The sequence below is a fragment of the Electrona antarctica genome, assembly GCF_951216825.1.
Source record: "Electrona antarctica genome assembly, chromosome: 1".
Taxonomy (NCBI): Eukaryota; Metazoa; Chordata; class Actinopteri; order Myctophiformes; family Myctophidae; genus Electrona; species Electrona antarctica.
Genome location: NC_136806.1, coordinates 20,701,850 through 20,846,028, shown reverse-complemented (window position 1 = coordinate 20,846,028; position 144,179 = coordinate 20,701,850). Strand labels below are relative to the sequence as shown.

Sequence of the window (144,179 nt, the reverse complement as noted above, 5' to 3'; positions counted from 1 at the left end):
CCAAATAGCTTTCCCCTTACCCAAACCGTTTGACCCACGACGGGCATTCACCACATATTTCCATGGAACATCTCAATTCTCAGCCGATTACTCACACACACACACACACACACACACACACACACACACACACACACACACACACACACACACACACGCACACGCACACGCACACACTGTTCATTCATGGTGGCACTAGCACCCTTAGCAACACTTGCCAAGGTCAGAACAAATGGCTGGATTGTGCCATATAATGATAAAAGCAGTCCTAGAGTCCTATTCCCTATTCTGTCACCCCCAATGTCAACGTGCCTTTCCAGAAGAAAATATGACCTCTCTCCACACTACAATCATGTACTTCATTCAGCTCGCTGGGATGCACTGAAATGCCAGCACTGCACAAGAACGATGGCGGCCACTTTAAGGTGTGAGTGAATCAACCAAGTCAAACCATCGACTTGTAAATTGAGTAGACACCATGCAGAGCTCAACTCACTCAGAATGCACAGGTTCAGCTCAGGAGCAAATGATGCAAGCCGGTGAAAGGATGAGGCCAATGGGAACACAATAGACTATCAAAGTCCTTATTCCCTGGATTTCCAAGGGAAAATGCACACCAATAACCCCTAAAACCTCCCCAAGAACCCCTCCAGACCCCACTTTGGAAACCACTTGCCTACAGTATGATACCTATAGAGCGTCGCAGTCGATCACGCCCCCTTTCATGATGACGCCAGGCCCAGGAAATAATTCCCAATGTATTTTTCCCATAGACATTTCAAAAAGTATTTATTTAAAGACCTTTTAAGCGTCGTACAAAGCCAACTCGAGTTGTGACAAATCATGACAACAAACACACTTTGGACCAAACAAATAATTACAAAGAAGAAAAACAAGAAAAAAAGTGTTGTAACCTGCTGTTTTCTTCTTCTTTCTAATTATTTGTTCGGCCCAAAAATGTTTGTTTGTTGTCATGATTTCTCACAACTCGAGTTGGCTTTGTACGAGGCTTAAAAGGTCTTTAAATCAAAAATGAACGGGGAATCATTTCCTGGGCCCTGGTAGGGGGCGGGACTGCGACGTTCTATACTGTAAAGTGTGTTTCAGTCTGTAAAATAATAATCCATTGAACCCTTGACTTAGTGACACAATAAGTCAATATATAGTATGTATGTATCAACAGACCAAATGTTATCATACATTGACCGGACTAGGAACTATTCAAATAATGTTGCTCTCAGTTGGACATGTTTGTTCAAACACAGGTTATGAAAAGGACAGTTATGGATGTAGGTGACCTCTTATGATTACATATTACAAGTATCCACATCCACAGGTACTAGTTAAGTCAATCAGAATTTTTCACAGCCCCCACACAAGCTTGCATTTTTCAGCAAGACTGAATTTTACATTTATACTGTGCCATTACTCACATTCACAGTAGGGAGCCTCCAAATATAACATTCTTCTCTTTTGGTCAATTAAAACTTAATAAAACTTTTATCAATGGTTTATTTTGCCCGAACTTTGGACAAAGGATGTACTTCCAGTTGCAATATTGCGTCTCTACGCTGTATAGTCTTCCACTGCCATCATTTTTAGGAAAGTATAGTGTAGAATGCTGTCTTCGGCCTTCAGCCAACAGTAGCTAAGAGTTTACAAGACTGCAGCTCCGAAGATTGAAAATAGATGAGGTAATAACCTCTCAGAAAGCCTATACTGGTCAGAAGGTTATTGGACTTTTCGCTCACTAATTGTTGTCATTGCACACAGTGCACTGTACTGTACATCGTCCTCTATCTCTCACTTTGGTCATAAATGTAGTCAATGCAGCTACATAAGACCATGACATGTCTCACCACATCCATTAAACCATGACCTGCCCTCTCCACATGAAGGCCAAACAGGAAGCATGATAAAATGACCTCCATTGATTCAATGATTCTGACTCTGTCCCCCTGTCCCTCCGTCCATTTCCTTTCACCACCACAACCACCATCGGTATCTCCAACATTGCCATCCATCCCTCAGAGGAAGCTGTTTGGGAACTCCCTTCTCCGCATCCGACCGCTGGACCATCGAGCCCCTTAATCTAATTGTAGACATGTAAAGATTCACATTAAGCGGTTCAATGAGGCTTGGCGTAACAATTCTCTTCACAAGCTTCCTGTATCATAACTTACAGGAAAAGCCCCGGCTCTCCCTCGCCTCCCTGCCTCTGATTAAAGCAATTTATCATAGCGGGCCATTATTAAAAGGCATCTTCTGACACGTTGTAGCGTGGACAAGCCCTTACGCATCGCTGAAGACCATACATTTTGAGACAGAAGCTCAGAAATCACATAAAGAGTGGGTGTACAGCCCTGGCAAGCGCTGCCTCTCAGGTGGCATTTGTACAATTTTGGCTGGGTGGCTGCACTCCAAAAGAAAGGCTGTCACTGCTTCAAGCAAGGCTTTCGTGAGAGAGATTTTCAGAAGTTTTTGTTTTGTTGTCTTTTTTGCATGTTCTTTTTATTTTATTTATAGGAGTGTGACATCCACCACTCCTCAATTCAATTTTATTTATCCACACGGGAGCGATTGATGTACAGTAGAGGCAGAGTGCATCTGACAACTAATAATCAAGCAACAGGCATACAGTTGGAGGCCATCGATATTGTCCTTTTCTTTTTGCTGAGGTTTGCGTGATCTGCGCAAAAGGACAGTTAACCCATTTTGGGCGGGAACCCCTTTTGGTGTTTTAAACATTATGTTATAATTTAGCTATTGAAAAATAGCAGATCTACAAGCTCATAGCGCGCCACCGAGTGGCGCGCTACGAGCTTGTAGGTCTGCTATTTTTGAAAAATCGTGAAAATATTTATTTCAGAAAACTGGAGGATTTAGAAGGATTTCTTTTAAATGTTGAGGTCAGGCCTAAATGGGTCAAATGATAAGGGACAATATCGGTGGCACCCAACTGTAACAATAACTGAAGAAAAGAACAGAAGGAGGGACAGTGATAACTCAAAATGACAACCCATAGTGATAGTTTGTATTGTAATGGGAACTGTTGACATAATTTCTCAAATCTAACTTTCGGGAGGGGAATCACAACCCATGCATTCGTTACGTATAGTTAGAGCCTTCAGCTTAATTACCCATAAATCCTCGGAGGCGCCCGTACCTCCTGTCCTGAAGACAAGGAGTGTCTGTAGACGTTGGCAGCAGAGACAGGGTCAGCCCTTGTTTTAATTAGCCATCTCCCAGTTGTCTGTCTACAGCTTGGAGGGGGGGGGGGGGGGGGGGTTATAGCCAGGTAAATAATGGCACAGCTAATGATCTGAAGGGAGGAGAAGGATGTCATGAGGAAGAAAAGTGGGTACTGGTCTGGATGAGTATGGTTGTTTTGGACTTTTCTTTCTTTCAATGAAGTACTGTGGAAATGCTTTGCATTTGAAGCCAATGCATAGCCTACTGCAATAAGAGAGGTGCACTCAGTTGTAGAAGTCCTTTTATTTTCTTACTCTGGATAAATTAGTACATTTTTTGTCATACGTCATCAGTTGGTGCTTTTTTATCACAGTTCTAGGTCTATGGGGTTAATAATAGGAAGATTCTGGATGATTCAAGGGGGGTGGATTTAGACATAAAAGACCATGTCCCCCAGATACTCGGTACTCTAGGCTATACAAACACAACTACTTCACAGGAACAATGTTGGAGTGAGTTTTGTGGGAAAATATATGTTTTGCATGCCTAGATTATCAACTGCAACGCAACTTTGACAAGTTTAGTCTGTAGCCTGGCTTGTGCTGGCAAATTGAATGGGACAGGACTGTTGTAATTGACTAGTGGATCGTGTACATCCCATAATTTAATAACAGTATAAGAATAATATTTTGGTTAATGCAGAATTCTCCTTTAATGGCCAGTTCAGCTCATGTACTGTATTTATCCACTGACCTGACAAAACAGCAATAGCAATGCCATGGAAATGATGAACCTGTGTATTAACTTATGAAAATGTATTGTAAGTGCACAATAATACCTTGTGTGATTAATGGAAATGGTAACCTACTGCAATACATCACTTTTTATTGAATAAAACATTTATATTAAGCAATGGTAGAATTAATACAATTCGACTCCCGAGCCCAACGGCCTTTGCCGCGTGTCTTCCCCCCCATCTCTCTCCCCATTTCCTGTCCGACTACTGTTCCCTATCAATAAAGGCATAAAAGAATGACCAGCAAGTCCATAACTGCGTGACCACCTCAACGTTTTTATATATCACATTATAGCATTTTTGAGTGGTGTAAACCACTCCTACAACTGGCTTTGTTAGTTTACGTGTCTGTCTGTCTGTCCGTACGTCTGTCTGTTCGTACCAAAAAATGAGCATGGTTGCTATGGTCACCCAGTTCACACGGGTGTGGTTTCATTACGTCAGACATTACGTCAGACCACAGTTGATCAGTCTATATAAGACCTTACACCACTCAGTTCACACGGGTGTGATTTTTTTAAATTAAGTGGCTGCACACTAGTACATGGCCCAGACGTCACCTGGACAACCTGTCAGTGAGCCCATGCTTCTTCATACTCAGATAGTTAATTTCACCCAGGAGAGCAAAATAAATTGATTTTAACTCTGTTAAATTAAGTCTACTGAGGGACTCGGGGGCACCAGTCTCACGGGTTCATTTTATCCCGATGTGCACACGATGAGGAGAGCTCCTGTGCCGATGGCAACTTTGTCAAGATTCGACAGAAAAGCTGAACTCTCTCGCACGCTGTCTCTCACTCATTAATTGCACACACTCATTCTGACTCTCTCTCTCTCTCTCTCTCTCTCTCTCTCTCTCTCACACACACACACACACACACACACACACACACACACACACGCACACACACACACACACACACACACACACACACACACACACACACACACACACACACACACACACACACACACACACACAAAACCAAAGTTACACTTGCCATACACACGCATATATATGTGCGCGCACACATAAAAAAACACATTTACGTGTCGCATGCACAGCAACACAGCAAACTGTAATAACAACGTGTGAGATGTCTCTGTGAGGGGTTTAAACTTTCCACCTTTAAAAATCAGCAGCAAACCCTTAGTGACGTCTGGATGTCAATCAAGTCCAACCTGGTGAAAGCTTGGGGCTCCCTGTGGAGACTCGATACTGGAGAGGGAGCCAAGGTCGAAATGAAATGATTGGGAAAGACAGCACAATCCCCGCATATGCAAGGCTAATGGGGCAATCAATGGCTAACAAGCTACCGCGGAGGCAAAAACAAGCACGTCTGATGGGAAAGGAAAGCACCATGGAGGTCAGAGCAGAGCTCTGCACTTGCAGAGCTGAGGGTACCAGGAATTGGTTAGCGACCCAGTGGGGATAGGAGATGGCCTATACATGCTGTCATCACTTAGTGGTCTGCTAAATTGTCTTTTTAAGAGGGAAACGGGAAGTGTCTGAGACTTAATGTTCTGGTGCTTCTTTTAATGTGTCAATTGGTTGTGCTGTGATTACCTAGTCACCTCTATCATCTCCCACGGAGGTCAATGGAGAGATGAGGACAGCAGAACCAAGATTGTCAAAGGGCATAGGGACTGTCCAGCAACTACAATATCACAGGTGGCTCCAATGGTCAACAGGTGCCTCTGGAAGACACCTAAACATCACCTGCACAACACTTACCATCACTGTAAGTCATTCTGGAAAGGATCGATGAATTCCTCAAATGTATAAGGCAAATTTATAAACAGAGAGAAGCCTCTGCATACATGTGACTGAAAAGCACAATTGTTGACTTTTCACTGCAATATACAGTAGTTTTATGCATTTTTAGCTTCTTTTTGTTACTGGGAAAATGTATTTTCGCGAAATAAATTACAATTGTTTAGTTCTTCTGCAGTAGGCCTAGTATTCTGTGTATCTACTACCGACAGCCGATTTGCTCAGACACATATGACGTACATTATCCATTCATTGTCGATTTAATGTTTGTTAAGAATCTACACTATAGCTGTTTATAGGAGGTCCGTCTGTCCGTCTGTCCGTCCGTCCGTCCGTCCGTCCGTCCGTCCGTCCATCCGTCCATCCGTCTGTCCGTCCACAGGGAGTAATTGCATGATGTATAGCAGGTATAATACAAAATGTCATTCAATGTGTAGGTGAATAATCAATCCCCAATAGTGAAATGGAATTGATACAGCTCTACATATGGCAAGTTAAATGTGTCCTCCTCTCCTCTGTCCTTTTTATGACATGTTCTCTGGTCTCGGCAAAACGCGCTCGTCTCCGAGATTATGGCAAAAGCTTAATATTTATGATTACTGAAAAAGGTCACAGAGACTGGCTAAGCTACAGATGACTTTAAAATGCCATTTTCTAGATCACTACCCTGTAACACCTAATGCTGCTGTGCTTTAAGTAAAACAAATATTAGCATTTTAATCACAGCTATGCCCTCACAGCCAATTTTCTTTTTAGAGAAACCATTGCCAAGAAGTAAATAAGTGTTGCTAGTGCTTATAGCAAACACACTTGCTCTATGTGGTATTGCCCAATACAGATATATAAAGCTAAAGCCCCTGCTATGCCACTATGCTATACTTTTGGTATACGTTATTTTGTTCTAAAGGACAGTTTTAGGCCTTGGGACATTGTCCGAAGCACTGCTGTTTATTCAGTTGTGCATTTATTTTTCTTTAAGAGAAAAGGTTTCTTACTTCCTAATCTCCCATGTACAGTACATCAATGTCTGCAGACGGCATGGCCTGGAGAGAGTTGCTGTGGTCTGAAACGTTCTTCATTCTATAGGTTAATAATTAATGACTGATTTCATGGGGAATTTAATGTAAGCTGCACATGCTACCCTTTTCAGCTTATTAACTAACTGAAAGCTGGGGCGACTGTGGCTCAAGAGGTAGAGCAGGTCGTCCAATGATCCATGGGTCGGCGGTTCGAATCCCGGCTCCTCCTGTCTACATGTCGAAGTGTCCTTGGGCAAGACACTGAACCCCAAATTGCTCCCGATGTGCTGGTTGGTACCTTGCATGGCTTCCGCTGCAATCGGTGTATGAATGTGTGTGTGAATGGGTGAATGTAATGCACAATCTACGTAAAGCGCCTTGGATAAAGGCGCTATATAAATGCACCATTTAAAGCGTAGGAATATGCCAGTCTTTTAAAGGTTTTTAACATGTTTTTGGTGTTTAATAAATAATAAATACCAAATAAATGGTGTTTTCAATATGTTGAGTCTACATCATGGTTCGTCACAATCACCCCAAGGTTTCAATTTGATCACCCAACTTGTCAATTACTTGGTCAAATGACACCACAGAGCGATAAGAATGTGCAGATTAACACTGTCCATCCAGGTAGCGTGTGTGACCACAATTTGCGACAGTCCACAGCAACAGTCAGCACCACCTTGGGGGAAAAGACAATAGATTTCATGGGGTGTAGTTCCTTTTTCACAGCACTGTAAATAACGCTTAGTTATTTTACTAATTGGCAACAAACATGGCAGCAGTTGTTGTCTTCTTGTAAGCAGCCTCGGTTTAGATTGGTCTCTCTTCCAGGCCAAAGTTCACCAACACTGTGTTTGCATGAAAATACATATATCTGCCTTCCATTTCCTATTGAGGCCTGCCACATCTGTTCAGACACCATGCCGGCGTTGCTAATTGCGCCTTGCGGTCTGGTCTCCATGGTGAGCGATTATGTCACACGCGGCAGCGGTGGTGTGAGTTTGGTGCCATCTCACCTAGCGCAGGCGCTCTAGCGGGAACGAGCTATTTATAAAGGCCCGACTCTACTGTACATCTGTTGTATGACAGCCAGAGGGAAGGAGCCTGAAGGAAGAGGGGGGGAAAGGGTCTCTGGGAAATGCAGAGACTATGGGGAAGTGGGGAGAGCAAGGGCGGGGGTGGTAGGGGGAGGGCATTCATTCGTTTCAGGCAGTGCCGACTCGGGGAGGGGGTCTTTGCCAGGGCCTACGCAAGCCTTCACAGCCCAGATGGTTCTGCCATGTTGATAGCTTTGGCATCCATTCCAACGGAGCCTCAGCCGTCAATCATTTCACCCAGTAGGACCTTAGGCAACACCCAAACTGTCATGACACAGTCTGATGCAGCTGTTGGGGAGCAGTGTCTGAGACTTTTAGAGTTTTGTAGTTTTTACAGTCCCACTGTGTGATTGATGGGAAGCTACACTACGCTGGTTTGTGTAGTGTCTACAAAAGAAGAAAAAAAAAAAGTTGTTTAATTGTTCGAGCAGATCTCCGTATGGTGAACATAGGCCAAAAGGAAAGTCTTGTTCTTTTTGAGTTTCTGTTCACTTAGAAGTTTTCCTTTTCTATTTTCAAGCAAACTGACAGCAGTCTGAGTGAAGCAGAGTGTGACAAGGGAAAAAAACAATCTTTGTCTATTTGCTTCTGAAAGCTGTCGGAACCATTAACCCCTAAGACCGACGATGTTTCACTGTGAACTGTGGTATTTCAGTAAATGCACGATATGCCTGAACTATAGCAACCACAACCAACCAGTTGTGTCCCGTGTCCAAAGGCCAACCAAGGTATACATTATTTAAAGAACTACCTAAATTATTTGCTCAGAGTCTGCCCGGAAAAACGTCTTAGTCAGTGCATTGGAGAGCTATGACCCACAATGCAGAAAGGTTGTGAGAAGAGTATGGAAACATATAAAAACTATGTTGTTTTAAACATTTCTGTATTCTTAAGACTGAAGAAGCGCTGTCTCAGGAACCTTAGGGTCTTGTATGAGGGTCAGGCGTGGATAGAAGCGGAGGTGACTTATCTGCTTGTATGCGAAGACTAACGTGGGCAAACAACCTTCTGGCTTTTGCGGAGTCTATTCTCCAATCTTTGATTGAAGAGGGGTGAGAAGGAGTTTGTGAAAATAGCACAGAATGTAGAGATACCATACTGTATGTAATCAAAGCACAGTTTGCGGTTCTCCGAACATATAGCACAGTGAACTTGTTTCTTTATTTTTATTTTAAAAGAATAATGAATATAACAGATGTACAAGCTCACAATGTGCTGCAATATGACACATTATGAGCTTGTAGATTGGCTAGTTTTTGTTCGTTTTTTTCTTTTAGAAATCAAACCCTGCATGTGTTAATATAGACTATAGCCTATCCCCCAGGGATCAATAAAGTAAGTGAAGTATAGTTCTCTGAACTGCCTGAACTCAGACTGAACATATATCTTAATCAACAGTGGTCCATGAAGCAGTGACTCTCTTCAGTCTCACACTTGAGGCTCATTCAAGGCAATATTAGTAATCTAGAATTCTAGATTATTTGTGTTGTGTCTTTAGCACTGTACAGCATAAACAACCCCATCCACTGTGTGTGAAAATGTAGCCGAGGATGTTCGGTTACGTTTGTTCTCTCTGAGTGAAGAGACTCCACACAACATATTTCATATGGGTGTTTGCAGTTTGCAACCCTGCTGTCACTTGCTCTTATTATCATGTCTTCCTCCTGTTGGGAGAGAAGTTCTTGTTCTCCCAGCAGGAGTCAACCTGACGGCTGACGTGACTTGTCAGAAGAGGTATCATCATGTACGTTTATGTCATTCACTTTATCACAGATATAAGTGATATTAATATCCTCATTTTGAACAACTGGTGGGAGATGATTATGAAGCTAAACTCTCTATCAAAAGGGCGCTGGTGCTGCTAGCCAAGCATGATTAGTTGATTGATAGGTGGCATTTAGCCGCGATGGAGCGCAATATACTGCCTTTTCTGCCTGCGGGCCTGGAGGGACACGGGGAGAGATCCCCAACCTTTCAATAATCGAAAGTCTCTCGCCCAGTGAAAGCTTGATCCTTTGTTCTAATTAACCTGTGAAATGAGTTCAGAGGGTCCCTTATACCCACAGCCAATCCTTTCCATCCACAGCGCTGGAATCCTAATAGGCTGTGAACGGCAGACCGTAGAGCAGAATGCCAAAAGGTGGAAGGTCTGCTGGAGGATTTTAAAGCAGCTTGGCGCACCCATTGCTGCGCTCTCTCTCTCCCCCTCTCTCTTGCTCTCTTTCCCTTCCTTCATTTTGTCTCTCCTCTCATTATGCGTCTACAGAGATAATATTAGCATTAGAAAAGGGGCTGTATTAGCTCTCTGCCACGCACAGTTTATTTAGTCACAAGAAAGAAGAACTGTTTCAAACCACAAGGAGTTAAGGAGATAATCCACCAACAGATTGTTGGTTGTTGTGACTGAAAGGTATTTTATACAGTGGATGTAGCCGGGTGTATGGTCATGTCCTGCCCTTGTCCATCACAAGAAATGTGAGGTCCTGATTCTAGTAGCCTATGTGTCAGCCTGGCCAGATCTCACAGCAGAGCTTTGTTCTCTGTTCAATTGTCCATGCAGAGGAGATAGTATGTGGCCTTTGCTCTGAGGTCTGACTGGCTAAATATGTCTCCTCCTTTGTCACTTAAAAAGTAATTATCTCCTTCAGGGACGAAGACAGGGACAGAGATCAAGTTTTTCCCTGTGTGTGTGTGTGTGTGTGTGTGTGTGTGTGTGTGTGTGTGTGTGTGTGTGTGTGTGTGTGTGTGTGTGTGTGTGTGTGTGTGTGTGTGTGTGTGTGTGTGTGTGTGTGTGTGTGTGTGTGTGTGTGTGTGTGTGTTTCTTTCCATTTATTTTTTGTATGTCAAATATTTGGGGGGCTGATAAGGTCAACAGATGATAAACTTGTCTAAAACATTCACCAACTGAGGTCACTCACACACACACACACACACACACACACACACACACACACACACACACACACACACACACACACACACACACACACACACTGACACACACACACACACACACACACATGCGTGTGTGTGTGTGTGTGCGTGTGTGCGCTCCATGTGCATTCCGTCGGACATCCGTGAAACGTCACACGTTTGGATCACGTAAACGAAAAAAAACCCACTGACGCTCGATTCCTAAGGCTTCTGGGAAACCGAGGCTCAATGCTTTGCCTACGGTGAGTGTCGGCCACTTCCTGCTTGATCTGTGCCTTGTTTATGTTTCGCATCGCCCCGGTGGTGGAATCCCCGATTCAAACACAAACGATGGGACTATTTCATGAAATGGAGTTTCAATTGCGACGCCGTGATTCTTCAAAGGTTAGTGTAAACACCGGCAGGGAACGGGAGTTAGGTATTGATTTATAACGCAGTAAATGTGTTAAGAAAAGATCCCCATGGAGAAATGCCATGCTAGAGTGTCAGAAAGCTGAACGCAGCTGGCTTAAAGGACTACTTCACCTGAAGAAATTACTTTTTTTCGATCGTTTTCCTATACCGGCGTTGTCATTCAGTCCCATTTTTGTATTTTTGTATTTTTTTTGTAAAACACTAGAATCTCTCGCATCTAACGCCACGTTGTTGTTGTTTCTCCATGAATATCGTGTACATTTTTAACAAAGGCAGACAGCGATGTGTCTTTGGCCACTAACCGTATTCTTCCGTGTTTTTCTCTGTGAATAAGAGAGAGAGAGAGATATTCCAAGTGCATCCGTGGTGTTGTTGTTTCACCGCAGTTGTGGGGAAAGCCCCGCGGTGGGCAGGGTGACGTTGTCATGTCCTTTGTCCGTGCTGGGTACCTTTCCCTTGTGCGATACAGAAAAGGGCTCTTTCACACTTTCACATTCAACACCAAGCGAGAGAAACGCAAACACTGGGTGTAGGAAAGCCGCGCTGTTATTGGCCAGTAGTCGCAGACCCCATAACGCTGGGTTGAAGACGCAGAGGTCAAGTCATGGTGACAAAGCACAGGTGTGAACGGCACGTCTGCATACTCTGCAATGTGTACAGTACGTCACTGTGTATGACTTGGCCACCTGAACTGGCGCACAAAGTTGTACGCTCCGGGCACAAATATGTGGAAGTGGAATTTTCTCAAATGTAATAATAGATTCCTTAAAGGTATATTCAGTGTATTCACTTAATTGTCTCCACCAGGCCGAAGGCATGGGGAGAGAGTATGTTTTGTGTGTGTGCGTGTGTGTGATTGTGTCCGTCCGTCCGTCCGTCCGTTTGTTACCAGCTAATCTCCGGCACCGTTAACCCGGTCGATGCAAAATTTTGCACAAACACTCCCTGGATGCCAACAATGACCCTCTGCCCCAAATTTTCCAGAACGGTCTGTTATAGCGCCACCAGGAAGCCAACTTTTGAAAAACACATTTTTGGATATTACTCCTCCATATTCTGTCCAAAAATCGTTACACACTATTTCTATAGTCATGTGTTCAAGCCGGATCTGATATTTCATATTCCATCCTAATTGGCTAACATTGGCTTTCAAATTTTGCGGGATTTTGAACAAAAAGCCTCAAATCATGAACGCAGCATGCAATTTACGTGAAATCTTTCACAGACTTTCCTACTAGGCTGAGGAATATATCCCACCATTTTCACATTGGCCTGTTATAGCGCCACCAACAGGTGAACACATTTTTGGAACAAAATGCCTCAAATCATCCAATTGCCATCCACGGTGTAAGAAGGAGGCCACAACCTGACCTGCCCTGGTGGAGACCTGTGCCCAGAGGGGCACCTTTTCTAGTTAAAATATCACTTCTTTTTTTGTTTTGTTGTGATAATCCTCCCTACTATAGAGTGTGCTGCTGACCATATAAGGAGTTCCTCCCCAGTACCCCTGGGGTCTAAAACCTTGTGGCCCAGCCTTCATCCAATCAGGATAGAGAGGGGCCTTCCGCCAATCATGATCGAGCGGGGGCGGACCTTGGTGTGCATGCTGTTGGCCTGTTGCGTGTCCCCCCAGCGATATTTGTTTTCATAGACGACCATTTCCAAACTCTGCTTGTGATTGGTTGTCAGTGGGGTAGGGAGCACTGTGCTGTATTCATTTGGACCGCACACAAGTGGTTTTGCCGATACTAGTACTAACCCTATCTCTATAACTCTAACCTAAACATAACCGCAAGCAGGGGAGCAACGCATCCCTCACCAACCTTAATCCAAAAACTATTAACGCACCCCTCACCAACCTTAATCCAAAAACTATTAACGCACCCCTCACCAACCTTAATCCAAAAACTATTAACGCACCCCTCACCAACCTTAATCCAAAAACTATTAACGCACCCCTCACCAACCTTAATCCAAAAACTATTAACGCACCCCTCACCAACCTTAATCCAAAAACTATTAACGCATCTCTCACCAACCTTAATCCAAAAACTATTAAAAAGTCTGCGGTTGTAAAAATAGTGGTGGCAGCGAGATGCGAACATGTGAAGCATGGATTGCAAGTCAGCATAGTAGCCAGAATGGGGTTTTGTGTTTGTATTGGAAGGTGAAGTTCCGCCCGCGTGGGTGGCGCTTTCCTTGGCTACTTCCTTGGTGAAGCCCCGCCCTATTAGTAGTAGCCGGCGGAGTAAAACGAGCGCACCCTTGGAAATGGTCGCCTATGAATACAATATTAGCGTCCCCCCACTGTAGAGCGTGCATGTGCATCTTGTTACCGGGGAAGACCAGGGGGTTTTCCAAATCACCCAAATCACTGAATGCTCCTTTAACGGTGAATGAGGAATCCAAAAATGGAGAAACAACTTGGAATGGAATTAATCCGAGACAGCAAAGCTATATAAAACAATCTGTTAAAAAATTCCAACCCAAAGGGGTGAAAAGGTAATATGATGCTGGGTGAGCAACTCCATACAAGTGAATGGGAGGGGATTTCCAGTGCCCTTTCTATTATTTTAACGCTAACTCTTTATACCTTTCACTAGTAGGCCTAGCCTATAGCCCTAGCATTGCTAACTCTTTACCTAGCCTATAGCCCTAGCATTGCATTGAACATTTCTTTGTACTAATTTCCCGGATCGCTACAGCAGCTTATCAATTTTTGACCCAGTGGTGGTGGTGCACGACCAAATGGTTGTCTTTTCATTATCCACCATAAGAACATGTTCTCTGTTGTTTATTTCAAGCAGTTATAATTAGTTGCATAGGAACAGACTGCACAGCTTTTGGCTGCCGGCCATTGCCTGCACAGCCTGAGGCACGCACATTCCCCTTAAAGTCACCCTGGCCAATCACCACAAGTGACCCAGCCAGACCTCTATTTTAATGGTCATCTTGTAATTAACAGAACCAGCATAAGCTGTTACAATAATAACTGTGTTTATTTGAATTATAAGAAATACACTGCATAATTATTTACTATTTATGGGATAATAAACATTTCAAATCAGGTCACACGTTTTAATAACTTTACTAAAAACTAACTTTAAAAAAAATTAACTTTTCCCCATACACATTTCAAAATGTTTTTTAGACCATACCCACTTCAAGTTGTGTATGCAAATACAGATCATATTCCTAAATGAACAGATACAAATAACTGCGCCTCTCCACATCCCTATCAGAGGCACTTCAATGTGATACTGGCTGACAACCGCTGACTAAAGACACCACAATGTGCCAAAAAGAAGGGAAAAAAGGATAACACAGTCTGTCAGTACATTAGCAATACTAATTTATTACCAAATATGTTGCTTCAATGTTTTTGTTCCAATGCAACATTCTGCTTGCAAGGCTGCTCTAGCATCAGGCCAAACCACGCATAGTACATCAGTTAACTGAAATGAATATTTAATTATTATATGGGGCAATTAGCTAAGTGTGTTATTATTATCTGACAGCATATTTGTCTAAATCTACGCAGACAAACTGTTGGCACTGCAGCAGTGCAGCCCCATAGCAAAAGAAACATTTCCAAACTTTTCCAAGTAAACGCCAAGATGATCAAGATGTCACAGTGTCAGATATGCTACACCTTACTGTAGCACCTACTCACAACCAGAGCTAGCTGTAGCCCTCGGCCTCAAATGATGCATTCCTCCCTGCACCCTTCTGCTAATCTAAAGGCCCTCTGCAAGTGAAAAGCAGTTGGAACGCTTTGTTGTAAAAGCTTTCTGCTGTGTTCAGCAGGAGGAAGATGAAGAGAAGGCATAGATGTCTCTGAAACGGTTTTCAGAGCCTGAGGCAAGAGTTTTTTCTCTCGTTTATTTTTTCTTTATTTTTCACCTCTCCTGCAAACTTTAGATCTTTACCAATCAGGATGGAATATGAAAACGTGGCCTGTTACAGCGCCACCATGAGGCTGAGTTGAAAGTTTCAAGTAGCATTAGTGTGTAAACAAAATAGGATTGAATATGAAAAATCCGAAAGAGCCGTTTCGTGAAATGACTAGATACTGTGTACGAATTTGTTTGGACTAAATCTGTAGTAGTAATATAAAAAAATATACTGAAAAACTGTCGGAAATGCATGCCCGACCCAGTTATTATGTCTGTCCCTTTTATGCCCATATATGGAGTTCTTTGTCAGGCATACCCAAATATGGAGTCTATGCAGATGTCAGAACACCATTGTGATGTGACGTCAGAACAGGCCAGCTCCATATATGGAGATCTAGCAGGGGCCCTGTCCAGAGCCTGGGCAGAGGCGTTTGTGCTGGTTCTGGACAACCGTGGGTGCGACCCACTCAAGGCCGGGCACTGCACTCCCCATGGGGGTGTGGAACGTGTGTGTCGAATTTGAAGTCGGAGGGGCGAAGGGTTCTCGAGTTACGTGGATTACAGATGTACGTGTGCAGATAACTTTAAAGGACGACTTCACCCATTTTCAACCCATATATCTTCATATAATTGGTCCTCACTAATGCTCCTGAAGTGTCCACAGCCCTCCTCTGAGTGGTACCATCAGCAGCATTATGAGGACCAATTATATGAAGATAGGTTGAAAAAGGATAGGAAGGAAGTTATAAGACCATGTCAACAGTACAGTATCAAAACTGGTATGCACACAAACCCCACCCACATGCAGAGTACATATGAAGTTTAAAACAATACATTTAAATTGCACACACCCATAGGCTTGATTCCTTGTTAACACATACGCTTGTATCAGTCCGTCAGTAGCATCACACATGGGGAGGCCAGTAGTGCTGGCATTTCTGAACTCAAGTGCTCTGCTATCAATCTAGCACCGTTTCCCGCCTTGTCCAATTGAATAGAAGTATGGATTTAACCTCCCTCCGTCTCTCTAACATTTACTCTTGCATACACATTACCTACGGCTATTATTATCATGGTGCGCCCACTCAGAGTGATTCAGAGTTTGATTCAATGACCAGAGGCTGTGAGTATTGAGTCGTATTACAGTAGGCCAGAGCTGGGTTGGATATAATCAATGCAAACTTAGTAAACACCAAAGGGAATTTTGGCTGGGGTTTGTTTTTCTTCCTTTCACAGGCATAGAAAGAAAGAAAGGGAATACAAATTTTAGAGCAGGTTTTCAAATGTCATACCACTAGCGCTTGTTTATGTCAGCAGGGTGCTGTTTTCAATGGAGAAAGCCGTATCTAATCAGAATGTGCCTCTGCATATACTAGCAGAGGAAGACAAAAAATACTACCGGTATATAACATACAAAACTCTGTGTATATATAATCTAAACCCGTACCTACCGTACAGGCCGACGAAGCAGCGGCTTCGAGAGCCATGGGGGGGGGGGCGCCAAAAAAAAAAAAAAACTCTGTCTGCCCAGTGTCCCCCCAGTGCCTCCCCAGTACCTCCCCAGTGTCTCCCCAGTGCCAGTGTCCCACCAGTGCCTCCACAGAGCCTCCCCAGTGTCCCCACAGTACAATTTACAATTTACAATTTAGGCATTTAGCAGACGCTCTTAATCCAGAGCGACTTACAATAGGCAAGAACAAAAAGCATGGGAATACATCACATATGTAACAAAATGCATTTATCGCGAAACATGCGTAAGCTAAGACCGTGACTAGAACATATCTATATAATGACACTATACATATAAACTATAACTAGAACATATCTATATAATGACACTATACATATAAACTACACATATGTGCTATACTATGCTGTACATATATACTATGAAGTGCTATGACTACATACAATGCACTTATTGTGCTGTCTACATGACATGCTATAAGTCTGTTTCAAATGCTATATAAGTCTAAGAAGTGCTGTCTAAGGGGGTAGGGTAAGTGCTATGGGCCATGATGGAGTCTGAAAAGGTGGGTTTTCAGACTACGGCGGAAGATCGGGAGTGATTCTGCAGTTCTGATTGCAACGGGAAGTGCATTCCACAGTTTTGGGGCCAGAAGGGAGAAGAGTTTGGGACGTGTGGAGCGTTGTCCCGGCGTTTTTAGTGAGGGTACTTCCAGCTTCCCTGCGTTGGCTGATCTGAGTGCGCGGGAGGGTTTGTAGGGTTCAATCATGCTGGCAAGATATGGGGGAGCCATACCTTTGGTTGCTTTAAATGCCAACATCAGAGTTTTGTATTCTGTGCGGGCAGCGACCGGGAGCCAGTGCAGGGAGCGGAGCAGGGGGGAGACATGTGAGAATTTTGGCTGGTTGAAGACCAAGCGAGCTGCGGCATTTTGGATCAGTTGGAGAGGCTTCAGTGCACATGCCGGTAGGCCAGTAAGGAGAGAGTTACAATAGTCAAGTTTTGACAGGACTGTTGTCTGGATTAGGAGCTGGGATGATTCCTGGGTGAGGAACGGTCTAATTCGTCGTATGTTATAGAGTGTGAACCTACAGGATCGAGTGACAGCTGTGATGTGAGTTTTGAACGAGAGCTGACTGTCCAGGACAACACCAAGGTTCCTGGCTGTTGGGACAGACGTTACCAGGGCGTTGTCTACGGAAATAGTTAGCTCCCGCATCGGGCAGGACTTAGCTGGGAAGAAGAGAAGCTCAGTCTTGTCTGGGTTCAGCTTGAGGTGGTTGGAGGACATCCACTGTGAGATGTCAGCCAGGCAAGCAGTGATGCGCTCTTCCACCTGGGTGGCAGAGGGGGGGAAGGATAGAAACAGTTGTGTGTCATCGGCATAACAGTGATAGGATATATTGTGGGCAGAGATGATAGTGCCAAGGGATTTAGTGTACAGTGAGAAAAGGAGGGGACCAAGTACAGATCCCTGTGGGACCCCAGTTTGGAGGGTTCGGGGGGATGATAACAGACCTTTCCAGGAGACCTGGTAGGTCCGGTCGGTGAGGTAAGAGGAGAACCACTTTAGTGCCGTCCCGCCGATGCCTAGATCCGCTAGGGTGTCTAGGAGCAGCTGGTGGTTCACTGTGTCAAATGCTGCTGATAGGTCTAGGAGAATCAGGACTGCAGAGTGGGAAGCAGCCTGGGCAGCATGTAGTGCTTCTGTGACTGCCAGCAGGGCAGTTTCTGTGGAGTGGGCTTTTTTGAATCCGGACTGGTTGGGATCTAGCAGGTTGTTATGTGAGAGATGGAGAGAGAGCTGGTTGGAGACAACACGTTCAATGCTTTTTGATAGAAATGAAAGGAGTGATACCGGTCTGTAGTTCTTGACATCTGAGGGGTCAAGGGTTGGTTTCTTGAGGAGTGGTGTTACTCTGGCTGACTTGAGGGCAGATGGGACGCAGCCTGAGGTTACTGAGGTGTTGATGATGGAGGTGATGAAGGGGAGCAGATCAGGTGCGATGGTCTGGAAGATTGGAGACGGGACAGGGTCGAGAGGACAGGTGGTAGGTCTAGTGGAAGTCACTAGTTGTAGGACCTCGTCTGGGGAAAGAGGAGAGAAGGAGGACATGCGTGGTGTGTTGGGGTTAGTGTTGGTTGAGTCAGATGCCACTTTATGGGGGAGGGGGGGGAAGGAGCTGCTGATATCGTCAACCTTCTTCTCGAAGTAGTTGACAAAAACATCAGCAGTGAGGGATGAAGGTTGGGTGGGGGGAGGGGGCTTAAGGAGGGAGGAGAAAGTGGAGAAGAGCTTCCTTGGGTTAGAAGTACAGGATTGGATTTTGGTGTGGTAGAAAGAGGTTTTAGCAGTGGTTAGTGAGAGGGAGAAGGCAGAGAGGAGTGAGTGAAAGTGGGATAGGTCATCAGGTAGCTTTGTCTTGCGCCATTTCCTTTCGGCTGCCCTTAGAGGTGTTCGTTCAGATCTGAGAGTTTCAGATAACCAGGGAGCCGGTGGACATGAGCGAGCTGGCCTGGATGAGAGCGGGCAGTGTTGGTCGAATGCAGATGAGATAGCGGAGAAGAAGGATGAGGTTGCAGAGTCAGGTGAGAGAGAGAGGAAGGACTCCAGGGAGGGTAGAGAGGAGAGAATAGAGGATGAGAGGGAGGAGGGGTTTAGGGATTTGAGATTGCGTCGGGTGGTGACGTTAGGAGGGTTAGTGGACCCCCAGTGCCTCCACAGTGTCCCCATTGTCCCCCCAGTGCCTCCACAGTGTCTCCTCAATTTTTGGGACAGAGTAAAAACAATAAAAAAAATAACCTTTGACTGCATTCCCCTACAAAAGGAAAAGAGAGAAAAGTTCATTTGTGTTCTGCAACATTATAAAATAAATAATGTTAATAATGCCTTTGTGAGAGCGGCGGGACAGCCCGTTAGAACAATGAGCGTCACTGCCCAAAAAAGTTTTTATTTATTTCATTTAGACAACTCACGAATAGATTTAACCAATATTTATTATAGAATGAGAAGTGTGCATATAATATTTTATCTTGGTGTTCGGCTCTGCTACATTTTTCTCCCTGCTCGGCACCAATCAAACACCATCATTAAACATTAAGAGCAGGGAGATAGATATACAATAAAACCCCCCATGGGGAACATAAATAACACTCCGATTGCCCGGGGTTATTTAATCCATTAAATCATAGCGCCCGGCGATTTATAGTGGCGGAGCACTTTTACCGACGGACCGGATGTTAATGTTATCCCGGATGTGGCTGTAGCAGCTAAATGTAGCCAAAACACTCTAGAGCCGATCGACAACAACGGGAGGTATGATTAAATCTACCGTGCCGGGACCGCGACGGGACCGCGGTGGGCCGTCTAAGACATGATCTTTTCTTAGAATTGGACGGGATGATTTAGAGTTAACGTTTTAAGATTTTCGGTCTTGTCGGCAAAACAAGGGGGGAACATTTTCGATGACGTTCCACTGTTACGCAACATCGGATGTTGCGCAACAGGTGCTCCCAGGCTGTGGAGCAATGCGATCGGCTTTGATATCAATAAGCTCCGTCTTTTTGATAAAACTTCGTCCTGGGCGCTGGGTGTTACTAATTGAAAGGACGGTAAACTTCGTCCTGGGCGATCAGGGTGATAACAGAGCCCACCGGTGGTGCTGGGGTGGTGGTTGGAGCAAACATCACATAACAGCAACCAGGAACCATAGCAGAAGGAAGGCAGGAAGAGCATGCAGTCTAGTGAGCTTAAGTAGCCCGCCCAATAGAGCGTCGCAGTCCCGCCCCCTACCATGGCCCAGGAAATGAAATCCAATGCATTATTCTCATAGACATTTCGTAAAGTATTTATTTAAAGACGGTTACGCCGCGGACAAAGCCAACTCGAGTCGTGACAACTCATGACAACACAAACAATATTTTGGACCAAACAAATAATTAGAAAGAAGAAAAACAACAAAAAAAGTGTTGTAACCTGCCGTTTTTTTCTTCTTTCTAATTATTTGTTTGGTCCAAAATATTGTTTGTGTTGTCATGAGTTGTCACGACTCGAGTTGGCTTTGTCCACGGCGTAACCGTCTTTAAATAAATACTTTACGAAATGTCTATGAGAATAATGCATTGGATTTCATTTCCTGGTCCCGGGTAGGAGGCGGGACTGCGACGCTCTATTGGTCAGCTGACTGCCACATCAGCGAATGACATGTGGGTCTTGCACACACTGAATACAACCACATAGTAATAGCAGCATATTAACCCCTTGAGTATATGAATGCGCCCTTGAGCACAGCATGAAACCCCTCGAGTATATCTGACTGAACTAACTCCGCAAGCTACGTATCATTTTTTACATTACTGTAAACAGGCCTGCTCAAACATGTTTAAACTGCTCAAAAGGGAGATCAGAGTCTAATGCTGATATAAGGGGGTGTGATGTAGTGCAAATTGTGTCGAGCGATTCATTTGGCACAAAAATTGTGCCAAATTTTCGATTTTTGTGTGTTAACAATCGTGAAAAACTGTAATATCAAACTGTGAGCAATATTATCCAGAGCCTTTGGCTCATGCCCTTTGCACACAACATGGGCCAACTCAAACTAATTTACTCCTGCAGAATGTACAAACACACGTTGCTCATTTCCCAGAGGTTTTATGCTCTGAGAACTGTTCAACTTCTTCACCATTAAATCACAACACCACAACATAGGCTCTATATCTTGGTCTAGTCCAAGTATCGACAGAAATGAAGGGCCAAGGAGGTCTTGGCTGAATTTAAGTATCTACAGTATGTGGTTGTCGACTGCTTAGGCAGCGCAAATAGGCCCATACAAAACGCAGGCTAATTAAAGCTAGAGAGTGCCTGAGCTATGATAAAATAAAATAAATTAAAGAATAGAAGAGTGTGTGTGAGAGAGAGAGAGAGAGAGAGAGAGAGAGAGAGAGAGAGGGGGGGGGGGGGGGGGGCATAGGTGAAAACAGAAAGAAGGTAGAGTGATGGAGGGAGGCAAAGGAGGTGTGGAGTGAAAGATAAGAAGGGGGACATACATGGTAGAAGGATGGTTAGAGCAATGGAACAATGGTACTTCCTGTTTGCATGAGGGAATCTGGCCATGGGACTTAAATGACAAAGTCCCCATTAAAAGCAAATGGACTTTACCCTGCCCCGGCTTCTCCTTGGGCCAGACAGCACTTATCGTTTCTCGGCCAGAGAACTAGCCTGCGCTGAAGAGCCCTCGATAACGCATACCCACACACACTACACTTGACTGCGTATGCACACAGCAAGCCAAACAGTACTCTTTAATTATTGACTTAGATTTATTACACGGCCATAATTAGAGTAGGAACACATTGATTTCCTCTGTGAGTTCACTGTCAGACAGAGTTCATGAGGAGACCACTGGTCCAAGCTCCATAGATAATATACACCACTATGCTTACAAATTATACTTTGTGCTTATAACTAAGCAACTGCACACAACAAGCTGTGGTATGTCTTGGGTGCATGGGTGTGTCACACACTTAGCTGTGATATAATGTATGCTGTGTAGATTATCACCTGGGCACGGCTACCAGGCGATTTGTTTATCACTGACCAATGTCCTTATTTATTCAAAAGACAACAAGAAAGTAGTACTTGATCAACAGTTAATTAATAGACGACGAACCGCCGGCTGGTGAATGAAATAGAAGTGCTTTTTCTATGCAACGGTAGAGTCTGTTCTCCTATACAGCAGGGAATTCTGGACCCTGAAGCCAACCCTGCAGGGGTGCTCCACCAGAATGTTGCGTGCAGAACTTAACATCAGCAAGAGTACACAATCTGTATGATGGAATGCGAAGGGTGAGGCAGAAAATAGCAGCCAGGAGAATGAGACTAGCAGGACACTGCCAAAGACACCAAGAGCTTCCAGCCAGCAAGTTGATGTTGTGGGAACCAACACACGGGCACCGGTCACGAGGACGTCCCACATTAACAAAGCACCAACGAGCTGGCCAAGATTTATGGAGAACATGGATGACTGGAAGCAACGATGGAGGGCTCGTCTGTGTGTGTGTGTGTGTGTGTGTGTGTGTGTGTGTGTGTGTGTGTGTGTGTGTGTGTGTGTGTGTGTGTGTGTGTGTGTGTGTGTGTGTGTGCGTGTGTGCGTGTGTGCGTGCGTGCGTGCGTGCGTGCGTGCGTGCGTGCGTGCGAGCGCGTAATTATTATTTTTCTGTCATGTTTTATAGATAAAGTGTGTCTGAGACTCTGAATCTTTGTCTATATGGACCCAAAGAAGAAGCTGTTACCACATGCAGCAGAACAGGGGATCCTAATAAACTAAGCTAAACTGCGACGAACACGATTCCCCTCCAGTGCTGTCGCTTGACTGTCGAGACGAATGCTGTGTGCTGTGCGGTCATCAGACTGATTCATGGCTGCGTTTGTTCTGTAGCGGAGCGGCTTTTTACATTGCCGTTATTAAAGAGGCCTCTAATACTGCCTGCAGGAGAGACAGACAGAGACACATCAAGGCTTCTGGTGTTACGTGTTGCTCCGTGACCCATGCAGCGCTCTCCCTCTCTTTTTCCTCTCACATGTCTCTCTCTCTCCCCCCACACACACACACAACCTCATCCATAATTCTCTCTCTCTGCTCCCTTGCTCTTTCTCCCTCTCTCGCTCCAAACAACTTTTTCATCCACACGGTACTTTCCCTCTCCCCTCCCTCACCGTCCTCCTTCCCCGCTGCATGCATCCGTCTTTCCATTAGCTAGAAGAAGACTCACCACATCACAGTACATCTACACCACCTGTCCAGTACATCTACACCACCTGTCCATCTGTCTCACCTGCACGCGTTCTCTCCCAGAAGAAGACGGCGTGTCTGACATAACCAAAGCGGTGTGAAGCATTGGAAGCAGAAATCAGGATGCATTTTCATTTTAATGGCAAAATGCTTGAAATGGAACGTCGCGGTGCAATAAGAACGTCAGATGATTTCCCTCAAATAAAACCTGTAAGACTGTAAGAATGCACGCATTCCGCCTGGGTGACAGACTGACGGCAGACTGCTGGGCGAGTGCTGGCACTTTGGGATGGGGAGTCAGATCAACATATGGGATGAATTCTGTGTACTGGCCATATATGGAGCGTGTCTTGAGTGTACAAGGTTTGATGAGGTCAGGATCAACATATGAAATGTCAGAACAGGTCAGCTCCATGTATGGAGATCTAAGGGTGTCAGCGGGGGCAGTGTCTTGAGTGTACAGGGTTTGATGAGGGCCCAGGTAGAGTCGGGCCTTAATTTTCGGGCCTACTAATAACTTTGGGGCAGGCCTGCCTATAGAGTTTGAATGGACAGGGTGGGGACGGATCAACATGTCAGAACAGGTCAGCTCCATATATGGAGATCTAAGGGTTTGAGGTTTGAGGTCAGATGTTGAGTTGATGGCCGGCTCCATATACTGTATGCAGATCTAGGTGATGATCCAGTCTTCTCCATGTATGGTTATCCAGGGTTTAATGAGGTCAGTGTCATGATCTTCATATATGGAGACGGCCATATATGGTGGTGTCACAAGGCGTGATCATATATGGAGGCGTGACATGAGACATGGCACGACTGACTGACGGGATATGCAGGTTTTCATAGTAAACTGCGACCTACAGTCGCAATAAAATGTTATTGTTATACATTATTTATTTATTTAGTTATGTTTATGTCCATCCATCATCCATCAGTCTGTCTGTCCGTCAGTCCATCCATCCGTCTGTCTGTCTGTCTGTCTGATGGACCACAGTGTTTGTCTAGCGGCTGGACACAAATGGAGTCTAGCTAAATGTGTAATGGATGATTTCTGGGAAGAGACAAAAGGCAAAGTCATAATGGTGATGAGGGCTGTTTTATAACTGGCCGGACTGTCAGTAATGGTGCCACATTCACCCACTCATTCTCTCTTGCGCGCGCGCACACACACACACACACACACACACACACACACACACACACACACACACACACACACACACACACACACACACACAGCGAGAGAGATATCACAGTCACATCCCTGCAACCGCTCCTCCAGCTGCCAGGAGATCTGTTGTTATCTGTTAAAGCCATGTGCCAGATCAGAGCAGACAAACCCTGGTTCAGTCAGATCAGTGAGACACACAAGTGCACACTCACCCACACACAGAGGAGATACTGTACATACATGCATATGCACGTGTACACTATACTACGGTATACATACACATTGTAAATGGTGCAATTTATATAGCGCCTTCATCCAAGGCGCTTTACATAGATTGTGCATTACATTCACCCATTCACACACACACACACACACACACACACACACACACACACACACACACACACACACACACACACACACACACACACACACACACACACACACATACCGATGGCAGCGGAAACCATGCAAGGCACCAACCAGCACATCAGGAGCAATTAGGGGTTCAGTGTCTTGCTCAAGGACACTTCGACACTAACTCTGGGGGAGCCCGGGTTCGAACTGGCAACCTTACGGTTACTGCTTCCAGCCACTCTACCCCTGCGCCACTGTCGCCCATACAGTACAGTATGTGCATGCTCTTGCATGTAAACAGACGAGCACACACACATTCACAATAGTACACTGCATGCTCTCTGGTTTCTTTTATATTCAATTTTCAATTCAATTCAATTCAAAGGAGCTTTATTGGCATGAGAAAACGTACGTTTACATTGCCAAAGCAGAAGTGGAACAAGACGGGTTAACGGTTAACACTTTGGGTAATACTATCTTGTGAAACTATAAAAAAGATTTTCTGTCAGAGATAGTTATATATCCATATAGGAGACGTTTATACTTTTGAAAGTTGACAGCAGTATTTCAATGTTCTTGCATTCACTTATGTAGTATAAAAATTAAAAACATTTGCGACAAGTAGCAGCAATTTATTCAAATGTAATTGAATTAAAGTTAGTTGCTCTGTTTATATAACAGATTTTCTATGTACCGAGGTCATTTATATCTCTACATGGCCTGGCATAAGTTTCGCCAATTCAGGCAACTTTCTGTCTCTGCTTCTCTCTCTCTCTCTCTCTCTCTCTCTCACTCTCTCTCTCTCTCTCTCTCTCAATTGAAGCAGTAGGAGTGGGGGTAGGCACTGCGATACCTTATTAGGTGTCTACATTCAATGCTGGGGCCCTGATGGGAAATCCATCTTCTAATAAAATGGAGAGATGGATTATTGCTTTTTCTGCAGCGCAGGCAGCGCGCCAGACTCACTGCCTAAAACCTGGTCAAACACCAGCCTCCCAACACAGACACGGGCAGACATGAACCTCGTCAGTGCCGAAATCCATCCTGCTGCCACGCAACCAGTGTTGTGGGAGTACATTTTCTTTCTTTTATTTTCTTTTTCAACCAAGATTTTTTCTTTTTTTTCCTTCTTGGGTTTTTTCTTGCCTGAGTATAGGGTCTATAAGGACATGCAGGGGGTGTTGTTTGTTTCCTTTGTTGAATATATGAGCAAAAGGCACATTTATATATCCCCTTTTGTCCAAAGTGCTTTACATTTTTACACACAACGGGATCAATCCGCTCATCGGGAGTAGTTCGAGTTAGGGGTTCAGTGTCTTGCTCAATGACACTTTGACACACAGACTGCACGAGCCGGCGATCGAACCAAGAACGTTCAGATTCCAAGACATAGCCTTTGAGACTGTGACTAAGAGCTACTGTATACAAACAAAGTTGAGTTGAGTATTTGTGTACAGCTCCAAATTTCTATGTGTGTCTCCTTTGGCCAGCTTGTGTGAAACTGCTGTGTAAGCTAGTTTTGTCGGACCATTTGTCTACTCTGCATGCATGTGCGTAAGCAAGCAGGCACACCTGTAAGCTATGCGCACACACATACAGTATACTGTAGAGTACAGTCTGTCTCTGTCCTGCACAAGGGTATATGCACACACACACACACACACACACACACACACACACACACACACACACACACACACACACACACACACACACACACACACACACACACACACACACACACACACACACACACACACACACACACCTGTATGTTCACACCTGCTGATGTGTTAGAAGGGCAACAGAGTCTATGCTGTCCTCTGGAGCCCAGCTGGGAGGTTTATTCCTGGAATGTCTCCACAGGCATCATGGACAAGGTGCCTACTGGGTACAGAGCCGCTGTTTCATTACTGTAAGTTACACTGTAACTGTGCAATATAATACCCACACAGTCAAAGATTTGTGTGTGTGTGTGTGTGTGTGTGTGTGTGTGTGTGTGTGTGTGTGTGTGTGTGTGTGTGTGTGTGTGTGTGTGTGTGTGTGTGTGTGTGTGTGTGTGTGTGTGTGTGTGTGTGTGTGTGTGTGTGTGTACGTGTGTGCGTGTGTGCGTGTGTGCGTGTGTGCGTGTGTGTGTGTGTGTGTGTGTGTGTGTGTGTGTGTGTGTGTGTGTGTGTGTACCAGTAAACATAGTGGACTGATGCCATATAACGTACTGTAGGCCTACTTATTTGACCAAGTGGGCCACGCTAGGTTGGAGAATACACCTTTCATGCGGAAGGTCATGGGTTCGGACTTCGGACCCTGCCTGGGGTCAACGTCAACAAGCTTAAGTGGTGACACCGTGTTCCTAACACCAAATCGAAGGGGTTCGGTCCGGATCTGAGTGAAGTCTATGCAGTCCAAAGTCGTGAAGTGCACTATATGCAGTCACTGTTTCCTAATCTCCTAACTTTATGGGAATTCAATTCCAACTACTTTTCCAACAGGATTTTCAGCAGCATGTCTGAAGTCAAATCCTTTAGAAATATGGTTTGAGGGTAAATGATTGCTGTATTTTGCTCACATCGTGGGCTGTGTGGCCTGCGTGCGTGTGTTTGGGACTGGGAGTCAGTCTGGGAACTGTGTGGTGCTATATGTGCTGCATGGTTAACTCGAGGACATTCAGTTTGTTTGCGGTGTTTGTTAACCTCAATCGCTCACTCGGTCCTGGCCAAAATACCCAGCCAGTTGCCTATCATCTACGGAGCTGCAGTGCACCATCTTAACAACTATGTGTGTGCGTTGAAAGTGAGAGAAAGGGATTGAAAGAAAGAAGGAAGAGAACATCCATGGGATAACACACACACACACACACACACACACACACACACACACACACACACACACACACACACACACACACACACACACACACACACACACTCCTAACCCTACAGTAGTTGTGGCAACGGAACAGACCTCAGAGAGAGCCAGGCACACTGAGGGAGAACCCTTCAGCCCACACCACTAATGAGAAACACTGACGGAGCACAGGAGAGGTGTTTGGAGGAGCAGATAGCAGGACAGAGGGTAGAGAGGCGGCGGTATGGGAGGTGGCGGAGGTGGGAGTTTGGGGAATAGCACTTTTCCAAACCAATTAATCATCTGTGAAAAAAGTAATGAATTGTTTTTTCCTCACTATCTCAACGCCCCCACCCCTCTCTCTCTCTCTCTCTCTCTCTCTCTCTCTCTCTCTCTCGCACTCTCCCCACACATACTTTCTTTCTGCATTAAGTTTTTTTTAAATACAGCAAGGAAATGGTACCTCGTCAGAGCTGTCACAGCTGTTTTGCCATCCATTAGGCTGTTGGTGGAGATACAATAGAGGTAACGATACTTCCTCAGTTCGCTTTACAGTTTTCACAGAGCAGATACAGAAACGTAAAGTCTGTGAGTGATGATGGTGTATATATAGTGTGTACTGGAGATTACCGGATGCAGTAGACGTGCTCTGGACCGGATCTCACTGAACAGCAAATAGAACGCAGGCTTTACTGCATAAAGCGTGGTGATGTGAGCCTCAGTGAGGTTAAGATTTGTGTGTGCCTTTCACATGTGCGTACGCAGACATTCAGTTTCACCATGTGAATCCTGCTCTGTAGTGTGCAAGCGATCTTCAGTACATTAAACATTCACGTCCCTGCTAAATAATGTGCATTGTGCATAGGTCCCACGTGAGGTAACTCAGCCTAAATATTTATGTGATCATGCACTACGTTAAACACACTGGCTTTTGTTTTAGTGCATAGATTCTGTCGCAACGTTGACTCGTGGGCGAAATATTGTCTCCTTAAGAAAACATCCAGGGAGCTTTCAAGAATTGGCTGGTACTGTAGATGTGCAGTGTCTGCATAAGCAACACAAAATTCATCACCTGCAACGCAACACATCTGTAATGTAATAATGCATTGTCGACATATTCTCCAATTGAAGCGCATAAATGTCCTTTGGAGAGCAATGTATTTGACATCTTAAGTGTGATTAAGCAAAGTATTACTGGAATAGACACAGAATTAAGGTGAAAAGCTGAGAAACTTGAACAGCCCAAGATTCAGTGCCCTTGGCTGGGATGGGAAGGACTCACACACAGCGCCACCAGACACATGCATATAGCCTACTCTAGGATCAATGACAGAGAATCTTAGGAGCTAATAAATGTTTCTTGTAAGAGTGAAATGCACAGCCAGCCAGTACGACCACACATTTTGGTTTATAGTCTTTTGAGAAGGCTATGAGCTAACGCTACAGATCTGGCCACTGAGGCACTGAAAATCCATTTGATGTTGTATGTTTGTTTGTTTCTTCTTCTTCTCACAGCTTTCTTTCTCTGTTGAATTGGATTTGGAGAAGAAAAAAACATGTGGATGGAGGAACATAAATAGCCGGTCCCTTTAAAGCTCACTAGAACTCAATAAACATACGGTATTAGATTCGCTGGCATTAACTCATTCTGTCCCAATCTTCTTGATCTCCATGATCTCGTCCTGCACCTGTTGTCTGTGCTCTTCCCTTTTCTGTATTAGTCTTAAAACATTTTGTAATTCTTACGTACATCTACAGTTTCACATTTCACAGACTATCCATATTGAGCAAACGGTAGAGCAAGCTTAAATTCTTACATTCTCAATATAATTGACTAATATCATGTGAAGAATATATGGATTAATGCGCCAATTCATGCACCAATGAATATGGTATTGTGAGAAAGATACCACTTACTGTACATTAGGATGCTCAATATTTAGTTTTTCTCCCTCATTTCTTCTCTCTTTAATCCCTTTCCCTCACAATCCCATCAGTCCTCAATCAATCCCCATTGTCAGGCTGTATCTTGCTTCCTCTTTTGCTGGATGCAGAAGCATTTATCATCCCAAGAGCAATTCAGTTTGCATGCAGCTCACAAGAGTGGACAAACAACTCACAATACTCAGTCACTACTTGATCCACTTTCATTGTTAAATGATCAGGGACATACATTATAATAATATTGTCAGAAACCGAAGCATCCAAGAAGGACATGTGTGTCAGCAGCCTATTAAGTCAGTTGACAGACATGCATGCATTCATGAAGACAGACAGATCGATAATATTGCTAATGTATACATGGACACATAGTGTATTTGGTCCAAACAACGCATTATTCATGCACATTGTTACAGAACATGCTAACAGTGGTCATTTCGGAAGTGCCTGAGCAAATCAATACATCCTTGCTGGATATAGCTGAAACAGAGGTAAGACAATGCTCACTGTTAAATGTCTCCTGTGCAATGTCAAAAGCAGCTGGATTACATTTGTCGAAAACATGCACAGCACAGCAAAATGGTAGGAATTCACAAAACGTTTCGAACGCGGTGGTAATATCCAGTTGCACACCCACTTTGCACAATCCATGTCTGAAGTATTTCAGTCTGTTACATCCAACCCTTAACCCCCACCCTCCCCATTGTGGCAGTAACCTATCTATATTTCTTAGTATATTCAATAAATATGTACAGTGTACATAATGGGTGAAATCAAAGTTTTCACCTGGATTCACCTGGTCAGTTGCATGACATGCATAGTAGGGCAGAACTCATATTTTGTGCATTCAGTTTCATCAGATAACAGACCATTATGAAAGGGGTTTGTGACTCAAGTTTGTTTGTGTGGTAATTATAGCTTTCATATCTTCATCTCTCTCATCACCTATTTGTCTATTTATCATTGTAGCCTAGTAGTAGTTCAACATTATTGCAGTTTCATCACATACAGAGCGTATCTCCCAGAGTACTCATATACTGGGCTCTGCTGCCCTCTACTGTTGCCTATGCTGTTTAGCACCATGAACCACTTTTACAGAGGCTTACTCTAATCATGACTGGTAGTGTTTACTATGGACATCACCACCATGTGACTTATATATCGTTGCTGTCAGGAATTTTTTTTGTTTGTTTTTGCATAAATCAGTGCTATTGGAACACCCTTTGTGTCTGTCTGTTGGTTAACAAAATATTGAACCAATACACCAATCGGACAAAACCTCTTAATTCCATTGGCCCTTCAAACTGCTAAAGCAAATAACTCCACCACAACACCAACTTTGATGAGGCAGTATTGCTTTGTTTTCAAAATATACTGTAAGGTTTTCTTAATTTCCTGAAAATTCTTTATTTCCTGAAAAATGAACATTTTGGAGTTTCTGAGTTTCTTCCTGACAGCAGAGATATGTACATTACATTTTCTTATATTATATTAAGTTGATGACAGGACAGAGTGACCACAAGTTTGCCACAAGTAAGTAACTGCTGACCAGAATTGCCTGTTGCATGCAGCCTTTTGAGCTGCCTCCCTCTAGTATTGTAAGTAAATTCTCCTGAGTAGAGCAACATCTAAAATGAACAACGTGTATGATAACAGTGCATTTTGCTCACTGCTTGTTTTGCTGCAGTCCAGCTGAGAAAGAGTGCATTGATTGTATCTGGTGCCTCGTCCATCTCTTTGTGTTTGTGTTAGGACTATTGTCTGTTTTAATAGAACGTCAAATCTGTGTTTGTGGACCTTTATTATTATTTCTTCTTTCAATTCTGTTCAGTTCTCTTTCTCAATGTTGTTGTTCCTTAAGGTAAAGACAATGTTTTCAGTGAAAACACATTATAAATCTCCATAATGTCTATAAAGACAAACACAAGTTGATAAGACCAGAGAGGGGAGGGGATCAATAGCTACAGTACGGACTACGGACCTAATTTTTAAAGAACAGTGCGTGTGTGTAGCCTACTGCACCCTGTAAACTAAAAACTAAAGTAAAAACACATCTATAATTGCATTCCAGGGGGGAAATATATTTTCTTACACACCAAGAAGAACAAAAAATCACTACTGAGAAAGAAATACAGCCTGAAATGTACAGTGCAGAGACTGTACGGAGAAGGCCGACACATACTCCTACCCCCTTAGATAGCACTTTTTAGACTTAGATAGCATTTGAAACAGACTTATAGCATGTCATGTAGACAGCACAATAATTGCATTGTATGTAGTCATAGCACATCATAGTACATATGTATAGCATAATTATGTATAGTTAATATGTATAGTGTCATTATATAGATATGTTCTAATTACGTTCTTAGCTTACGCATGTTTCTTGATAAATGCTTTTTATATATGTGATGTATTCCCATACTTTTGTTCTTGCCTAATGTAAGTCGCTCTGGATTAAGAGCGTCTGCTAAATGCCTAAATTGTAATTGTATTCCAATTCTTTCCTTTTTTTGCACAATATGCCCAGGGATGTGTTCTAAAGCAGTGGTTTTCAACCAGTGGTCCTTGTGTCCTTCCATGTGGTCTGAACTAAATGATGGAGAGTTGGTAACCAAATGGACCCTTGTATATCTTCTCAGTCTGTGTGAGAGGCTAAATCTCATCAAATGGTGCTCTGTACGTGGCTCAAATGCTGAATAAATAATGGACCTTGATATGAAAAAGGTTGAAAACCACTGATCTAAAGCCACTGATCTAAGCCACTGATTTGATGTAATGAGTGGGATCAGACTTATCAAACATCTGAACATGAATGTGAGAGGTGATTCCTGGGTAGACACTTTGCATAGGCAACATGGTTCCAATCCTCTCCCCTTTCTTCACCATTCCAAAGTAATTGTCTGGCTTAACATAGAACAGCTTGAAACACAAACCTGGGGAGGGGGAGACAGACACAAACAATTAGTTTGTGTTTCTTTATATTGAGGCAATGTTTGTGAACTCTGACATATACTTACTTACCCACACCCTTGACGCTGATGTTGACTCCATCGTTGATGGATGCTTTCTTGGGGTCATTGTATGGGAAAGACTTGCCGTTGAGCACGGCATCAAAGGGAGCGAACACAGTAGCACCATCCTCACACTCTACATCCACCCCCAGGTGTCGCCTGCCTCCATCCCTTATTTCACACAAAGTCAATGTTGTGACAGTTATTTGTCATTTCAGCTGCAAAAGCAATGCATCCATACTTGGTAGGCTGTTGTGTGTAACAAAGGAGTTTAGGTATGTACTAAGCCTACTAGTGTCTCTATCACACACATATAATACAATATGATCTAATATGGTACAACACATACACATTAATGCCACACCATATGACAACATGCCAATATACAGTACTGTACTTCCGTATTACCTTGGAGCTCCGTAGTGTCCCTGCCCCCAGCTGTCACTCCCTCTGATCTTGTTTAACGGGTTTCCACTACAGAGGGAACCAAACTTCATCATGTTGCTGTAGGGAGGAGGAGGAGGAGGAGGGGGAGAAAATAAATAGCAAAGATCCATCAGGGTGTGTAATTGTGTGTTTTTTATAGTTATAATCTAAACTGTGTCAACCTGTAGTAGTGGTAGAAAACTATGTACAGTATATATGCAACCAGACATGGGAGGGGGGTGCTTCTGGGAGGTCACAGATTTATGTAACTTCTTGTTTGCGGTGACACTGTATCTAGAATGTTATATTCTTCGCAATTTGTACGTTTTCACAATATAAAATAAAGTGTCCAACATCTACTGTTTGTCAACGTGTGGATACTTACAACAAAATAATATATTTCTACTCTTGAGCAAGGATACATTTAAAAAGCCTTTAATATCTTGGGGCTATTACATATTAAAACTATAAAATGACACTCAACGACGACCGGTTTTGACACACCACCGTGTCTTCTTCAGGGCATGGCTAGAGCAATTTTCATAAATTGGGATTTTGAATGAGAACAAGTTAAAAACACGTGTTAGATCAGACTTTTGTACTCCCTTACCCCTGTGCCCTGATTGCCCTGAGTGGACTCACCTGGGTGTGCCAGTGGAGACTTTTTCAGGCGGATGAGCTCCTGTTCAAATCTCTTCGGTGATGGATATTTAAGGCCCATTCAAATTGTCTGTAGGTTGGATCAAAACACAAGCGTCACTAGTTTCAATGTATTGTCTACTTGTAAATGTAAATGTAAATGAGCGTTTCATGCTTTATTTCCTTTGCTGGACAACAAAAGGCGTGGCTTCAGCCACGCCTTTTGCTATGTTCAGCGTTTACTTTTTCATTCCGGAGTGAGAAAAAAAAAGAAAAAAACGTTGAATGGAGCGAGTCAGTCTGGATTCCTGTCAAGTTCATTCCTTGCAGGTGTTGGCTACATAGCCTATTGTTACTGCATGTTCAGCAACAGCTAGAGTAAAGTGGTAATTATTTTGCAGGTGTCTTCTTTGCCCTGTTTCATACCAATAATTACCGGCTCACTATACGTTACTTTAAAAAGTATTATTTTGAAAAGAGCAGATCTACAAGCAGAAACAGGAGGCCTACCTGGTTGATCCTGGCAGTAGAATATGCTTGTCTCAAAGATTAAGCCATGCATGTCTAAGTACAAACGGCTTGTACAGTGAAACTGCGAACTGAAACTGTCATTATTACACAGCTATACTTGTATAATGTGCAAAACAGAAAATGTGGTCATTTGACAAGAAAGTGGGAAGTGAGTTTAATTGGGTTTCCTAACATGTAACAGTTTCATAACATGCTATCCCTCCCATGCAGGCAGCTCTGCTCAACTAGGAGTTGTTGCTTGTACAGCGACTATAAGAACACAGTTGGCAACTTGGCATCCCAACCACAAAGTGCAAATTGTTCAGGCACCACGGAGGAATGAAACCCCAGTCTCTGTGGTGACCAAATCATGTTCTGAATCCTCGCTTTCAGCATCAAATGTAATATTTAGTTCAGGTTGTTTATTTGTTACAGATCACCATTAAAGTCATGCTTCTTAAATCAGTCTTAAGCAGGTCTTGCGTCCAGAGCAGGTGTTTCTATTTTCAAACCACAGTGCTTAAAGGACAACTCCAGACTACATAACATATAGGCTCATTTTCCTCCTACTGGAGTCTATTTTGCAAAATTGCACCTGTTCCAGCTGTCCAGTTTGCCCAGCAGCCCTCATAGCATAATATAGAGCACCCAAGTTTGACGTCAATATCGGTAGAGGGCGCTAAGTAAAGAGGTTCATGTACTTTTTATTTGCATTATAATCCCTGTAGGCGTAGGGGGTTTTAGATCACCTCATACAATTTACAATTTAGGCATTTAGCAGATGTTCTTAATCCAGAGCAACTTTATACAAATACAATAAAACACCCAGCAAAGGGTTTTTTAAAGCTATTTAAAAGAAAGCAAAGTCTCTCTCCACACCATGAAACACTCATACTGTGTGTGTGTGTGTGTGTGTGTGTGTGTGTGTGTGTGTGTGTGTGTGTGTGTGTGTGTGTGTGTGTGTGTGTGTGTGTGTGTGTGTGTGTGTGTGTGTGTGCATGCGTGCATGCATGCGCGCATGTCCATTATCAGCGCTCAGTCCAGTTCATCTGCCTTTGTGTGTGTGTGTGTGTGTGTGTGTGTGTGCGTGCGTGCGCCGGGGGCATTGGCAAGCAAGTCCAGTTGAGGTGAATCAGGTATTGGGGGTTTGTGTTTGTTAAGGAGCCTAATGGCAGATGGGATGAAACTGGCACTGCCCTTTGCCTTCTTGAATCTCGATGCAGTGTATCTCCTACCCGAGGGCAGGACCTTGAAGCAGGTGCTGAGGTTATGAGTTGGGTCTCTCGCGATCTTTCCTGTTTCTTCACTGTCCTCTGGTCCTAGAGATGCTGAAGGGCAGAGCACTGCATCCCACAGAGTTTAGACCCCACGTGGGTTACCCTCCGCAGCTTAGCCTTGTTGGCAGGGCCGGTTGTAGCCTGGCCCACTAGGGTGGGCAGGACGAATATATGGGCCTAATGGGGGGGCATCCCTGCACGCGCCGCATAGCGTAATAACCCCCCGAAATGATCATATCAGATTATCTATCTATCTTCTCCTTCTTTAACCAACAGTAACCCAATTTCCATCAGCACCCTGTCAGTTAACAGCACTGATGTAAAATTTGTTGGTACTGATATTTTGTGGTATTTTTTTATATTGGCTAAAAATAAATATTCTCCATAACATTTGATTGATTTGATTGAGTCTGTCCAGTGCCTCAGTGAGGTGCATAACGTTCATGCTACCATGCAAGGCCAAAACAAACTTATCATGGAATACTGTAATCAAGTAATTGTTATTTTTTTATTGACTGTCTTACGTCAAACTGTAAATATCAGCAGTCAAAGGATTTTTATTGCAGATGATTTAAGTACAGTGTCCTTTGACCTTTTGATAATTATGCTTTTATATTGTTCATGCAGTATATATGAATCTGTCCGACAGCAACAGTTCCCTAAAAGATGATCGTCGTGCTAGTATATATTAATCTGTCCGACAGCAACACAGTTCCCTAAAAGATGATCGTCCGTGCCAGGGCCCCTCCTACGTCACACCAGGTCCACAACACAACACAACACATCTATAATTGCATTCCAGGGGGGAAATATATTTTCTTACACACCAAGAAGAACAAAAAATCACTACTGAGAAAGAAATACAGCCTGAAATGTACAGTGCAGAGACTGTACGCAGAAGGCCGACACATACTCCAATTCTTTCCTTTTTTTGCACAATATGCCCAGGGATGTGTTCTAAAGCAGTGGTTTTCAACCAGTGGTCCTTGTGTCCTTCCATGTGGTCTGAACTAAATGATGGAGAGTTGGTAACCAAATGGACCCTTGTATATCTTCTCAGTCTGTGTGAGAGGCTAAATCTCATCAAATGGTGGTCTGTACGTGGCTCAAATGCTGAATAAATAATGGACCTTGATATGAAAAAGGTTGAAAACCACTGATCTAAAGCGGTTAAAAGGCATTTTCATTCCAACTCGACTTTAACATTCAGACTTTCTCATTTGATGTAATGAGTGGGATCAGACTTATCAAACATCTGAACATGAATGTGAGAGGTGATTCCTGGGTAGACACTTTGCATAGGCAACATGGTTCCAATCCTCTCCCCTTTCTTCACCATTCCAAAGTAATTGTCTGGCTTAACATAGAACAGCTTGAAACACAAACCTGGGGAGGGGGGGACAGACACAAACAATTAGTTTGTGTTTCTTTATATTGAGGCAATGTTTGTGAACTCTGACATATACTTACTTACCCTCCACACCCTCAACGCTGATGTTGACTCCATCGTTGATGGATGCTTTCTTGGGGTCATTGTATGGGAAAGACTTGCCATTGAGCACGGCATCAAAGGGAGCGAACACAGTAGCACCATCCTCACACTCTACATCCACCCCCAGGTGTCTACGCGAGCCTCCATCCCTTATTTCACACAAAGTTAATGTTGTGACAGTTATTTGTCATATCAGCTGCAAAAGCAATGCATCCATACTTGGTAGGCTGTTGTGTGTAGCAAAGGAGTTTAGGTATGTACTAAGCCTACTAGTGACTCTCTCACACACATATAATACAATATGATCCAATATGGTACAACACATACACATTAATGCCACACCATATGCCAATATGCCAATATACAGTACTGTACTTCCGTATTACCTTGGAGCTCCGTAGTGTCCCTGCCCCCATCTGTCACTCCCTCTGATCTTGTTTAACGGGTTTCCACTACAGAGGGAACCAAACTTCATCATGTTGCTGTAGGGAGGAGGAGGAAGAGGAGGAGGAGGGGGAGAAAATAAATAGCAAAGATCCATCAGGGTGTGTAATTGTGTGTTTTTTATAGTTATAATCTAAACTGTGTCAACCTGTAGTAGTGGTAGAAAACTATGTACAGTATATATGCAACCAGACATGGGAGGGGGGTGCTTCTGGGAGGTCACAGATTTTGTTTGCGGTGACACTGTATCTAGAATGTTATATTCTTTGCAATTTGTACGTTTTCACAATATAAAATAAAGTGTCCAACATCTACTGTTTGTCAACGTGTGGATACAACAAAATAATATATTTCTACTAGTCAATAACAATTTTCATAATGAAGAGAGGTCCCATTGAGAGGCTTCAAGCACACTCTTGAGCAAGGATACATTTAAAAAGCCTTTAATATCTTGGGGCTATTACATAAAACTATAAAATGACACTCAACGACGACCGGTTTTGACACACCACCGTGTCTTCTTCAGGGCATGGCTAGAGCAATTTTCATAAATTGGGATTTTGAATGAGAACAAGTTAAAAACACGCGTTAGATCAGACTATTGTACTCCCTTACCCCTGTGCCCTGATTGCCCTGAGTGGACTCACCTGGGTGTGCCAGTGGAGACTGTCCAGGCGGATGAGCTCCTGTGACTATTTAAACCTGTTCAAATCTCTTCGGTGATGGATATTTAAGGCCCATTCAAATTCTCTGTAGGTTGGATCAAAACACAAGCGTCACTAGTTTCAATGTATCGTCTACTTGTAAATGTAAATGTAAATGAGCGTTTCATGCTTTATTTCCTTTGCTGGACAACAAAAGGCGTGGCTTCAGCCTGGAATCAGACAAAAGAAAAAGAAAAAAACGTTGAATGGAGCGAGTCAGTCTGGATTCCTGTCAAGTTCATTCCTTGCAGGTGTTGGCTACATAGCCTATGTTACTGCATGTTCAGCAACAGCTAGAGTAAAGTGGTAATTATTTTGCAGGTGTCTTCTTTGCCCTGTTTCATACCAATAATTACCGGCTCACTATACGTTACTTTAAAAAGTATTATAGAGCAGATCTACAAGCAGAAACAGGAGGCCTACCTGGTTGATCCTGGCAGTAGAATATGCTTGTCTCAAAGATTAAGCCATGCATGTCTAAGTACAAACGGCTTGTACAGTGAAACTGTGAACTGAAACTGTCATTATTACACAGCTATACTTGTATAATGTGCAAAACAGAAAATGTGGTCATTTGACAAGAAAGTGGGAAGTGAGTTTCATTGGGTTTCCTAACATGTAACAGTTTCATAACATGCTATCCCTCCCATGCAGGCAGCTCTGCTCAACTAGGAGTTGTTGCTTGTACAGCGACTATAAGAACACAGTTTGGCATCCCACTTTGTGGCATCCCAACCACAAAGTGCAAATTGTTCAGGCCCCATGGAGGAATGAAACCCCAGTCTCTGTGGTGACCAAATCATGTTCTGAATCCTCGCTTTCAGCCTCGAATGTAATATTTAGTTCAGGTTGTTTATTTGTTACAGATCACCATTAAAGTCATGCTCCTTAAATCAGTCTTAAGCTGGTCTTGCGTCCAGAGCAGGTGTTTCTATTTTCAAACCACAGTGCTTAAAGGACAACTCCAGACTACATAACATATAGGCTCATTTTCCTCCTACTGGAGTCTATTTTGCAAAATTGGACCTGTTCCAGCTGTCCAGTTTGCCCAGCAGCCCTCATAGCATAATATAGAGCACCCAAGTCTGACGTAAATATCGGTAGAGGGCGCTAAGTAAAGAGGTTCATGTACTTTTTATTTGCATTATAATCCCTGTAGGCGTAGGGGGTTTTAGATCGCCTCATACAATTTACAATTTAGGCAGATGCTCTTAATCCAGAGCAACTTTATACAAATACAATAAAACAGGGTTTTTTAAAGCTATTTAAAAGAAAGCAAAGTCTCTCTCCACACCATGAAACACTCATAATGTGTGTGTGTGTGTGTGCGTGTGTGTGTGTGTGTGTGTGTGTGTGTGTGTGTGTGTGTGTGTGTGTGTGTGTGTGTGTGTGTGTGTGTGTGTGTGTGTGTGTGTGTGTGTGTGTGTGTGTGTGTGTGTGTGTGCATGCGTGCGTGCATGCATGCGCGCATGTCCATTATCAGCGCTCAGTCCAGTTCATCTGCCTTTGTGTGTGTGTGTGTGTGTGTGTGTGTGTGTGTGTGTGTGTGTGTGTGTGTGTGTGTGTGTGTGTGTGTGTGTGTGTGTGTGTGTGTGTGTGTGCGCCGGGGGCATTGGCAAGCAAGTCCAGTTGAGGTGAATTGTGGGTTTGTGTTTGTTAAGGAGCCTAATGGCAGATGGGATGAAACTGGCACTGCCCTTTGCCTTCTTGAATCTCGATGCAGTGTATCTCCTAACCGAGGGCAGGACCTTGAAGCAGGTGCTGAGGTTATGAGTTGGGTCTCTCGCGATCATTCCTGCTTTCTTCACTGTCCTCTGGTCCTAGAGATGCTGAAGGGCAGAGCACTGCATCCCACAGAGTTTAGACCCCACGTGGGTTACCCTCCGCAGCTTAGCCTTGTTGGCAGGGCCGGTTGTAGCCTGGCCCACTAGGGTGGGCAGGACGAATATATGGGCCTAATGGGGGGGCATCCCTGCACGCGCCGCATAGCGTAATAACCCCCCGAAATGATCATATCAGATTATCTATCTGTCTTCTCCTTCTTTAACCAACAGTAACCCAATTTCCATCAGCACCCTGTCAGTTAACAGCACTGATGTAAAATTTGTTGGTACTGATATTTTGTGCTATTTTTTTATATTGGCTAAAAATAAATATTCCCCATAACATTTGATTGATTTGATTGAGTCTGTCCAGTGCCTCAGTGAGGTGCATAAAGTTCATGCTACCATGCAAGGCCAAAACAAACTTATTATGGAATACTGTAATCAAGTAATTGTTATTTTTTTATTGGCTGTCTTACGTCAAACTGTGAAAGTCAAAGGATTTTTATTGCAGATGATTTAAGTACAGTGTCCTTTGACCTTTTGATAATTATGCTTTTATATTGTTCATGCAGTATATATTAATCTGTCCGACAGCAACACAGTTCCCTAAAAGATGATCGTCCGAGCCAGTATATATTAATTTGTCCGACAGCAACAGTTCCCTAAAAGATGATCGTCGTGCTAGTATATATTAATCTGTCCGACAAGCAACACAGTTCCCTAAAAGATGATCGTCCGTGCCAGGGCCCCTCCTATGTCACACCAGGTCCACCCCTGCTCTCACCAGGCCCAGGACCTGTGCGTTGCACCAGACTCCCAGCACCAGGCACTTCATTCAGTAGTGGTGGATTATAATGGCCAAGGTTTGTTGGGCTTCCTCCTCACGGAGGACACAGGCTGGGGAGCTAACCCATATACTGCTCACCCGGTTGCCGTCTACAATCCGGCTGTCACCCGTCTCTCCGGTGGTCACCAGACTATACCCGGTTGTCACAGTCTATTCCTATGAGTCACTATAAATAGAATAACTATAACTAAAAAATACATCGCATGGATGCACCTGGGACGTATCCTCAGTGATGTATCCTGAGGTCAACAGGGTTTCGGGTCTACCAACATCATACCCCTCACTCAGGCGACCCAGCCGGGGTTGATCAAATCCTGACTTACGTCCCAGTAGCTACACTCGATCAGTCCATCAGGGAATGAGCAAGGCCACACAATCCATTGCTCTGCCTCTATATGGTGGGCAGGACGCACGTTTGGGTGGGCCCACCTTTGCCCCCCATTAGAACCGGCCCTGCTTGTTGGACTCTGAGAGCCCTCCATACCAAGCCAGGAAAGAAAAGGTAAGGATGCTCTCTATATGGCAGATGTAAAAGCTGCGGAGGATGGGGGGGCAACATCCATGTATCTCAACCTCCATAGGAGGTAGGTCCGCTGCTGGCACTTTGGGAAGATGGCCTGTGTGTTGTCTTTAAAGGTCAACCCACTGTCAATAGTGGTCCCGAGATATTTGTAGCTGCCAACCCGCTCCACCACCTCCCCACCGAGTCTCAGCTGCGGAATAGGGTCGAGGTCATCCTTCCTCCGAGGGTATTGTATTATCACAATACTGTTGTTTCTATGCTGCCCTAGGCCTAGATATTTTGTACTTAGCTATCTTAGCTGATAAAAAGGTAATTTTCATCTTTCTGAACAGGTTCCATATTTCTTTATGCTCGTTGTCCTTGGCCCTTAGTCCTTGAATACAATTCACTGTTTCATGTGAGTCAAGAGGATGTCCTTCAACCAAACATGAGAACTGATGTCTAATGTGGTGCTTATGAATTCCCACAACAATCAGCCATCTTCCTCTTTCAGTGACGCATGACACTTTAGCAACAATAATGGCAATGTTCCTCCACTTCGGAAACAAAAGCTGAACTATTCCTGTTTTTGTTTTGGTACAGCAGGTTATGCAGGTTATGCTGTGAAACAATTCAGATAATATGAGTGCTCATCGAGGTATGTACAGTAAGTTTCCACCAGGTGGTATTCCCTACCTCCAGGGCCGGATCTACCATATGGGCACCTTGGGCACGTGCCCTGGGGCCCTTGGGCACCAGGCCCTCAAAAAAAGTTGTTTTGCTCCACAGAAAATGTCCCCATGAAATAAATGGTGAGAAGGCAAGGTAAAGCAGCAACAATGCGCTAGATTGGCTGTTGTTCAAGGTGGGTGTGCCCACTGCCACTGGGCTGTGAGGTCAGGTGGAGAGGTGATTCTGGTGGAATTAAAGTCGTACGTCCGCCATCCAGCATTGCTTTGTTTTCATTCTGCATGCATAGCGTGTCATGTGGCTTGAAATACACTAAATGAGAAAAAGAGGTTGCGCATCAGCAATGGTTTTCAGTGGAGTGCCAAACCCAAATCCAGTATACATCAAAAAATAGGAATTTAAAGAATTCCAAAAAGGTAGCACATCCAAAAATGTAATAAATGGCGGACAAAGTACATTTCCATTTCTTTACTGGCACACACCAAATAGGAACGCTTACGCGTTTCGGCTATGCAGCCTTCATCAGAGCACTGAAATACACTGTCTGGCGGATTCTCTCACCCATTTGCTTACTATGTGGGTAAAATAAAAATAATGTATTTGTTACTGCCTGGCTGTCACTCTTCGGCGGGGTAGGCGGCCGGGAATAGACCAATATAACGGCATAAAACCACCATTTTATGGTGGTTTTATGTTGTATATTATGTAATCTGCCTTGTAAGGATCTGAAGTGTCAGGTTGGTATTCACTCGATCATTGTTTGCAAACCGTCATGTCGGTTTATTGTAATTGTTTATGTAAACTGTAAAAAGTGTCCTGTAAGTCCATGGGCTGGGCTTCTTCGGAAGCATGACACTTAAATAAAGAATCAATCAATCCCAAAATGCAGGGGGGCCCTTCGAGCTTCAGTGCCCAGGGGCAGGGACGTGCACACAGACATCGAAGGGGGATTCAGCCCCTGCCCTTTTACCCGTCTGTAAACTGCCCTTTCCAGATCACGAATGCAGCATTTACTATGGTGAAACAAATGCAAATGCCACTCCTTTCCATGCCATACTTTATACCGACAGGCAGCATTCAGGAGAATTGCTTTTTTCCCGAAGTCTCCTGAACTTGAACACAGTGTTTTGAAATCCATGTCGTACAACACATCTCCACTAGCTAAAGAGTGCTGGTTTGCGCCCCGAAAATAGCTGATCTACAAGCATGTGAGCTTGTAGATCTGCTATCTGCTCATTTTTTGTCCAAAAGTGCCCTCTTACGGGATTTCGGCCCCTGCCCCTCTAACACTCTCTGCACGTCCCTGCCCAGGGGCCCTCAGAGGTGTTAATCCAGCCCTGCCTACCTCCCTCCATCTTTCTGTTTGTCTGGGGTTATGTGATTATGATGTTTTGGGGTTGTGTGCATGTGTGGTATATAATAATATTATTGAAACAGAATGATGTAACGTATACTGAGTCTGAGTAGCAGTAGAGGCACAGAGGATCAGAGTTGTCCTTTCCATAGAATAATTTGAACACAAATCATCAAATTAGTCAATAATGCTCACCTGGCGTCAAGGAATGCTGTAGCAATAACACAGTGGTTCTCAGAGTGGGGTCCGGGGACACACAGGGGTCCTTGAGGGAGTTCCAGGGGGCCCCCAGCTAAATGATAGTTTGGAACCAAATGGACCCTTATGGTTCTGTAACTCTGAGAGTGTACAAAATTTGGGTCCATTTAGTTCCATTTGTACACTCTCAGAGTTAAATTAACATTGATTTTACTATATAAATTGGGGTCTCAGAGATAGAAATGCCATTAAATGGGCGTCCGTTGCATGCATGAATGCATGTCAAACTGGAGGTCCTTGAAATTAAACAGGTTGAGAATCACAGAGCCGTCAAAATCTTCTCTTATGGGGGTCCCTGAACATATCTCTTCAAATGGGAGACTGTGGTCTAATTAGTGTCAATTTGGGGGTCCTTGACATGAAAAAGTTTGGGAACCATTGGTCTAACATACCTCAGCGGTTTACTACAAGATAAGTCAGACACACACAGAACTCATAGTTCTTTGCTGAAAGAGAGACCGCAGACCATAATTTAAAGTTGGAACCAGTTGTCCTATAGCCACAAGCGTTAATCATCACATTGTCAGGTGGCACAGTAATTGGTCTATCAAGCAAGATTCAGTTCCTGGTCAAAACAATTTATTTAGCCAATGCAGACGTTACTTAAACCCGCATTCTGTCTCATGGACAACATAGGGAGCGATCTTGGCTGGTTCCCACAGTCAGTGACCATGACATTTTTGTTTTGTTTTGTTTTGTTTAGTTTTATCTTACACACATCAAAAGCTTGTGTAGCTATATCTGCACTGTGTACAGTACAGTACAGTACAGTACAGTACAGTACAGTACAGTACAGTACAGTACAGTACAGTACAGTACAGTACAGTACAGTACAGTACAGTATTAGTGCTAGCTGCACTGGACTCAGTAAAACTTAGCACTCTGCTGCTCTGTAATGGTCAAAGTTGATTATACGGACACTTTAACAAAATATATGTTTAGAAGACACTTTCCTGGGGTCTTTATGTGTGTAAAATGTGGTTTTAGATATTTTAGATTTTAGCAGTGTCCATGATGTCACTTCCTTCCTGGAATACAGATAACAAGTCCTGAATGAGTCTTGAAGTAAAAGTAAGTGAGCCCAGTGTCTGTGACATCATGGACACTGCTAAAATCTAAAATAAACCACATATTACGAGACCCCGGGCCTTTATAATTATTATCCTATGGGGGAAATTCAGTTTCAGCTTCACTGATGGCTATGATGGTGAGTCTTGCTCAGGGAGTGGGACACTTTGACATATAGACTGGGGTCAGCAAATAAACCAGAAACCCACTAAGCTACGGCCAATGGTGACCCATTATCACCTTGGTTGCAAATATTATTGATTGTTACCATAAATTCATTGCTCAATGTTTCAAAATGTATGGATTTAATATTCATATGTTTCTCATTAGCCAGGTAAATAGCTACCTACATATAACAACTTTTGTACAGTAATCATTTTGTGCATTTGATCATCTAATCACTGTCAGTTTTCAGGTTTCTTTATGTATTTATTTTATTTGTAACCATTTACTTTGGATTTCATTTTTAAACATGACAGAAGACATCTTACATTTTTTATTATTTTCTTTTACCACAGTTTGTGATTATTAGGACAGTTTGGAATGACAATCAAGAATGCCATATATAAAAATATGTTTCGTCAAATCGATACAGGCTCAAGTTAAGTATGATAAGTTTAACACTTTACTGAGATCAATGGTGAGTTTCTCATTAGAAGTAGTGGGTGGGATCAGATTTGTCACACATCTGAACATGGACGTGAGAAGTGATTCCAGGGTAGACGCTCTGCATAGGTAACATGGTTCCAATCCTCTGCCCTTTCCTCACAGTACCACTGGTTCTGTCTGGTCTCACATAGAACAGCTTGAAACACAGGCCTAGAGCACAGGACAAATAAATGAAAACAATTCATAAATAGTGGTGCCACAAATAATCGGGTGTTATATATAATTATTATATATAATGTAATTCCAAAGAAAATATGTTGTTCAGTATACCTGACTGCTTGCCATGTTGTGCAGTAATATAGAAAAGTGTGATGCATTGCAATGTATCATAGAATCGAATTTAATCGTTACTTGGTGAAATGTAATCGAAATTCATTGTGAGGGCATGCAGTGGCAATGCACACCTCTATTAATCAATTGTTCAGTAGGCCTACAATAAGTAACCAATTAGGAAGTTATTATTATTAATAATAATAATAATAATAATAATAATAATAATAAACTGTTACAATGTACCATCACAAGTCCAGTATGTCTTGCACCAGTATGTCCCTTGGCACTGTGATGTGCAAATTGTCATTGCACCATGTATAGGATGTGCCAAGCATTACTGTGAAACTCTGCAAGTTGTTGAAAGTTACTAAGCCAGATTCCAGTAAATTTAAGTTAAAATGATTGTGACTGGACTCAACTCTCTGCATGACTGCAGGAATGAGGAATCGGCTTGCACAGACAGACATCTGCGCCTGGTCAGCTAACCCGAGACAGATGTTACAGTTATCTGTTCAAGGATTATATTAGGCCTTGTGTGTAGAAACTGTGACTGAAAGATCAATGGACGATCAGTACTCAATGTCTTAGCGGCATAATAAATGCATTTGTAACAGACCAACCTGCTCCGCTGAGGTTGATTCCATTATTAATTGCTGCTTTCGCGGGGTCGGTGTAAACGATGACTTTGCCATTGAGGGTAACGTCAAAGGGAGCATAAACGGTCGCTCCATCAAGACACACAATGTCCAGGCCCTTGTGCGTTCGACTCCCTCTGAGCACGGAGAGACAAGTGGTTATTTACACTTCACTTTACAGTAGCCTTATCACTGTTTCCCAAACAGTGATCAGGCTGAATTGGTCACAGACCAATTTCACAACTCAAGTAAAAACCCTATTTTCTTTTCCTACATTTAAAAAATATATATTTCAAAATATAAATATATATATTTTTAATTATTATTAAAAACATGTAGAATAATTGTATGAATTCTAAAACAAACAAACAAACAAACAATCAAATCCAAGAAATTCCATGACAAAAAAAAAACCTTAAAAGTACTGCATGATATTCTCCCTTCCAAATAAAGTATGAATAATGCTTAAATAAAGGCACTGTAATGCGTTAACTCATTTGTGTGATGCCGCAAGATTCCAGAAAACCCTGAACCTGTCTTAGCAAATCCACAGTGTCTTTTACTGATAACAATAACATGCTCTGTTTATACTGCATGCTGGTGAACTCATGGTTGCCAAGCGTTGTGTACTCTTTGTTTATTAAGACAAAGTGAGGCATGCTTGAAAGTGTGGTTGCCTTACCGACGTGCCCCGTAGTGCCCCTGTCCCCACGAGTCTGACGTTCTCCTTGTATTGCTGGGGTTTCCACTGCACAGCGGGCCAAACCTCACGCTCTCACACACATGCGCCACAGCTAAATAAAACGCATGCATGCATACACACACACACGCACACACGCACGCATGGTCGCATGCACGCACGCACGCATGGTTGCATGCACGCACGCATGGTCGCATGCACGCATGGTCGCATGCACACACACACACACACACACACACACACACACACACACACACACACACACACACACACACACACACACACACACACACACACACACACACAGTGAGGGGATCAAAAACTCACATACTCTGTCACATTTACAAATGTATTATACCCATGATATTATATTACAATATTATGTATATATCACAGGGAAACTTTTTTACTCAGACTTTCAGACTGTCCTTGCTGATCATCTTGGACAAAGTTTATTATTAGGTTTTTGTTTGTTCACAATGTTTCTCTTTGTCAGATGCCAACAAGAGCTAAAAACACATTTTAAGCCATTTCTAGGGCTAACCCTGCATATTTGGTGTTGCTACTGCCAGCAAGCCAGGGGCTAAGCCCAGTACACTAATATAGTATACTAACCCACTTCAAAATAGGCCTACTGTGTGAACATTCCCTTTGCCATGGGTTAAAATTCTGTAGGCCTACTTACCCACAAGGACTGCAGCCAACAGCAGAATACATGTTTTCATGGTGTTCTGGATCACTTGCAGAAGGTGATGTATGTATCAAAGTTCTCCGTATGGCCTGTGTGTCTAATCACAATGCCTGCCACTTTATATAGGCTAATTTGTCAATGGCAACACCCATTTTATCCTTGCTCTTGCAACAGAGTAAAAACTAGTGTTGCAATCACTCTTACTGGAAATTCAAGAGTTCACTTTTTAATGCTGTATTTCCCCCTATTATGCTTTGTATAGCGAGGTTTGTGGAATTTCCCTTTATCATTGATCTATTGTGTTATTATTATTATTATTATTATTATTTTGCTCGGAATTGTTCCCTGAAACAACATTTTATATGCACATAGCATTGAGGCATGCTGCTGCACAATTGCAATTCTTACTTATTTCTCTATACTTCTCTTTTAATACTTCTCTTTTAAGATTCAAGAAATGGAAATACATTCTGCATAAGGTAGAATTTAACAATATTTCTCTAGAAAAAGAGGAGGACCTTTGTTTGCTCTGTAGGAAGTTGGAACATTAAAGATATGATGGGGCAAAAGAAAGAAGGCACTGGCAACTGGCAAGTCATATTGATTAAAAAATGACAAGACAAAGACAAACAGAAAGACAAATATGTTTCCATGCCCGGGGGCAGAGTCCAGCACCGGGACCTCGCCAGAGGGACACATTGAGCAATAAAGGAAATTCCTGCTTCTTTCATATTGTGCTGCTACAGTATTTAGAATTCCTTTTGGAGTATTTTTTATGGTTTCCAATATTATTAACCATATTTCAGAGATATTATTGTGACCTTTCTGAAGACGATTTCTTTCAGTAGTCAGTGTTTTTCAAATGATTGTACTGTGGGGGGAATGAATACATGATATCATAGAGTTATAAAGTTATACATTGTTTATAAAATATAAAATGTTTTATGTTGGCCCACACATTGAATGCATATACATGTCAGTGCTGAAAAACATGAATACAGAAACAATTCTCCATTCCAAGGCAAAGAAAATAGTTATATTGAGGAATTTGCTTGGTTTGTTTTCTGTTCCAAATTGACAAAGCTATTGTGGAAAAGAACAGCAATATATTACTCTTTTAGATCGAAAAATAATATATACAAAATGTATTAGACTTTTTTCAAATATAAATGCACAGCAAAAACATAGCATGACATTGCAAGTCCTAGCATAAAATAGACAAATCAAAGATTGTATAGTATTTCTACATTTCTCCTTCCCCTTGCCCCTCCTCTTCTTGCTCCTCCCCTTGACTCTCTTGCTCCTCCCCTTGACTCTCTTGCTCCTCCCCTTGACCCTCTTGCTCCTCCCCTGGCCGCTCTTGCTCTTCCTCCTCTTCCTCTTCCTCTTCCTCTTCCTCTTCCTCTTCCTCTTCTCTCTCCTGCAAGAAACAGAGGGTGAAACAGCTTGAGAATCAGTAATAAATAATCAACAGAGCCTGTCCATGGGGTATATTCTGCAGTAGATCGTTCCTGATCATGCTTGGTTTTGGAGTGCCAGATGGCCTGGGTTTGCCACATCAGCACAATCCATTCAATGTCAGGTTAGCTAGCCTGTCAATCATAAAAAACTTGACTTTCAAATAATTCCCTATGCTTGTCTAACCTACGTGTCATGTCAAACTCCAGCCATCTGCCTCACACACAGGCAAAAAACATTAAAACACATGACATTTCTAACATTAATATTTGACTTAAAAACCCTTGACAAATTGTTGTATGAACCACTTTTACCACACGTCTTAGTGTCCTGGGAGCAGGGCTCTGGGGCACTTTGAACACCGGCTGCTGTCTGTCATTGTCCCGTGTCTCTGAAGTGTCTCTACCGTGGCGCGAACAGAACCACACTGTAGCACTGACCACAGCCAGCAGGGTGAGCAGAGCTCCAGCTACCACAGTGTTGAAGGACAAGTCTGAATGAGATCAGTAGGGAGGTCATTTTATTGTGCTTACATTCAGGTACCCCGTTGCTGCATCAAGACCAAGCTGTCAGTGGTGGAAGATTGTACTCACATGTACTTAATTAAGTAAACACTCTGTTACATACAAAAGTCCAGTATTCAAAATGTACTTGAGTAAAAGTACAAAAGTATTCGCATTAAAATATACTTAAGTACTGAAAGTAAAAGTTCCCATTATGCAGAACATGCTATTTTCAAAGTTTTTTTTCCAAATGCAAAATGCTTGGAAAGCAGATTAACAAGCAGATCAACTAGCTCAACGTGTCCTGCTGTGACACGTTGTGAGCTTGTAGATCTGCTATTTTCAATCTGCAGTGGAAAGCCTGCATGGTGACACAAAGTTATTTTCAAATAGCTAAAGTTTAAATGGGGCTGAAGTGGTTGAATGTATGTATTAACTGGTAACTAAACGTTTTTAATACTTAATAAAAAAAAAATTGCTTCTGAGATGTAGTTGAGTAATAGTATAAACAATTGGAATTACTCCAGTAAGTAAAAGCACCTCAACACTTAGGTATGGTATAAGTAGGCCTAAATGTACTTAGTAACTTTCCCCACTGACAGCTGTCCAACTTTGCTTAGGCCTTAGCTGGGGGAATATATTTTTCTTACCATATCCCTGAGCCAATATCTGTGGATCCATTGCTCCATGAAAGATGACGAGATAGGAGATGCAGTGGTTGTAGTATCACCTGCAAAGTTTATATATGTTTAATTCAAAACGTCTGTCATTGTGTTACTCTGTTTGAGACTACCGGTATATAAAAATAAAATATAATATAAAAGAAAAAAAAAGATCCTGCACACCTTCCAAGAAGGATGATCTTGACGAAGGTCCATAGCCTACATTTTAATAAATGCAATGCAGAGGTGATCTAATGATATACTTTTTGGATGTAGCCTACTTACTTTGGATTCCCTGAACCACCGAAGACGGTATAAAGCAGTATGCTGTGTGCAAAGTTGCACATGAATAAATGTAAAATAAGTGACATTTCTACCTCAGCCTAGTGGGAATATGCATGCACAATTTCACCACAATCGGACACTGTGTTAATGTTTTGCAGCATTTTGTACAAAACGGGCCATTCCTGAAAAGTTTTTCAGGATGGAATATGAGAAAACAAACAGACCCGTCATGATCACATGACTATAGATTTGCGTGAGATTTGGATAAAATCTGAAGGAGTAATAAATCGGTCTCTTGGTTTTACACAGATTGGTGCAGTTATAGGTAAAAACACGAATGGGCCAGTTATAGCGCCACCATGAGGCTGACGTGAAAACTTTCAAGTGGCATTTCTTCCTCGGCCTAGTGGGAATGTGCATGCAAAAGCACTCTGCGTTCATGATTTCAGGCATTTTGTTCAAAACGAACCGATCCTGCAAACTTTGGAAGGCAATCTTAGCCAATGGGGATGGAATATGGGGAAGCGGACAGGTACATGTCGATCACATGACTATAGAGATATGTTTTGCAAAAATCGGTCTCATGTTGGCGCTATAACAGGCCATTGTGGAAAAATTGGGGCAGAGGTTCGTCGTTGGCATCCAGGGAATGTGTGTGCACAGTTTGGCATTGACCGGGCCAATGGTGCCGGAGATTAGTTGGTAACAGACGGATGGACAGACGGATGGACAGACGGATGGAATGCAAAACACAGCTATGTCATCAACATTTCGATATTTCAAAGTGACACTTGACAAGTTACTCTTACATCCTTGTTGACCTAAAATAACCCTGAAGCCAGGGCCCTGAAACCCTGACCATAAACCGCTTTTCTTTACTCTGTGTCTAGCTGTGTTAAGTGCTATGTATGTATGTAGTAACAAACAATGTCCACTAGATGGCAGACAACACCCAGTCAGCCTGTCACATACTGTACAATACATCATAAACTGCCCTTTAAAATATTAATGTTGTATTATGAATGGATTGAACATGGTAACAAATCTGTAATGTTGCTGGTAGTTAGTTTCCAGAAACACACTGGGATATATCACTGCTAAAGAAAAAAGAAAAGAAAGACATGATCACTGGCTTTAAAATGCATACGTGCGTGAGCGAGTGTGTTAATAGCACATTAAGCACCTTGTCACAGGTGCTTATGCTGTTGAGTGTACTGTATAAGCATGCTCTTTGGGGTATGTCAATAAGTGCATTCAGTTCACAATTCACAATTAGAATTATGCTGAAATCAAGCCACAGCCAAGTGTATAGGCCACAGTAGCTCTCACAGTAGAATGTGAATCATTGTTTGTTTCATGATGAATGCAAATTATGTTCAGGCGCCATAGGACAATCTAACCAGTCTGTTCTGAGCAGATATCATAGGAGTTGTTTTGTCGTTATTTCTTCATAACATGTAGCACAATACTTCATACAATCTAATGAGTCAACCTTTGGCAAAGCAAAATGTCACAAAACCAGTTGTATTACTCACATTATGACATTAAATAAATTGCACAATGTACTTGACATTGCTGAAGTTGTGTGATAGTGAAGCTGTAAATGAGACAGAGCCTACCTTAAGGAATCTACTATTTGTAAGTGAGCGCGGGAGCGTATATCCTATGTGTTCTTGTTGTGGCATACACAGGCGGACAGTAAGGGTTGTCATGGGTGTCACTCATTTCCCAACCCCATGGGACTGTGGTGTCATGATAGCTCTTATCAAAGTGCTACATTCGGTAGGTCTATAGAACAGCGACTTCCAACCTGTGGGCCGGGGACCACTGGTGGGCCAATATTGCAAGTGGGCCCCCAAATAAATGGCAAAACCATAGGGCAAAACTCTTAAGATTTTAATGATATTATAACATCAATACAAAAAATACAAATAAAAAGATGAATGTAAAATATATCTCATGTTTATGTTTGTTTATGTTTATTCACCTTTCAGCAGGATCACAGGTTTTAAAAGACAGAGGTGCCATTAAAAACACTGAATTATTTTGCCGATCACAGATATAAAACTTCAAATCTAAAATGCAATAGCCTATCTAAAAATCCAAATGGTGTAAAACTCAAATACAAAATCCACTATCATTTAATCTCATGGTATTTCTTCCTAAAAGATTGATTGATTGATTGATTGATTAATTGATTGATTGATCATTAATAAACTGTGGTCAGATGGGTGGGCAACAAACACTTTTATAAGTGGGCCCTGAATGTGATCCAGAAAGGTTTGGGAACCCCCCGCTCTAGAAAAGGCATTGGGTCTGCAGCTTGGAAGATGAAAGGAGGTAGTATGGACGTCCCTTAAATTTTTGATAAGATCCTGTTTTAGACTAAAAACACTCAAAGCTTTCTAAGAGTAATGGCTTGTGTTGGTTCAGGGAGTGGTCAGTGGTTGGCGGTATACCAGTACTGCCTTGTTTCCTGTCTGCTGTGTTCCTGTCTGCTGTGCCTGCGTGTGTGTGTGTGTGTGTGTGTGTGTGTGTGTGTGTGTGTGTGTGTGTGTGTGTGTGTGTGTGTGTGTGTGTGTGTGTGTGTGTGTGTGTGTGTGTGTGTGTGTGTGTGTGTGTGTGTGTGTGTGTGTGTGTGCGTGCGTGCGTGCGTGCGTGGGTGCGTGCGTGCGTGTTGGCTCTCTCTTTTGAGTAATCATCCTGTGGGATGAAAAACCAAGTGTGAGATGAAATGTTGAGGACATATTAATGAGCCTCTGCTTTCTTTGACTATTTTCACATCATGAAACTATATAGTCTACACAGTAAACTGAGTTACTGACCTTTTTGTTTTAATAGAAAAATGTACATTTGATCCTTTGTCTCGAAATTCGTACACATACAGTACTAGCATATAACATACATTGTATCTTGCAGACAAAGAATCCGCACAAAATCCTGTATCAAGATAAACGTTTGTTGTCTCAATGTTGAAAGCTAACTTCAATTAAGTTTACAGGTTTATTTTACTTTGTCTTTTTGTTTGTCATCCATCAAAAACCTTTGAGCCTGTGTGTTGGCCTCTGTTTCATAACCAAGTAGACATTACACTGAGGAGACTCAAACATGTCCAAGTGGATTATCACTGTATACCTAAAATAGGACATTTATGGTCAACCGGTTGCATATACAAATGCATAGGCTACAAATTACATAGCCTAAGTTGCCATAATATTTACTGTAACACTGAAATCTTCAATTAACATTACACAAAAACACACTACATCACTTGGAGTGAGTCCGAGTGACTATATGATGACGATGCTGTTTATGGAAACCTCCAAGAGCCTCGTAACAGATTGTTGCTGTGTGTCATTCAAATACTGGGACAAACAGTTTCAACAGAGGGACAGTAATAGTATACAGAACACACGGGTCTGGATGTGTGTGTACATAGAATGTAAACAAGGGGGCCTGGGCCGCGGCTGAGCCGTCCAGGCACCTGGGCCGTCCAGGCACCTGGGCCGGTGGTCCGTCCAGGCACCTGGGCCGGTGGTCCGGCCTGGCGGCATGTCGCGGGTTCAGGTCCCGAGCCCGTCTGCCTTCCCCCGTCTCTCTCCCTCTTTCCTGTCTAGTTACTGTACCCTATCAATAGAGGCAAAAACACACAAAAACAAATCTTTAAAAAAACTAAAAAAAAATTAAACAAGGGGACGAGTGTGGAGAGGTGCGTGGCTTGAAACAGTTTGGTCCTAACATAATTAATGTAAGCTGTCTTGCAAACGTATACAGTCTCACACATAACACAACCCAACCAGTCTAACATCAGACTAGCTTGAAACAAAGTCCACTCTGTCCACATTTGTCATCTTCCCTCTGTGGAGTTACAAGAGAATTAACTTTAACCTCCTAAAACCCTATACTTCAATGACCGGAGTCCCCCAGGGGTCTATAAGGCCCCATCCCTTTGCACCCTCTATCCCATTGCCGAAAATAGCCAATATACAAGCTCGCCACAACACAAAGGTAGATTGGCTGTTTTGGCAGAATGTTCACCCCAGAATCCTGGATACGGGTTTAAGTTGTTAAGCAGCATCGCTATCAAAAGTCCCTTGTCGGCTCATGGATTTGGACAGCAAGGTCATCTTTGATCTTGTCCCTGAAGAGGATGAATACATCTGGTTTCCTGATGACGATGACGATGACGGAGTCTTAGAGTCACCACTGAAACACAAGGCGTTCCTCACTTTTCCCCTGAAGTCGTCCGACACATAGTAGAAGATGAACGGATCGATGCAACTGTTGAACGTGCTAACCGCTAAGCTAACCATGTAGGGTAGGTAGATATCCTCTCCATCGCCTATCAGGGAGCTGTCATTGTCACTGTAGGTTAGGAGAAGAAGGATATTGCATGGCAGCAAGCACACAATGAACACCACCAAGACCAACACTGTCACTCTCACCGCATGGGTGTAACGCTCGCCTCCGGCCACCAGGGTGCGCAATACGGAACCGTAGCAGAATAGGATGACAAGGAAGGGTAGCAGGAAGCATACAGTGAAGATGGTCATGAAATAGGGCAGGAAGTAGTTCTCCTGCTCTTCCTCAGGAAGGGCGTCATGGCAGGTGGTTATTTGCAGCTCGTCCAACACGTACGATTGCTGAGACATCAGCAGCGGCAGCATGGCGGCTATCACCACTACCCACACCCCCACACTCATGTAGAGAGATATACGCTTGCTGCGTAGAGTCTTTGCACCAAATGGGTGCACTAGTGCTATGTAGCGGTCTAATGCCACCAGCATAAGGCACAGCACGCAGCCATACATGTTCCCATAGAACAGCGCCATTACGACGCGACAGAAAGGCTCGCCAAATTCCCAGTTGTTTCCCTTGAAGTGGTACACGATCCGAAAGGGGAGCACGAGCAGGAGCATGAGGTCGGTGGCCGTGAGGTTTATAAGCAACGTGGTGGACGGCAGTTTCTTTGTCCTGAACACCAGAATCCACAGAGCCAGCAGGTTGGCCGGCAGGCCGACGGTGAAGGCGATCAGGTAGAGGATGGGGATGTAGAGGTTGGTGGAGGGTGCCTGGATCTGTTTCAGCGACTTCTCTTTCAGGGTGGTGAAGTTGCACTTTGTTATATGCTTGAAAGCCCTTAGACCTGTTGAATGGATGAGATAGAATGAATGGTTTAGTTCAGCAATTAATTCTGGACTCCTAGAATTGATTATTTTCAACATCTCAATAGAGAGGCCAACCAAAAGCTAGGCTACTGGTGGCTGATACCGATATTGATATTAAGCAAGACATTCCAATATATATACTGTATATATAGTCTCGCGTTACCAGACTGTTGCCTCCGTGATTTCCAAACGCTTCATCATACAGTCTGGGCCAACGGAAAAAGTATCCGGATACAGCAGAAGTGGAGCCTCCTCGCCATTTCCGTTTCGTCTTTACAGTCGCGCATATTTATCCTAATATAAATAGAAAACATCTAAGGCTATAGCTTGTTGCTTAGCAGAAAAGGAAATAAAAAATATATATTTTCGTGAACGGAAATGGCAGCTTCCGTTACTCAGCTCATGGGGGCTATATAGCACACAGCCTTGAAGTGTTCCTGTTTATCAGAGGTAGTTCCACTGCACCTCTACTGTATGTGGTCGATCTATGAGGAACTCATAATAATCCTCTCTTTTATTCAGTGTGTCTGCATATCAAAGTATAGCTTACAGCTGAACTATTCTCACTAAAAAGCTGGTTGTCCAATAATGTTCAACTTTTATAACTTGTATTGTTTTATCTATATCTTGTTTTTTTGTTGTTGCCTCCTGCATCTCTTCCGCAAAAGGATCACAATGGAAACACGCCTTCTGACCTTCTGACCTTTTGTGCTTTTATCCTTTTGAATTAATTTTCAATAATGTATTCCAGCTGTCTAGAGCTGTCTCAAAATATATTCTCCTTAAAGGGGAATTGTGGCATAAATCTGGTTTAAAAACAACAATAAATCAATTGTTGCTCCCCGGAGAGACCTCAAAGGAGCCTTTACGATGACCGTTGCTCTCTCAAAAGGTCATCAGTCAACACTATGCTGTTGAATACACCACTTAAAAGCTCTTTACATCATTACTGTCCGAAGATCATGATACATTTATAACCCGAAGCATGTTTACTAGCAAGGGTTTTATTTTTGTGTGTGAAAAACGAATTATCAATATTATTTTATTTGTAAAGTTACAATGATGGCTAATATCGTCAGTGATTTGCCATAGTGAGTTATGCTTTGTTCATCATAGCAAGTGGCATCACTCAAATACTTGAATAGAACTATTGGAACCCATGCTTTATAACCATGTTATAACATGGCTCTCCTGAAGATCACCTTGCCCATCCATGTCTCAACCTTGTTGTGGGACTTAGCTTTAAGAATGGAAATAATGTGCTCAGTGCTATGTACAGTAGGTATTCATAAACAGCAATTGTGTGTACTACTAAATGTCTTATTATCTGACTTGATACTAGATTACTATTATTAGAACTAGAAAATGTGCTCTGAGCATATAATATATCTCTGCTGTCCGGAGGAAACCTCATAACTCCAAAATGTTAATTTTTCAGGAAATGAAAAATATACGTTTTTAAGGAAATTAATAAAACTTGCTTTTTAAACGATGCAATACTGCCTCATCAACGTTGTTGTTGTGACTTTAGATGTTGTCAACTACTTGCATGAGAAGGAGAGAGGTGGTGGAGTTTTTAGAAGACAGTTTGAGGGTCCAATGGAGTTAAGAGGTTTTCCAATGCGTTTTTTACTACTTTCCATTGGTTCAAGATTTTCGAAACAACACACAGACGTAAAGGGTGTTCAATAGCACTGATTTATGGAATAAAATCAAAAACCTCAAAAATTTAGTTATGAGGTTTCCTCCTGACAGCAGACCTCTGCCAAGGTGGCAGTGTGTCCACACTCCCGTTTTTGGCAATCAATGTGAAAAGGTAATCAGTGCAACTTTCGTGTTGTTCAAATCCATTTCTGCTAACATATTTTGCTAACAGACAGACCAACAGACAAAAACATTACGTCCTTGGTGGAGGTAATACGCTAAACAGGAAAAATGACATCAGAGCATAATTATGTCACCTGCATTTCCACAGTACTTTACTACTGGTCAGTGACTTGTGTGTGACACACACACACACACACACACACACACACACACACACACACACACACACACACACACACACACACACACACACACACACACACACACACACACACACACACTTTGGCCTACATCTGAACTCTGCCTCCAGCTCCCCAGTGGACAGTGATTAAGTGCTAACAACATAATTGGGAGAATAGTTTGGTTTGAACATAACACACCATTGCATGAAAATTGTGGGAAAATTCCTCTGAAAAGTATGGCATGACTGGTAGGGGGCCTGTCTCTATACTAGACTATATCTAGACTATCGTAAACAAAATCACAGCAATAAAATAATATATGCACTCTCCTTCTTTTGCTTTCTCCCCTTTCCCTCTTCTCTCTAGCTTTCTAATTTATTTCACCTCACGTCTGTCTTTCTTTCTTTCTTTCTTTCTTTCTTTCTTTCTTTCTTTCTTTCTTTCTTTTTTGATATGCTTCCTTACACATACTCAGAAAACATGTATACAGTACATAGCCTCCATCTAAAGTGAGGACAAGAAAGGAAGGGATTCAAACTCACGGATACCCATTCCTGAACACTCCTCGGTAGAGTTGGATGAACATCCAGTGAAGAGAACCGACAGGAAGGCGAGTAAGAACAGGGTCCAGACAGGCCCAGGCAGACGCATGGTGCTGCTGGAGAATCTCATTGTACAGTTCCCACACAAACTGCAAGAAAACTGCAGTTCACCTCAGATTACAGTTTACAGGCACAGGACGACTCCTCTCTCACTCCCTGTTCCCCTTTCCACCGATATGTTCTATAACCACTGTCAGCTGTGAGGGAGGAGTGAAAGTTGAATTCAGTCTGATGCCTTGGCTCAGACCCTGTCCACGTTCAGTTGACAATGCTTGTTCCTTCTCCCTCGTCTCCTCGATATGCTCAGCAAGTCGACTTCAACAGACTGATTCAGCTCAGTTGTTAAGTTGTTACTCCGCTAATGGAACCCAGCTGTGGGGCCCTATGACATGTGGTTGCGTATGTGTGATGTGTGCATGCGTGCGTGCGAGAGAGAGAGAGAGAGAGAGAGAGAGAGAGAGAGAGAGAGAGAGAGAGAGAGAGAGAGAGAGAGAGAGAGAGTTCACATTTCAGGCTTGCTTACTCATATGGAAACACAAGCATCCAGTGTGACTTATAACAGGAAATATGACTGTTTGACCTCTGGGGGCTACCGTGATGTTTACACGATTACACAGTGACCCCACATATACTCTCTAAGACAGATATCCACTCCGGATCTCCATAAGTGACCTCTGTCTTTGTTCTCTATCCAATCTACATCTCTGTCTCCATTCCTTCCTTCCTTCCTCTCCTCCTCCCTCTCTCCCTCTATTTCTCTTCTTCTCCCTCGCTCACCATCTTACATGCGCCTGTACCACGCAAGGCCAGATAAGCACATTTCCTGTATTCACAGTAGTTTCGTCTGTGCAAGACATCAGTTATGAAACAACTGTTTCTCATATTACTTTTTTGCGACACACACTGAGAATGCAATTATTCTCAGAGAGCTCAATGTCTACTCTCTGTAGATTTTAACTTGACACATGCCATATTCCCAGGCTTTTTATTGCATAAAAAACAATTCTTTATACTGAATAAGAGCTCATATAACTACTACTAATAATTATAATAATGAAATTGGATAACAGCATTATATTTAAAAGATTATGAGTACTTTACTTAAAGTTCACCCGCAAAATAATTTTGCAACCCACGATTTTGCAACCCATTTTTCCACCCAGTGTCAATTATCTCAATTGACACTGGGTGTCAACAGAGGAGTTTTCCCCGGCCGGACATAGCACGTGGAAGGAACATGTTATTCCAACCAGTTCCTTTCCCCTCCATCAGGCGCCCCGGCTGGACAGGGGGAGGTAGTTTTAGAGACCAGGATTACTGCATGTTTTTTGTGTCCCTAGGGGACTCTGCATAGAAAGGCCCTTTCGCCAACCCCATCTCGGGTATGGGCACTGATGACGTGGAGGAGAGAACACGCCCCCCAGCACCCACAGCATCCCCAGCGGGAATTGAACCCAGGACCTTCTAGCTGTGAGGCAACAGCACTACCAACTGTGCCACCGTGCCTAACTTTTTTTCTATCGCCCCATGGAGACTTGAATTCATGGATATTTGTTTTACTTTTTGTCGCATTCCTAAGTCAATAATTTGATGACCAGCATCTTCTAAATATATTTTATATATACAAATATTTTTAAAATAGCAGATCTACAAGCTCGGAATGCATGGTGATTGTGAGCTTGTAGATCGGCTATTTTAAAATGGCCAAATTGTGTATAGGGCTGAAGTTGTTAATGTGTGTTTTGTTTACTTTGTTCCACTACATCTCAGAGTCAAATATTGTATTTGTACGCCACTACATTTATTTGCAAACTTTAGTTACAAGTTACTTTGGAGATTTTGATTATTATAAAAAAACATGCATTAACCACTTCCTCAGTATAGTAGACTATTTGAAAATAGCGGATCTACAAGCTCACAATACGTTGTGATTTTTTACCATTGAGCTAATAGAGCCTGCCTGTTGAAACTTGACCTTCAGGGCCAAATTCGTGTCAGATCCTGTGTCAAGGTGAGACATGACCTTTGACACAATATAAATCTCAATGGAAGAGTAGGGAGTCAAGTATCGGTACGATAGGTATATCATTTCCTATTTATTGGTATGTAATTATGCATTTTTTAAGGTTTTTCAATTATTCAATGATTTGGCCTTCCAATGGGCCCTGGCCCACAGGTTGAGAATCACTGGTGATAAACCACAGGATGTTTTGACACTCATCTCTCTGCTGTGCTACATGTGAGTTTATCTTTTAAAGTAAAGTTTAGGTGAAACCACTAGTTTCCATGAAGTGAAGGAGCTATCTTCAGATCTTCACACCTTGAGAAGTGTTTTCTACCTTCACGGGTTGGCTTCACTTTGTAAGACTTTGTGGTTTCATGGTGCTGTAAAATGTGCACTGTGTGCAGGTTGCAGAGCCTCGCTACAAATGCAGATACGCAACGGAGCGGTAGGACAACATGACCCCCATCTGAAGTGTGAAATTAAATATTCCACACATTTATTTTACTGTTGTCTTCCAATGTATATATGGTTCAAACTTATTTTGATGCTACTCATGTATTAACTAATCTTGCTGGGGACCCCCTGGAACCCCCTCAAGGACCCCAGTATGAGAACCAGTATACAGTATAGTCCGGGAACCGAAGGGTGATTTTTGGCTGAACGTGGTTTCGTCAGATAAAGTTTTTTTGTCAACTGATTCTTGTAGCATGGGGTCACCTCTTAATAATTCAAGAGGGTGCCCAGTGATATCCCTTGGGCATTTTTTGTTATTAGCCCCTTAATGCCCGAAACACAAAATAATCCACCCAAAATAGAGTTTTATGGTATTTCATGGAAAATACTTGGTCTAAATGCATCAACTTTGATTTCTACAGTGTTTATGAATGTGGATATGCAATCCACATTGTATAAATGTGACCAGATTTGACTGAGAGACTGCCATCGCGCAAATTACAGCTTTTCACCAGAGGAGAAAAACCTTTTTTTTTTTTCAAAATGAGTTTATAGCACAGGCAGACTCTTCACATACTAGAGCATGTCTGAAATAAATGTCAGAGCTGAAATCGACATGTAAATATGAAATAAATGCTTAAACATGTAGCTAGGTGTAATGTTAGAGACCACAGAACCTTTCAAGCCTGTTTTCTCAACTCGCTGTTTTCTGCAAGACATTACTCTATAAGCCATATCTCCAAAACTGGTGGGTCAAACTGAACAACCAATATGTCTTTGTTTGTTGTAGAAAGACAAAGTCCAAGAAAAAAAAAACAGATTAGAAGCATGAGCACAGTGTTAGAAGATGAGTGAAAATCGATTCTTTAAATACTGTACATTGAAAAGAAGTGATTGTCCACATTGAAGACGTCACTTCGGGAGGAATGCTGCTGATGCAGATGTCACTGTCATTGATGGATCAGACCTTTGGACCATCCAGCTGATGTCAACCACATACCTGTGATGTCTACCTAATCTTCGAGATATAGGTCTACTGTGATTACAATATCAGGTCAGTCAGCAGAGATGCCAGGGAGACGGGGGTCAGCTAGAAATACCATGTCCTATCATGATATATCTCCTCCAATCACTGTAGCTACAAACAGGTCTGATTTCCACACTCATCTTGTGCTACTGTATAGGCATTCCAGCAAGTGCATTCTGGACCTTCAGGTCCTGTTCCGTTAAGGAAACTATGGAGGAAACTAGACTACTAGTCTGGGAGAAAAGAATGGGAAAGGTCATGCATGTACTTCAAACCAGCTGCACTACCACCAACAGATTAATTGAGAATGTATAGATCCCCCACTTTTAAACATCTTTGTGGCAAAATGTTGATGGGCATCTTACACCAGCATGAGACCGAGAGTAGTTCGGATGGAAAAAGACAGATCTATCAGGCCACTGAGCCCTAAAGACCTGCAGTAATAAGTGTAATGAAGTAATAAAAGTAATAAGTGTAATAAAGTAATAAGTGATCGAGTTAATTCATAGGAAAGGAGGTGTGGTGGACATGACCACTTCCAAATAAGCATTTATTTTGGAATGCAAATTTCTTGCTTTTGCATTAATTATTGTAGGCCTATTTTATGGGCGTTTGCTGTGTTAAGCATGACGGGGTTAATATCTAAAAATGCCCTATTCTGAAATCAAATATATTGTACATATCCACATTCATGCGGATAAACACTCTAGAAAGCTAATTTGATGCATTTAAACAATATATTTTATGGGATTTGGGGGTTTGAGGCATGAAGGGGTTAATATGCATTAATTACTTGCGCAAGCAGAGCGTGCAAGTAATGTTATCAGTCAGGTGCTACGATGCGTATGTCCCTTAGCAGTACATGATATGACATCTTATGCTGGCACGAAGCAGACCGTGCAGGTATGTTCTCCGTCATGCTACGAAGCGTATGTCCCATGACGTGATGAAGATATGTACCAATGTCCCTTAGCAGCATATGATATGACGTCATATGCTGGCACGGGACATACGGAAGCAGACCGTGCAGGTATGTTTTCCGTCATGCTACGAAGCGTATGTCCCATGACGTGATGAAGATATGTACCAATGCCAGGGTATAATTGGTTTACGATGGTGACGTAATGATATGTTTCAGTGTCGGGTGGATTAAAGGGACATACGCATCAGACCACCCGAGTAACCACATTATACCACTAATCAACTCAGAAATTACATATACATACATATAGACATATACATATATAGACATATGAGCATATGACGTGATGAATATATGTACCAATGCCAGGGTGTAATTCATGGTTATTGAAGGTGACGTAACGATGACATGTTACAGTGTCGGGTGGACTAAAGGTAATGCCCCTATGTATACATGTATGTAATCTGACACCACTGCCATAATAGGCACAAGTAATCATTACCATACTTCAAAATACTACTTTTCTTCCTCCAAAAGCAAGGTACGTAGCAAATAGCTAAACCTAATAATTCAATATTGCAAACGTTCTTTCACAGAGAGGCTGAGATTTGAACGTTTGTAGCGGTCTACAGTACTTGCACGCTCTGCTTGCGCACTAGTAGGCCAGGCCTACTTGTGTGCAACAAGCAAGTAGGCACTCGACAGAGTGCAGTTCTAGTTAATAATGCATTCATCATAAATCTACTACATTGTACCTATCCACATCCACAAACGCACGTAGAAAGCAAATTTGATGCATTTAGACCAAGTAATTCGCATGAAATACCATAAAACTTTATTTTCAGGGATTTGTTAGTATTTCAGGCATTAAGGGGTTAATAACTAAATTTGCCCAAGGGATATCACTGGGCACCCTTTTGAATTTGTGAGAGGTGACCCCAAGCTACAAGAATCAGTTGAGAAAGAAACTTTATCTGACGAAACCACGTTCAGCCCCACGGCTCCCGGACTAGTATGTAAAATGGTGTTATCCAAAGCACTTTAAATAGATTGTGCATTACATTCACCCGTTCACAGTCACACATTCATTCATACACCGATGGCAGAGGAAACAATTAATGCAAGGCACCAACCTGCACATCGGGAGCAATGGGGTTCAGAGTCTTGCTCAAGGACACTTGAGCTCGGTCGGGGATCGAACTATAGGAACCTCGCGATTCCCATCGTCCGTTCTACCGGCTACTCTACACCTGAGCCACTGCCGCCCCAATATAAGTGTACAATATAAGTTCCTATTTATTGGTTTGTACGTAATAATGCATTTTCAAGGTTTTTCAAAAGTAAATGGCATTTTTCCCCCCCATAACATTTTATGCAGTATCCTCACGGCCCTCCAATGGGCCCCGGCCCACAAGTTGAGAAACACTGGTTTTGAAAACGTTTTTAAAGGAATACCATAGTTAACCCCCCAAAATTGTAAACTTAATCAATTTCACACCCCATGAAACCTTGAAGTCTCCGCTGGTCATCAAATGATTGGCTCAGGAATGCAAAATGAATGAATTCAAGGCTTCATGGGGTATTATTAATGTATTAAAGTATTTATTTTGGGTGAACTGACTGAAAACGTAAAAAACACAGGATGTTTTGCCACTCATATACATTTATTTGATCAGCTGAAACCGTTTTCCGTGAAGTGAAGGAGTTATCTTCAGATCTTCACACCTTGAGATGTGTGATGTCTACTTCATGGGTTGGCTTATTTTTTAAGGCTTGGTGGTCCTGCAAAATATGCACTGTGTGCAGGTTGCAGAGCCTCGCTACAAATGCAGATATACGCAATATAGCTGTGGCTCTTTTTCATGTCACAAGAACCCCAATCTGAAGGATCCCCATATAAGATTGCTGATGTTAAAATGTTAAAATAATACAAATAAAAATCCAAATATTTCACTTTTTTTTCTCCTCTTGTAACTAAATAACTAACTGTAATTAACTAAAACACACAATGGTACTTGAAACTTGACTTTCAGGGCCAAATTCGTGTCAGATCCTGTGTCAAGGTGAGACCTGACACAATATAAATCTCAATGGAAGAGTAGGGAGTCAAGTATCGGTATTATAGGTACCAATATAAGGCAATATTTCATCATAAGTAGCATGTGACATGTCAAACTAGGGGGTTTTCATGATTCTGAATCCATTCCAAGCATTAGTTTTGCACAAAAAACTTTCCTTGGCCTAAAAACAGCGATAGCCGTCATCACAAATGTGATGAGGTCAACACATTTGGGATTTTAGTGGATATGGCCGAATTTAGGCCAAGGAGTGTTTTTCGTGCAAAACTAATGCTTGGAATGATTCAGAATCATGAAAACCCCCTAGTTTGACATGTCACATGCTACTTAAAGTATGATGAAATTGTGCCTTATATTGGTTGTCTATGGTGGGGTATACACAAATGGCCATAACCTTTTTTCGCAATATTTCCGGCAGAGCAGACCTCTCATTTTGTGGACCTTAATGACCAAATTAATAGAAAAAATACAAATAAAAAGTATGTCATGACATCACAGGTCCTCTCAAATTTTGGATGGCTGGCTCCCCGGCTAGTATACTGTATGTTCCCTATACTCCCTATGGAGACACAAAGGAGACCATAGGGAACCACTGCTGGTCATCATATTATTGGCTTAGGAATGAGACAAAAACAAAAAATCTCCATGAATTCAAGTCTCCATGGGGTGAGTAATCGATAGAAAAAAATATATTTTGAGGGTGAACTATCCCTTTAATGTAGATTAAACCAACAACAGATCAAATACTTTCATTATTCCCCAGGGTGGGATTCAGGGTGTTACAGAGGGGAGTATAAACATACGAGTATATAATATAAAATCACACCCGTGTGAACTGAGTGGTGCAAGGTCTTATATAGCCTGATCAGCTGTGGTCACTGACGTAATGTCTCATTCCGGCCAATCACAATGCACCATGCTCATTTTTTGTAAACTAACAATGATGAAATCACACCCGTGTGAACTGGATGACCATAGCATTTGGTACGGACAGACACGTAAACGGACAGACACGTAAACTAACAAAGCCAGTTGTAGGAGTGGTTTACGCCACTCAAAAAAGCCAGTTGTAGGAGTGGTTTACACCACTCAATAACAAAGCCAGTTGTAGGAGTGGTTTACACCACTCAAAAAATAAGTGGTGTAAGGTCTTATATAGACTGATCAGCTGTGGTCTGACGTAATGAAATCACACCCGGGTGAACTGGGTGACCGTAGCAACCATGCTCATTTTTGAGTGGTGTAACCACTCCTACAACTGGCTTTGTTAGTTTACGTGTCTGTCTGTCTGTCTGTGCTCAAAAAATGAGCACGGTTGCTATGGTCACCCATTTCACACGGGTGTGATTTCATTACGTCAGACCACAGCTGATCAGTCTATATAAGACCTTACACCACTCAGTTCACACGGGTGTGATTTTATTTTGGTACAGACAGACAGACAGACAGACAGACAGACAGACAGACACGTAAACTAACAAAGCCAGTCGTAGGAGTGGTTTACACCACTCAAAAAACAAGAATGACTCAGTCATAACTGCCTGGTGCAGAAAGCTGTCATTTATTAACATCTATACAGTATAATCAATAAATACAACTTTAGTACAATCAGTACTAAAGTTGTCCACTACAGATAGAAGGCCTTGCCTGTATAGCCTCACTGGGACCAGTTTCCCCGCCATCAAGTGACATCTACACAGAAGGGTGGAAAAGGAAAGCCTGTGGCATCATGAAGGATTCCTCTTAACCTTTTCTAGGACTGTTTGACCCATTGACTTCTACGGCTGAGGAGTATTAAAAGTTAAAACCAGATCTACCCGGTTCTTTTTTCCACAGGCTGTTGCATTCCTGAACCGTCCCACCTGACCGTTTTAGATTTATATACAGTAGCAGTAGCAATATAGTCTGCTGCTCTTACTATTTGTATGATCTGTTTTTTGCTTTCTTCTTCCTTTAAAAAAAAGCCTACTGTTTTATGTGTTGCACTATGGCCCCAGGCACCCTAGCTATTTGTTTTGTTTGTTCGCTTTTTGCATAACTTGTAAACATATACTTGCTGCTTGCTTTCACATATTGGTTCACATATGGTTTCACATATGGTTTCCTTAGCAGGAAACGTTAATGTGGGTGTCACGTCAACATTTTTGTAACTTCCGCAGGCACTCAAGTTTTGAATCATGTTATACAACATTTTTCAAATAGCATGTCCACAGTTTTTTTTTTTTTTTTTTTAAACAGAGAAATAAAATAAAATAAAATAAAATAAAATAAAATAAAATAAAATAAAATAAAATAAAATAAAATAAAATAAAATAAAATAAAATAAAATAAAATAAAATAAAATAAAATAAAATGAAATGAAATGAAATGAAATGAAATGAGTGTATGGGAGAGATAGATTATGTGTACAGAAATGTTAAAGTACAATACAATATAATACTCATAGGAAGACATAAGAGAGTATATGAGGTTGTGAGCAATAATTAAAATAAAAACAATAAAGAGACACATGAGTACGACAGAATTTCAGTCATTAAATCCTTGCCACTACAAAATCTGGTCACAAAGGTATTATATATTTCACCCAATTAGACCAAAACTTTATACATTTCTCCTTCTGCAGTCTGAGAGAGAAAGTGATCTGTTCCATATTATAAATATCATTTACTATATCTATCTATTCTTTTATGGTGGGGCCCGGGGCCTCCGGAAGCAAACAGTGTCGTGTAAATATACTTTTCTACACGCAGATATCAGAATACCGAATAGGTATTCATCAGATCTTCCCATCTGAAAATGTACATGTCCCAAAAATAATGTAGTAAACTCTAAGGGCAAATTTGCACCAAATATTGTATTTATTGATCTCTGAAATCCTGCAGAAGGTTCTAATCACTGGACACCCCCAGAAAATATGCCAATGGTTAGCCTCCCGAGACCCACACTGTCTCCAGCATGTTGCCTCCCCATTCGAGAAATGAGCCTTCTGTTTAATGAAGCAACAGACAAGACACTTCCACCCAAATTCCCTCCATACATGTGAATTAGTATACATTTCCATTGGAATTGACATATCTCAGACAGTCATCCTTTGGTATAATGATGTTATCTTCTGTTTCCCACTTTTCTTTAAGATATTTTGTATCATGTTGTTTTTTTTTCCATAAAGCTGTCATAAAGCTGCCATGAAATAACACCCTTAGCTAAATTGTTAAATAATCTCACTATTGGATCGCCAAAGTCTGTTTTGTTTTTAATATTATGTCTTAATAGTTACTTTTTAATAATGAATCAAATCATAAACATATCAGATCTTTTTTTGCGCCTTTATTTTATTTTTTTATAGAGGGAGGATAGCTTACAGTATAGGCTGACAGGAAATGGGGAGAGAGATGGGAGGGGGTGACACGCAGTGACGGCCGTTGGGATCAGAAGTCGAACCCACGGCACACTGCCAGACTGGATTACCAGCCAAGGTGCACAGACAGCTACACCAGATTGATTGATTGATTGATTGATTGATTGATTGATTGATTGATTGATTGATTTAATGAATACTGTGGGCAACATTTTGCAGTTGTAAGCAAGCAATGCTAAAAGGTACAAAATAGCATTGATGGCTTTTTTCCATTGTGGTCCTAAATGTAAATGTATTTTATTCTTAATCAAGACATACAAGGTATATAGGCTACTAGACATGCAATACAGTACTGTACAAGTTGAAAGATATTTTCCAGGTCCTATTGTGAATTGTGGACAGGTGCTCTTTTATGTTGGTTTTGAATGAAGTTAGGGAGTTTTAACCCATTTTGACCTGAGATCAGATTCTAAAAATGTCTTCTACATCCTGACAGTTTTCTGAAAAAGCTATGTTTCTATGTCAGTGGTTCTTCGATTTTTCAAAAATAGCAGACCTACAAGCTTGTAGCGTGCCACTCGGTGGCGCGCTATGAGCTTGTAGATCTGCTATTTTTCAACATCTAAAGCATAACATAATGCTAACACCAAAAGGGGTTCCCGCCCAAAATGGGTACTGGTGGTAGGGCGTTCAAAATTTTGGTGGCAGAATAGTAGAATTCATCCATGTTTGTGTCGAATGAGATCAGTGGAGCTCCCTCTGGTGTTGTGCCCGTGGGTGTCTCACTCAGTAGTGAAGTAGTTTGACAGATACAGTACATGAGCACTGATCCCCGGAGTATCTTGAAGTCAAGGCCCATTGCAAGTTTCTCCTCTACCTTGAACCATCCCTGCAGGCTAAAGTGAGCTAGCTAGTGTTAGGTGAGACCTGGGATTGAGGTCCATAGTAATACTAGTCTAATTGGTTTGTTTTGAGAGGTCTGTAGTTTTGAGATGTAGGCTATACCATGAGTTGCATTCTTAGTCAAAATGACACTGGATGAGCTTAGAGCTTAGATCGGCTATTTTCAAATAATTAATACAAAAATAAAAGTATGGACATTTAGATCTTAAGTGGTTCATGATCAATGAATGAACCAATAACAATCCTGCATAATGAGCTTTTTTTTTAATAGATTTATGCAGGACTTTTCCTTGTAACAAAGTAGCATATCTTTTACAATTAGGCAAATACTATGGAAATGTACATGATATCTACATTTTGTGTAGCTAAACTGACTGTGACATACCTTTACTTGTTTCAACCACTAGATGTCAGTCTTGGCAAATAAAAGTTCTGACTACAGTTGCTACCGAGCAGTATAGGTAGAATACTAAATCATTAGTGGGATGAAACTGTGAACAGATTATGATCGGTACACCATGTGCAAGGCGTTGTGTTTAAGGTATTAGAGGTATTTTTTTTATTATTGTTTTTTTAATCTCGACTATCTGAATGTGAAAGATGTCATGCTTACAAAATGTTGGAAAACTTGAGTCATGTTTTTTTTTAAGCTATATTGTCAAAGGTTCCGGAGCCACTGTAGGCTATATATTTGGGGTTTCAGGTGATTTATCCCAAGTTAATTCATTCCACACAATCAGTATTAGCTTTTATAATACTCAACCCACCCCACCCCCAGCATTATTTTATTTTTATGCCACTCCCAAGGCTCCATCTATAGGCCTATTTATCTGTAATAACTTACATTCAGAGACAAGGGAGGGCAATTGTAATTGTGTGGTGTTTTTGTATATAGGCTACTTAAAAGGCATGAATAAACTTGACTGGACTGAAAACCTGACAACCGTGACATTTTTCCTCTCTGTGAAGATCTGTTCCTTAAGCTTAAGGCACATTGGAAACTTTGCGATAAATGAGGTCACAGGCTGTAACTCACGGCTCATAGTTCTATATGAAATGCATGTGAGAGGCTTTATATAAACAAACATGGTCACCATCTTAAAGTGCTCATAAACCTGCTACAACACCAGTGTGTTCCCAGTATGTAGTAGGACAGGTTTACAAATTACTTGTCTTTTTTTTGTAGAATGGAGAGGCATGCAGAACCTAACAATTACGCTCTTCAAGTGTGGACATTTCTCTCAGTTTTGGTCCATTCTCTATTTAGGATTATAGGCTAAAAGTCATTTTTGATTAAGCAAAATATTACAAGCTGGTAGGTTATACTGCTGCATGGTGGATGGCTCATCAAGGCCCCCCAACCCCTCCCCCGGGCCCTCCATCTCCTCCTCCTTTCTCTTCTCCATCTCCCCGTCCTCTCCTTCTCCATCCTCTGTTCTCCTAGCCCTCCCCACCTGTGTGTGTTCATGTTCCAGTATCCAGTGTATGTTACTAATATTGTATGCATTCATGTCTTGCTCGGTTTCCATGCATGGCTGCAAACTGTTATTAGCTGAAATTGTTGTTAATAACAGATTAATAGTGTTGTTGTTTCTGTTATTATTGTTGTCCATTCCAACACAGTCAAGGCAGATGGCCACTAACCCTATAAAGACCTGATGAAGGCCGCCTGCGGTCGAAACGTTGTGTCTTAACTATGGTGTTTCAATAAAAGAACACCATTGGAGCAATCCTGTGTGCGGACTCTCTTCTTTTCATTGTACTTGCCTTGGTCCGGCACCAGCCAGGAACTGGATGTGCGCAAGCCACTTGCCTTTTACACTAACCCTATAAAGCCTGGTTCTGCTCTTGCTACTGTCACAAAATGCTTTCTCAGGGGGGAAACGTCCGGCTCTATGTAAACTGTCTTGAGACAACTTGTGATTTGGCACTGTAATAAAATGTACCGTAAATGTACCGACATTTTATATCCCTGTGCTGCAATTCCTGTTCCCATCATGTCATGACAACATTATTTATTAAATAACTAAGTCTATTTACCATGGCAACTAATGAGGGCCTAATGGTTTCTATTTTCGAATTCGCGTGTGCATATTTACAATCTGACCGTTATCCGACCGCATTCATTAATAATTAATGAATGCACACACACGTTGCGGATTTATAAATTGGAATAATTATTATTCCAATTTATAAATCCGCAACGTGTGTGGACCTTATGAATACTGGGCGAGCAGTCACGTCGGACTATTGCCATGTCGGACTATTGGGGTGTCAGACTATTAACCATAGGTTGTCGGACTATAGGCTGTTGGACTCTTAGTACATTGCATGTCGGACTATTGGCATGTCGGACTATTGGCATGTCGGACTATTGGCATGTCGGACTATTGGCATGCCGGACTATTGTTTGTAGGACTATTGGCTGTCGGACTCTTAGTACATTGGCATGTCGGACTAAACTCAGCTTCCCATCATGCACCTGTGCACAGTGTGAAGCTCAACAGCACCACTTTGTCACCTGTTGATACAGACAGACAGACAGACAGACAGACAGACAGACAGACAGACAGACAGACAGACAGACAGACAGACAGACAGACAGACAGACAGACAGACAGACAATCCGTTGCTCCGGAACTTCTCTGCCGGGACTGGGAGAACCAAATTCTTGCGCGTGGAAGGACTAGGCTCTGTGGGTTGGACTCCTGTCCGGGCCCCTCCTACGTCTCACCAGGTCCACTCTTGCTCTCACCAGGCCCAGGACCTGTGCGTTGCACCAGACTCCCAGCACCACCAGGCACTACAGTCAAGGACGGATTAACCCCCACAAGGGCCCCTGGGCCGGTAATATTTGCAGGGCCCCCATAGCGTGCGTGCACATTTAGCATTTTCGTGTTTTTATCCTATTTCTAACCTAAATTTAATAAAATCTACAGCCAATGAAGGGCCACAGGAGCCCTTTTCAGGACGTCAAACCTATTACCTCACAGTCCAATTTCCCCGAAGGTCCCCTGAGAGCCAAGGGCCCCTGGGCCACGGCCCCACTGGCCCAATGGCTCATTTGTCCCTGACTACAGTTATATATTAACACAGTCTTATGGGAAAACATATTAAAAACAAAAACAAATAGAAGAACCAAATTGACTCATTCTGTACATTAACACTTTTATGTTAAACATAAGAGTAAAATTATCCAGACCCAGCATGAAATATTTGTGTTAAAAATGTATGATCACGAGATGTATGGTAAAGAAGTTAAACAGTATAAGGGACATTGAAAATGTAGACTTTTCTTGAGATCTCACCTTCTTGTGCAAGTGATCATTTTAAAGGTGAAAAAGGTTTAGACAAGCTATGATACACAAATCTGCGAACGGCTATTTTAAATACATCAAAACAAGTTAACTTCAGTGACCATGATGTGACAGATAACATCATAAGATTTACCTCTATATCCTCATTAGGCAATTATGTAGAGAGGAGGTCTGTGTCATGGAAATGTAAAACATTCAGTATAGATCTCAGTATAGGTCTTTTGATTGATTACTACTACGGTAGGCTACAAATGAGTATATGCAGCGTCCTTCCAGGATCTTTAAGGTGCAATTGTGTTGCTAGGGAACAGCTTGGGAATAAAAAAGAAGAAGAAGAAAAAAGATTGCACTCCTCAGTTTGAATTATATTTCGCTCACCCCATGGTGTGGGTGAGCAATTAGAGCCAGGGACGGATTAACCCCCATGAGGGCCCCTGGGCCGGTAATTTTTGCAGGGCCCCCATAGGGCGACATTTTTGTGTTTTTCCGTGTTTTTATCATCTTTTTGACCTAAATTTAACAAAATCAATGGCCAATGAAGGGCCCCAGGAGCCCTTTTCAGTGAGTCAAACCCAGTACCGCGCGGGTCCAATTTCCCTGAAGGGCCCCTGAGAGCCAAGGGCCCCTGGGCCACAGACCCACTGGCCAATGGCTAATTTGTCCCTGATTAGAGCCCACTATTCAATGTGACGTTGGAATCTATTTGAAACCTGCCCTGCATGACCCCTTAGAAATACATCTTTCACACCGAAGTTCCAGACTAATATCTATGCAGTGATATTAGTCTGGCCATGCCAGGCTATGCTATTATTGGCCTCAAAATCTTGGAATGTCACTAATGTCAAGGCCAATAGGACATGCTGCAGTTCCAGTTCTAACACACAAATCCAATCTGTCTATCTCAGAGATAAAACATAGCATACAAAGGATCCAGCCCAAAGATGAGGTTTGTTCATGTGTCTACAATCTATGGAAAATGTGAAAATTATTATTATTATTATTATTATTTTATAAATTAGTGTACACAGTTTAAATAGCATCTGCATCACATGTAGATGGGGGTCATACTTCTTGTGTAGCCTATTTGAAGGCAACAGCAAGATGAAGGTGTGATACACTATAGATTCAACAATACAAATGAGCTTACGGATAAAGCAAACCTACAGTATATTTGTGCAGTGCTATAATGCCATTGCTTGAGGAAATTGGAGGAATATGGCTTTCTGACTCACAAATAATATGTTCTGCCAACTGCCATCATATAGGGACCATGCTGTGTGCCCCCCCCCCCCCCCCCCCCTCTCTCTCTCTCCTGTGTCCTGAAGTTACAGTATAGTCATCCCATAGCCTGGAGGGACGACCATAGTGTAAGTAAATGACTACTTGGTTGCCACCACATGGGATTGATTGATTGATTGATTGATTGATTGATTGATTGATTGATTGATTGATTGATTGATTGATTGAAGTACTTATTAACAGTTTGCAGAATTATAGCACATTTCAAGCACAACTCCATACAAAAACTGTTAACTGTGGGACGACACCATATAAGCATTACACTTGTTTACAATAGGGTCCACCATTTTCAATTCATCAGAACATTTAGAGATGTACTACACATCTATATACCGGTAGCCAAAAACAGGAAATCATCATAAGAGGAGGTAAAAAAGGGGGGGGGGGGGGGGGAACATATACAGTGAGGGGGAAAAGGGGTGGGTGGGGGGGATTCCGATTTTACGGGGGCCAGTTTCGAATTGCAGCCGTCCGTAGGTGCCCTTTGAAAGCTATGTTTTGAAGGAGTCAAGGAATTCGCATGTCTTAATGACTGTTGGTTGGGCGTTCCACATTTTTGTGGCATAGAAGCAAAATGAATTTAGTCCCTTGTTAGTGCAGAATCTGGGTTGCACATGGTTTGTTGAACTCCCTCTGGTGTTGTGGGTATTGACTTCGTTGACATTAAGGAAGTATTTATTAGACAGGGACATCATGGGTATCTTGGTGGTGTAGCGAATCTTGTGGACCAGACCCATTGCAAGATACTGTACTCTGTCGTCAACCCTAAACCATTCCAGCCTAAGTGGGCAGGGGTAAGGTGGGTTCGGGGAGTGAGGCCAAGTAGTAGCCTGCCTGACTGTTTTGGGAAGTCTGGAGCCTTGTTTTAAGGGCCTTTGAGGTGCTGTGGTACCAAGAGGTGCAAGCATAGTCGAAGAAACCTTGTACGAGGGCTCCTGTTGGGTCTTCAAGGTGTTTTTGTTGACCAGTGAGGAGATCCTGTATAGGAATCTATTCTTTGGTTGACTTTTTTGATTACGTTGGTGGCCATTTTATCCCTGGAAAGATTTGCCTCCAGGTAGGTAGGTAATTCACTAATTTCATCTTTTTGTGTGATAATATTGTCACCCACTCTAATATATAACCAATAAGCATCTGCCTTGCTGAGATTACCATTTGATTCAAATAGAATGGATTCAGTTTTTCCCAGGTGTAAAGATAGTTTGTTATCAGTGAGCCAGGTGCAGATTCTACCGAGTTCAGAGCTGAGGGCCTTTTCAACCTGCAGTTTGTTGTCCGAGACCAGCAGTGCTGAGTCATCTGTGAACAGGAACAATTTGCAGTCACAAGCTGATCATGTTGTTTACATATATTAGCAACAGTTCTAAAGGCCCTATAGTATGCTTCCTTGGATTGGAATTTGTACATCATTTTCAACTTTTCAACCTGTTCATTTTCCATCACTTTCGAGATGGAGCTAAGAATAGAAATAGGACAGTAGTTGTCGGGGTCTAATTTGCTCCCTTTCTTGTGCAGCGGGGTTACTTCGGCCAGTTTGAAATCTTGGGGGACCTGTCCCTGCTTGATGGAGAGGTTTATTATGTGGGTGATGATTGGAGCTATAGAGATGGCCCGTGGCCGAGTCTGAGAAATGTGGAGGGAATATTGTCACGGCCAGTGGCCTTGAAATGCTATTAGAGACCTTAGAAGAGGTTGGTTGGTTGCTTGCTTTTAGTATAACACCAACGTATATTAAACTCATGAGTGTTTTTTCACAATTACAATTTACACCTGAATCACTCACAGCCTTATAGATGCGTTACCGAACCTCACCAGTGGTTGCCTGACAACCAACCAGCCAATTACAGCGCGACAAACGGACCGTCCTCCGGGGCTATGGGACCATGGAATGGACCGTGGCTGCGCGCTTGCGCTGTACAATTCGGAAGGGAAAAGCGACGCGAGTGAGTCCAGAGCATAGAGTATGGTCCAGAGCAGAGCAGAGCTTGTTGTACAGCATTGAGCTGAAAGAAAGAAAGGCCACTAGAAATCAAAATAAATACGGACGGGACAAGTGATTTATATATCGATATAACAGGACCTACACCGAGGAGTCGACGAAATGATTAAGGTAGGCTCAGTGTTATGTGTTTAGACGAATACAATCAATGTCAAACGTGGAAGATATATACAGGTTGCTATGGATTCGGAATGATATTGGGTTGATAAAGCAACTCCTATTATGATGAGTCTGATGACAGACAGCTGTTCACTTGTGTTGTGGGAAAATAAACATGACTACATTTGACATTTGTTTCGCGTGAGAACATTATTGCCATTTTTGGCTTAGCTATATGCAGACAAACATAATGCAACTGTATAGTGTAGTGTGTTGTTGCAGCAAATTAATGCGCAAAAGCAGAAATCAAACCATAATAGGCTACAGCTTGAAATACTCGTTTACATTATAGCCTACAATTCTCTTCTCATGTTTTTAGTTTTGAGTATCAAATTATTATTATAATTAGGCTATGTTATTATTTATTATTAATACCGCGTAATAATAATAATATATATTTTATATGACAGCTTCTCAGATCTCTCCTTAATTATGTTATTATTATTATCATTTACTATCATACGGCCAGTTTTCTCATAACACGAATGTGCTCTTGTTGGTTCGAAGGCCGTCTAGGAGACACAACATGTTGGGGGAAATAAAGACAATGTGAAGAAGACGGCATGTTTTTTACGACGGGACGCAGCACGGAAGGCTTGCAATAAATCCCACCGTTAGAGGCCCTCTCTATGATTTTGGGGGGGAATCGCTGTGTGGACGGTGCCGTTTCTCTACTGACAGCTTGGATGTAAAGTGGGGGGAACGTGCATACAGACATTCCAAAGATGCCCAGGAGGTGGACCGCAGCATCAACATGCAGTGTTCTGTTGGTACTGGCCTTGCCCAGGTGTGTGCTCTCCATCCGTGCCGACAAGTCCATCAGCCGAGACGAGCATGTCAGCGCCACGGTGAATGCCACCGTGCTGGACTCTAAGGGCAACGCCATTCAAGTGATGACCTACGACGACGGCACCTATGGGCAGGATTCACCCAAAGCAGAAACCAGAGGGATCGTGGTCGCACCTGCGCCTTATCATGGAGGTAAGTCGAATGGTCGCCACGTGTAGTACTGTACTAGTGCCCACCTCTGCCCCCTCCACACCCCCCTGCATGTGTGGTTTGCTCTTTCAAATCTATCTGGATTTAATTTACAACATATCTTATTATATGTATATAATTATAAATGCCTCTGTCTGTACGTGTGTAATCCACGTAACTTCAAATTCGACACACGGGTTCCACACCCCCAGAACCACCACAAAAGCCTCTGCCCGGGCTCTGGACCTGATCACCACCATATCTCCATATATGAATCTGGCCTGTTCTGACATCACAACATGGGCACCGCTCTAGTAAAACATAATAACATAACCAGTAAGACGCCCTGAGGGCGAGAAGCTTTTAGGGCGAGGTTGTGTGCACAAATCCGCCCGGGTGACGGCAGACTGCTGGGCGAGTGCTGACGCTTTTGCATGGGGGGTAAGATGAGATCAACATATGGAATTCTGTACTGGCCATATATGGAGCGTGTCTTGAGTGTACAGGGTTTGATGAGGTCAGATCAACATATGGAATGTTCAGAACAGGTCAGCTCCATATGTGGAGATATAAGGGTGGCAGTGGGGGCAGTGTCGTGAGTGTACAGGGTTTGATGAGGGCCCAGGTAGGGCCGGCCGGGCCTTAGTGTTAGGGCCTGTTGAGAACTCTAGTTTTCGCCGGCTGCCGGGCGTGGCTGCACTAATAACAGGGTTTGAGGGTTTGAGGTCAGATGTAGAGTTGCTGGCCGGCTCCATATATGCAGATCTAGTTGATAGTCCAGTCTTCTCCATGTATGGCTATCCAAGGTTTGATGAGGTCAGTGTCGTGATCTTCATATATGGAGACGGCCGTATATGGAGCGTGTCATCATGAGATGTGACGGACTGACGATCATATATGGTATTGGTGGCGTGACGGACTGACAACCATATATGGAGGCGTGACGGACAGACGGACTGACAGGTTTTGCAGGTTTTCATAGTAATCTGTGACCTATGGTCGCAATAAAAATGAATGGCATCAGTTTGAGATGGTTTAAAACCGTCCTTGAATATCCGCTTGAGTGGCGTTGAGAAATTGCTTCGTAGGCATGCATACTAAAGTTGCCCGTACTTGACTGACAACAAACAATTAAATAGATAATTAGCCCCTCTTTCCCATAAATATATTTTTTTAAATATAGCCTACAATATTTTGTTCCCATAATAAGCTTTCAAAAGTGTGTGTGTGTGTGTGTGTGTGTGTGTGTGTGTGTGTGTGTGTGTGTGTGTGTGTGTGTGTGTGTGTGTGTGTGTGTGTGTGTGTGTGTGTGTGTGTGTGTGTGTGTGTGTGTGTGTGTGTGTGTGTGTGTGTGTGTGTGTGTGTGTGTGTGTGTGTGTGTGTGTGTGTGTGTGTGTGTGTGTGCACGCGTGCGTGTGTGTTCTGCAACTTAATATGTATCCAAGAATGTTCTTAAGCATTCCACACAGCTCCTCACTGTGACTGCCAGACTGCCAGTCTGTTATAACTAACTTACTCCAGCTAGTGACATCATTTTTAAGTGTCTAATGGTGCCATGTTTATTTCCAGTTATTCTATGCTGAATGAGACACCTATACAGTATGGTGCACAGAAATTTTATTCGGGCGACTGTGGCTCAAGAGGTAGAGCAGGTCGTCCAATGATCCATGGGTCGGCGGTTCGAATCCCGGCTCCTCCTGTCTACATGTCGAAGTGTCCTTGGGCAAGACACTGAACCTCAAATTGCTCCCGATGTGCTGGTTGGTACCTGCTGGCTTCCGCAGCAATCGGTGTATGAATGTGTGTGTGAATGGGTGAATGTAATGCACAATCTATGTAAAGCGCCTTGGGAAAGGCGCTATATAAATGCACCATTTACCATTTACCATTTATTCATAAATAGAGATCGAATGTTTTTATGTTTAACATGGGAGTCCTGGTTCCTCACGTGATCAATTAGACCATCCTGTCCTCAATACTGTGGAAAGCCCACTACATTTCACTAAGATTACAGAGATTACTGCATTTGTCAAAGCAGCTTTTGCTCATGCAATTTCGCTAAGACTTGTATTTCCTGTTTTTGTGTTGTGGTTGACGGAGCTGGCAAGTGAATTGTCGCTGTAGTGTAGATCCTCTGTTCTACATGCAGTAAATGGTGCATTTATATAGCGCTTTACATAGATTGTGCATTACATTCACCCATTCACACACACATTCATACACCGATTGCGGAGGAAGCCATGCAAGGTACCAACCAGCACATCGGGAGCAATTTGGGGTTGTCTTGCCCAAGGACACTTCGACATGTAGACAGGAGGAGCCGGGATTCGAACCGCCGACCCATGGATCATTGGACGACCTGCTCTACCTCTTGAGCCACAGTCGCCCCACAGTGAATGTAGACTAGAAGAACATTACTGTCTCTGTCTATTCCATGATCTGCACATTCAATTATGAAGTGTGACACCCAAGTAAATAGTCACAACTTTACTTACATGCATTTTCTCTTTGTGACATTTCTACTAATTGGACTTTAGGTATGGTTTGTTGGCTACCTTCACACATATACCCTCCCACTCCCTAAGCCCCTTGTCTCACACGCTTCCATAATCACCTCCAGTAAACCGACTGCATTAAGAGCAAGTCAAGTAAAATGTGTCTTGCAAATGCTTTCACAGTGTACAAAATGTTCTACAGTGAACAGAGAAACTAATACAGGGAAAGACAAACATCACATGATGTTTTAAGATATGGGGCACAGAGCATTTGTGTGTGTTTATTGTTTGGGTAATATGACATACATTAGCCCTCTCAGAATCAGATTCAGTAAACACCGGACAGAGGCGTGCCTTACCAGACGCCCTACCCCCGTCAGTGGGGGTAGGGGTCGTTTATGTAAGCATGCTACTGTAGGAACGCCATGACGGGAGAGAGGGGAGGGTTTCTTTGAACAAGAGTAGAGAAAAGAAACGCACTGAGAGAGGAATGGATGGGGTCCCCTGAGGGAAGGGGATTGGGATTGATTTGACATGCTCTGTGCTGTATGTCTGTCTGTAACCTCATTCTATACTGTGCGTTTTTCAAGATCAATATGTAGTACTCTCTATATGCTTGCATCATGCGGGGCCAAGCAGTTGGCATGCGTTAGGCTACAGTTTCTGTCTGAGCATAATTTCATGCTGCAGAGTTGTGAATAACGTCTTTCCGCCTCTGTCTTTTCATTTCTTTGTCATTGTCACAGGATCAAAATCACTCATGGGTTCTGTAAAGTAAGCCGTACAAAACATTAATTGACTTTCATACTTGTTCCGGTTGGATCTTATTTCTTTAGCTGGCACTTGAAGGGAAGAGAAGGGAAGGGGGAAAATTGAGTGAAAGAACAGGCTGACTAAACTGGTCAGTGTTTTGGGGAAAGAAAGGGTAATTACATTGTATAACTTACTCTTTTGTACTTGGATCATTCCAGGTGGGGACACTGGAATATTTGGTGCATCTCATTTATTTTGGGGGATGTTTTGGCTTTGGTTCTTGCTTTTGCTTCCATGTAATATTGATTATCAAGGAAACCACTGCACAGTTTCCTACATAGCAATAGTATGTTGAAACTAGCCTATATGAGTGCTGAAGGCATTTTAAGTCCCCGGTAGAATGTAGCACTAGTCTGGTCCTCAAGATCACAATTCAAATCACACACAGATCTAGCCTAAACCCTTTACATTTAAAATTGCTCTGATAGACATGGGGAGTTGCATTATGTCGATAATGTGTCAGATAGAAACTATATCATCGTCCTTGTATCAGGGAGTTGTGTTTGGTGACTTTTGTTACTGTAAATTGAAATGCTCCAATCTTTATCTGGCATCAGGAGACAGAGACAGACAGAAACTGAGAATGTGGAGAGAAAATGATAAATGTTTTCAACCTCGTCTCTCATACTGTAGTACGTTCATATTATATCTAAAGTCACAATCCATTGTCTAGACTCTAGAACTCTAGAATGATGGCCAATATGCCAAAAAAGCTGAATAATTTGGTTTTTCTGATGTTTTAATTTTTTCACTTTGCATTCCAATCTGTTCTCACAACTTTGTCAGAGATTTCAAAGGTATGAAGGACATGTATGAGTTGGGACATTTCGCTCTAAAGACAGATTCCACAATTTCCACTCCACTCTTGGTGTAGGGAACCTAATGCCTAAAGCTTGCTATAGCTTGCCTATAGTTTTTCAAAGGAATTTGGATGGTCTATGGCGCTAGTGTTTCTTAACGGGAGAATATTGGGGGTGCTAGAAGCACATTTTTCTTTTTATGGGGTGTTCATTTTTATTATGCCAGACTTGCCAGTTTAGCAGGAGTCATGATGGGTGCACATTTTAGTTAGTTCATCATTAGCCTTCCTTTCATTGTCTAAAATTACAAGTGAGGCACACAAGAATCCATGGCTGTCTACATGTACCGGTATGTCTATTGCGGTAATGATAGATTTGTAGCAGCACAGTAAAACATGTCTGGGACAGCTACTGAAGCCTCATTTATACGCAATACAAACATGTTGCGAATCACATTGTTGGCTTATATATCTGTTATTTTTCGCACGCGGCACTTTTGTACTACAAAGCATAAATCTGAGGTGTTTCTGAGAAGCATTGTCTTATAGTCGCAGGTTCTGCTGTTCCTTGAGCATTTGTGTACATAATTGGCAAATTTTAACCTTGAGGGTGATTTTATATCACAATTAATTAAAAAACAAAATGGTAATTGATACGTTACAGTTGAGCCATTAATAAGAATGCTTCTTCTGTGCATCTTCGTTCTTCTTGTATCTAAATTATTGCCTTTTAGTTGCTATTTGTGATTAATAACGAGATCCAATTGGAGTTTGAAGGTTCCATTTTCAACAGCTAAGCTGTTGTTTAACAGTAAGTATTAATACAATAGTATACCTGGCCTATCTTTAGGATATACAAGCATGGATTCACATAGTTAGTTAGTTTCAGTCTAGTCTTGTGTCACTCCCAGTACAGTTTGTTTTGAGTTGACTGCCACTGGCCTAATTTCCACGGTCTACTGATTGTGACTGCATTCTGCCTGAGGTGGATGTTTGACCAGTTTTGCGACCTCGTCATGGAGAGCTTGACAGCATAGCTAACCTTGCCAAGCAAAGCGGGAAATCAGCAGTGGCCTTAAATGCCTTCAACAAGAACAGCACCAGTAACGGGTTCAAGACACTGACCTAGAATGTGTACTTCCATTGCACAAGCGCTGTGCTGTACTGTTAGAGTTTAGCAGCTAGACTATAATGTATCATATACTGTGCTGTACCAAATTATGTTTACACTTTACAGACAGTAGGAACATGTTCAGCATACTCACAATGAGCTAAAATGTCACGCAGAAAAAACATGTGGTGCCAGTATGTCCATGCAGAAATTATGTTTAATGAGATACCCTGCAGGATTATTTGCATTGTATCAAAATTATAAGGCATGCATTATAGCTTTTGTAAGTGATAAATGATTGTAATGTCATATACTGTAGGAGGTTATGCCAGAAGAATGGGTTGAAGCATACGGGTTGAAGCATAACTATCTATGGTATATGTCACATAATTCATCTCTCAGAAAGTGGGTGGCCACATTCATATCTGCAAGGAACTGACCATGTTCATAATTTTCAAAGATTTTTCTCTTAAACCTCTTTACCTCATCAGGGGGTATAGCTTAGTCATTTTAGTGTAAATAATCAGTATAAAAAGCCCCATAGTTTAATGCGTAAATAAATATTGCATCAACCTCCCTAGCCTGTTGGAGCTTTCGTTGGAAAGCCAGACAATTACAGTCACTTTAAAGCACTTAGTTTAGTTACAGCATCGAGGGGACTGAAGCAGAGTACGTTTACCAGCTTGCTCTTTTGGCTGTAGCAGGTCACCCCTTTGTTCGTTGAAGGCAATGTCAGGTCAAGGTCAAAGAATTGACAGCACAGAGGCCCACTTATAGTGACACTAAGATGGATAGAAGATATTTCCGTGCAATAAGTTCTATCTGTGCAGTGTTTTGTTTCATTTTGAGCTTTTCGTCTGTCAGACCTTCATCAGTGCACATACTGATACATATACTAAAAGAAAACACAGTGGAGACAACAATAAAACGTCGTTAAAACCAATAGGACAAACAATACAGATAGAAAATGGTTAGATAATCTGAGTACTTTTTCAGGTCTGATACCCCAGTGGGACTGCTCACTGTGTTAGAGTCCATTCCAAGGACAATGCAGGCCTTCATCTTGGGTCTTGTCTTTTGCAGCAGCCGCAGCTAGCACACAATTTGAAAGGTTCAGCGATTAAAGATAAGCACTCGGACGGAGAGAACAAACTTGGCAATGTTTGCTAAATGCCATTCCCATCCCTCCCCCCCAAATGTTATCCTTGTTGCTGTATTTATTTCAGTAGCCTCCATGCCGATTCGATGTGCTGCTGTCATTCTACCAAGCATTGGCAGATCGGGGTGTTTCTGTCTTACCAGGGCTGCTGCCCCGCTGGGCTCTGTCTATTGTTCTCTACTATTATGATATTATATAAGCTTTATATACCTTGGTGTATAATGTCTTGTTACTGGATTATGTTTAGTTAATTATAGACCTTATAATGTCTGTAATTAACCCTTTATGTCCCAGATCTAAATATTGGTCTCTATGGGGCTAGATGGCTCTAAGCTGATTTTGAACATTGATCTTTTCCTCTTGACTTTTGTAATCGAACAGTGTATGCAAAGTCACAGACTACCTCTTTTGTTGTTGACAAAAGCAAGCCATTACATAACATCCCCTTAAAAAGAAAAACAAAAAAAGCTTGTGTGTGTGTGTGTTCACATGAGCAATTCCATTCTATGGGGACTGTTGCCAGCTGCCCGCACCCACGCTACATATTCAATTCTTCGACCCAAAGTCTGTTGAAACACAGTCACAAACCAGTTGATTTACCACATCCTGTTTTACATATTGTATTACTCCAGAGGGCATTGCGCTTCCTGTATCTTTGCTTGTGTCTGTCTGTCCAAGCGTAGGAACCAAGCTGCCTCTCAGGACTGTGGACATATGGTGATGAGATCAAACGGTCCATCACAGACCCGTAGCCTCCAGCTTGGTTTTTGGGTGAACAGTAAAGATGATGAGCAAGTCCCAAGGATGGATACATTTCCTCCTCCTGCTCCTCGGTCTATTTACCTTGACGTTGTGTATCTCTTCACTGGCAGGTGCCCAAAGCAGGAGCCAACATGAGCTACAGTACAGTAGTCTCCATCATCTTCATATACGTCTCCCAGGCACTAAGAAAAGTACAGCTTATGTCCTAGCATTGCTACCACGCTCTATTTACTCCTGTGAGCATAGCTTATTCGTATAGTCTGCTCACAGCAAAAACAGCCAAATATTTAATCCCTGGCAGCTTGCAGTTTGTAAGGTTAACACAAGTACAAAATCAACATTTGCTCGTGAAGTACTATGAATGGGAAAGGGCACATTTTTTAAACATACTGTTTAGTGTCTGACTTACCCTCAAATCTATATACACCGTGCATTGCCATGTTTCATTTCTGTCCTGCCAAACACAAGCCTGATGAGAGATCTGTGAAAGTGCTCGAGATAGGTCAACAAGCCAGTGTTGTAACCCTTAATTCTGGCCAACAGGAAGGAACTGATCATCAGAGACCTTATTTGGTCCTTGGCTGATTCTTGAGCTAGCCGATTTGTGGCGGATGACTGGGCCCACACATGGCGTTAAATGACCCTGGCTCTGTTGGGCCTGGTGGGGGATATTAGTCAATGAGCCTCCTCGCGAGCCATGGAGATTGAATGAAGGAGAGAAATAGCTCATAGAGGTGTGGTCACAAAGGATGCAACTACCCAAAGGACTCACAAAAGAAGTACGGTAATGACATCACTAAATACAAGAAGTGGAGTAAGCACTGGTGTTCTGTATGCAAAAGTGTGCATGTACTGTACACAGACTGAAGGTGTATGCTTGTGTAGTCTATGACATGCATGGGAGAGTGTACACTATAAGAACATCTGGAAGCTACAGTCATGCACGGACACAGTACCATCATTGGAGAATCTGTTCAGTGACAGACGTTTTAAGGACGTTCTGAATATTGACATTATGCCGACATTACAGTACTGTTTCTTTTACGATTCCTGGAATCTGTCTCAGTAACACTACACCTACTCTACCATAACGCTGGTTGGGGGGGGCGGGGGGGGCAAACTATATTATATATATCTTGTTTTATCTCTTAACTGTAAATGCACACTATTGATGCAGCCATGCAACGTAGCCATTCCTGAATTGCATCATACATCACTGTGGCACCGAGCAGTATTCCACCGGGACAGGTTAGGTCCTTTATTCCTGCCTGAATCTATAAAAGCTGAAAAAAAGCTGAAAATAATGGGTGGTCTGTCTCAACGAAGTTAGTACTGTATGTGCTGCAGACTGTTATTCCCATTGTTGTCTGCTCTTTTCTGCAAACGTTGAATGCTTCAGTGAATGTGAGAGAGTAGCAACTGAGCACAGATGGATGCAGGTGGGTGGAGGGGGTGGGGTTGGAGTGGAGAGGTACTGGGTAGGATTGGACCATGGTCCCTCTGTGACATTAACAAATAAATGGTCTGTTAAATGATGGCTGCACTGAGGCGGGAAAATATACGAGTCCCATTCCCAGCTATAACGCAATCTGTTTAGGATTTGGTAGCAGCAGATAGTTGCCATCTGTGCTGGGGATTTTTTAATGTGGTCCTCTATTGTCCTTTATCCTTGTTCTCTTGAAGTGTCAACAAAAGCTTTGAGTGGATTTTCTGAAGCGGATGTATGATTTCCAAATGTAATTTAGTAGACCAAAGTATGTCATGAATGTACTAATAAAAAACAGTGTGGCACAGGCTTCCTTCTAAACTTTCCCCAAAATAATGAAGAATATATCAAAGTCGAAAGCTCCTTGAGCGCAACAACATATGTATTAGTGCCATTAAAGTAGTGCACTGAGTTCAAATGGTTCAGACGGCAGACCCATGCTGTAGACTTACTGAGAGTCCAGTACAGTATATATATATCTACAGTAGCCTGGAAGCCAGACAAATCTGCCACAGGAAAAAAATAAATCCCTGGGGAGATTGGTCTGGCACTCCTCAGTTTGAATTTCATTTCGCTCCCCCCAGAGTTGTGAGTGACCAATCAGAGCCCACTATTCAAAGTGAGACTCTTTTCCTGTGACGTTGGAATCTATCTGTAACCGCCCCTTGGAAATACAGTATATCTTCCACACCAAAGTTCCAGACTAATATCTACTACTCAGTGATATTAGTTTGGCCATGCCAGGCTATGTCTACAGCTCACTATGTTACTGACTTCTTAAGCTTTTTCAACTCTGCACTGCTGCACTAATTACTGTACATATGTTGTAGTATAACAAACTTTGATACCGGTATGTCTTCATGAATGTAAGCATCACCATCACGTGTGTGGGCTGTTGCGGTTCTCTTGTCCGTGGGACAGAAAACAATGCTCTCTCTCATAACATTCTGTAATATCTGTATCTGTATGTAGTTCAAAACCAAAGCATGTCAGCTACAGTATGTACAGTACTGTAGCGATCACTAAGGCCTGATTTATTTTATACTTAGTTAACTTGCCAGTGCCACACCATCATAAATAGCAGATCTACAAGCTCACAAGCGTTGCGATGCCATAGAATGTCATTAACAACGTCCTCTCTCTCACACTGGAACGGCACTGCAGTTCACACGGCACAACTTGTTTACACATCTACATTTGAGCAAACTCCCCTTTGACTTTGTTCTTTAGGTGATTGCTGCAGTGATGTCGTCAGTATTCCTGTCTCACAATACTCTTACCTCATTGGCCCCATAGCCATATCCCTCCAGTCTTTACCTACAAGGTTATTATTATATTGGACACTGTTCTGGACACATGCACACACACTCTCTCTCTGTCTTCTGTCTCTGTTTGTCTGTCTGTCTGTCTCTCTTTCTCCTTACGCACGCACGCATGCACAGTACACTGAAACAAGGGCAATGCAGCCTCACACAGTCAATCGGGAGCCAGGTGCAGCTGAAGGATTCTGCTGTTTCATTGACCTTAGCGATGTTCAATATATTATTCTTTTTGATACCTGATCACTCGCTGAAGGGTGAAATCTCATACGGGGAAGATGTCTGCCAGAGGGCCTTTAAGACAGCTGATTTATTATTGAAGCCTCAGTAGTCTTGAGGTTTTAAAGTCCCCCAGGACGGGGACATACAGTAATGCTTTAATCCTTTGTGGCAGGTTAACTAATAGCCAAAGTGTTCTGTACACCTGTTTTTATACTGTAAAGATCTGAGGGTTAACCACTTAAACACTATGTGGCCTCCCAGAGAACTGTACTTGGCCCCGTCCTTTTTTCCCCTCTACACAAAATCTCTTCGCTGAAAATAGCAGATCTATACTGTGCTGTACAAGTTCACAACATTACACATTGCGACACATTGTGAGCTTGTTGTAGATATGCTATTTATGCCTTTGTTCCCCAAATGTTTGCCTGAGATTCCAAGAATGTGTTAATTTAACTTCCAGAGATTGCAAATGTAACCAAATTTACCTTTTACGGGTACTTGATTTAGTGACACTCTGAAATTACAAAAGGACAAAATAACACTGAGGATTATGCCAGTGAAACTAACCAGTGAGGCACAGGTGGTTGTACTGCTGTTTCAACACTAGCATAATTTGTTTTCCTGCCTGGTCAAAGTTTGAGAAGCCGAGGCTGCAGTGTGTGATAAGCAAATGAGGGTTTAACCAAAAACTATGTTGATGCTTGCGGGCACGTAAAAGATGGCATCAGATGTTAGCTTGATTGCAGGAAGGAGCCTCCTGTCATGTTCAGTCTTGTAGATGAACTGGAGCTATGTGCCGTGCCACGTGTTTGTTTCAACCTGCCTGTGATCTCAGATGGGTTTATAGGTTGTGAATAACCCATCCTAGTGTTCTTATAGTTAGAGCCCAACCAATGCCACATGTTTTGGTCTGATGGTGATCACAATGTTCTTTTGAACGATCTATTGTTAAAATAAAATACAAGACTTATATTTTAAGATTTCTAATGAGAACGTTTAACAAACAAATAACAATAATGGCAAAGAATTACATTTATTACACTTCAATATGAAAACTAAATGTAACTTAACTTTAATATAATAGAATTAAGATGCCAAACAAATGAAAAAAGTACAAATGAACTGATCTTCATTTTATTGAACCACTTAAGCCCCATTCAAAATGTGAACATCTTGGGAAACTATAAAAAAACAAATCACACATGTCTGAAGTGAGAGGTGCTCTTATCATCATACATCATCATCATACATCATCTTATTCTGGCCTATTACAACTAGCGTCCTCACTTTTGTCTTCAATGTTTGTGTTTACACACGTTTGTTTTCAATGTTTGTGTTTACACAAACACTGGAGGGGCTAGTAGCGCCCCTCAACAATGTTATTATAGGCCTATATATATATATATATATATATACAAAATAGGTACAACAAGTTGAAAGAGCTAAAACATTGGCTGCATAATCGCAGATACAGATGCCCTTTAAAAAGAAAGGCTAATAATGGCCCTTATCACCCATACTGTAATAAAACTAGTAATTAAACATTCTTGGAATCAATGTTTTTAATAAAGCCAAATAATAATCGTTAGGGTTAGTGTGATAACAGCATTGTGTGATAACAGCATTGTGTTCTTGTATGCTGCCTAACCACAGGACGTTTCAGCCAATCAGAAGCAGCTTCCTCTCTATAAGGTTGACTGTGTATGTGCACGACTGCGCGCCCGCACAGAGAAACACTCCGACACGTGCATTATAGTTCTAATGGCTTGTTTTTCGGGCTGGAGTGGGTGTGGGCAAGCGTGTGTTTTTGTGCTTGCTTGCCTGCGTGACTATTACAGAGATGTATTTGTGCTCTTCTGGGTCATATTGCAAGCTTTTGATTCAATTTGATCCAGTCCCCAATGGTTTTGATGTGTCTCTCTGTCTATCGCTTTCTCTGAGCATGCACTATAGACTGACTGCTGAAATGAACATAAAACAAGATGGAGAAAAACTATACGCCTGTGCGTGCGTGCGTGCGTGCGTGCGTGCGTGCGTGCGTGCGTGCGTGCGTGCGTGCGTGCGTGCGTGCGTGCGTGCGTGCGTGCGTGCGTGCGTGCGACCGTGCGTGCTGCCATTTCCAGTTCTCCCTTAGACTACATCCTCTGGCTGTCATTATCATCAAACAGACCAATGACCAGGCCCGGTTCTGCCTTTCAATTAATTTAATCACCAGTGAAACTGCTTAGCTCAGAGCAAAGTTCCTCATGCAAGGAGGGCTTTGACCTCAGATCTGCAGATTTGGGATGCTGTAAAGGCCTCTGTGATGGCGGCTAGGAATTGAAGGTTATATTATTATGTTTTTTATGTTTTTCTTTGCACATCTTGAACCCTAGCGTCCCTGTTCTGGGACGAACATTCAGCAAAAATAGAACACCTACAAGCTTATGCATGGAAACGTGACCTTGCAGAATGGCTATTTTCGCAGAAGATTTACATTTCCGCCTATAATGACCTGTCCAAAGTAGGGACGTCCGGTTTATGTGTTTTTAACGACTTGCTGATGTTCTGTTGACATCTTCCAGACGTCATTGTGTATTCTACATAATGATGTCATCACACAGGGACATGATAATGTCGTCATTATAACCACGTCCTATCCAGATGCCTGTAGTACATTCCCCTGAAAGTAGGGATGCACCAAAAGGGAAATTCTTGGAATAATATAGGAAACAGTTGGCCGAAAACCGAATACCGAATATCCTGATTTATGGCAAAAGAAATGGTTATGGCAAAACTTAACTTAAATAATAATCACTATTATGGGTCCATAAAACATTTATTCAGCTCTTTTGAATGCATTAATTGCATACACTATTCTGTGATATATTTTCTGCCTATTCGGGCCGAAACCGAATAGGCAGAAAATGCATTTTTAGCCATTTTCTGCCGAATATTTTCTGCGGCCGAATATTCGGTGCATCACTACCTGAAAGCTAGTTGTCTACACTGCTGTCTGCTGTAGTGTGTAGAGGATTTACAGAACCTGCCTGGACTGTGATTGTGCTAGTGATCAATTTGCCATAAATTATTAGGGAAATCAACAGTCATCGGCCCACTAGATAGTTGATACACTAATGACGTTACAAGTTGGATCCCACCACAATTGAATTCTTTCAATTACACCAGAGGCATTGGCATCACTTGCTTCACCAGGTCACTCTGCCAGCATCATTGGGACAGATGTTTGTATTTGGGGGCCAGGGGTCAGTGAGAGGTTTTATAAATAACCTTTCCGCTCGAGACCTAAAATATAAATGTGGTGTCTCCCGGGGTCCCAGACTTACAAAAATACATCATGAAAATAGCTGATCTACAACCTCAGTGCGTGTTCCGTGTTGTGATCTTTTTTTGTGTGTGTTTTTGCAAATATCTAATATTATTGCACCCCATAAAATCGGTCCACGACCCCAAAAATTGTGCAGTGTTTGGAACAAATGTTCTAAATTATATAAGCAGCACAGCCAGCTAGTAATAAACTACATAGATGTTCAGACCAGAAATGTAGCCTGCATTTTAATTGGGTGTGGGGTAGGCGTTAAGGGACCTGTGTGTGTGCGTGCGTGCGTGCGTGCGTGTGCGCGTGCGCGTGTCTAGAGAGTGTGTGTAGCATAGTTGCCTGGCACCTCTTGTATTTGTTGATTCTGATGGTTCTTTCTTTATTTCTTTCTACTATTTTTGAAAGGTTTTGAACATTTTAGAAAAAACATTGTGATTAAATCTGTGGATTTTATAAATATGTAACCAATGAAAAGCATTAAATGACCAGAGATTGTGGCTAAATGACAGCTACATTGTGTCCATAGATTGTGGCTAAATGACAGCTACATTGGATCCATTGGACATACAAGGTTTCTGCCCGACATATAGTCTTCGTGAACTTGTTTGTACTTATTACCTGGGGGTTGTACAGGAATGGGATCTTATTTTTGGGCAATAGTCGATCCTCAAGCTCTGCTTTCATGTCCTTAAACCTTCCACACCCCTCCACCAAGGTTTTGTTTATAGACTGCGATTATCTGCTGCAAGCTGTTACAAGATCTCACTCTCTCTTTCTCTCTCTCTGTCTGTTTATCTATCTTATCGGTCCATCTGTCTGTCTACACATAATAGGTGGTCTTGGCTTTTATTAGCCAGTGATGGAGGCATCTGACGGCGAGAAGCCTTCTTAGCCCTCGAGACACTCGGTTTGCAGTGTGGTTGATGCATAGTTTTGTTTATCTGCACACAATCATAAAACAGAAGTTTTAAAACAAATTGAGAAATAAAACTGAATGGAAATTACGCCCAGTGACTGGGCCACAGAAAAACAACAATCAGTAGGAGTCAGACAGTTGAAGAGGTGAAAGTATAGGACGGGGTGTAATAAAATGGGAAACTTGATCGCAGACATTTGTGCCTTGTGCAGTGCAATTCCTAGGACAATTAAACGTCGCATTATTACATTTATATAATGCTATATGATATATGATATGGGATCAAGTGGTGCAGAAGGGGCCAGCCGGGGTTAGTCTGTATTAGAGATAGAAGTGTTCCGAGTCCGGAACACCAAATGACTTGATCGGTGATCTGCAATTTACCATCTATATGAATAATATGGATTTGCATCTTTGTGACAGACATTCTCCCCTTCCTCTCCACACACACAGGAACAGTTTTGACGTGGGTTTTGACATATAATAATTTTGGAAATATTAAAAATTCCCCCCTACGCACAAGATCGGTATTGGCCGAGCGTGAGAAAAAACTATCGGTGATCGAGATCGGTCCCAAAAAACCTGATCGGAGCACCTATTTTCTGTATGTATATCCTCACAACAGTTGGCCATGCAGTCACAGTGAACTGCACATCTCAGCGGAGGCTCATTCACATTTCCTACAACAGTCACAGTCACATACCAGTCCCAGTGAACCACACAGCTCGGCTGACACGACTGTGTCAACCACAGCTCACATCACACTGCTATGCTTATGTTAGCACATTAGCACAACATTGGAGCTTCATTCACAAATTGCAGGCCTACTAGTAACATGCTATCCATAGCTATAGATTGTGCAGTGACTCTGTGTCTTGTTTTTTAATTATTTATGATTCTTGGCAGGGTGTAAACATGATTATCTGCTGAGCTTTTATCTCTGACCCTATAGTGTCTGTCATTTTCTGAATGATTTCCACTTTCTGCTAACACACCCTTTTATGCACAAATCATACACATACACACACACACACACACACACACACACACACACACACACACACACACACACACACACACACACACACACACACACACACACACACACACACACACACACACACACACACACTCATTCTACTGTATGTGCAGTTTATGCACAGTTGATGCAAGCTGAAACACCCAAGTAATTCTAAATAGAACCACAGAGTAGCATAGTGTAGAATTATGATGTGTTTACGGAAAGTATGAAGGATGCTGAAATAGACAGTAACCCAACCCATCCCGCCAACACCAAATCAATGGCTGTGACCTTGTCCTGTCTGCATCACTTCAGTCTCCATCTCTTTTTCTCTTCACTACCAAGCGTTCCCAGCATTCACTTGGGGTAAAGAAGCTTGTCCTGGCCGTTATCCGCAAGGCCCAATCACTTGTGATGTTTATTTCAGTGTTGCGTTGTCAGATTCTGAGGCTTATTTGAGGTGGTTTCGTTTTTTGGTTACATTTGTCTGGCCTGTTTGCTCAAGGATAACACAAAAGTAAAAAATGTGAAGTGACTGAGGGGCACTCTTATCATCATATATCATGCATCATCTCATTCCGGGCTTCCGGCCAATCACAATTTGCGTCCTCACCTTCGTCTTCAATATACAAACACTCAAAGCTGGGCATTCATTGTCAATGGAATTCAATGTTTGTGTTAACACAATATTTGTGTTTTCACAAACCTTCAATGCTGGACATAGGAGGGGCTAGCACCCCTCAAAGATAATGAGAGCAGAGCAATTATAGGTGTGAAATTAATGTTTAATCTGTTTTTAATTCTGTCTCAACTGTCTTAAATCAAAATAAACAAATGGAAAAAATAAATTCATACTGTAGTTCATAGTCATGAATTTGGTCAGCTCAACTGGGAAAAAACCCAACTGAAGTGGATTACAGAAGCAACATAAATAGCTGAGAAGAGAATACGTCATGGTGGAAAACGGTGTAACAAGATTTATTGCATAAAATGACGTTTAGGGGAAATGGAATTAGCCTACAAACGGTAGAGGGCCTGTTGATACCAGTGATAGCTAAGCAGAGAACACAAGGAGTTGTTGTGAGTAGTGCTTTTGAAATGATATGAAACCATACTGGACTACAGATGTACACAGAACTGAAGATGATGGAGAGCTCAAAACATGGGATTAATGTCAGGACTTGCTGTTATCAGCGTGTGCTGTGGTACAGTTACTGGACTTCTTCTTGCAATGTGGTGTAAAGGTTTTTTGTATCAATTGGTGCATCTAGTTATGCCTGATTTATAGTTTAGTTCCGCGCCCATGTCTAACACCAAAAATAGCCAATCTACAGTATAAACTCACAGTCACAAGTGACAACACGTCTCACCCAAAACGCCTTATGTGCTTGTAGATTAGTTATTTTTGGTGGATGATGCCCGTGTGGCGCACAACTACTGTAAGTATGAATCAAGAGTTAGTATTACTGTAGGTCAGTATCTGAACCAGTTACAGTTCTATTACAGGTCTATCTTAATACATGCATGCATGCATGCAGACAGACAGACAAGTTCCACACTGACTTCCACCACTGGGGTTTGGACTGTGGCCATTGTAAACACCAAGCAATAACAAACCACTCTACTTCCCCATGCCTTTGTGTCCATCTTCATTCTTTAGATGACTATCTGCAAACCTCACTGTGCAGTGACTGTGCACGTTCTCATTTGTTGTGGCAACAGTGGCATGGGCGCAGTTCAGACACACAGGTTAAACATTCCTGCCACATCGAACCTCCACATGCAGGGAGGTTTAGCTTGGAAATGGAGATTCTGCCTCAAAGGGTTGTTGCAAGGGTAAAGTTCCTGTCCACCACAGAGACTAGCTCTCCTAAATCCTCCGGGGTGTATCTGGCTTTGTCAGACTTCTGATTGGTCCCTGACCGACCACCAACCAATAGGCTCCTTCCGCATAGCAGTGGTTGTTTATGCTGGGTTTCCTCGACATGAGAAAAATAAAATATCCAGTTTTCTTTTTTTAGACGTGGTTTAAAATGGTTTTAAGTAGATGAGTGTAAGTATCTTTCTCAGGGACACTTAGACACATACAGTAGACTGTGCAAGCCAACGGAACTGATGACCTTCAAATTCCCAGACAGCCTCTACCTGTTTAGCTAACGCACCATGTCATCAAACTCCCAGACAGCCTCTACCTGCTTAGCTAACGCACCATGTCATCAAACTCCCAGACAGCCTCTACCTGCTTAGCTAACGCACCATGTCATCAAACTCCCAGACAGCCTCTACCTGCTTAGCTAACGCACCATGTCATCAAACTCCCAGACAGCCTCTACCTGCTTAGCTAACGCACCATGTCATCAAACTCCCAGACAGCCTCTACCTGCTTAGCTAACGCACCATCATGTCATCAAACTCCCAGACAGCCTCTACCTGTTTAGCTAACGCACCATGTCATCAAACTCCCAGACAGCCTCTACCTGCTTAGCTAACGCACCATGTCATCAAACTCCCAGACAGCCTCTACCTGCTTAGCTAACGCACCATCATGTCATCAAACTCCCAGACAGCCTCTACCTGTTTAGCTAACGCACCATGTCATCAAACTCCCAGACAGCCTCTACCTGCTTAGCTAACGCACCATCATGTCATCAAACTCCCAGACAGCCTCTACCTGCTTAGCTAACGCACCATCATGTCATCAAACTCCCAGACAGCCTCTCTACCTGCTTAGCTAACGCACCATCATGTCATCAAACTCCCAGACAGCCTCTCTACCTGCTTAGCTAACGCACCATCATGTCATCAAACTCCCAGACAGCCTCTCTACCTGCTTAGCTAACGCACCATCATGTCATCAAACTCCCAGACAGCCTCTCTACCTGCTTAGCTAACGCACCATCATGTCATCAAACTCCCACATTGCTGTAGGGACTGCACTGCACTGCACTGCTACATTGAATACTGGAAAGCTCGCCTCAAAACACACTCACCCCCGCCCCCCGGGCGTACAGACGGCGGAACTGCTCAGACTGGTATTCCTAAACGTAACCTAAGTAAACTATTCTTAAGTTAAAACCCATTTAGCCCTGAGGCCGATTCTAAAAAGAATTCTTCTAAATCCTAAAAGTTTTCTGAAAACCTCATGTTTCTATATCAGCCATCTGAAAATATGTTGTTCCAGGGACCCCCCCCAGAAGCAAAGATTTGAGTTAAAAATGTCCGCTCAGAAAGAATATATATTCAAAGAATGTATATTTAAGCGGGCTTTGCGACAGGATACATAATACAGTATAAAAGGCCCTGTGTGTGTGTGTGTGTGTAAACAAATCTGTTTTTCTCTCTTCTCCAGTGGTAGACCGACAGGGCTGTGACCCACACACTCGCTTTGTCGTGCCTCCGCGGACTGTCCACTGGGTGGCGCTGCTCCAGCGGGGAAACTGCACCTTTAAGGAGAAGATACTAAAGGCAGCGGCCTACAATGCCTCTGCTGTCCTCATCTACAACAACTCCACGGATGACACAGTCCGAATGGGCCACGACGGTTAGTGGGATGTGTGTGTATAGATGTTGTACTGTGAAGACAGTTTGTGTACTTCCTCTATGCTGCCTCTAGTGGCAGACAATTGCTTCTGCAAAAAAGTGTTTTTCATTTTAGAAAACAAGAAATGTATTGCATTGCATTTATCTTTTTGTGAATTTTCATGAATCCGATGTTGGTCTAGATTAGGAAAAAAAAGTAATAGAAAAACACTAAATGAGAGAAGTTTCATTCTTGAGATACATTGTTTTGAAATGAAAACCCCATTAGCTTGTGAACTTCTTGAAATGTTCAAGATTCCTTTTTTCTTGAGTTGTACAGAGTATATGGTAGCAATCACGTACTTTTGCAGCTTTGTAATGTGGCGGCTGGCTGCTTGTTAGCATCACACAACGCACACGCACACACACCACACACACACACACACACACACACACACACACACACACACACACACACACACACACACACACACACACACACACACACACACTTTAACTGTTTGACTTATAGTATTAATCGGTAAAACAAATGATTGTCTGTTATGATTATGAACTTCCCTAGTTTTGTGTAAGGGTCATGAAACGCTCTCATCATAAAAAAAAGACCACATCAGCTTTATGAAATGAATTGCAAAACACCAATAATTAGCTATGCTATGTGGTTACCAGATCGTAACTGACTAACCATGCATCCATTTACTGCATTGTGATGCAGTAAATGGAGGTATTTGTAGGAGATGCAGATGAAGACGGAAGCCAGTGTGTTGAGGAGAGCTGTGTGACTTTGTAGTGTAGAGTTATTCCTGTGTGAAGGACATTATTTTATGCATACCTGGACCTCGGCCACCAAACACCAGCACAGCAATACGGCAAAGGGTAGCCTGACATAACCCTGCAATACCAATGGGATATCACACACACACACACACACACACACACACACACACACACACACACACACACACACACACACACACACACACACACACACACACACACACACACACACACACACACACACACACACACAGGCATTTAATGGACACCATTGTCAGAGTTGTTTTAGTGTCATGATCAAGGACTCTTCAATCTAAACACACTCACACAATGTTATCATCTTGTCTGTTTTGTTGTTCTTAAGCAATAAGTTATTTAAGAACATTAAGAACTATTAACCTTTGTGTTTGTTCCGCCATTCATCAACGAACATCAAGTGCATGACTCACTTGCTGTGTACTACTGAATGATTGGCTGGAAGGGCCACCTGTTGCTGGCTGGCTAACGAGGACAAAACAATATCTGATGTGAAGAAAGCGACACCAGAAAGCTACAGTGTTAAACGAAAACTGTTTCTATGCATTATATTTATACCCGTGTACTTTTGAATATCTAGTCTAGAAGTCTGTGTACTTTTGGGATGAGAGAGAGAGAGATGTAGAGAGAGAGAAAAACACAAAGGATAGCGGATTTCAAATGAAAATCAACCGATAATCCACAGTAGGTGACTTATTAAAACGATTTTATGAACCTTCTGCATGTCCGACCTAATCCTAACCTCAGTCTTAAAGTAGCTATAAATAAGCAATAATATGTCAAAAATGTAATGAATCTTTTGGTATTCTGACAGCCAGCAATGAGTAAAACGCTCCCAAAAAATGTACTCTCTGTGACACATCGAGGGGCCACAATCTGCATTCAAAGATGTTCCTAGAAGCTTTGTCATTAGTCGAAAAAAACCCGACCCCTAGATATGTCACAGAGACTAAATATTTTTTGGGAGAGTTTCACCCATTGCTGGCTGAATAATATGAATAATATTATTTCTTATAGCAGCTTATAGCAGCTTTAACCGGCCACGTAAGTCCATTAACTAGGGTTGTCCCGATCCGATCACGTGATCGGAAATCGGGGCCAGTCACGTCATTTTCAAATTATCGGATCGGAACATCCATATTATGATATTAGACGTAAATGGTAAATGGTGCATTTATATAGCGCCTTTATCCAAGGCGCTTTACATAGATTGTGCATTACATTCACACACCGATGGCGGCGGAAACCATGCAAGGCACCAACCAGCACATCAGGAGCAATTAGGGGTTCAGTGTCTTGCTCAAGGACACTTCGACACTAACAATGGAGGAGCCCGGGTTTGAACTGGCAACCTTGCGGTTACCATCCGGCCACTCTACCCCTATGCCACCCCTATGCCACCGCCGCCCCACAAACTGGATGTTGTCTGTGATTTTGGATATTGTACTATTGCAATATGGCATGAGTGTTCTATAAAAATATAAATATCGGATCAGGAAAAATCGGTATCGGCAGATACTCAAAATCAAATGATCGGATCGGGAGCAAAAATACGGGATCGGGACATCCCTACCCCTAACCTCATATCAGTCTGAACCAGCCTTGTAAGTCCCCTAACCTCATATCAGTCTGAACCAGCCTTGTAAGTCCCCTAACCTCATATCAGTCTGAACCAGCCTTGTAAGTCCCCTAACCTCATACCAGTCTGAACCAGCCTTGTAAGTCCCCTAACCTCATATCAGTCTGAACCAGCCTTGTAAGTCCCCTAACCTCATACCAGTCTGAACCAGCCTTGTAAGTCCCCTAACCTCATATCAGTCTGAACCAGCCTTGTAAGTCCCCTAACCTCATATCAGTCTGAACCAGCCTTGTAAGTCCCCTAACCTCATATCAGTCTGAACCAGCCTTGTAAGTTCCCTAACCTCATATCAGTCTGAACCAGCCTTGTAAGTCCCCTAACCTCATATCAGTCTGAACCAGCCTTGTAAGTCCCCTAACCTCATATCAGTCTGAACCAGCCTTGTAAGTCCCCTAACCTCATATCAGTCTGAACCAGCCTTGTAACTTAAGTCCCCTAACCTCATATCAGTCTGAACCAGCCTTGTAAGACCCCTAACCTCATATCAGTCTGAACCAGCCTTGTAAGACCCCTAACCTCATATCAGTCTGAACCAGCCTTGTAAGTCCCCTAACCTCATACCAGTCTTAACCAGCCTTGTAAGTCCCCTAACCTCATATCAGTCTGAACCAGCCTTGTAAGTCCCCTAACCTCATACCAGTCTGAACCAGCCTTGTAAGACCCCTAACCTCATATCAGTCTGAACCAGCCTTGTAAGTCCCCTAACCTCATACCAGTCTGAACCAGCCTTGTAAGTCCCCTAACCTCATATCAGTCCGAACCAGCCTTGTAAGTCCCCTAACCTTATACCAGTCTTAACCAGCCTTGTAAGACCCCTAACCTCATATCAGTCTGAACCAGCCTTGTAAGTCCCCTAACCTCATATCAGTCTGAACCAGCCTTGTAAGACCCCTAACCTCATATCAGTCTGAACCAGCCTTGTAAGTCCCCTAACCTCATATCAGTCTGAACCAGCCTTGTAAGTCCCCTAACCTCATATCAGTCTGAACCAGCCTTGTAAGTCCCCTAACCTCATACCAGTCTTAATTGGCCACGTAAGTCCCCTAACCTCATACCAGTCTTAACCGGCCACGTAAGTCAGTTTCACTTCCGTGTTTCCTAATCGCAGCCAGTAGGCTCCCAGTATACATGCAGTAGACGGAGAAGATCGTTTTGATAAGTAACCTACAGGTGTTTATCGGTTGATAACATACAAAGCGGGTGAAAAGGACAGGGTGAAGCAGTAAGTGTTAATGAGATGCACAGAGAGGGGAGCTGGCTGCACAGCATTGTATTTGGCCAAGGCAGGAGTCAAGACACCCAGCCAATGAGAGCTCTGGAAAGGAGGAGGATGAACATGGAAGGTAGGAAGACGGGATGCAGGGGGGCGGACTGAGGAATTGTGAGTCATAACGTGTGGCAGTTGCTATCCGCGTGAGATCGATGAACTATTATAAATATAGAATATCCATGACTAATTAATAAGGTCATTTTCCTTCATGAGCAGAAGATGGTTCCCTGGAGCCCGGGCCATACAGTATTGATCTGCCTGAAAAGAAAATGTCATCCATTGCGAGACATATTCTGCAGTCTTTATCTTACGTTTGAGGCACAGAATAGCATGTATGCACGTGTGCATACGTGTCTGCATCATGCATCTACTGGCAGAAACGCAAGAATTTAACCGGGATGTAACGTGTGTGTGTGTGTGTGTGTGTGTGTGTGTGTGTGTGTGTGTGTGTGTGTGTGTGTGTGTGTGTGTGTGTGTGTGTGTGTGTGTGTGTGTGTGTGTGTGTGTGTGTGTGTGTGTGTGTGTGTGTGTGTGTGTGTGTGTGTGTGTGTTGGCATGTGGGAATATGTGTTTATTATTTTTTTATTTTTTACATTCCAGTTTTAAGACCGATGAGATGAAACACTTATCTACTTAAAAACTGTGCTGTCATCCATCAAAGCCAGCTTTCTTCAAGGACTTCTCCTCACCCCCCCCCCCCCCCCCCCCCCTACTGCCTTCTTTACAACAGGGTCATCTTACAAAGTCATTTAATCTACCATACTATATACTAGTATAAATCACTTCTAATTAAATGAAAACATCTGCCCACGCCATGGGATAATTTCACTTACCTCCAGTGCAGTCTTTTTTCTTTTTGTATGGGGCACGCCGCTATCCCCTCCAACGTCTGGCCCTCGGAAATTAGCCCATATGGCAGCCAACTAAGTCTATGGACTTTTGATGTTTGTTTAGAGTACTATACGTGACGTCATGTGGCAGCCTAGTCTATGGACTTTTAATGTTTGTTTAGAGTGAGATGTTTGTTTAAAGGAGTGAGGTGCCCCTCACTTCACACAAGTGTGATTTTTACTTTAAAGTTTAGACTTAAAAAATGCATTTCGTAAAGCTGTAATCCGTACGTTTTATGTCCTCTCCTGGCGGAGACTCGGAAGAGAGGTATTTGCAACACCCAGGTCTCCTGTGTGGGAGACCAAACATCTACCGACAAGAATAAATGCCCGCTTGGCCTGGGGAGATATTGTGCTTATGGGCTTCAGGCAGGGCTAATTGTCATTCGGTAGGTGTCCTACCGGCACCAGTGTTGCAATTTCCCAATGGAAGAGTAAGGAGGCCACCACCATGTGCTAGTTATATTGTATTATTTGGTACGAATACTACGAAGTACTTGATCATTTGTGCAAATCTTTGACATCAGTGCCCAACGGGCACCGCTGTGGAGGCTCCAACGAGCACTGCTCTAGTTGGAACTAGATAAAGTGCCCCTCGGGGCACAGGTCTCCACCAGGGCAGGTCAGGTTGTGGCCTCCTGGTGGCGCTATAATAGGCCAATGTGAAAAGGATGCCATTTCTTCTTACGCCTGGGATGGCAATTTGGATGATTTGAGGCATTTTGTTCCAAAGATGTGTTTTGCAAAAATCCACCTGTTGGTGGTGCTATAACAGGCCAATGTGAAAAGGGTGGGATATATTCCTCAGCCTAGTAGGAAAGTCCGTGAAAGATTTCACGTAAATTGCATGCTGCGTTCATGATTTGAGGCTTTTGGTTCAAAACGGACCAATCCTGCAAATTTTGAAAGCCAGTGTTAAGCCAATTAGGATGGAATATGAAATATCGGACAGATCCGGAGGAGTAATATCAAAAAAAATGTTTTTCAAAAGTCGGCCTCCTGATGGTGCTATAACAGGCCGTTCTGGAAAACTTGGGGCACAGGTTCATCGTTGGCATCCAGGGAGTGTTTGTGCAAAATGTTGCATCGACCGGGTTAATGGTGCCGGAGATTAGCTGGTAACAAACAGATGGACTGACGGACACAATCACACACACAAAACATACTCTCTCCCCATGCCTTCGGCCTGGTGGAGACAATAAAGTCAGTGAAATCATAGAGAGAAAGAAGGGTATATGGGTATACTGGGTCAGGGGATTCTACTAACATGAAGGTGTTCAAGGAATTGAACTATGTAAAAAGCTTTTGGATTTCAGCTTTATATCTTCATATCCATTGGATATAGTCTTACATCTGCTATGGGCATAACAAATATTCACCAAGCCACATCTGCTATGGGCATAAAAAATATTCACCAAGCCACAGAGTGTATTGTCGTACAGCGCATGCTTGATATCAGGGGTTGATCATCGTGCATCTGCTGCCAGTGCGTCAGCAATCCCTGCAGTCACGCGGCCTTCCATGCAGCGCTGCCCGTGTCTCCGTGCCATGTGGTGCCACACACAGGTGAAGGTCACCCCTCCGCCTAAACAGAAAGACAGATTTTAACAGAAAGGGAGCCAGACAGGTAAGTAAAGCCTGAGTTAAACGTACAGTAGTTGCACGCCAGTGTCACGCACCAGAAATAGCACATCTACAAGCTCTCAACGTGTCCTGCTGCGACCCGTTGTGAGCTTGTAGATCAGCTAGTGCCCGGCACAATGTGCAACCACGTATAACTCGGGCTTACAGGCAGCATCATTGACAGGGAGAAGGCAAACAATCTGACAGAGAGATATGCAGTCTGGTAGGAAGGTATGGAAGTATGAGTCCTGTTTATGACAACACCTCACCGTGTCTGATAGGACACATACATGGACATGGACACAAGACATGTTTATGTACTGTTATCTGTCACAGCCCTTCATGCAGATGTTTTAGTGAAATAAAACTCAAACGCAATTCAACAAAGAATCTCCAAGACCATTATTACTATATTATACTACACTACTACAATATGTTATATGCCATGGACTGGTACTGTACAGGTATGTGTCCTTGTTGGATATGAACAAAAGCCAGGCTATCAAAAGCTAACATGCATGTCTCCTCTCCTCTCTCTCTCTCTCTCTCTCTCTCACACACACACACACACACACACACACACACACACACACACACACACACACACACACACACACACACACACACACACACACACTCCCATATGTCTTCCATGCTCCATGGCAGAGTTAATAAGTCAGCCTGCGTCACACCTGCTTGCCTCCCTGAGCCAACGGTTCACGTGTGTCTCCTGTCTGTTGGCAGCGAGTGTCTGTCCCTGGCTCCCATAAAGCTAATGATTAATGCTAGTTGGCTGCAGCCTTGGCCTGTTGCTTTGACTGACTGATCTGACATTGATCTTGGGGCAATAGAGTGACTCATAAAAACAACTGCTTGTGTTTGTGTGTTTGTGTGTGTGACTGTGTGTGTGTGTGTGTGTGTGTGTGTGTGTGCGCGTGCATGTGCGCGCTTGTCTCTGTCTGTCGGCCTCGGTATGTATGCGTATGCGGGCGGCGGTGGCTCAGGGGTAGAGTGGCTGGATGGTAACCGCAAGGTTGCCAGTTCGAACCCGGGCTCGCCCAGAGCCAGTGTCGAAGTGTCCTTGAGCAAGAAACTGAACCCCTAATTGCTCCTGATGTGCTGGTTGGTGCCTTGCATGGTTTCCGCCGCCATCGGTGTGTGTGTGTGAATGGGTGAATCGATGCACAATCTATGTAAAGCGCCTTGGATAAAGGCGCTATATAAATGCACCATTTACCATTTATGCAGGTATACACAGTGTGTGTGTGTGTGTGTGTGTGTGTGTGTGTGTGTGTGTGTGTGTGAGACGTGTGTGTGTACAGTAGGTATTGCTGTGGGCATGTGTCACTGACAAATAGCAAAATATATACTTTTTCTGCTATAATGTCATGTAATAATCCCAGAATTTAACAAGAAAGGCATATGAAAGAGCACAGCTCTGTCATGATGTGTACAGCAGCTCATGCACACATTGTAGCTTTTCTTTAAGGATATGATCAAATGAAAGTAGTGGTTATTATTTTTTATATCTATAGATATTGGCATTGTAGAAGTCTCACTTTTTTCCTGATGTTTCTCAGTGGACTGATCTTGTACCTCACCTCCATTCCTGTAAGCGTAATAGTTGGCACTAAAAGGAGTGGTCTGATTGTCTTATTCATAACAGAGAGGAGAGTGTTTTGAGAGCTTACAAATCTGGTTCTGTTACTTAAGATTGCTGCATAAGTACAGCAAAGTTGGACCCCTTGTCGCCTTGCCGAAATGGATGTTCTCAGAGCACAAAATTGTTTTTTACTCAATGCAGCTCCTGCCATTTCTGGTGACAGACACATAGTGGACGAAGTGTGTACTATCTCTCTCCATGAATTAATTGCCATCTGGCTGTGTTTGCAGTCTCTCATAGAGGGATTATAGAGGTTTGTACCTTCTAAACTCATCTGACAACCTTCATTCAAAACCGTCCATGGTACTTAACTTTGCTGGCAGATTGCAGCAATGAAAAGCCATATAAATCACAAGCAGATTGAATGTCAACCACATGCCTCTGCTGTGATGTTCAGAAAATCTGGGAGGCTCAGAACTGCTGAAACAAACTTTCAGCAGGCAATCCTTTCTTTGTTTCCTTCTTATCTCGCCACAATGTATCCGCATGAAGTATACTGCAGCCTTTCAAGAACAGAATGGTCATGCATGCTGAACAATATGCAGGGGAAATGCATGAAGGGTGACATGACATCTACTGTATTCTGGCCTCAATTCTAAACATGTTGTGGCTTCCTTTCCGAAAGGGTTTGTGTACCTTGTGGCGCTATCAAAGGCCTTCAGATATATGTTGGCTTTGTTCACTCCTTTGGTCTACACTAGAAAACCACTGCTGTAAGTACAGAAAACCACTACTGTAAGTATATAATCCATTACTGTAAGTAAGTACTTACTACTGTACTGTAGTGTGTAAGTATTTGGCTGAGGCTGACGACTAGCTCTGCAGGCAGTGGGTAGTTGAGTCATGACTGAATGTTTGCGGCATTTTGTGAATGTTTGAGAGACATTTGTGTGGATATGACGAGGTTGTTAACTGCTATCATTTGAATTCTCAAGGAGTTGTCGTCCTCCCTCTGTTGTCGTCATCCACTCTCATTCACGTGGCCCCAGCTGGCAAATGCGCTGAGTCAGCCCTGCACTGAGGGCTGAAGGACTGAAGGGCAACTCATGTTGGGCTTCCCAAGGGATGCTGGGCAATAATCCCATCGCTTAATGTACACTCGACCAAGGTGATGCATTTTCAACAGAATAAGGGTAATGCATCATCTTCATCAAGCCTTACACAGCTTCTTCTGGATGCTAGGTCTGTTGCTTATTTGTTCTACATTGTAGCATGTCCTTCAATTAGCACTCCAATTCCTTGATCCTGTTGGGGTTTGACACATCTTTCTTGTACATACTCTGACAAGAGCATGTGCTAAATGGATACATTGGGAATGAAAAAATTAATTAAGTGAAATTTTGCAAGGTGTTTTTGTTGCTTTTCTTTACCTGTTTTTCTCCTAAATTTAGTTATGCCAATCATTTCCTCCCCACACACATTTCTGTGTCGTCACTGCTGTTGTATCCTACTGACTTGCCTGCCAGTGAGGAGCCCCCACTGGGAGGATGTAGAGCCTGTAGAGTCCTACTCCTTCCACCCAACACTCCTTTCTGACGGGTGCCCATAGGATTACGCGCATTGACATCAACCTCCCCGGCCGCCCGGCTTCCCTCCCCAGGAACACGGGCCAATTGAGTATAGACCCTCGACAAAGCCGGATGTACCACGGTGGAGTTGTGGAAGTCCCTTTATAATTTCTTAATAACTGTAGCCTTTATTAGAAGAAAGGTGTCATCTTATTGGCCTTGAGTGCTGTTATCGTTAATGTTTTAATGATGCAATATAACTTCAGACACACAGTGGTAGATTGGAGATTAATTAGTCAGTCTGACTGACTAATTAATCTCTAGTATCTGTGACGCAGGAGAATGAGCAAGATGGCTGCACCTTGGCAGAGAGAGGAGAAACACAGAAAGACAATGGCCCTCATTTATCAACCAAGCTTTTGACAGAAAAGAAACAGAAAAGTTGGCATATGGTCATTTCCACGCAGTGCTTGCCATTCACCTACGTATACGTTTTAAAGTTGTTGATGGCTAGAAGTGACCACATTCTTCTCTCTTGCTTTATTGCAATCTTTGGTTGGTTTGATTGGGATATCTTATATATCTCCACATCTGAGTCTGAGGCAATATCCTATTAAATAAATCAATAGTCCACACGTGTAGAACTCAAATCTCGACCATCATGAGCAATCTTAGTTCACCTGATGCTCCCTCTGGATCTTGTTCGAGGCTTTCTCCTTTGCCAGAAATCCTGGGAATGAGGTTTGCTGTGTAATTTGGGGAAGTTTATGAACACTGCATCATCAATCAAAAATGGGTTCATAAAACCCCATTTAAAAAATACTTTGGGCATGAAAGTAAAATTCAAACTTCAAACTGAGTATGTTCCACCAGTGTGGGCCAGGACTGCTATTGTTATATGAAGGCTCTTATCAAGTACAATTTGGTGTCTGTACAGTGCAGTACACAGCGTGGCAAACCTGAACTGTATTATTTGGCATGTTGTGCAGCTGCTTTGGGAGTGACTGAAACGAATGACACAAAGGATGGGCAAAGGACCATCCTTTGTGTCATTTGTGATCATTTTGTCAGCTCACCATCAGAACCATAGCAGGAACAAGTACTGTAGCCCAGAGTCTATTCTGTTGCTGACACAAAGGCTTACGCTACGCAGAGACAGAAAATATAGTACCTGGCTCGGTGGCTCCCTAGGTCAGGAATGCTGGCACTCTCGGGTGGATATGGTATTTAATTCGACATATACTAGATGTATGTAACAAATTGTGTACATTATAGATATCTACATTTTCATACTGTACATATAGAGGGAGAAAAGCAGCCCATGCTAAAGTGGTTTGAGGGTCAGTGATGTGTTACTGCAGTAATATGAGACACAGGAAGCAGAAACCAGCCAGTTGACCTTTCTCCCTGCCTCTCCCTCCTCCACCTCAAGTAAGGGCCTGCCCTACCACTATCACTACCCTGTGTGAAACGTTGCATGCACACTGAGTGTGCACACTGAGTGTCCAAGGAAGATCTGCCACCCCAAATATTTCAAATCAGCCTCATGGTGGCGTTATAACAGGTTGAAAGCGCAACACAGCCCTAGGTACGCAACCCGACCGGGACTTCATTAATCTGTTCACTCAAATCACATTAATACATGATGCCTGTACGTATTCATTGTACATGTATTGTGTTTATACCCACACAAAATGATTACAGTTATGGATCTAAAAATAGGAAGTATGTATTTTGCTGTAAGCTACCTGTATGTCTTGAGTCTTGACATTGGATTACATGATGCTTCTCCTTCCAAGGTTCTCTGGGTCACAGCAGCAGAGAAACTTGAATTATTGTACAGTGGCGTTGGTGCATTTCCTGTTGAGACAGGCAGCTTGGAGCATGCTGAATTGCTGATAGATGTCAGACATTCTCAGTATGGCTCCCCCATTAGAATATAGCCCCAGGTGGAGCACAGTGTTCATGTTGACTCTCCCCCATTAGAATATAGCCCCAGGTGGAGCACAGTGTTCATGTTGACTGAACTCCCCCATTAGAATATAGCCCCAGGTGGAGCACAGTGTTCATGTTGACTGAACAGAAACATTAGAATATAGCCCCAGGTGGAGCACAGTGTTATCCCCCATTAGAATATAGCCCCAGGTGGAGCACAGTGTTCATGTTGACTGAACAGCTCCCCCATTAGAATATAGCCCCAGGTGGAGCACAGTGTTCATGTTGACTGAACAGCTCCCCCATTAGAATATAGCCCCAGGTGGAGCACAGTGTTCATGTTGACTGAACATCCCCCATTAGAATATAGCCCCAGGTGGAGCACAGTGTTCATGTTGACTGAACATCCCCCATTAGAATATAGCCCCAGGTGGAGCACAGTGTTCATGTTGACTGAACATCCCCCATTAGAATATAGCCCCAGGTGGAGCACAGTGTTCATGTTGACTGAACATCCCCCATTAGAATATAGCCCCAGGTGGAGCACAGTGTTCATGTTGACTGAACAGAAACATTAGAATATAGCCCCAGGTGGAGCACAGTGTTCATGTTGACTGAACAGAAACATTATCTTGAGTTCAGAATTCATTATCACAAAATTAATAGAATCTTGTGTGTCAGTCAGTGTTGTCATTTGTTAACCAGAGACTAAAGATACCTACCATACCTTAAATTAGTATCGTTTTTATTTATTTTCCATAAAGGTGCAACTCCTTGCAACCAAACGGTGCCAGCCCGCCGCATTTGCAAACTACGCGACCGCCTAGGGCCCTGGCCCTGTCCTCAAACATCTTGAGTTTTGGCCATTATCGCCCGTTTGTCTTTAACTAGTCCTTACCCGTTCTAATATATGACCACCATATTAGGTACAGTGTGGTTAATGAGATGTAATAGATGACGTTATTGTTTGGGAGGGAATTGTTAATGGATGAGCTTGGGAAGGGCACAAAGTTAATATTATAAGTGGTCTGCGGAGCATTCCCTGGGGGGCGTCTGTGTATTCCTGGGACCATAAATATGTCTCTGTGTGGCTGAGACACGCACACACGGCACACGGCCCAGAGTTGGTTTTGACATGGTAGCAGCGCCCTGGATGGTGTGTGTACAGTACAGACAACACTGGCATGTGTTGGCGGGTATTTACGCAACCCTATAGGGATTTTGAATGACGCGTGCCGCGACCCGTCGTGAGACAGATAATCGAGGGAGGCAATGTTTTTTTTGTTTTTCATCACATGCGGTGCAGTAGGCTATTGTTACATTGTCCTTGGCTTTGACTACCATCTGTAACGCCCCACGCACGCCCCACCACAATGCCTGTGCTGTTTCACCTGCGTTTGGTTTGAAGTGATATCGAGTTACGTGCAAACACTGCAAAGTTGTCGCTATGATATCGGGGAGGAAGCGAGAGTGAATCCATTTGACTTCAGTGTGGCTAAAGCCAGGCTAGAGGCTTGGGGACTGAAGGTGCATGCGTTCAAAGAGGAAGATATATAATATGTTTCCAGTTGCTTCAGTCGCTTCACTATGGTGACTTGCATTGGAAATAAAACGTCTGGGTTTCCGAGGCTAGCATTGGTGTGACATGTCACAAACTGTTTTGTTGCAAGGAGTTGCGACTAGTTGCATTGGTGTGGTTTGGGCCTTAGATAGACAGAAGACAGCTTTTTCTGTCAATGGCCCAAGTTTGTGGAATGAACTTCCAAACTTCACCGTGATTGCTCCTGCTTCAATTGATTTATTTTATTGACTGGTTGTTCTGCATTAAAGTTCCTTTGTAATTTATCCTGATTTATAATGTTGTGTTTGATGTATTGTTTTTGACTGTATTTGTGTATTGTAACCTCGGTTACATTGAAAATGAGGGCTTGCCCTCAACTGTATTTCCGAGTATAAATAAAGGTGATGATGATAGATAGATACAGTAGATGGCCCATGATCTAATTTAGAAGAGGAATGTGTACAGTACTCAGGCCACTGGTCCCTGACACCTTTGCGGAAGTGAAATTGTTTGATGGGTTTATATACTGTAGTCATTCATAATGTGCTACAGAGAATTATCACTCTGCTCCAATTCAACCCTTTAATATTTAGCGGCCATAGCTGAGTGGGCAGAGAGCACGTCTAGTAATCTGAAGGTCACCGGTTCGCCTCCCAGCTCACCCATGTCTATGTGTCCAAGTGTCCCTGAGCCATCATAACCATCTGGGAAGCCCTAAACTGGGTAAAACCACATTTTGAATTTCCTCTGCAGGATTTACAAAGGACTCCCCTTAAGTTCAAATAAATGCCACGTCACAAATGCCATTCATTTTCCTCCAGCTGAGAAATAATTTCAGAAGACTCATAGATATCATGGAAATTGTACTCCACTACATCTCAGCAGCAAATATCTCTCTCCTTCCAGGTACTGGCAACACCGTGGCTGTGATGATAACGGAAACGTACGGGAAGGAGATCCTGGCCCACCTGGACCACAACCTCACAGTGCTGGTCAACGTGGTGGTGGGTCAACGAGGGCCCACCAAGAACAACAACCGAGGCTCGCTGGTCTTCGTGTCCATCTCCTTCATCGTCCTGATGATCATCTCGTCAGCCTGGCTCATCTTCTACTTCATCCAGAAGATCCGCTACACCAGTGCACGTGACCGCAGCCAGGTACCAATGCAAACACATAGAACCAGGGAAAATATTGTTAACTCATTAACAGTTTGGGTGGCGGGGAATTGTTCAGAATAAAGGCGCTAAAGCAGAGTGCCAAACAGATGAGGGAGATTGTACTCTGAAAACCCCCGCCTTTCATTTCCCCCCAAAACCGGGAGGTGAAATCTTCCTTTACTACATCGCCGTCGTAAAACTGATCTTTCTTTAGAAGCGTTAATATTCTAAGCGAGATGCATGATGAAGTCAGACATTAGGACAAGAAAATCGCCGTTATGATCAATTTTCACAGAAGCAGTGTAGATTCAGAGTAAATAAGGACGGGCTGAGCAAGGCGTTGCCTAGCAACGGCCGCTGTCACAAAATAGATTTTAGCGATCCTGTTTTATATCGATAAAAAAGACCTTAAGACGTGTCCACACGTTCCCAGGCACCAGGCGGTTTTATTTGATAGGACGTGTGTGGACGTCCTAATGTCCTAGTGACAAACTATAAGCTTGTAGATGAGCTAACTTAAATATTTTGCCTCTGGAGGTTCCTGGAACAACATGATTTGAGATGGGGGTCGGTGGCCAAATACATAATTGTGGGGGTCCTTGACATGAAATTTGAACACCACTGATATAGCAACATAAGGCTTTCTTTCAGTTAGGATTTAGAAGACATTTGTAGAATTTGCCTCAGGTTCTAATGGGTTAACCCATTTTGGCCTGACGTCGAAAAAACAAACAAACATGCGCTCTGAAAGAATATATATTCAAAGATTTGTGCCGCATTTTTACGATTTTTCAAAAATAGCTTTTTCAATAGCTAAAGTATAACATAATGCTTAGTTAAAACACCAAAAGGGGTTCCCGCCCAGAATGGGTTAATGTAGCAGGTACTGTAACACCAGGGTGTTTGGTTTTGGTTTTATCTAGTACTAGGAACGATGTAAATTGACGCCCGGGTCATCTGCAACACACGGCAAGTACCAAGTAGATTGGTTGGACGGTGCCAGAGTTATGCCTGGAACAAACAGACACAGGTTTCATGAATTTATAGATAGACAATGCCACCATGCTAACCTAGCCATATGCATGTAAACATAGTATGAAGTGAATAGAGGCATTAACGAGACAAAAACTATGGAATAATATGCCCGATATAATATTTTATAGCATTGTTCCATATTGTTTACAGCTGGCGTTCTTATGTCTGCGAGACGTGGGCATGCTTCATATCCATGTAAGACAATATAGGTGGTCTTCCATGTTCACCAGTCTCTGCTAAGCTGCTTTCCAAACAGATCTACTATGCAGGCAATGGTTCAATTAGTCGCTTTTTTTCCATGATGACTCATGACGGTGCCCAAAAATGCCTTATTTAGCTTCAAAACACAGACAATGGAAGTCAATGATATTATAATAATGTGTTTGTATACAGCCAATGGATACCACACTAGCTAAGGCAACCAGACAGGTTAATATAACCAACTAACAATCTATCACAATCTCATAACAGGTTACACAGCGAGCCTATACTAAAGTACACAAGCGCCTCAACAGCATGTGGAATTGCTGCACACACAGTATATGGGTTGCAAGAACTTGCAGCATCAATAACCTACTGTCCTTGACTTGTGGTCAAGGATTGGCAGATTTAATTCAGTGGGATTTGTGCTGAATGCTGATGTAATGGTACAAGTGGTGGGACTCGTGTATTGATTCATTATGCCTGTCTGACTTTAGAAGGTGTCCTTACACTCCTTACAAGGTGGTACCTTACAATTCCTCTGAATGCAGTTACAATATAATGTCCTGCACAGAGTTGCAATGACTCATACAAGGTGCTCAAGTCATAGAGGTTAGGTCGCATCTTGCGCTGCGTTCACACTGGCAGATGCAAAAGATTCAAAGAGCTACACAGTGTATTTGTAGCTGAAGTTGAAACTAGCTCAACTTTTTTGTAGCTTTGTTGCTTTTGCAGCAAACGGCCGATGTATCTTTGTATGTTCATGTCGCTGGCGTCCATTGAAAATTAATGGTAGACTGTATCTTTGTATCTGCCCGTGTGAACCACCTGACACATACGTGTTATTTTAAGAATAGCTCAAAGCTACACTACCAGCAGCGAAGTGAAATATTAGTTAGTGAATGTCATGTAAGTACAGTACAGGAAATGACATGTCATAAATCACACAAAGTCGCTGCGTGTACATTCAAGGTCCAGTTATCAGTCTGGTTTGTCAGATAATGGCACCTGCAAAAACAACAGCAACTAACAATAATGATTTCCTGAAACAACTAATGCCTCAGTGCTATGCAGCAACTGCATCAGCATGTACGTAGATTTGACTGAAACGTGCAGAACGTGGCTTATTATTAATATAATTAATTTGACTAATCACCTGCAGAGTCAACAAACACCACGGCAAGTGGTGAAGTAAATAGAGTGCAAAGAAAAGCTAGGAGTGTAGGAGTGTAGATCCGCGCCAGGTCGGATTGCCCACCCAGGCCTGTTTCAGTCGTGGGGTGCAGTCGTCAGGACACAAGGACGCGCAGTACTCGCACAGGACGCATACAGTGTGCACGTGCCGGTAGTTTACGTAGACAAGACAAGAACCGAAGGTTTCTTTGTACCAAGTGAAATTTCTGTGTTTCTCTTGCTTATTCAGACCTTGGTGGTTTGCTCTTCACACTCACCTACCGTCTCTGTCCGCACCTATCTCTCTCTCTCCTTTATCTCTCACTTTCTCTCATTGTCTCTTTCTCTCCCATCTCTCTCCCTGCTTTAGCGCCGGCTTGGTGATGCAGCTAAGAAAGCCATCGGAAAGTTAACAACGAGGACAGTGAAGAAAGGGGATAAGGTAAAGAGGAAAAAAGGATACATAACTCTTTATTTTACCTTTCTAACGATGTCAATCACACTCATTGACATTCAGGCCTTTATCATGTAGACATAATTATTCGGAAAGTGTTTTTTTGTTGTGTGTTTATTTCTTTAATATAAAAAACGTAGCCATCGTTCTACTTTGGCCTTCATGATCACCAATAGTACATTTAAGGTCAAACTCAGGAGAAATTAGATGACGTACTGATATTCTGTTTGATGCAGGAAGTATACTTTCTGTCTGTTGCCTTTGGATTTTCAGTCGCAAAAAACAAAACAACAGGCCCTATTTTCGTTCGTGCCTTACCCCTTATCCCCAAACATTTTAAAATTGTTCAACTAGCCGATCTACATCGACACATTGTAACTTAAGCTTGTATTTCGTCTATTTTAACTATTCAAAAATAGTAAAAAAGGCAAAGACGTTTAGGCATAAGGGGTAAGGCACGGCTGACAATAGGGCCCAACTTCTCTTTTAGAGAAGTTGTAAACATGATAAAACTTTAGTCAACCTTTGCACATACAATGTAAACAAGGACATCTAACACAATACCACTTTAACAGTATTATCGGATTATGCCATATTTACTTCAAAGTCTAAATATTAGCTTGTCTTGCTCTCTACCACCAAAGGCTGCCAGGTGCTGCACCCAACGTACGTTTAAGCTACGTGAGAAATCTCTATCCCCCTCCGTTTTGTCCACTCCCCGCGCATCTTACGATTCTGTATGTGCCTTAACAGTGTACCTGAAAGCGACTCCCTGTAATTTACTGTCCCTATACTGTACCTCGACTGAACTTGGCAAACGAGCCTTCATGTGCACTGACCCTGCAACTTGGAATCACTTGCAGACTGATCTGAAGCTTAAGGACTTGATCAAGCTTATTATAGGTCTTTTGAAAGTTTACTGTCTGACTCTATTCTGATGGCACACTCTACTAGCCTGGCTAATAAGCCAGACCGAATCAGCCGTTGGCAAAAAAAAATTGCCTGCCGGCGGATTACGGTCTGGAGAGGCTCAATTGTATGCCCATTTCCTACACCAGAGAACTGGTGTGGCCAATCGGGACACGGTATGCAATATGGGCGGGCTTTGGTACAGTGACGTTCAATGCTTGAGACCTTTGACTGACAGTAGCTCTGACCAATTGCGTCAAAGAGAACATGTTTGAACCCGCCCCCCGGGAAACAAGATCCATACACAGCATCTCCAGACTCAAATACCACACGACAGTGTGATTTGAGTCTGGCTTATTAGCCAGGCTAACACTCTACCAGACAGTGCGCCTGCTTTCCTACCTAAATGTTGAGACAGTTTTTTTTTAATCAATTCCTAGTGTGCTGTTATTTCTCTTGCCTTATGACTCTTTTTGCAATTCTTGACTTATTGAATATGTGTTTATGTTTTATGTATGTGTACGTTGCTGAAAATAGCTGATCTACAAGCTCACAACACGTCGCGCTGCAATGCGTTGTGAGCTTGTAGATCGGCTATTGTGTAAAATCAGGGAATACGACATCGAGGCCCGCCAAAATTATTATAGATTTAGTCGACTAAAATCTTATATTTAGTCGACTATAACCAGACTAACTCAAAACACAAAAACATTTCAAAATGAAATAAAATGTGTTCATGTAATTTCGCTGTCAAAATCAACACTGCCCCCCCCCCCCCCCCCCCCCCCAGCAGCGTGTGACCATGACGGAAATGACATGTGGAAGATGTCATTTTTTTCATTTCGTAGTTATTATTTATGGTTGTCACCTTCGGGCCACAGCGGACTTAGGCCTCCAGATGAGGCCATCAATGTGATAGACGAGAGAGCTCGGCTCGCAAAGTATTTCCACAGATGGCATCCTAAACGCTGTCATTTACTGTACCAGAGGATTGATTGGAGGGCTCGAGAGGTCACAGGAGATGACCCCATGCATGTCTAAAGGGAACTGTTTGTAATGACACGAATGGCCATATTGATCAAAGCACACGGTGGACGTAGAATTATTTGGATATACCACGGGGAATCGGGGGTATGTGTCATTTACAGCAGTGGTCCGGAGACCCTGAGGCGGTTACATGCAGTTAAATGATGGAGAACCAAATGGACCCTATCTTTAACTCTTGAGAGCCCGTAAGGGTCATTACGGTTGACCCTTTTTTACGATTAGGGTCATTTTACGCTCTCAATAGTTAAACATCTGCATTACTTAATTCTAGTAAGTCTAAACAAGTCTAAACAATTGGAGAATGTAGAACATTTGCCTGTTGTCTCTCCTAATGGTACCAACATCAACACAGCATGGAATTGTGGACAAAATATTATCCACCAACAACAAAATATTCCTTAGTTTTGGGTCTGAGGCTAAATCTCATCAAATGGTGGTCCGTGGCTCAAATACAGAATAAATAGTGGACCTTGATATGGAAAGGGTTGAAAACCACTGATTTACAGTAATAGCCCAGAGGCTGCGCGCCGAGAACAGATCAATTGTGGACAACATCCAGCAGGGATCATTTATTATTATCTATTAATACCTGCTGGGGAAATTATTCCATATACTCAGTAGGGGGTCTGTATAATAAGACTACAGCTATAGCTACCACCAGTGGTGGAAAAAGTACTCAAATGTTTTACTAATGTAAAAATATCAATAATACAATGTAGAACTACTCCACTACAAGTCAAAGTCTGGGATTCAAAAAGTATTGGCATCAAAGTGTACTTAAAGTGCCAAAAGTAATAGTGCTCATTGTGCGGAATGTCTCATTTCAAGTAGGTTATAAAAATTAAAAATCTTTTGAAAATAGCAATGTGTCGCATTGCGACACATTGTGAGCTTTCAAATGGCCATAATGTGTATACTGTAGGGCTGAAGTGGTTAGTGTATGTTTTGTCATAATAATGAAAATCTACAAAGTAACTAAAGTTTTTAAATAAATGTGGTGGAGGTAAAAGTACAACATTTGCCTCTGAGATGTAATAGACGGGCACGGTGGCACAGTCGGTAGTGCTGTCGCCTCACAGCTAGAAGGTCCCTGGGTTCGACTCCCGCTGGGGACGCTGTTGGTGCTGGGGGCGTGCTCTCTCCTCCGCGTCATCTGCCCATACCCGAGGCGGGGTTTGGCGAGTTTGTGTGGAGCTTGCATGTTCTCCCCGTGTCCCCTAGGGTAGGTACCCTCACAAAAAACATGCAGTAATCCTGGTCTCTAAACTACCTCCCCCTGGCCAGCCGGGGCGCCCGATGGAGGGGAAAGGAACTGGTCGGAATAACGTGTTCCTTCCACACGCTACGTCCGGCCGGGGAAACTCCCCCCTGTCAGGTGAAAAGAAGCAGCTTGGACTCCTCATGCATAGAAGGAAGCATGAGGTCAGTCCACTGCGCCCCCAGGTTGGCAGAGGAAGTGTAGCGCCTAGGATTACATTAGATAATTGACACTGGGTAAAAAAAATGGGTTGCAAATTATTACCATTATTTACATTTTAAATTAGATGTAATAGAGTAGAAGTAAAGAGAAAGAAGAACTGTAAATTGGAAATACTCAAGTAAAGTACAATTACCTCAAAATTGTACTTAAGTACAGTACTTGGTTACTTTTACACCACTGCCAGTGAGTATTAGTGTATTAGTTTATTTGTTGTCCGAGTGCAGACAGAAAAGGAGGGGTTGTGTGCTCTGATCACCAGTCCATCCCTCATAGGCAGAGCCTGGTCAAGGTCACAGCATCTCCGGCCATGAATAAAACATGTGCCTCGGAGAGAGCGCCACAGAAATTGAAACCTTCCATCTAGAGGAGGTCTGCTGGGAGTGATTGACCACACAGAGCTGAAGGTGCGGTTTGAGAGAGAGAGAGAGAGAGAGAGAGAGAGAGAGAGAGAGAGAGACGAGAGAGAGAGAGAGAGAGAGAGAGAGAGAGAGAGAGAGAGAGAGAGAGAGAGAGAGAGAGAGAGAGAGAGAGAGAGAGAGAGAGAGAGAGAGAGAGAGAGAGAGAGGAGAGAGAGAGAGAGAGAGGAGAGAGAGAGAGAGAGAGGAGGAGAGAGAGAGAGAGAGAGAGAGAGAGAGAGAGAGAGACCGTCCGTGAGGAGATCAGAGGAGCGATCATGTCGTATGATTTCAGTTTCTACATGTGTCAATCATCGTAGTACATTGTATTGGCATATGAATAGATGGATGGAACTGTTTTTATTGATACTGTAGGGGAAGTTCTGCCGTAGGCATGAAAGGCAGGACAGATAGAGTAGAGATACTAGTAGTAGACAATAGTCAATAAAAAAAACCCAATGTAATTACATTAAAAAGGAAAGAAAATCTGATTAAAAAATACCAAATAGAAGTCTGGCTTGGCCATCTGCACTTGGACTGACCAGGATTAGCATACAGAAACCTATGAACTATTAATAGATGTGAACATGACTCGAGTATCGATGTATAATCTATCACCAAGAATATGGGCATAATGTATGTGTAATATGACACAAGGCTGATATATTGTCACCCCGAGTGGGACTATGAATACATACTGTACAGTTTATGTGAATATAATAAGGAATACTATATACTGTGCATGGTAAAATATCTACAGCAATTAGCCTTAGAAGCCCTATAATTGTGATGCCAGTGCATAGTCCTTGATGTAATTGATTGATTGACTGATTGAATATTTTATTTGCAGAATTGTTAACGGTATACTGTAGGTTGTACGGTCCAAAAAACACAACACAAACAGCCCAGGGAGGCTTGTTTCCATTGTGGTCTATAAATTACTCGTGGCTGAAGGCGTTGGAAAATAATTGCAATGCAATAAAGTTCCCAAATGATCGAGACTAATAATTATGACCGTATCTTGCAATATGTTATTATCAATTTATCCGTAACTCCATGGATGAGAACCTGAGCCATGTGAGAAAATCTAACATTGTTCAAAGACACTGTCACAAATTGATGTACCGAGAACAACCCTGGCTTAGTGTGCAGGAAAGTGACATGGATAGTTAATTGTATTATATATCAGATGCTATCCAGATACGGTATGAAAATCCATGGCCAATATGCTTCACCAGTACCCTTTCTTTGTTTCAGCAACCTTTTCAGTTAGAAATGTAGGTCTATATGTACTGTGCCTTCAACTGATTATTAACCCATTGATACCTGAGGCTGAATCTGGGAACGCCTTCTAGGGCCTGACCTAAGGTTTCTGAAAACCTTCAAATTTTGATTCATTATTTTTTTAAATAGTTATGTTTTTTCAAAAATAGCAGACCTACAAGTTCATAGCGCGCCACTCGGTGGCGCGCTATGAGCTTGTAGATCTGCTATTTTTCAATAGCTAAATTATAACAATAGCTGATGAGACACAGAGAGAGCGCCGGCATCAAGGGTAGAACAACGTATAGGTTGCACCAGGCATCAATGGGTTAAGCAGTCTGAAAGCTGTTCTGTCTGTGTTGCCTGCATCAGCTCTTATTTTCATGTCTCTTGTTGAACTTGCAGTGACCGTCACTTGTTGAATATCATTGTGTTATTCAATATTACACAATGCTGTGTCATTGTGTACTTCACTCATACATGGCTATTTGGACACACAAGCCGTATGTTACTATGTTGTAACGTAACGTTCTGCAGAATCAAAATGGCTGACTTATTGATTGAACACTCGCTGCCAACTGCCAAGGTCACCTATATCTACCCAGCATCTAGGACATTAGCCTTTTACTGTCAACATCTTCTTGATCAACATGGTCGATGTTCAGCTCCTAAATTAATGTTCACCTATCAGATGCTACTAAGGTACATATATACACCAGTCAAATGAGTGACCATAGTTGGTCAAACCAGTAGCCAAAATACGTAACATTTTGTAATGTAATATAATATTACATTACAATACATAATACATACTAGGTCTGGGGGATCGGGCCATAGGTGGGTCCAGAGGGTCTTGACCTGTATAACATGGCTGGATGTTTTCAAATCTCCTTTAACACCTAGCATGGCTCTTCAGGTTCTCTCCTCAGCTCCCTGCTCAGTCTGTAGAGGGCAGGGTTAACGCTGTCCTTGTTCAGATGTGCGCTACACACATTCGCTTTTATTTCATTCCCTGGATAGTCACTCTAGACTCATTCTGCTTGCTGTAATCCCCGTCCTCACTCTGTATCGTAGGGAACAGCATTCATATTTAATAAGGCAGCCATTTGCAGTAACCCAGCGGGGACAGGAAACTGAGTCAAAGCCACCCCCACTGTCCAGCCCAACCCAAGGCGCTGATCTCACTCAGGGTCTTAAAGGGAGTCATCCAGGGTGTAATATGTCACTTTGTGTAATGAATGGGGAGGGGGGGGGGGGGGCAGTGGAAGTGCGGTGGAGATTGGTTGTGTGTCCTGCAGCAGGGGGTGGTCCTGAGGTATTGATTGTGCCCCCCGCCATGGGGAGCCAGCTAATTCTGTCCCCTGGCGGGGGATGGGAGTGCAGCGGGTGCTGGTATGTCCTTGCCTCTGAGGTAGCTTCTCCTCTGTCAGGAGAGACGGATAGCCAGCATCCATAAATAACTCAACATTGATTCACTGCATCCTTCTCTCCCTTCACCCCGCTTTCCCTCTTTCTTTCTTTCTTTCTTTCTTTCTTTCTTGCTTTCTTGCTTTCTTGCTTTCTTTCTGTCCAAAATTACTCGCTCACTCCCTGTTGCTTTATCTTTGATGCTCTGTTCCTCTGTCCCTTAATCTCCCTCATGCACTCCCTATTCGCCTCTTTCTTATGGTATTTTCTTTATCTCCATCACTCACACTACTCCCTCACTGTAGTCCTGCTTCCTCGCATCTCTCCATCCGGCCACCTACAGTGCCCTCAGCCACATCTTAGTCATTCTCTCTTTCTGTGTCTCCCTTGCCAACTATTATCACTTACCGTTACTCTCATCTCCCTGACTTTCTCTCTCTGTCTCTCCACCACTCTCCCTTCTTTTATCTCTGTCACTGTTGTCCTCTCTCTTCTTGTCCTCTGCCTTACCTCCATCAATCCCTCCCTCCCAGCGCCCCCCGCGGCGTGCTTGTCTTGTTGCTGACATGATTTACAGCCTAGTCTTGGCCGCACGCCACCTCCCGCTGTGACGCATGCCACAGTGAAGGCTGGTGACGCCAAGAAGTTCCCACTCGGCACCGAACACAACAGCATCTAAAATATCTTGAGCCAAAGGCACTTCATTCTGTAATGTAATCGATGCACAGGTCATAGAAAGGAAGGGAAATATCGAGGAAGGGACGGAGACAGGTTATAGAGTACTGGAGTCCTGACGTCAAAGCCACACCCCATGTGTCATGGAGAGAAATGTACCCATTCAGAAATCCCATTGACTTTTCTTTACAGCGTGGCTCCTCAGAGGCGAGTGTTTCTGTCTGTCTGTCTATGTCTGGAGCTAATCGTGCTAACAGCTGCACTGATCAGCTCCAAATGTCTTATGTACACTGCCGGTATAGGCCACAGCAGTTTATCCACTCATTATGTTTTATTCTTTTGAGTGAGCACTAGTCTATGGACTTTTAATGTTTGTTTAGAGCACTTTTAACAAACATAGAGTTTGATTGATTGATTGAAAAATGTATTAACAGTTTGCTGAGGGGCAGCCCAAAATCCCCCACTGAGCAATAGTCAGCTATTAGACGTCTGTTTAAAACCGGGCTATCACTGGTCTGAAAGTGAACGTTTTTTAGCAGTACATTGATTAGCTGTTTTTTAAACATCTATATAGAGATTATAGACTGTCTATATTTTCACCATTTTTTTTAACGTATAGACTGTCTATATATAGCTGTTGAAACAATGTATAAACTGCATCATTGTATAGCATATGTTGCCTCCCAGTTATACCTATATACAGTAATTTCAAGACAAAGTAAAATTGTTGATCCTTAAGGCCGCCTCTGCATGTAGATGTTTCATTGAAGTGAAAAAGCGAAAGGGTTGTTCTTTCAACTGACAGGCTTTGTGGCTTGTCAGTTTGCGGTAACTGCTTGTTATATTTGATGAGATGTGAAGGAGACACAGGATGTCTCAGAAAGCTATTTCTCATCTCCATCTGTTCTCTAAACAAACCACAAGCTTAGACAAGGCCCTTTACAGATGTATTACAGGTATTTGGATGATCACCTTGTTTTTCACCAAAAAAAAACAAAACAATAAAAGCATAATGACATAACAATAAAAAATACATTAATTTAAAACAATGCTATAAAAGATGTAAATATTAGAAACAATTAGCCTTCAATCACCCATTCATCCTGACACTGTGATGTGGCAACTTATGGTCTCTTCCTTGTGTGTGTGTGTGTGTGTGTGTGTGTGTGTGTGTGCGTGTGCGTGTGCGTGTGCGTGTGTGTGTACGTGTGTGCGTGCGCGTGTGCGTGCGTGTTAGGAGACCGACCCTGACTTCAACCACTGTGCGGTCTGTATTGAGGGCTACCAGCTTAATGATGTGGTCCGCATCCTGCCCTGCAAGTAAGGCTATGTATTTATTCCACATTCAAACTCACTTTGGTCATTTATGAATTGATGTTGGGAGGGTCAAAATTATATTTTAGGATATTCAAGATACTGTAGATCTTACAACATTAAAACTGGGAAAGCATATGTGTCATTATTGATTAGCATTAGCTAGTCAAAGATGGCAGATGTACAAGCTTGTACATGAACAGGAAACAAGTGTGTTTCTTATTGGTGTGAGGATTTAGTTTTTTCCCTCATGCTGTATATTTCAGGTTAGACTTTTGGAAGGATAATCAACATACAGTTGACGTAAGGTGATGCGCGCATACTTGTGGGTGATTTTGTCGCACAGTACATTTCAGATGAGTTACACATTGAATAACCCAGAAAGAGCCTGTTTCACGAATAATATATTATTAGCCTGAATTAATCATTCATTGCATCCCTAAAATATTTGAGCAAGTTGTAATAATTTAAGCTACTCTGCCTGTCTTTTTAGAAATGCATCTTGTTGAATCCCTTTAGTCATGAGACAAATGGTGCCCATTTCCAAAAGCACAATATTTCATTTTTATTTTTCACTCACATACTAGTAACCTCCCCATCCACCTAGGATCAACACATACCACTCTCGTTACGACCTTCTCTCCCTCCCACATCCCTGCCCTCTGTCCTCCCCTCCCTTTGCTCCCTCCTCCCCTAGCTTCTATCCATCCCCCGTCCTTCCCTCTCCTTCTCTGTCATGAATGGCCTCTCTCTACTGTTCTGATGTGTCCTCCCTCCCTACTTGACGTGTTCTGTCTGAAGACATGTCCACACTCATCTGTCACCTCCGTGCACCCGCCCTGTTCTCCTCCTGCACGTGAGCCAGCATGCAGGAGATCAGGTTGTCTCCACTCCTGCTGCTCTTCATTGTGGTGTCACTGAGTCACAGTGGAAAAACACTTGATATGCAACCATTCTAATAATAAACGTGAATTTGGCCGTATAATTGCAGATACATTGACAGAAAGTCTGTCCCCGGTGTAGGATTCCTGCAATCTTGTAACGTCCATTCCCTAGTATTGTCTGACTCTGCACTGTTAATGGCTGAGACGGATTCTAAATCACCATCCATGCATCCCATAATGCATTTCTTCCTCAACTAATGGTCTCTATAGTGAAAATAGCTCTGTCCACAGATTATTTGCCAGCCTATTAAACTAGACCTACCCCCCACCCCAACCTGGAAATGGTGACATGATTTGCTACCAGAACATTTTCGTGTTTTTCTGTGTTTTTATCATCTTTTTAACCTAAATTTAACAAAATCAACAGCCAATGAAGGGCCCCAGGAGCCCTTTTCAGGGCGTCAAACCTAGTACCTTACGGTCTAATTTCCCCGAAGGGCCCCTGAGAGCCAAGGGCCCCTGGGCCACGGCCCCACTGGCCCAATGGCTAATTTGTCCCTGACCAGAACAATGTCCTTGAGTTAAAATGTCACTGATGCGCCACAGATTATAACTGTATTTCAATGGGGGGGTTTTTACCAGTTTTTACCTATTATACAAACGTCAGTGAAGCAGGATGAGCAGTTAACACAAAGTTAGATAATTAGCATGAATACAGGTAAAAGATAAAAAACATACATCTCTTGGGCTGCAGAAGGATGTGAAAAAAGGTTGTCTGTGATGGGAGAGTAGAGGTATACAGTATAAGTAACCAAACAAGTATGGCCTATCGGCTGTTTTCATGTAAATCCACATGAAAGCTAGCCTATTACATCCACTTTAGTTATGGAGGGGAGACTTAAGGCCTATTCATACTTCAGTATAAGGTGACCACCACTGTGTTTGGGAAAACTACAACATGACATCACGCCACTGTGATAAACTACTCACCCGAACAGATCTCTCTGTTTTTACTAACCACCGTTTCGGTAGTCACCTAATCACCTACAACTGGAGTATGAATATGCCTTTAGCCTACTGCAGTGGTTCTCAACCTGTGGCGGTTGACGGTGACGTGACAATTTAAGGACTTTTAAGACCTTTTTAATACCTCAAAAAGGTAATGTAGAATTGTATTTGACTAAAGGTAAAAGTGAAAGTCCCCACATTATTTTCTCCCACGTACTGTTTATTGCAATCAACATTCATCAGTATAAGAACTATTAAAAATTGTCGCCAAAACATACAAGACAATTCTAGGACGTAGCATATACGATTTTCTTTCTAATTAGTACAATAAAATATTCAATCGAAAACATAATTTAAATATAGAAAGTTCAATTTTTCTGATTACTTTTTACTGAAGTTTATAAGACATCCCTATCAGACAAGCTGATATGGCCTTTTCCTCATAGAGTTCAGTTGTCAAATGGCTGAGATTATGAAGGAGTATTTATATCTGTTGATTTTGGCTAATGGTTATAAAGGCATCAGATGCCTGATGCTTCTTTCTTTCTAATCTTCTTCTAATTCTTCTAATTTTTTTTAACGACTGATTGTTATTATAGCTCAAACAGGCTTTTCTGTTGAGTACTGTACTACTACAGACCTTGAGCACCTTTATTATTGCATTTTTTTTGTTTCAACTTGAGAGAAGGCATAAGGGGAGTAGAGTAGACTAGGATTAAAGAAGAGTTTAAACTTTCAGAAAGATTTGACATGATTATCTACTGACCTTGTCCACTTAGCTAGGGTAGCGGTCTGGACACCAAGGCTGCTGATGCAGCCTCACAACGTGTTGCGGGTTCAAATCCGATCCTGACGACCTTTGTTGCATGTCACCCCCCATTTCCTGTCAGTCTACTGTCCTATCAATGAAGGCATAAAAGCCAAAAAATAAATAAAAGCTTATGGAGGCTTTATTATATTCACTTTCCAACGCTCTGTGTCTGACTGGCTGTCGAAAAACCTTTTTATATTGAGTTTTATGCTTTGAAAAATTACAATACCTGTAGCAGTCAGTACTTACGGAGAGAAATGGAAAGAGGGGTATACTGTATCATAACGAGCCCCCAAGCAGACATCCCCTCTCCCTCAACACAGAGTGGTTCTGGAGACCCAGACATACGAGGGCCAGTTCCTCTCACAGGAGGAGGGCATGACCTCGCAAAGTAACAGGCTCATTTTAGATACATAGCTGCCACTGACCTTCAGGCGCAACCAGAACTTTATGTTACACACGCCTGCACACACACACAGACACAATTTAACTTCTCTGCCCTTGTCCGACAGAGCAGAGCATCTGTCGCGTCCTGAGTCTCTATAGCCTTGCGTTTAAAAAAAGGAGGGCTAAGGCCAGCCTACTGCTGAGGTCATCACATCAGTCATCCCCAAGGTGTTCTGCCCACCTGTTGGATAGAGGTTAACTACATCTGCACGAAACATGCTACAGTATGTCAAACATAGGAATAATCTAAAGCAGCAATTTGCTATCATTATAGCACTTTTAAAAGATACAACTTGCTTTTCGGGAGAGTAAAGTTGTCATAAATAATCATTAATCAAATGGCGTAAAAAAAACAACAAAAACAGTTGCGTTACAGAAATATATTACTAACGTGTTAGTCCCAACACCGAACAAGACACAGTCTATGGTGGGCTGCTGTGAGGTGTTCTGTATGCATGTAGCGCTGTAGCAGTATGAGCATTGATTGATTGATTGAATACTTAACAGTTTGCAAAAAAGCACAGGAAAGTACAGTTCAATTACATTACAATGTCTGCTAAGAGGATTTAAAACCCAAGAAAGCCTATGGCTTGTTTCCATTAGGGTCCTTACCATCCTTCATATTCAATTCATATAGGAAATTGGCATAGCAGTGTGAGCTGAGCTGTGTTTTTCGTCTACTTTTGGGGACAGAGATACAGGAATTGTATCGGACAGACAGAGATACAGACAAACCCTGTTCTAGACGGCTGCGTGACTTCTTCTGCGCCATGCTATAAAAAAAACCTAAGAATAAGATCACTCTCTGCAGATTCAGTCTATGCAGGTTGTCTCTGTGCCTACAGTAAATATCTAAGACAAACCCTTGACATTGAGATCCACTTCCAAAAATTCGGTGGCCTTCTTGGCCAGAAGATTTCTTTTTAATTTGTCTGAGTCTTTATTTGGCCCCAGGCCTATCGCAGCTTAGTCCGGACCAGCACAATGCAGTTCAATCCAGTTCGGCACAGATCAGATATTAGAGAAATCTGAACATGTGCCAGAACTGTGTGGTACTGGGCCTTGGCACATTGCCAATGATTATTTCTCATTCACTCTTGTCTCTTCACACAACCAATCTAACCCTTGACGGAATTAAGCTCTCCCTGAAGCTCTGGGTACAGGACGTCAAGGTCATACAATAGCATATCCTGTTTAGCACACAGAGCATGATATCTGTGTGTTCCTGTTCTTTGCTCGTTTAACAGACTGTAACTGATCTGTAGCTGCTGTCTGGTGCCCGCTGTTAAAATACAGTCACCCCACTGCTGACATTGTTAATGGGATGATTTACTGGATCAAATCCATTTTAGTTTTCTCTTGGAAAAGTGGTGCCCTTTCCGATTTTGATGAAAGAATTGAGTGAACGTACCTGTTGTATATGGACGGATCGAGTGGTTATAGGTTATGACTAATGAGTTATGAAAAAACAGAAAATAGATTTCAAATGTGAGTTTTACATACTATACCGATAATGACTTGCCGAGAGCTAATAATGAATGTCTCCCTCTGAAATATCCTAAATTCCTAAACCGGTCTGTCTGTTAACACACAGGCTCCCAAGTGTTTAACCATGATTCTCCCAATGTCCCTACCCCCTATTTCTATTTCTGCTTATCCTGCTCTCCCAGACATTGTATTGTAAACAGGCTTATTATTAATTCATATAGCCGTTATTTCAAAACACGCCTTGAAAGCAATAAACGCTCAGGGCCCAGGTCTGAATAGCACTTTATCGTCAGTGAGCCTTACTGCCCAGGAAATACCACGTTATCCAGCCACTTAACAATATTGCCAGCTAAATATGCATGTCATACTTTGCTGCAGTTGCACTTAAGGACATTTATTTCGTGCAATATAGCGAGCACATTTTTCATGGATGCTCAGGCTCATTTGTCTGTGCTCCGAAGATATCTTGATGATCCTATACTGCATGGTGTTCTCATCTTATTTCAGTACATTTATAAAATGAAGACATTTTATGTACAGAAAAATACTGTCTGCTACTTAAAAAACTGTTATAAAATATAATGTGCTCACAAAAGTACTCACAAAAATCCAATGTAAGCACAAACGATTACAAGCGTACATTGTGCTTGCATCGTACACTTACCTGTGTTGAGTGTATTATGCTTTAGAGATATTTTATTAAGTACTAATGGGTTATTATTGTGTCACTCACTTACCAGGGAAGCTATTATGTTCAGCTATTAGGTAATGATGTATGAAGTACTGTGTATGGACCAGGCCCCTCCATGGAGCCCACCCTGTCTATCTCTTCTATTCTTTCTTCCTATTCCCCTCTACCCCCCCCCCCCCCCCCCCTCTCCCCCGACACGGTCGAGGCAGATGGCTGCCCACCCTAGAGTCGGGTTCTGCCTGACGTTTCTTCCTAAAGGGGAGTTTTTCGTTACCATTGTCACAATATTGCTTGCTCTGGGTGGATCTTTGTTGGTTGTAATTAAAGTGTCTTGAGACAACTTGTTGTGATTTGACACTTTAATAAAATTGAATTGAATTGAATTGAATTGTGTATACAGTATACTTCAGTATACAACAGTATACAACATTTCATATCCCATTCAGACTTGTCCATTGGGATCAGTGTATTGGTGTCTTTTTATACCATACATCTACCTTTATAAGAGACCGCATTAGACAAAGTAATCCAGTCATCACAAGCCATAAAGTCATAGGTCCTCATTCACAACGGCGTTTACGCTCATACCGTTACGTAACGTGAGCGGAGCGTGAGCGGACAGGCATTTACGTGGATTCCCACATTACGTGGGAATTCATGAACTTGAACGTGAACTTGACGGTGACGTCGGATGGTCGGAATCTCCGCTAAAAGCTGCGCCAGCTCAGAGGGTCGTGTACTGCTTGCGTAGATTTATTCAGAAGGCTTTAGTCTTCATTCTGAATCAATTAAAAGTCCCCAAATCTCAGATAAAATATGTAGGCATGTGTCCAAAACATTAGTCAGCACATAAAAAAATGATAGCTTATATAAAAGCCAAGTATCACTTGGATGCCTAAATGCATGCATTCTAGAGGCAGGTTAGCCTAGAGTCCCATACAGAAACTGCCCCTGCAAACCCGACACCTTTTTATTTATTTATTAGGATATTTCTAGCATGCGCGATTGCGCTGCACTTGACAGCTTTCTACTCGCAGTGCAACGCGTTGTGAGCTTGTAGATCGGCTCTCGCGGACTCGCGCTGCATGTTAAAAAACAAACTCACAATTATAATAAGAACATACACTTATCTGCATTCTGCACTGTACGAATTCATTGGAAAATGAATATAACGGTGCGGTGAGCCCGGCCCGGACAGAACAGATTATTTATATGGTTCACAGACATGCAAGTCCACATTATTGCATCAGCGCGTGCAATTCGGCCAGTCATAGTTTTAAGCCAGTGCACCTTAATTAATTATAATATGGGGAACGTATAGCTAGGCTGTAGGCTACTACATTGATGAGATCAATCAAGTTTGGTGCCAAATGTCCCGCGAAATTCGCGAATCATTTTAATATGACGACATCATCATAAACTAGAAAAAGTGCCCTTCCGGGCACAGGTCTCCACCAGGAGGATAGGAGTGTGTGTGATGTTTGGCAAGGATGTTTAGGAGGATGTTTTTTTTTTTTTTTGTATGATTTGAGGCATTTTGTTCCAAAAATGTGTTTTGCAAAAATCAACCTGTTGGTGGCGCTATAACAGGCCAATGTGAAAAGGGTGGGATATATTCCTCAGCCTAGTAAGAAAAAGTGTGAAAGATTTCACGTAAATTGCATGCTGCGTTCATGATTTGAGGCTATTGTTCAAAACGGGGCAATCTTGCAAACTGTGAAAGCCAATTATAGCCAATTAGGATGGAATATGAAATATCGGACAGATCCAACTTGAGCACATGACCATAGAGATACTGTGTAACGATTTGTGAGATTTTTGGACAATCTTTGGACAGAGTAATATCAAAAAATGTGTTTTACAAAAGTCGGCCTCCTGGTGGCGCTATAAAAGGCAGATGCGGAAAATGCAGGTCAAAGGTTTGTCCTTGGCCTCTAGGGAGTGTGCATGCAACGTTTCACGCAGATCGGTGCAGTTGTAGGTCAAAAATGTGAAAAGCTGCCTCATGGTGGCGCTATAACTGGCCGTTCTGGAAAATGTGGGGCAGAGGTTCATCGTTGGCATCCAGGGAGTGTGTGTGCAAAGTTTGGCATCGGCCGGGTTAACGGTGCCGGAGATTAGCTGTACACAGACGGACGGAAGGACACACACACGGACGGACGGACACACACACGGACGGAGTGCAAAACATACTCTCTCCCCATGCCTTCGGCCTGGTGGAGACAATTAACCTGCACTTAGATCTGACAAAGAGGAGGCTACCCGCCAATATGGTTGAAATTTTAAATAGCTATAGGCCTACAACAAATCCATTCAACAAATCCATTCTCCACATGGCATTCAGACAGATGACAGTGAGATGATATTAATCTATTCCCCGCATGAATCAATGCAGCTCTGATAAAAATATCGGATATATGTTTTACCTCTGCAAAGGTGTGAGTGAGCAATTGTTCAATAGAAAAGAAAAGGCTTTATAATATAATTGCCAAGTATACGCTAGCTTGCTGCCTTGGTCCCGAACTTAAATAAATAAATGACCAAGCTGCATTTTATACATATACATATACATTGCTGCAGCGGTGCGGAGCAGCGTTCACCGTTTTGTAAGCTTGGGAAAATGATTTATATAGTTTAATGGTAGGCTATAGACAATATAAAGAATCACGCACACATGTAATGGTATATGGATGTAAAAAAAGAGACTGCAGGTGGTGGTCGTCGCTCCGGCGCTTGACATGGTCAGATCATTTTCTTTTAATGTCCTAATATAGCCTAATTTCTTTCCAGCAATCATTTTTATTTTAATTTGTGAAGCCACTATACTGGAAAATATCATTATTTTGTTGCATTCCGTCAGGAGGACCTCTATTTCGTTTGAGCTGTAAGGCCTATAGTTCTTTTTTGTTTTTTTTACTGCTGTCTGCAGTGCTGAGTCATGCTTGACGCCTTTTATGGTGTGAAATGGGGCGTGGATCAATGCAAATGAAGTTATCCGCTGATTTTCCGATAATTTGGCACCCGCTCGCATTCACCTGCGTACCTCACAACATACACCTGCGTACCTGTGGTACACACCGCTCTTTGAATTGCACGGCAAAACAACGTTGCGTGATCGGACGGAATTTCCCGCATCTGTTTACGCTTCCGTTACGCTTCCGTTACACTCTTGCGTAGTTCTCCTTTGTGAATGAGGACCATACTGTGTAACTTTAAACAATTAAACAAAATGCATTGTTGATATAATCTTTCACTTCTATATTTTTCTATACATTTTGACAAATTCTCTAAACACTATTGTTATTTGCGAGTGTTGGACTTATGCCAAATTTATGTAGCAACTGGAAATATACCGGACATGTATTTAGTTATGTAATTCAACGTTAATATAATTCAGTTTCTGACAACTTCTTGTTGCATTCAAAAATGTCCTTGATCGGTTTTCTCTGTCGCTACAGCAGAATTGCAGTTTTTATTAAAATGTATTTTACATGTCTGGGGCATTTCTTTTTACATTTCCAGAGCCCTCAATGATTTAACTTCTATCATATCTCACCTTCACATTCACAAAGAAGGCCTTGTGCTGTGTACCGGCCCACGTTGGCCACCTTGCCAAGGGCGTTACAGCATCGTACAGAGTCATCGTTGTGTGCAGTTTCAGGATTTAAAGGGGGCAAGGAGGAGCTGAGCTCCCTTTGATGTCTGTTGGAGAACGCTAACATTGAATACTTTATGGACTTTAACCATGGGATTTGTTTCTCTGTATATTTGTTTATTTCTCTCTCTCTCTCCTTCCACAGACATGTCTTCCATAAGATGTGTGTGGACCCCTGGCTGAATGAGCACTGCACTTGTCCCATGTGTAAACTCAACATCCTCAAAGCACTGGGCATCATGGTGAGTCACTCCTCTTCACTGATACAGACAGTACAGTAACATTGTGCCTTGCTGTAATTATGCCACACACACACACACACACACACACACACACACACACACACACACACACACACACACACACACACACACACACACACACACACACAAGCTAGATTTTGCAGCGGAGATACAAAACAAACAACATAACACTGAGCTGGTACCTAAACTTTAACTAGGTCACTCTGAACAATGTACACAGACTTCCTGTACAAGACCAAAGCATAATTTACCATGTGTTTGCATGGCTCTATGTTTTTCTCTTTCTGACATACATCTTGTTTTTCTGTCTGAATGATTGCATAACTATTTCAGCCTGTGTGTTGTTGTGTCAGCCATTATATGGCAGAACCTGCCACCTGCTGGCCATGTGGCCCAGCATTACAATTCATATCGAAGTCATTTTGCTGACACTTCCATCCAGAGTGACTCGCCATGGGGGAGCAGGTCTGGATCCAATGTCTTGGTCAAGGACACTTGGATGTGTGTGTGTGTGTGTGTGTGTGTGTGTGTGTGTGTGTGTGTGTGTGTGTGTGTGTGTGTGTGTGTGTGTGTGTGTGTGTGTGTGTGTGTGTGTGTGTGTGTGTGTGTGTGTGTGTGTGTGTGTGTGTGTGTGTGTGTGTGTGTGTGTGTGTGTGTGTTGCAGCAGCGAATAAAACAGAGTCGTTAGCTGTTATTGGACTGTCCACTACTATACACACACATCCACAAAAAGCAGACAGTTACTAGTTACTTGGCCAGTGCTAAATTAGAATTCCTCACGGGGTGGTTTGTCTGTTCTGTGCAGCCCAACCTGCCGTGTGTGGACAATGGGGCGTTCGACATCGACAGGATAGGACGTAGTCAGACGACCAGCAGCCAGAGGACAGCCCTGGTGGACCTGTCCAGCGAAGCTTCCATCAGCCTAGAGCCTCTGCGAAACTCTGGGGCCCCCCAAATCCCTTCTGATGGAGAGATGACCCCTCGCACTGGGGAAATCAACATAGCTGTCACCAGTAAGCCCTGATACTCTTATCATTGCTTTTTTATGTGGTTTGCCTTGTGTGTTTGATTTGTTGTTTGTTTGTCCTTTCTTTCTTTGGTGATTATTTAACGAATCATTTGGATCTGTTGGTTTGTCCCTGCATTCTTAAGGTGTCTGATAACAAGCCAGCAGGAATCAACAGGAGCAACTTGTGTTTCAAAACTCAAATTTAACCAATAACTGTCAATTGCTGTCAATGTAGCCAGTTAATGAATGTCCTTCCACTGGTAGGGTAACTGATGTCATAAAACAATCCCTGCCTTCCTCATCCTGATTTTGTTTTACTGCGAAGTTTATTATGTTATGGTCAGCAAAATGAACAAAAAAGCAACAATAACAAGGTTTAAAACAAATCTACTGTACCAAATTGCTAACATTGACACTCTCTCATCTGTCTCTCTTTTATGCAAACACACGCTGTCTCTCTCAACTCTATATGCACCCCCATCTCCATTGGTTCCCCTGCGATCTTGACTTTCTGTCACTCAATTAACTCCCCTCCCTCTTCGTCTGTTCATGCAAAAATGTGCAAAGGCCTTGTAGATGCACATACACACTAACCCACATCAGCCCTTGTCGCTCTGTATCTCTGCAGTGTCATAATCCTCTAATAACACTGGGCTTCAGTTTGTGCTTACAGCACTGTTCTCACTTCAGCATACTGTACGCCATTCCAATTCTAAATGATGTCCTTGACAAAGTAAAAAAGCACAGCTGAGCCCATATGCAGACTTAGTAGAGATGTCCTGGGTGGCTGGGCTAAGGCATTACTGTCAGTCAAATGATTTGGGATCAGAAATGTAACACTGCACTAACATATCTCTATGCTTTTTCAACCCTTAAGTATGTTCACTAATAGCTTGTTGGATTTTTCAATCTGCATTGGACTTTTGACTGACTCCTGCCATGTTGAAGTCTATGACTTATGCCTCTTTCAAGTTATTGTGTGCGTGCGTAACGTGTGCGCGTCTTTCTGCACACACATGCTTGAGTAGTACGACCACTGTGTGTGTGTGTGTGTGTGTGTGTGTGTGTGTGTGTGTGTGTGTGTGTGTGTGTGTGTGTGTGTGTGTGTGTGTGTGTGTGTGTGTGTGTGTGTGTGTGTGTGTGTGTGTGTGTGTGTGTGTGTGAGAGAGTGTGTGTTTTGGCGTCTTGCGTATTCTTTTTATTCTCACAGGCCTTTCTCTTCAGCCCCCATGCTGTGAATTTCAAATGCTCCACATTGCTTCCGTTTCGCTTCCCATCTTGTTACTTGATTCATCTACTTTGGATCTTTTTTTCACGGATTCTCTGAAATCCTGTCTCCTCTTGGTCTCTCTTTCGCCTTCTCACCTCTTCGCACTGCCTTCCAATCAGAAGCAAGACTTTTGCTCTCCTCTTGTTTGGCTCGTGGGCTTCCTCTGGTTGTTATTGGCTTCCTCGGTGGCTGCAGTGACACCCTGCTTCCTCTCCTTTGTTTGACAGAGGAGTGGTTTATTATCGCCAGCTTTGGACTCCTCAGTGCTCTAACACTGTGCTACATGATCATCAAAGCCACTGCCAGCTTCACTAGTGCCGAGTGAGTACTGCCCTTGAAACATTCAGCTATACCAAGCATGTATTTGTAACTTACTTTATGACAATATATTCATCATTTATTAAACAACATTTGGTTTTTTGAGAATTTTTTGATTCCATGTCTTTGCTCGCAAGTCTCAGGGTCCTATTTTCAGTGACCAGCGCTATGCGAACAAAAGTTAACTTAAGACCAGCTTTGAGCTTGTCTGTTGCTTACTTTTCTGTCTGTTACACTGGCGTAAATTACCAGCAACACAGATTTATTTGTTTGTTTATTAAAACAGATCCCTATTAGCTGCCGCCTAAGCAACAGCTTGTCTTCCTGGGGTCCAAGACAATAATATACATTACCAATAAGAAAAACAAGTGCACAGGAACCTTGATGTCTCTATATGTAAGCTTTACCAGACATGCAAGTAACACAGAACAATGTGTCTTTCTGGCCTTCTCTTTTCCAGACTTCAATGGTTGGAGTGAAGGCATTGGTCTTTCTTTCTCTGTGGACATCTGTTCTGCTGGAAGCCCACAGCCACACTTCCCTTTGTGCCATACGTTTCTGTTTTGCATTTGTAAAGTCTTTTATAACCGGCTTATGTGTACAGTATTGTCTTTTTAGATAGGAGACTTGGATGAAACACCTTTCTAAATGATTAAATCACTTTAAATCTACCTGTTTTTGACTCTTTATTCTCTTGTTGATCCTAATGCAATTACAAGTGTTCGTGGTAACTATTTAATTTCTAATACATGTTGTTTTACATGGGGGTTTTCCCAATTCTATCAATATATATCTATAAAGGTCTAGCAGCATGTACACTGTGAAAATGAGAGCGATGTCGGTTACATTTGTTTTATGTTCTAAGTGAAATTCATCCCCTTGTGGTTTTAAAAATATCCCTACAAGCTTTGGGGTTTGGGTACCTTACTGTCATAACATTGCATTACTATATTTGTCTGCAGTGGGTTAGTTTTCCCACTAGATGGCAGAATGTATCAACACCAGCATGGCAGTGTAATTCTGCACCCTACCACCACACACTGAAATCTAGTGACTCTGGATCATCCATTATGAATGCTGTTTGTTAATGATCATTTGTATAACACAGTGGGGAGATTGGAGACTTCGTAACAAGATCTATGCATTTCATGAGCATTGCTTATTTGGGAGGAAGTGCTCTACTCCTCCAAGAGTCCAGTGGTACACAGTACACACTTAAACACATGGACATTTACATTAACAGCAACATATCTTCATCGTACACAATGAAATATTCATAGTTACTTTAACTCTGGGTGTAAAATATTTGGATTTGACTGTGTGCCTCTTTGAAGTGCTGCTAGAACACATTTTAAAGTCTAGTTCAAGTTCTCTACTGTAGCCCTACTCTCCATATACAGTATACCCGTGTCTCTTAAGCACCATTCGCACTGTAACTATAATACGTATAACTATATCATTCACTTGTGTGTGTGTGTGTGTGTGTGTGTGTGTGTGTGTGTGTGTGTGTGTGTGTGTGTGTGTGTGTATTAATAATTGGTGTGAACTCTGCCATTCACTTGACTTTAAATTTACTTGATTTTAAAACTACATTTTTACAGTTTGTTATAGTTATAGTGCTCAGTGTGAATGGCGCTTTAATTAGCAGTAGTACATTGTCACAGTATCACAGACCAAGAACAGCTTGGCGAACTAGATAGCACAGTGTTATCTAGAATCTCTGTTATGTCCACCAAGACCGGTTGATATATGTATATACGTACGTATAATGTATCTATCTATCGCTGTTTAACGTTGAATACAGTAACTTTACTTTTATTTTATTTGTTAATGTAGTATTTGGCGGTCTTCATGACACTAAGGTTAACGGTTCCTCTTTTTCTCCTGCACAGGTGGCCATTTCTTCAATAGGAACTCGATGTCTCCCCGTAGTGTGGTGTGTGAGATGGAGCTACCTGATATTCAAGCCTCACTCGACCTTTACGATGAGAACAAGTCATGAGGTCCATTGTCATGGTTACCCTGCTCTTCCTGCTGAAGGTGGCCTTTATGCACACTCGGTGGACCTTTGGAGTGTTTGAGGTGTGTGTGTGTGTGTAGTGTGAAGGAGGGTTGGGGAGTTGGAGGGTGACAACCTGGAGAAACCTTTGGAATATCCACACTTCCATCTACAAGACTGCTTACTACCGCAGAATGTAATATCACATGTCAAAAGATGGAGTGGGACATTCCTCTTAGTTTATCTGTTAGATCTACAGTCCCTGGTCCCCTTTTCATTTTTGCCATCATTTGCTCTCAACAGAGATATCTTCAAAACTGTGGATCAGGTGGTTTTGGTGGTTGGTGGGGGGTTAATCGTCTTAAGCTTAACTTACATTTTGTCGCACGACAGTGTCGCTTGCCGAAAAGTCAAGTTTTTTGCTTGTTGGTGGTTACTTTTCAGTGAGCAACACCATTGTGTGCCGGAGTGTAAGTTAGACCTACTGTAAGGCTTCCTTTGCAGTATTCCAGTGTGTCTTTCATTCTCAACAGAAGCTATCAACGAATCACAAATGTCCGTAAGAAGTCTCCATTCTGTGTTCCTACTGTAGCCTACTTTTCAGCATCCCAAATATGTATATATGACGAGCTAATGCCTAATTTATACACAGTCGTATGACAGTGTTGCATGTCAAAAATAGACAAATGTACAAACTCAAAGCTTGTAGATCTGCTATTTTCGCACACAACGCTGTCATACAGCAACGTATAAACCGGACATATTAAACTGGCAGCTGGCTTCACTTCCTTTGGCTCTCATCTGGTGCAGTCAGAAAGACTTTGTGCTCGGGACGGTCTCACAGGCTGCAGGTCAAAGCAACACAGACTGCTGTGCTGTGGTACTGTGTGGACCAGCTGTCTCTTCAACACAGACTGCTGTGGTACTGTGTGGACCAGCTGTCTCTTCAACACAGACTGCTGTGCTGTGGTACTGTGTGGACCAGCTGTCTCTTCAACACAGACTGCTGTGCTGTGGTACTGTGTGGACCAGCTGACAGACTGCTGTGCTGTGGTACTGTGTGGACCAGCTGTCTCTTCTGTTGATGCTGCCCTTGGAGAGGACATTCTTCTTCTTCTTCATTTTTATTTATTTTTTTGACTGGCTGGCAAACTACCCAAAGCCCTAATTTGGCCTATGCACACCTGTCACCAGACAAACAGAATGGAGCAAAGAAACAAACCCCATGGAATATGTGAATTGTAACATGAGGAACTCCGTTGCAAAGTGTTACACGCCTGTAGCAAAATAGAAAAAATAAATAAATAATAAATAAAATAAATAGTATCTCTGTAGTGAAAAAAGACATTGTAATGTGTATTCCAAAAGCTTATGAAATACCCACAGCGTGTACTAATCAGACCCCTCTGAAGAGGACCTAGTACAGTATATACAGTATATACAATCTATATACATGATGATATATATCAAAGTGGCCTATTAAAGCACTGTTCATTTTTTTCTTTTTCTTTTTTCCTCGATATTGTACAAGCAATTTGGGTGGAGGGATTAGTCTTTTATTCTTGCTGTCCCTTTGTGTTTTAGTCTTTGTATCTGATATATGGTGGTGAAGATAATAATGATGTGAACGGAGATGGACATTCGTCATGGTCATGGTTTTGGGTCACTGTGTTACATACAGTACTGCCTCAGCATTAAAAGTGTCATTATTGCCTATCCTGTGGATGTTATTCCTTAAGTTTGTTGTGTGTGTGTGTGTGTGTGTGTGTGTGTGTGTGTGTGTGTGTGTGTGTGTGTGTGTGTGTGTGTGTGCGTGTGTGCGTGTGTGCGTGCGTGCGTGCGTGCGCGTGTGCGTGTAAGTAAACATCCACCCACACAAGACCACTTGGTCTCGTCTTGGTCTTTCCTGCCATTTTACTCGGTCTTGACTTGGTCTCACAACAAAGGGGACTCCAGATATCTATGTTCTCTTCTCATTTCATCAAAGTTCGTTTTGCTGTCAATGTAATAAGGCTGAAATTTTCTGATTACTTTAGTAATGCATACAATATTTCTCCTACTGTATGTCCAGCTTTGAGGATTTGTGCACACAGGGGGGGTTCAGAGTCTTGAGCAAGACACGGAACACCTGATGTGCCGGTTGGTGCCTTGCATGGTTTCCTCCGGCATCGGTGTGTGAATGTGTGTGCGAATGGGTGAATGAATGTAATGCACAATCTCTGTAAAGCGCCTTGGATAAAGATGCTATATAAATGCACCATTTACCACAAACATTAAATGCCATTGACAATGAATGGCCAAGTGTTTGCAAACACAAACATTGTGTAAATGCAAACATTGAAGACCAAGGTGAGGACGCAAATTGTGATTGGCCAGAATGAGATGATGTATGATGATAAGAGTGTCCCTCAGGTGTGATTTTTCTTGTAATAGACAATAATTTCTAATAGATGTACATATTACAGTGGTGTTTACACATACTTTTGAATACAGGTCATTATGTATGTATAGTAGGGCTACCTCATAGCAGTAACGTGTTTGAGACTCTTCTATCTCATATCCAATTTTGAGCTTTTCCAAAGTCGAGGAAAATACAGTGTTGTTGGGATATTGAGTGAAATTTATCCTCTACATTTAACCTATTCTAAATAAACTATCAGGAGCAGTGGGTGCTATTAATACAACACTGTTTCTAAGGATTCAAACTGATGACCATTGCTATTAAATTTGTGAATTGTTGAATTGTTCACTCTACACAGGTATTTTAACACTTTGGTTCAGCAGTTGATACGTATTTCATGTTGCAATGTGAACTCGTCTTTAATTCCTTACAGGATTCAAACACCCGACTTCAGTACAAAGCATTTTATTTTTAACAGTTTGTCTAAATACGTGGTATCTCATTATGTAACTGCACACAGGATTCAAAAACTTGGATTCCGTTTTTTCATACACCTACTTCATCCTTATTTAAATATACACAAGATTCAAACACTTTGTCGAGTGTCTACACAAACACAGTTGGCCCATATTTGGGAGAGGGTATAGTAGCCAGGTGGGGAGGGTTATGATTGTCACGGCACGTAATCCTACAGCTGGGGCGACACCTCTCAGCAGGGAGTGTTGGGTGGGAGTAGTATAGGCTCTAAGATGTCCTCCCAGTGGGGGCTCCTCACTGGTAGGAGAGTCGGTAGGATACAACGGCAATGACAACAGAAATATATTTTTTTGGCCTTGGGCTTTAAGAACTATCTTCAAATGTATATTATTATTAAGTTCTCTTCTGTTTACTGTATATTATTATTACTTGCGGCTGGAGCAAAAGGTATGCGTACGTGCGTAACCCTAATTTGCTGTTGATGGTGACGTAATTAAGATATATTTCAATGTTGGGTGGGTAAAAGGTAATGTATGTATGTATACATGTATGTATGTGTATGTCGGTAAGAATGGTGGTCCCTTGGCTTACTGGCTGTTGATGGTGACTAAGCTACGCGTCAAGGTAGGTATAAGGTTTAGTTAGTAGCAGTGCTTGCATGCTCTGCTTGCGCACAAGTAGGCTATATGGCCTATTGTGTGCAAGGCGCAAGTTGGCACCTCAACAGAGTGCATTTCTAGTTATAATTTTAAAATAAGTTGTCATCTGTTTACTTATATTGATCAACAAACCAACCAACAACCACCTATCCTATTCCTATCTTCCTGGCCCCTAGAATAAAAACATTCTAGAGCAGTGGTTCTCAACCAGTGGTCTGGGGACCCCCAGTGGTCCTTGAGGGGTTTCCTGGTGGTCCCCAGCTAAATGATGGAGAGTTGGTAACTAAATGGACCCTTATAGATCTTTAACTCTATTTGGTTTAATTTTACACTGGAGAGTTAAATTATTGTTAACTCTCCTAATGGTACCCAACATCAATATATACAGCATGGAATTGTGGACAGATTCTTTAGTTTTGGGTCTGCAAGGCTTAATCTCATCAAATGGTGGTCCGTATGCAGATTGCAGAATCAACTAGAAAAAGTGCCCTTCTGGGCACAGGTCTCCACCAGGAGGTCAGGAGTGTGTGTGTGTGTGTGTGTGTGTGTGTGTGTGTGTGTGTGTGTGTGTGTGTGTGTGTGTGTGTGTGTGTGTGTGTGTGTGTGTGTGTGTGTGTGTGTGTGTGTGTGTGTGTGTGTGTGTGTGTGAGAGAGAGAGAGAGAGAGAGAGATTCCCCTAGTGGGAATATGCATGCACAGTTTCACCACAATTGGACGCTGCGTTGAGTAGTTGTGGCGATTTGTACAAAACGGGTACAAAGCGGGCTACACCTGAAAAGTTTAGAAGCCAATCGTAGCCAATGAGGGTGGATTATGAGAAATCAAACAAAGCTGTCTTGATCACATGACTATGGAGAGCATGTGTACCGATTTGCGTGAAATTGTTATCAAATCTGAAGGAGTAATATTAGAAAATGTGTTTTACATATGTCGGCCTCCTGGTGGCGCTATAAAGAGCAGATGGGAAAAATTCCAGGCAAAGGTTTTTCCTTGGCCTCTAGGGAGTTGGCATACAAAGTTATCCACAGATCCGTGCAGTTAGAGGTAAAAACACCTTTCGGCCAGTTATAGCGCCACCATGAGGCTGAGTTGAAAATGTTCATGTGGCATTTCTTCCTCGGCCTAGTGGGAATGTGCGTGCACAATTTCACGGAAATCACACAATGTGTTCATGATTTGCAACATTTTGTTTGAAACTGAGCACTCCTGCGAACTTTGGAAGCCAATCTTAGCCAATCAGGATGGAGTCTGAGAAATCTGAAAGACCTGTTTCGTTGAATGGCTCTAGAGAGACTGTACCAATTTGTGTGATGTTTGGACAAAATCTGTAGGTGTACTGTCCAAAAACTTGTTTTGCACAAAGCGGCCTCCTGGTGGCGCTATAACAGGCCGTTCTGGAAATTTTGGGGCAGAGGTTCATCGTTGGCATCCAGGGAGTGTGTGTGCAAAATTTGGCATCGCCTGGGTTAACGGTGCCGGAGATTAGCTGTTCACAGACAGACGGACGGACGGACACACACACACACGGACACACGGACGGACGGAGTGCAAACTAGAACTAGAAAAAAAGTGCCCTTCTGGGCACAGGTCTCCACCAGGAGGATAGGACTGTGTGAGATGTTTGGCAAAATGTTTAGGAGTAATATAAACATGTTTGCCTTTGATGGCAATTGGATGATTTGAGGCATTTTGTTCCAAAATTGTGTTTTGCAAAAATCAACCTGTTGGTGGCGCTATAACAGGCCAATGTGAAAAGGGTGGGATATATTCCTCAGCCTAGTAAGAAAATGTGTGAAAGATGCGTAAATTGCATGCTGTGTTCATGATTTGAGGCTTTTGTTCAAAACGGGGAAATCTTGCAAACTGTGAAAGCCAATTATAGCCAATTAGGATGGAATATGAAATATGGGACAGATCCGACTTGAGCACATGACCATAGAGATGCTGTGTAACGATTTGTGAGATTTTTGGACAGAATCTGGAGGAGTAATATCAAAAAATGTGTTTTCCAAAAGTCGGCCTCCTGGTGGCGCTATAAAAGGCAGATGCGGAAAATGCAGGTCAAAGGTTTGTCCTTGGCCTCTAGGGAGTGTGCATGCAACGTTTCACGCAGATCGGTGCAGTTTTAGGTAAAAAATGTGAAAAGCTGCCTCATGGTGGCGCTATAATAGGCCGTTCTGGAAAATGCGGGGCAGAGGTTCATCGTTGGCATCCAGGGAGTGTGTGTGCAAAGTTTGGCATCGACCGGGTTAACGGTGCCGGAGATTAGCTGGTAACAGACGGACGGAAGGACACACACACACACACACACACGGACGGAGTGCAAAACATACTCTCTCCCCATGCCTTCGGCCTGGTGGAGACAAAAAGTGCCCTTCTGGGCACAGGTCTCCACCAGGAGGATAGGAGTGTGTGTGTGATGTTTGGCAAAATGTTTAGGAGCAATATAAACGTACGTGTGTGTGTGTGTGTGTGTGTGTGTGTGTGTGTGTGTGTGTGTGTGTGTGTGTGTGTGTGTGTGTGTGTGTGTGTGTGTGTGTGTGTGTGTGTGTGTGTGTGTGTGTGTGTGTGTGTGTGTGTGTGTGTGTGTGTGTGTGTGTGTGTGTGTGTGTGTGTGTGTGTGTGTGTGTGTGTGTGTGTGCGCGTGCGCGCGCGAGCGATGCGGCTTGGCCTGTTGTAGCGCCACCATGAGGCTGATTTGAAAACTGTCAAGTGGCATTTCTTCCAAAGCCTAGTGGGAATATGCATGCACGGTTTCACCACAATCGGACGCTGCGTTTAGTAGTTGTGGCGATTAGTACAAAGCGGGCTACTCCTGAAAAGTTTAGAAGCCAATCGTAGCCAATGAGGGTGGATTATGAGAAATCAAACAAACCCGTCTTGATCACATGACTATGGAGAGCATGTAGCGGACCCAGCTGGCCATGAAAGGTTGAAGACTGAACTGATGATTTTGAAGTTTTTATTGGTAATCAACGTAGAACTGTACAAGAAACAGGCATAAAATGTATCATAAAGCAGACAACAATCAATAGAAAACATATCAAAAATCTTAATATCAGCAACAAACATTCCCATAAACCATAATTACATAACCAATAAAAGCCATACAGTGCATAGCTTAAAACTACCATATCAAAATGCAATATGAAAACCACAATAAACCACAAGAATAAGACCCAATCAGACCAAATAACCATTAAAGAAATTCACCTTGTCCCCTTTCCAGCTGGGTGCTAAAGTGGCGTGTGCTTCATTGCATGGCGTCCATTTGTTTCATAAAGTTTGGCCGTGAGTCCTTTCCTTAGGCCTTTCCAGCCGGTCCAAGGTCCATGGTCCACAAACCATTTGAACACTTCTGTTCTGTTACTCTGCTGCCATATCTGCTGCCATAGTGTCCCTTCCTCAACCTGAGGCAGCATTTAACCCCAGCACCACAGCTGAGCCTAATTCCCTATCACCAGATTCTCTGCAGCTGGCCCAATCATGACAAGAGTGGGCCAGTTTGGGCTCCATGTTTTTGCATATATGACACCACCAAGAAAAGCACCTTCACATTAAAAGTCTCGACTGCGGGTCCGTTACACTCCCACCAAAAATAAGTGATTTTTAAAACCCTTTAGATCAAGTAAAAAAAATACAAATTATTTGTACATAAAATCATGTGACCCCAGACGCATTTAAGATTTTCACAATAGGTAGCAATAATCTGAACCACCCTTCTCCCACCATGATTCCTCCTCCCACCTTGGGTACGGATGCCTGTACTTCATCTGGTCGTCGTCCTTGTTGCAGTGGTGCTCCTCTAGCTGCTCGTGTCGCTACTAAAGCAGCCAGGGTGTCTTCCTTGGCAGCCACTGCTTTGGGGGCCTGGCCCTCAGCTTGAACTTGATTCTGAGGGATGGCATGAGGCTCGGCCCCTCCGACCTGCAGAACACCAGCTCCAACTGAATCCCCTGGCCTCTTGGGATCTGAGGCTACGGCCGTTGCACCCTGCTGGGCTGAGTCTTTGGGCTTCACTGCTGCCTCTCCCTCATTCACCTCCAGCTGTTCCTCGATGCCCTTTTCCTCTTTGCGATCCGGAGCACCCGACCTAGCTGTTGTGTCTGGCAGTGGTGGATCTCCTTTTGTTGCTCCTCTGACAGCCAGGAGCTTCCTCTTCTGCTCCCGCTCCTGTGCGGCAGCCTGGAGCTTCCTCTGCTGCTCCTGCTCCTGTGCGGCAGCCTGGAGCTTCCTCTGCTGCTCCCGCTCCTGTGCGGCAGCCTGGAGCTTCCTCTGCTGCTCCCGCTCCTGTGCGGCAGCCTGGAGCTTCCTCTGCTGCTCCCGCTCCTGTGCGGCAGCCTGGAGCTTCCTCTGCTGCTCCCGCTCCTGTGCGGCAGCCTGGAGCTTCCTCTGCTGCTCCCGCTCCTGTGCGGCAGCCTGGAGCTTCCTTTGCTGCTCCCGCTCCTGTGCGGCAGCCTGGAGCTTCCTTTGCTGCTCCCGCTCCTGCTCAAACTGCTCCGTCCATGTCTTCTGCTTCTTCTGTCCAGCTTCAATCTGCTCCGTCCAGCTCATCTGCTCCTTCCGTCCAGCTTCAATCTGCTCCGTCCAGCTCATCTGCTCCTTCCGTCCAGCTTCAAACTGCTCCGTCCAGCTCATCTGCTCCTTCCGTTTCTTTACTTCCGCTTTCCTTGCAGCAAGCTCTGCTGCCTCCACACGGCTGGCTACCACCAAAGCCGGTGTAGAATGACAGCCATATCTGGAATTGATTTGTGTTGGAGGGCCAAAGGAGTGAGGCTCACATGCAGTCAAGCAGTTCTTTAAACCGTTTTTGCACTAAGATTCCATTCAATTCATCATCTAGAAACCTCTGGTATTCTATTTTAACAATGTCCTCTGAAATACATTTACATGCCTCAACTCGTCGTTTTATCCCAATATCAGGTGTGATGTATTCTCTGATTTCATCATATAGTCTCGAAATGTCTTCTTTACTCTTAACCAGTGTTTCAATTAGAATTCCTAGGTAGCTCTCAGCATTGGACTTTGACTTTAACTGCGTTCTTGCTGTGCGTACAATGACCTTCCACTCGTCATATAAGCAGAGAAGCCTTTTTACCATATTATCAACCTTTCCTGAGTCCATCTCTGAATCCTTTGCAGCCATGCTAATAATGGCCTATGTGAAATTACAATAAACCTGGCTATGAGAGCAAGTAAATAAAGACCTTAAATATAACACCGTAAACAAATGTACCTTTAACTTGTATTGTAAATTCAACACCTTAAATTATACAAAACCTTTGGCAAACTATGAATCTTCACTGGCGTGTACATCATAGAACCACAAACTAAAATTGAATTCAGCTACTGTGAAAAATGCATATTGTAGCAGTCCTTGTTTCGTAACGTTCCATTCTGTTGTGCGCGTTTGTGTTAATGCAATTGTTCACCGGATCCATACAACAGGGTTAGTTGAGTTTGGTTGATGGCAGCCCCAGAGTGAGAGAAGTCCATTTTCTTGCAGGTGGATGTAGAGATGAGT

The 144,179-nt window shown here is 42.7% G+C and overlaps 4 protein-coding genes and 1 long non-coding RNA gene across 9 annotated transcripts; 1 reads left to right on the top strand and 4 right to left on the bottom strand.

Moving 5' to 3' along the window:
- Positions 1-36,350: 36,350 nt before the first annotated feature.
- LOC306925258 (leukocyte cell-derived chemotaxin-2-like) lies at positions 36,351-38,658 on the bottom strand. Of its 2 annotated transcripts, XM_079503985.1 has the most exons (5): positions 38,627-38,658; positions 38,147-38,249; positions 37,442-37,550; positions 37,038-37,204; positions 36,352-36,949 (listed from the first exon to the last, which is right to left on the bottom strand). In XM_079503985.1, exons 3-5 carry the CDS (start codon positions 37,531-37,533, stop codon positions 36,780-36,782), a joined length of 429 nt encoding a protein of 142 aa, XP_079360111.1. In that variant the 5' UTR covers positions 37,534-37,550; positions 38,147-38,249; positions 38,627-38,658; the 3' UTR covers positions 36,352-36,779. The 2 variants fall into 2 exon arrangements, with proteins under 2 accessions (XP_079360112.1, XP_079360111.1); XM_079503986.1 differs by lacking the exon at positions 38,627-38,658 and having other exon boundaries at positions 36,351-36,949; positions 37,442-37,537.
- A 6,174-nt stretch (positions 38,659-44,832) lies between these two features.
- Positions 44,833-47,854, bottom strand: LOC306922691 (leukocyte cell-derived chemotaxin-2-like). Its single transcript, XM_079500469.1, has 4 exons — positions 47,711-47,854; positions 47,008-47,119; positions 46,311-46,462; positions 44,833-45,567 (listed from the first exon to the last, which is right to left on the bottom strand). Exons 1-4 carry the CDS (start codon positions 47,748-47,750, stop codon positions 45,401-45,403), a joined length of 471 nt encoding a protein of 156 aa, XP_079356595.1. The 5' UTR covers positions 47,751-47,854; the 3' UTR covers positions 44,833-45,400.
- Positions 47,855-48,667: 813 nt separating this feature from the next.
- On the bottom strand, positions 48,668-52,354 carry LOC306922987. The gene is made up of 4 exons (XR_013789987.1): positions 52,244-52,354; positions 50,328-50,407; positions 49,483-49,667; positions 48,668-49,112 (listed from the first exon to the last, which is right to left on the bottom strand). It is a non-coding gene; the product is annotated as an uncharacterized lncRNA (long non-coding RNA).
- A 1,674-nt stretch (positions 52,355-54,028) lies between these two features.
- On the bottom strand, positions 54,029-58,803 carry LOC306927780 (proteinase-activated receptor 4). Its single transcript, XM_079507632.1, has 3 exons — positions 58,344-58,803; positions 54,151-55,770; positions 54,029-54,108 (listed from the first exon to the last, which is right to left on the bottom strand). The coding sequence occupies exons 1-2, from the start codon at positions 58,471-58,473 to the stop codon at positions 54,692-54,694; spliced, it is 1,209 nt and encodes a 402-aa protein (XP_079363758.1). The 5' UTR covers positions 58,474-58,803; the 3' UTR covers positions 54,029-54,108; positions 54,151-54,691.
- A 16,879-nt stretch (positions 58,804-75,682) lies between these two features.
- On the top strand, positions 75,683-136,832 carry rnf130 (ring finger protein 130). Of its 4 annotated transcripts, XM_079502955.1 has the most exons (10): positions 75,684-75,875; positions 76,431-76,904; positions 95,673-95,864; positions 109,672-109,922; positions 112,702-112,773; positions 121,199-121,281; positions 130,405-130,501; positions 131,328-131,535; positions 133,029-133,122; positions 133,580-133,790. In XM_079502955.1, the coding sequence occupies exons 2-10, from the start codon at positions 76,649-76,651 to the stop codon at positions 133,596-133,598; spliced, it is 1,272 nt and encodes a 423-aa protein (XP_079359081.1). In that variant the 5' UTR covers positions 75,684-75,875; positions 76,431-76,648; the 3' UTR covers positions 133,599-133,790. The 4 variants fall into 4 exon arrangements, with proteins under 4 accessions (XP_079359082.1, XP_079359081.1, XP_079359084.1 ...); XM_079502956.1 differs by lacking the exons at positions 133,029-133,122; positions 133,580-133,790 and adding an exon at positions 135,012-136,832 and having other exon boundaries at positions 75,683-75,875; XM_079502958.1 differs by lacking the exons at positions 133,029-133,122; positions 133,580-133,790 and adding an exon at positions 132,108-132,330.
- The last annotated feature ends 7,347 nt before the right edge of the window (positions 136,833-144,179 follow it).

Bases quoted from the DNA above. Each gene is read 5' to 3' on its own strand.
- rnf130 (XM_079502955.1), top strand. From the start codon at position 76,649: ATGCCCAGGAGGTGGACCGCAGCATCAACATGCAGTGTTCTGTTGGTA. The intron at 112,774-121,198 runs GTAAAGAGGAAA...CGTGCGTGTTAG, and splicing joins CAGTGAAGAAAGGGGATAAG to GAGACCGACCCTGACTTCAA. The intron at 121,282-130,404 runs GTAAGGCTATGT...CTCCTTCCACAG, and splicing joins GTCCGCATCCTGCCCTGCAA to ACATGTCTTCCATAAGATGT.
- LOC306927780 (XM_079507632.1), bottom strand. From the start codon at position 58,473: ATGAGATTCTCCAGCAGCACCATGCGTCTGCCTGGGCCTGTCTGGACC. The intron at 55,771-58,343 runs GTGAGTTTGAAT...TCCATTCAACAG, and splicing joins GTGTTCAGGAATGGGTATCC to GTCTAAGGGCTTTCAAGCAT.
- LOC306922691 (XM_079500469.1), bottom strand. From the start codon at position 47,750: ATGAAAACATGTATTCTGCTGTTGGCTGCAGTCCTTGTGG. The intron at 46,463-47,007 runs GTAAGGCAACCA...CTCCGTGCTCAG, and splicing joins GGGCACTACGGGGCACGTCG to AGGGAGTCGAACGCACAAGG. The intron at 45,568-46,310 runs GTTGGTCTGTTA...CCTGTGCTCTAG, and splicing joins AATCAACCTCAGCGGAGCAG to GCCTGTGTTTCAAGCTGTTC.
- LOC306925258 (XM_079503985.1), bottom strand. From the start codon at position 37,533: ATGATGAAGTTTGGTTCCCTCTGTAGTGGAAACCCGTTAAACAAGATC. The intron at 37,205-37,441 runs GTAATACGGAAG...GTGTGAAATAAG, and splicing joins GGACACTACGGAGCTCCAAG to GGATGGAGGCTCGCGTAGAC. The intron at 36,950-37,037 runs GTAAGTAAGTAT...CCCCCTCCCCAG, and splicing joins CAGCGTTGAGGGTGTGGAGG to GTTTGTGTTTCAAGCTGTTC.